Raw genomic sequence first — 144,179 nt, 5'->3', positions numbered from 1 at the left:
TGCTGTCAGGTATAATTTCTTATGCTTTTATCTGCAAAGCATTCACGACACGTTTACAGGTGCCACTGCGGCTGCTGCAACCACGCGAACCCAGATGAGTATATGTGCTGCAGTGAGATAGAGAAAATGCGAAATGCGTGCAGCGACGCTGGTGTAAGTTGCTTAACGTTGCACCCTCTTTTCCATCCGTTATGTCTGCATCCAGAACTGCTGGAGGTTCACATGACGTATATCACTTATTACACACCATCGTACATGGAGTGCTGCACTGATAATAACAGGTACTGGTACCGCTCGCAAAACAGAGCACAACCCTATATTTTATACAAGCAACATTACTGCTTATAGTAAGCTACGCTTCACAGCATATTCCAACTTTACATTTTGGATGTGGGGTCGCCTTGGACGAGGAAGGCGCAAAAAGATTCCTGGATGCTGTGTTTCCAAAATACGGTGCACATTTCCATCACCATCTTATCGAGGGTTCATTGGTCTGTATACCTCTTGATATTGTGCGCCTTGTGATATAATATTTTCTTCTTTTTCAATTTAGATGTTCCGCTGCAGTCCCAGCTACTAAGGGGCATCCTGCTTGGCTAATGCCCCTGTACTTGTTCCTTGTTGATGCACCTTGTTCTTCCACTTGGCTTCAATGTTATGATTATAAAAATAAATTCTTCCGTCAATGACTTACTCATCATATAAGCTACACCCTTGAGATAAAGCTAGGTTTCAAGTTATGATTCATTGAGAAATTTGCACTATTTTAATACTCCTCTCACTGCTGCACATGCACTCCTCTCACTGCTGCACATGCAATTCCTTGTTCTATGAACCTTGCCAGCAATTCTGCTTACAAACATAGAAAACTGGTAGCTTTTTAGGCTAGCGAAACTAAAAGGTGTGACACATGAGTGTTACCATTCCCTGCTGAAATGTGTAAGGTACCAGACTTGTACCTATAGCACATTTTGCAAACATAAATGATCTTTGCAACAGCAACAGCATTACAGTGCAGGAAAAGGCACAATGTAAAAAACAGGTATTCTTTTTCATTTCCTATGTCAAAAAGCAATATTAAGATGTAACTTTCGATAATTTCACAGACAATAAGCCTGTAGCAGCAGTGTCATAATCATCACCAGCACCGCCATCGGTTACGCGCAGCACTGCGCGTGACCCGAGCTTTCGTTTTCGGTTCATCGCCATTAACCGTCATTAAACCCATCAACCTCAGTAGAGCCTGGTCGCCTCATTTCTCGCTCTACAACTGGTGACCCGGACGTGATCCAACGTTCCACCATCATGAACGGCGACCAGCACTCCAGCAGCTCTTCGCCTCCCAGCCGGCCACCGCCACTTCCACCGCTTGAGGCTTCTGTGGCACCGCTCCGCCTGCCGCCTTTCTCCATCTCCGACCCTCAGCTGTGGTTTGCGCAGGCGGAGGTTCTCTTCGACGGACGCCGCGTCACTTCTCAAGCCTCAAGGTTTGGCTATGCCATCGCAAACCTTCCTCCCGAAGCTGCGGCGGAAGTCCGTGACCTAATAATCCACCCTCACCCCGAGTTGCCCTACGACACCTTACGGGACGAGTTAATTCGCCGTACATCTGCTTCGGAGGAGCGGCGATTGCAGCAGCTTCTGAACAGGGAAGAGCTCGGCGATCGACGGCCCACCCAGCTCCTACGCCGCATGCGCGACCTCGCCGGCAACCCTACCACGGACGACTCACTACTACGCGAACTCTTCCTACAACGTTTGCCCCACAATGTCCGCATGATCCTGGCCGCCGGCGAAAATTCCCGCCTGGATGACTTGGCGAAGATGGCGGACCGTATTCTGGATTTTGCTGGCCTTCCATCTCCAGGAGCCGTTGCCGCCCTGGCACCCCGCACCTCCCCTCCACCGGTGGACGTTGCAATCAATGCCATCAGCACGTCGCTCCAGCAACTCCAGACTACGGTGGCGGCCCTGGTGAACCGGGTGGACGCCATTCCCCCGCAGCGACCACGTTCCCCTCGGCGCCCGTTTTGCCGTCGCTGCTCGCCATCCCGTCAACGGTCTCCTTCGCCCTCTCAGCACCACTTCTGCTGGTATCATCGAAAATTCGGCGATGCCGCAAGGAACTGCCAGGCCCCTTGCTCGTGGCCGGGAAACGCTCCCCCCAACCATTAACGGCTGGCATGGCTGGGGGCGACAACAGCCGACTCTTCCGGATCACGGACCGCGTGTCCGGCTGTCGCTTCCTGGTGGATACCGGGGCTGACGTGAGCGTCGTTCCACCCACCCCCGCAGAAAAACGACACCGACAACCAGACTTGGCTTTGCAGGCCGTCAACAAGTCCACCATCCCAACTTACGGTCAACGCTCCGTCACCCTTGACCTCGGCCTGCGCAGAGTATTTCGTTGGGTTTTTACCATCGCCGACCTCCCCTTCGCAATCCTTGGCGCCGACTTCCTCCACCATTTCGACCTTCTTGTGGATATTAGACGCCAGCGCCTCGTCGACAACACTACTTCTTTGCACGTTTATGGAGCTCCAGCGCATATAGCCGCAATTAGTCCCACCATACGGCTACCGTTGCCCACTGCTTTCGCCGACATTGTCATGGAGTTCCCCGCTGTCCTGCGCCAATCGCACGCCTCTTGCCCACCTCGCCACAGCGTCACTCACCACATCGTGACACGGGGCTCCCCTGTCTTCGCTCGCCCCAGACGGCTGGCTCCGGAGCGCCTCGTCATTGCCAAGAGGGAATTTGAGCACATGCTCGAACTGGGGATCATTCGGCCTTCCTCCAGCCCGTGGTCTTCCGCTCTCCACATGGTGCCCAAAGCAACACCTGGTGATTGGCGCCCATGTGGGGACTACCGTGCACTCAACATCGTCACGGTACCGGACAGATACCCGCTTCCCCATATTCAGGACTTCACCGCGAATCTTGACGGAGCGACCATCTTCTCCAAGATAGACCTCATCAAAGCCTATCACCAAATTCCCGTCCATCCCCCTGACATCCCGAAGACTGCTATAACCACCCCTTTTGGCCTCTTTGAATACGTGCGGATGCCCTTTGGCCTGCGTAATGCTGCGCAGACATTCCAACGATTCATCAACGAAGTGCTCCGCGGCCTGGACTTCGCATTCGCATACATGGATGACATCCTCGTCGCAAGTCCATCTCCGGAGGCTCATCGCGCCCACCTGCGCGCCCTGTTCTCGCGCCTGGAGGACTACGGAGTCTCCATCAATGCCGCGAAGTGCGAGTTTGGCGTTACCACCCTTACCTTCCTGGGACACACCATCACCCCGCAAGGCATCCGGCCACTCGCATCCAAGGTCCAGGCCATCCGAGACTTTCCTGCCCCCACTTCTCGCAAAGGACTTCGTTCATTCCTTGGCCTCGTGACTTTCTACCGACGTTTTGTGCCTCGCTGTGCTGCCTTGCTCCAGCCTCTCTACGCAGCTCTCGGCGCTGACCATCCGAAAGAGGCCCGTGCTGCCCCTCTGGAGTGGACACCGGCAGCAGAACGCGCGTTCGTAGAAGTCAAGCAGGCCCTGGCAGATGCTGTGCTGCTCCACCATCCTCGTCCTGACGCCAAGACAGCGTTGTTCGTCGACGCCTCCACTGCTGCTGTCGGCGCGGTCTTGCAACAGCGTCAGGATGGCAACTGGAAACCTCTCGGTTTCTTTTCCCAACGCCTCTCGCCAGCCGAAACACGCTACAGCACCTTCGGGCGTGAGCTCCTCGCCGCCTACCTGGCATGCAGACACTACCGCCATTTTCTCGAGGGCCGCCCGTTTGTGCTGTACACCGACCACAAGCCTCTCATGTTCGCCCTGCGATCGGCCTCCCTCAACCACTCGCCTCGTGAAACCCGCCACATGTGCTACCTCTTGGAGTTCACGACCGATGTGCGACACGTCGCAGGCGAAGACAATGCCGCTGCCGACGCACTCTCGCGGCCGGACGTCAATGCTCTCCATCCGCCCCCCGCGGTCGATTTGGACGGCATCGCCCAGGCGCAACAGGCTGATCAAGAGCTCGCCGCCCTTCGTTCATCCCCCGCCTCATCCACCACTTTTCGGGAGATCTCGCTCCCCGGTTCGACGGCAAGTCTATGGTGCGACACCTCTACTGGTACCCCGCGCCCTTTCGTTCCCCTGGCCTTCCGCCGGCATGTTTTCAACGCCCTCCACTCGCTGTCCCACCCTGGCGTGCGCGGCACGCAAAAGATCGTCGCAAAGCGCTACATATGGCCTCGCATGAATGCCGATGTCCGTGACTGGGCGCGGGCCTGCATGGCCTGCCAGCGGTCCAAAATCTACCGCCACACCATCTCGCCTCCATCGCGGTTCCTTCCGCCAGATGCACGTTTCGACCAGGTCCACATCGACTTGGTCGGCCCACTTCCTCCGGCCAAAGGCTACCGCTACCTGCTCTCGTGCATCGACCGCTTTACACGCTGGCCGGAGGTAACGCCGATCCCTGACATCACGGCAGAGACGGTGGCCCACGCATTCCTCTTCTCCTGGGTTTCCCGATTCGGCGTCCCGTCCACTGTAACCACCGACAGAGGACGCCAGTTTGAATCGGCCCTCTTCGGTCACCTGTGCAGCGCCCTCGGAACCCATCACACCCGAACCACGGCCTACCATCCGGCTGCCAACGGCCTGGTCGAGCGCCTTCATCTGCAGCTCAAGGCTTCCCTCCGCGCCACTGACCACGGCGACACAACCTGGCCCGAGCGTCTACCCTTCGTCCTGCTTGGCCTTCGCGCCGCGATCCGCCAGGATGACTGCAGCGCGGCCCACATGGTCTACGGCTGCCCGCTCCGCCTTCCCGGAGCATTCTTCACCCCATCGGCCCCGCTCGTGCACGACCCTTCCTCCTACATCGACCGTCTCCGCCAGCTCTTCCGGGACCTCAAGCCCACGCCTACCCGCTCCGGTCCCGCAACACGCGTGTTCGTGAGCCCCGACCTTAATCAAGCCACCCACGTCTTCGTCCGCCGGGACTCTGTGCGCTCCAGCTTGCAGCCTCCCTATGACGGCCCCTACAAGGTCATCTCGCGAGCCGCGAAGTTTTTTCGCCTCGATCTTCCACGGGGACCTGACACGGTGGCCATCGACAGGCTCAAGCCCGCATTCCTGGAGTCGGCACCTCTGGTATCGCCCGACCCGCCCTCCCTACGTCCGTGCTCAGCTCCTGTCTCCAGCATTCCTCCCCCTCCACGTCGAGTGCATTGGGCGCCGCAGCTAGTACACTACGAGCCGCCCACCGCCTCGGGTCCGGCTCCTGCACTCCTTGGCCTCGGCGCCCGACCTTTCCGCCAACCTCGGCCCTCCTCGCCAGCCTTGTCATCCGCCACGGGGGGGAGCCCTGTAGCAGCAGTGTCATAATCATCACCAGCACCGCCATCGGTTACGCGCAGCACTGCGCGTGACCCGAGCTTTCGTTTTCGGTTCATCGCCATTAACCGTCATTAAACCCATCAACCTCAGTAGAGCCTGGTCGCCTCATTTCTCGCTCTACAAGCCCGTCTCAATAGGTAGGATGTAACCCCACTTCGCTCGGTGTGGTCTGATGTGTGTTACAACTTTGTCTTTGTTGACAATAAATGATGATCACAAGTAGGAAGAAATTGTTGAATGCAGGCAGATTCACCAGGAAGGCAGGTTGAAGGCAGGAAGCGCATCTGCACTACAACCTTCATCTGCCCCAGATGCCAATACATCAGTTATCTCATGCTGTATTCGTCTATTAATTTTGTCATGCCAGACAAAGCTGCTCTTTTTTTTCCTTTTTTTCTGCTATCTCAACTTTTATATGACACGATTCAAAAAGGCAGGAATGCATTACACGGAAAGGATAAAACTTTATGAACTTACATACTTAAAAATCACTACTTTGCTGCTGTGCATTTCTCGAATTTTGTACAACCATAGTGGGTGGGGTAAACGTTTTAGTGCGCAAATATTGTATGCAGTATTGTACAAGAGCAGTCACTCCAGAGGGTAGCAATCCTTAATTGCCTTCATTTGTGAAGTCATCTTTTACCAGTTTAAGGAGCGCAGAACTATCATCACAAGAACGAAAGTTAATTATGCTTACCGAGTACACATGCCATCAATCGAGAACTTTGATGCCTTTGGCGCAAAGTGAATGATGACCGAGTGGAAGGCCTCCAGTCCAAATGTTTGCTTATGTGGTGAAAGCTTTGGGACGTCTTTGAGAAGGTAGGGAGATGCAATAACTTTCTCCAACCTTTTGAAAGTCTCTGTTCCTGTTGTATCGAATCAGAAAATTGAGTACCGTTGTACATCGTATCCAACAAGAAGCTTCACCTCGTACCTTCGTGCAGCCAAAGCCTTTCACCAATGTCCCCGTGTGCGCACCTTTCATGTAGGCTGCCTGGGTGTTCATGAACGTCAATGACATGGCGGAGGATAGTCTGCCACTTTGCCAGAACTAGCTCGCCATCGTCATCGCTCGTTCGTGCACACCAGTACAGGTGATTGATTATGGTTGGTGACCACTTTTGAAGAACCTGGTGCTGCTTTGAGTGAGATGCAGCAATGATCTTTTTTCGGATACCTGGATGTACATAAAGAAACATGGAATAACTCCCAGTGGATGGTACAAAATGTGATACACCAGTGAGAAGTAGCATAATAGTGGCACCTTTTGCTACATGCCGCACATCGAAACGGTGCTGCACGTCTGGATGTGACGTCTTCATGAAGGCCTTGATTTCCGTGTGCCTGTCGGTGATCAAGGTCTTCACCTTCATGCCTTCATCTGCAAGTGCATTTAGTGCCCGCTCCAGTCCCTCCTTCTCCATTTTGTTGCTGGATGACACTTCAGTAGACTGAAACAACAAAAGCAAGACTTCAGGTTATTACAACTGTAAAACATTGCCACTGCAGCACTGTCAAAAGAAAATGAAACTTGGAGTTATAGTTGCTATTGGTAATTAATATAAGTTTCATGCACCTTTTTATTTGTATAACGCATATATACACAAATCTATACGTGGACACATTATGCTGCAATTTATGTGGGGAAAGTAGGGTCTGGACAACCGCGGGGTTAAACAGTGATCACAATTATCAAGCAAAGACAGAAACTGGGAAAGAACTAAAAAAAGATTTGTATGAGATTGGGAGCTACCAATTGGGAGTCATTGAGTTAATATCTATGTTAGGCAGAATCTCTAGATATTTTGCCATGCCACAAATATATGCTGCAATAAATATAATCTGCTATATTGTGGTTACTAGTCGATAGTGCCAAGAATCTGGAAACACTCTCTTGCACCACATACACACTTCAAAACAGTCTTCATGGCACAATACACTCTAGGCGAAACATAGTCCAGTACGATATCCCTCTCTCACCCCACTGAGTGGAAACATTTTTATACAACTTTGCGTAAGTACAAGGAAAGGTTATGTTCCCCTTTTCAGATCATTGCGATACATAACTATATTATTCAGAACTGACTGCCTGCAGTACATAGTGAAGGACATTTTTAATTGTGTACTTTCTGCTTTTGGGGAATCTGCACAAGCACTTCTAAAGCAGAACCGCCATTTAAGCGGGTAAATATTAACGAGGTTACACTTTGTCGTGCATAGAAAATTTGTTTCCTACGTTATGTTATTTTGGCATATCTATTTAATATGCTATTTTGGCTAAAAATCAATTGTTTTAGGAGGATCATGTTGCGTGAAAAAGTGTAGAATTACCTTCACCAGCTCCATATGGATGATGCGGTTTATTCCGGTCTCCATCAGGGAATATGTGCCGAAATCTGCTGAGTGGCCTGGTGAGTCCGCACGGCCATCTCCAGCAAGGCACAGTTCTTTGTCCTTCAGCTGCTGCAACAGCAGTTGCCGCTCATTGTTCCACACCTATCAAGAATAAGCAATGGTGTCACCATCGATTCCTTTTACCACACTGTACAAGAATTACGCACCGTGACAGCAGGAAACATGTAGAGCCTCTGGAACTTGAAGTACTGTGTGGCCTTTACTGTCTGGACACCAAGGAAGCTGAGTAGCCGCAGTGTCTGCGTTGGGCTGCTTCCAGAAAACAGTATGGCGCTGCACAGTAAGATGTTCCCCAGTGGCTTCCCGTGGTGTGTTGGCTGACTTGACCATTTTGTTATGTGCGATTTGGGACAGATGATGGTGGCCTTTACCATTGTCCCAACGCAGAAGAGTTGCACGTTGCAGCCTGGGGTCAGACACTGCGGGCACCGCTGGAGAAGCTGCTTGAGGCACGATTCGAACACAATATACTTGGGCTCTTGTGCAGTGCCCACTTGCGGCTCCTCCAGTATACTGACATCGCTGAAAATTTGCTATATGTTAAAGTTCAGCCTCTTAAAAGAATTGCAATATTGCACATGTACAACAACTAGAAGTTCAGAAATAACTCACCAATCGCCTTCGCTGCACAGTTCAGGACGATACGATTCATCATTGGGGTCCACACTCTTCACAAAGAAAAATAAGAGCACATGATACATGTACATCTGAAGATGTAGTGGAACATCATGCTCATCTCACTGCACGCAATTAATTAGAACACTGGGAAGCAAAATGGGAAACACAGCTTTGATGAACACTTCATGGGCGATGATGTCTGTTCCATAACTAGAGCCACTACTCCATTTGAGCCTTCTGAACACATGAGCCTGAATTACGTAATGGGAAACAAGCTGAACTGGTGTGATTGTACCCATAAATGCGTATTACTGCATTAGTGGCTATTCTGACACAACACCCATCAAAAGTGTGAGGTATCTTCATTGAAAAGTGTTGCAAATAACACCCCAGTTCCTCCATAAGTGCCATATTTAGTTCTTTTTCTTCAATACAGTGCTGAACAGTGTAATATTGTGCTTGTCAGCATGATTTATTTCACAGTGGGGTCTCTATCATTATTTTCAGCAACAAATTATTATACTGTCTGTAATGCCATTTATGGTACACAAATTTTTCCTCTGCCTCTTACAGTTGCCTGAACAGTTTTTGTGCTCAATCTGGAATTTACTTGTAAGACCGGAATGACTTTGCAATTTTGACTTTTTTTGTGTGTGTCACCATGCGTGAATGGCACTCCGGCCACTTTTCGTAAACAGTGTGAAACCAATGCAATGATTAGCTGAAATATAGCTTACCATTCATCACCCTCTGAATTTTCATCAGAAGATGAGGGTTCATCATCCCAGAGCGACTCCCTTTCTTCCATGACTTGTGATGGGTGTTCAGCACTGCCAATAGAAAACCGTTGCATAGTCAACAAAGATATATTCAAGCTGAATGCAATAGCTCAGCAACACAAATCCACCAACGCAGTTCTTGACAATAAAAAGCATTACTGGTGAGGCAGTGGCCTTGACAAGGAGAATGCACATGACGGGTTCAAGATATTTGTGCTGATGTTTGGTCAACCAGCCTCTTAAAGCATGCTAAGTCAAGCTTAATAAGTTACGAAGCATAAGGCATAAGGATTCTCTGCCAAATATATGTGAACAAAGATGGAGGATACTCAACATGGAACACCTTACCACCAGCATACACTTGCAACAACATTAACAGAACAATGCTTCCCTTTGTTAGGTGCCATGAAATACAACACTATTTATAGGAAAAAAAAACAGACAGGTAATCTACCTTTCCAGCACTTCTTCAATGAAGCATTCACTGATAGGCACTACATTCTCCACAACGGGAGTTGATGATCGTAGAATGTGTGAGGGATCTGTGGCATCCTCAGGATCTGCGAGTAAAAGTATGGTTGCTCTAGCTACTGAGAAACAGCATGGGTATGCAAATAACAAGAGTGCAACACAAGTGATGCAACCCACCTGATTCACTAGCAATTGAAACATCTAAAGTGCCAGCTGCAGGTGTCACTGGCTTGTAAGGCAAAGTAGACAAACTTGGAGGGAGCAGCTGACCACAGTGATGGCAGTACTCTCCAGAGTGAAGTACAGGAGGACGAATTTCAGATGTGGATGGCAAATTTTCCATCGGTGCCATGGTGCCTGCACAGTCATTTAACAAATGTGAGAGGCACTAAACCGGTTATAACATCCAAATATACCTGTTGTGGTCTGAACGTCACTTTCTTTCTGCAAAGGAGGCATTCCAGCTTCACTCCCACCTTCAGCTTGTGTCTGTAACCATTGAACAAATGGATTATCATTGCTTCGGTAATCAAGACGAGTCTATAAAGTAAAGCAGAAACTGACACATTTCTTCTTCTCTATCAATGCGATGGCATTTCCACAGCATGAGTGCAAGGGAACATTACTGTGACTTCGACTTACCTCCATGCGCTGTCTTTTCCTGCCTCCGCAATTTGCAGCTGCAGATATCGTCGGCACAGCATCCCGGTTGAGATACCTTCGTCTGGAGACTCCAAATTGCGCTTCTAGTTCCGCGTTGCTTCCGTAGCATTCAGGGGCGAAATGATCGGAGCAAATCGTTGCTCTCGATGGTGGCACTCAATCGGAGCTATAACCGATCGCTGCAATCCACAAGCTTCTCCTTTCGTCTTGCGGAAACTTGTGGAACCAGACGTCGGAATTGCATGCCGAATTGTTCTTGCAGCCGGGAGCGAAACACTCACGCATTTTCAGTTCGCAGCACGAAACACGAAATGCGCCAGAGGAAGACGTTTGTGCTGACGACCAAGTAAATGCTTTCACCCAGCCACTGACTGCGATGGGAAAACGAGGAGGAAAGGTGATAGCACTGCCTGTCACTAGTAGAAGCCTAAACCTTCTTGTTCTATCGTTGTTTTGTTCGCCCACGGTGCTCTCAGACGCAAGGAGATGTCTCCTTTGGATCTTAAAACCAGCAAGGTCAGAGCAAGACATTTCGCTCTGTATAGAAATATTCACAGGGATAGCGTGCTCACAATAGGTACACCGGTAAGTCACTCTCCAAGGTGAAGGTCGTGAAAGGCACTTGCATCTATAGCCTTGACACGCATTTGTCGGAACCGAAATATCCACTTCTCCGTGGGAACAAATACACAGCAGACGTCTGGCGTCGAATCACAATTTCCTTTTATGTTCTCAACTGAGCGGCCCAATCGAAGGAAGCTAAAATTGCGTTCCTCGTTGGTTCAATAAAGCCACAGAAATATAATTGCTCACGAATCCCACATCACTGTTACATCACTGTTTCGGTCTCTGGAGCAGACATCACGGCTCGGCGGAAGAAGCCAAGCCAAATGTCATGCCAAGCCAAAACATCCCGGACCTCGAGTGTGACGTCCACCCAGGGTTTGCGAGCCTCAAGGCGGAATCGTGGTGAAACTAAAAATTCACTTTTCTCAAAAACCGCGGAGAGTTTGGGGTAACTATTTCGCACACATAATCAGTGTTCCCTAATGAACACGTCGTGTGAGTACCGTTCCGTTCTGTAACAGTCGAAAATAGGCGTAGCTGAGCTTTAAAATACAGTGAAGAGGATGATGGAAAAGAAAAGGTTCACGGCAAGACATGTTTCATGCATACACGTTGCACGAAAAAAAAGAAGAGACCGAGACTAGTACAGAAATGCATCGCTTTTATTTACACGTCGTCGTCGTCCTCTAGATCGGAACTGCATTCCCAATACAGATTATCCAGGCTAAAGTTGGACTTCTTTTTCGTCAGTCTGTGTGCCGCTAAGATGCGGTCGAGCGTCTTCATCTTGTCCTGACACATTTCATGACGTGTTTGCAACCATTCCAGGCGAGGGACTTGGAAGGCTTCCTCCAGGATGCCGCGAATAAAATCGCGAAGTTCTTCGTTTTTTGTCTTTCCTCGTCGACGACAAACGCAGGAGAATAAACCACACATGGCGTTTTCCACGTATCGGTCAGAATGATGACGCAAGTGCAGTGCGCACTGCCTTTATGCAAATAAACACGTGCAAAGAAACGAGAACGAAACCGAAACGGAAAAGCCACCCATTGCCGCTAGGAGCGCGTGCAGTGGTAGGAGCAGAGAACGAAACCGAAACGGGGAGCGCCCGCGAGGAGATGACCACTGGATACCGGCGACGCAGAGGGCACTAGGACCGCGCGCATGCGTAGCGGCCGCGGCAAGACGCCCCAGTCACTTGCTCGCTGGCTCTCATGGACTGCAGACGTACGCTCGGTAGCTCCGCCCTCCCCGCGCCGGGTCAGTTTGTGCCTGCCTGTCATCGGGATTGGTCGCACTGTCGCCGCGAGGGAAAGGTGAGTGATTTGCCATGCCCGATGTTTGTGCGTTGTTGTACCATGCATTGGGGGTTAAGCCTTTTCTCTCATGTTTGCCGTAATGGATAGGCCTCATTCCCCGTACGCGCATGTTTAGACTTGTTTAGCGGTGACCCGTAGCATGCCAAGCCTGAAACAACACATGTTTAGCGTTGTGAGCATAGCGTTTTGTGGTTGTCGTCTTGTGTTAGCTGCGTAGTGTTGTGCGGTGATGCTGTGGTTAGGCCTAACTGGTCGTACCTAAGCCTTTTCCTTGATGTGTACTGTTTTCTTCATGCTGTTTAGCAGTAGCGGTTAGGCCTTTTCCACACGCTCTGACATTCCTAGACTTGTTGAGCAGTGTTGCAATTTTACCTGTCGCTAGTATCTCGTTGTTGTTCTCTGTCTTTCTCGCATAGAGCTATGATGGTGGCGCCATCTGGTGTGATGCCTTGCAACTAGGTGGCCACCTGTCGTCGATCTCTGCAACTACCGGTCGCCAACAAGCAACATGGCGGGCGCTGGTCACTCGGGCGTTCCGGCACGGTTTCTTCACCACGGCGTTGTTCATTTTCGAATAACTTGTTTCTCTCCACTTTATCTCAATCTATTTTTTTCCTTTTTTATGACCACAACTATCCGGAAATGCACAACTGGTCTGGACACAAGTTAGATGCTCCCCAATTAGTGTGGTGACTCCCTGGAGGGTGCTGATTACAGTGGGGGCTCCCAATTAGCTCTAATCGATTAAATCATCGTGTTTAGACCAAGATGTGCGTTTCCGGATAGTCGTGGTCATTCATTACTACTATTCTCTACATGGCCGAATATTACGCCACAAGACCCTGACTTTAGACTTCGACAATCTTGAATAATCAAATCGTGGACCTCACTTTGAAGGTTTAGGTAGTGAATGTAAAATTACATTGCGAGGAACCATAAAAGCAGTGATGTGTCAGTTCAGTCCAGCAAGTGCAATGTGATCGAGTTACTAAAAAATTGTAGAATACTCCGTGACTTTGCGCCCAGCCTATTCAAACCTCACTTTACGGGATGCACAACTTCAGAGCTGTCGTAATCTCCACCAACTAAAATTGAGATTGTGGAGCCTCAATATAACAAAATTTTGTTAGGAAGCTGTTTCTTTCATTGTCATGAGCCTTACAAATGGTGACACATAATCTAGCAGGGAATGTAAATTATTTTGTACCATTAATCTTGTTGCATATAGTTCTGCCATATGTATGTTGACTGATGTTACTTCCAAAGATTTCTACTGAGCTCGTTGGATCAACTACCCCATTTAGAACTACCGCACATTTCCACTGGTACCCCAGCAAATTCTAATGTGTTACTATTCTTTTAGGAGGTGCTGCGGAAAGTCAAATTTTGTAGGCAGAATATCACTCTAAAGTCGCACAATTTGCCCTGTACGATCGAAGCAGGTCTCCTCAAAGTGTCTGCTGCAGAACACTGAAGATTTAGATGGGGCCCCAATTTTCGCGACCCAGGTTCTGCACCCGCTTCTTCGGCACAGCTGAGCGACTGTGAGAGAACCTGTATAGCACAAGCACATTGTTTATAGAAAATACATGGTTTTGAGATTTATAAGAGCAGCGAAACATAATTTCTTAGTACTTAATGGCACCAGCGAAGTAGCAGTGCAAGCCAGTCCGTTGTCAGATGCATGCGATACGAATAAACACGATTTTTCCTCAAAATGAAGAGCTATCCCCCTGTTATCCCCCTGTCTCTGCCCGTGCGTGAAGTGCACCCAAAACTGCAACAAGCTGACATGGCTTGCCCTCTAATTTCAAGAGAAATTTTAAAAAAACGCGGGCAGCCCTGCTTGAACTAAATGCACACGACAGCTAGGATGCTTTGGGCCCACCAATATGGCGGCCGATGACCACGCACTGGCGCACCCTATGCGCGATCCAGCCATATACTATACAGATCAGTGGTGTATTACAACACTCCCTCTTGGCGACATCGCGGCCGGCGGTCTGCTCGCCTCCTCAGTTGATTTGTTCGGAATAAATTTTAATTTCAATTTTTCATTCAAATTTCACTTGCAATATTTTCTATACGATTCGTGTTCTGGAATTTCATTTGTTTGGTTCGAATTAGTTCATTGTCAACACGAACGTACAGCGTTCTTCCTAATCATATATTACTACTTAATTTGAGAGTGATGATGTACCGTTGGTCATCATTACACTCGTTCCTTCAGCAACTGACTTCTCAATTACTGTAGTGGCGGCAATGCAACATGTTGGATCCCATTAGACCAATTGAAAAGCAGTTTCTCATTGATACATTAGGCCAGTTTCCTCATTCCTTCTATTGGCGCAGTCTGTAACATACAACACGTCGGATCTCATTCAGTCAATTGTAAATCAACATTTCTCATAGACGCCCACTAAACCAATTCGTTGAATTGGTTCCTTACTTCGTTGATGTGGTCTTCGTCACACAACACGGCACCCGGTTTCACGAAGGCAGCTTCACTGCCTAACTTCCAATTCAGTCAATGAGAAAGAGTCGGCTTTCACACGTTGAACGAATTGGCAGTCTGATTTCTCATTGAATCTCATTAAAATTTCGGGAAGAAATGAAGGAGATCGTGCCTACTATTTCCAGCAGGGGCCGCGTCTTTCACGTCAACGACACCATCAACCATTTTCGCTTTCTCATCGACACTGGAGCTGAAGTCAGTATCATTCCGTCCCATAATTGGGGCCGTCATCGCGCTTCTCAGCATTCATTGCAAGCTGTAAATTCTTTACCCATCAAATACTTTGGTGAGCGCTCTCTCATTCTGAACTTGGGCCTGCGTCGGAACTTTCAATGAACCTTTATCATAGCCGACGTCCCCGATGCCATCATCGGTGCAGACTTTTTCAGACCCTTCGATTTGATGGTCGACGTGAAGAGACGCCGTCTCACTGATGAACAACTGTGGCCTGTTTATCCTCGGACTTCGTGCCTTCCGTACCCCAATTGGCCCTGTCTTCACCTGCCCATCGGCACCTACGCAGTTGTCCGTGACATCCTTAATGATTTCCCCGACATCATCCATTCGCCGCCTACAGATGCACCACCTCCCCATGCCACCACGCACCACGTCCTCACCAGAGGCCCCACGGCGCATGCGAGACCTCGCCGACCCGCCTGAGCGCCTTGCGATCGCTCGTCAAATTCGGCCATCTCCTCGCCTTGGGGTACGTTCGCCCATACAGCTGCCCATGGGCTTCGGCATTGCACATGGTGCACAAAAAGGACCCGAGAGATTGGCGACCATGGGGTGATTATCGGGCGCTCAGTGCTGTCACCATGAGCGACCGTTACACTCTACCACATCTTCACGAATCCGTCGAAAATATCCACGGCGCCTCACAGTTTTGCAAGATAGATCTAATGAAGGCTTACCACCTACTTCCCATGGAGCCGAGTGACATTCCGAAGACCGCAATAACGACGCCGTTCGACCTCTTCGAATACACTCGAATGTCCTTCGGCCTCCGCAACGCCGCTCAAACTTTCAAGCGATTCATTGACGAGGTCCTTCACGGTCTTGACTTATTGTTTTACCTACCTCAATGACATTCTGGTTGCCAGTTCCACTCCCGAGGAACACGCCAACCACCTTCGTCAGTTGTTCCAGCGTCTACAACAACATGGCATAGTCATCAATCCTGCTAAGAGCGAAGTCGGTGTTTCTTCGCTCACTTTCCTCGGCCGTCGCATTGACTGCTGTGCATCCCCCCTCTGCGCCAGAAGGTTGACGCGACTGACCACTTTCCCAGCCCTACCACACGGCGGAAGCTTCGCGAATTTCTGGGCTCAGTGAATTTTTACCGCAGGTTCATACCGGCACTGCGCGCACACCATAAAGCTGCTCTGTCATTTGCTTGCTGGTCATAGCGGTCCGTCGCAAACCCTCGAATGGACGCCAGCCGCTGAACAAGCTTTCCAGAAGATAAAGCAGGACATGCCCTCCGCCTCACTCTTGGCTCATCCCATTCCAGACTCGTCACTCGCACCCTTCGTGGATGCTTTTTCAGAAGCCGCTGGGGCCGCTCTGCACCATCTGGGCCCGCACAATTAGTTACAGCCGCTGGGGGGGGGGGGATATATTTATTAGACAAAAGGAAAAAAAAACGGGGGAAAGGTTAGCAAAACGGGACGTCGGCTTGCCGGACAGCCACTGTGTTTGTTTTCTAAACCACTTCAGCCCGCCGAAGCACGGTATACAGCACTTTCGGACGCGAGCTGTTGGCGGTGTACCTGCCTATAAAACATTTCCGCCACCTTATCGAGGGACGCCAGTTCATCGTTTACACTGACCACAAACCTCTCAGCTACGCAATCACGTCTGCCTCTGGTTCTCACTCGCCTCCAGGAATCCGTCACCTCGCCTACATCGCCGAACTTACGACCGACATCAGGCACATTCCCGGTAACGCTAACGTCGTTGCGGACATTCTCTCTCGAGCTCACATTGCTGGGCTGGCCCACAATCTATCCCCAGACATCGACTACGCCGCGCACGCACAAGCGCAAGCAAACGACCCCGACATGCTTGCCATTCTTCAGTCATTCACGTATCCCTCGACATCCACAGCTCCCCATCCCAGAACCTCGAGCTATGCCGAAGCTGCCGAAATCACGGAATTCTGGAAGGAACCTTCACCAGCAACAACACACGAAAGCGAACAACAACCGAAGTGAATACGAAGCGAATACATAATTATGAGTTAGAGGGCACACATATGCAGCACGAGTACGGATGCACATCATATGTAGATGATATTTGCATGTGGGGCTTTCTGTTACGCAGCACTCGATTTGTTTTATACTTTCTCTCAGTCTTGGGAAGTAATGTAGTTACAAGTAACTAGTTACAAAAAAAATGTGATTTAATTGTAACTGTAACTAGTTATTTGTCACGAAAACGTAACTTTTAACTGCAACTGGTTGCTTTTCTCAGCAACTAGTTACAGTAACTAGTTACTTTATTTCGAAATTGTATATTTTCACGATAATTTTACCCACTTCGCATTTCTTTCGCAACGCCATTGGCCTCAGCGGCGGTTATGCTATGGTCGGTCACTCAACAACAAATTATGAATGTGGGGCAAACCAGAATGTTCCAAAGCGACGAAAAAAGGAAAGAAATAGAAGCGACGACACACAACACACACACAACGTATCTCTGTTGATGCAGCTACCCGCCGAAGCACACAAAAGTAGGCACGTGTCATGTGCTACTCCTTGGGTAGCACATGATGATTTGTCCTCGATAGGAAGATACCGAAGGGGTGCGAGGGAAGTGCGCTAGGTCATGCGCAGTGCTCTCGCACGGGGTACGGTAGAAGTAGTAGGCGCGTTAAGGGCCCGTAGAGTATTTGTTACAAAGAATCACTTGATGACATTTCGAAGTGGCCGGTGTACCGACGGGCAACATGGAAGACGCCCCGAAGGTCCCTTTGCCAATGTATGAGGGTACATTTGATTTGGTGTCCTCTACGGACGTCAGCGTCAAAGTTCGTTGCAAAACGTGCAAGAAAACTTTTCATGCAGCAAGACATCTACAGCCAACATGAAGAAGCACCTGAAAGTAAGTTACCTTGTATTGTGAACATTTTGCCGGCATTAGTAGGTTGCCCAACGGTTTTTCAGAGGAAGCATCCTGGTCTGCACCGTGTTGCACAGCAGAAGCGTAAAGCCCCGGATGGCGAAAGGCAACCAAGTACTCAGGCTAAACAGGAGAAATTGGTGGAACTGGTAGCCACGTCGTCTACAGTATCTCAGAGACAAATACACCGGGCTGTTTTAAATTTTGTTGTGAGGAGCACGCAGTGCTTTTCCGTTGTGGAGAACGAGCAGTTTAGACGCATGATCGTGGTACTCCTGAACATTTTACAAGGTGACGAATACATGTTCATGGGAGCTTTACTTCCGTCACTTCCCTCCGCTGTGTTGGGGCTCTGCCCTCGATGGTTCACTGCACGCCCTTGGTGAATTCACTGTTGCGAACACTAAAGAAGAGGTAACATTCGAGGCATTGCACCGATAAGAAGACACGCCAAACCTTTTCGTTACCGTTATATATAGGTTCGACGATCAGTGGGGAGGACAGATCTCATTATAGCTGCAACATCGCACCCCCCTTCAAATTCACATGGCTGGAAGGAGCACAGAAGGAGAGGGCCACTGAGATCCTGCTTCAGGAGTTCAGATTAATGGAAAATGAGGAAGAAGCGCCCACATCATCTTTAAAGGCGTCGGCGTCAGACGATGGCGATGACTTCTTCGAGATTCACACGGAATCTGCAGAAACCGAAGAGTTCGAAAGATGGAAGGAAGGAAGCCGCAGTACCCTAACAGCCCTCAGTGATTTTCGAATTATAAGGAAAATATTTCTTAAATATAACACTGGAATCCCCTCTAGTGCCCCAGTTGAGCGGCTATCCAGCGTGGGCCGAGATGTTTTTGCAATTAAACGGAGCAAACTTAGTGACGTAAACTTCGAACACCAGCTGCTGCTCAAATGTAATATGTATATATAAATAGCCTAACTTCAATGTATGCAATAAAGCCTGCTGATCTCATATTTGCTTGGAAAATTTCTAAAGTAACTGTAACTTGTAACTGTAACCAGTAGCTGTAACTGGAACTAGTTACAATTTTCACAGGGTAACTTAGTTACCTTTTTGCTCGAGTATCTATAACTGTAACTTAGTTACTTTTGAAAATAACGTTTCCCAAGACTGCCTTCTCTTCTGGCGTTGCGGGCTATGAGCGCAGCTTCCGAACGATTCCAGTATATTCAGTTTGGAAGAGCAGTCGCTGCGATTCGAAATTTCAATATAGTATTCCACATTCGATTCGGAATTCGAATCGAATACAAAATTATTCACTTCAGTATTTGAAAAATCAGATTACGCTCACAGCCCTGTTAAAGGGAGTGTCGCATCCGTCCCGGTCGATTCCGGAACTATAGTGCCGTTTTACCACTGTGTTGGGTCTTGTTATCAAGACGACGCAGACTGTGAACTTTGATAACGACAGCGTGAACTCTGATAACGTGAAAGATGGAAGTCACTGAAAAGGTTAGCCCAGCTGTAGGATTCGAACCCTCATCTTCTGGATTACCGGCGTTCCAGCCTCAGAACATCACTCATGTTCTGATAACGTATCGCGGGTGCTCTGACGCTTCCAAGCAGGGGGCGCTCGTGGTGCATGGGAGTCATCAGAGGCAACCACAATCTGTACACTTTTCCCTTATTTTTGCAGTGTCCTCGCAGCCATCGGCGACAACGACACACCCGGCACAGCGCAACGGTTTCTGAAAACTGCACCCTGGATGTGTGGGCAGCGATTTGCTTGAGAAGACATGTGATTATATTGTACTTACGAGACAATTCATGAAGAAAAATAAATGTGGGCTTCATAAACCGCTATGGCTTTCGGTTCATCAATTTTAGTCAAGACATTCGACGCGGAAAGCAGAATATGGCACCGCGCGCAAAAAAGAAAAAGAAAGCTGCACAAAGCTGGCGTTGCGCGGAACGAGAGCAGACGACAGACCATAGGAAGACTCTAGAGAACGTACTTGGCGCGCCGTCAATGGCATTCTCCTATCCCCGAGCGTGACCGCCCGGGCGCAGCCATCCGTTGGTCATGGACAGTGTTAGTGGACGAATTTCAGCCCCCAAACTACAGCGGAGCTGCTCCGTTTGTTGCCAACCCTGTGCAGTCACGTGGGATGACAAACGGGGGAACGAGCCGATGGAGGCAACGGCGTCCACCGTAGGAAGCAAGGCCAGCCGTGTAATTGCGGTGAGTACGCGCGAATCTTCGGGACACGTGCAGAATTGAGTAGTGCTATCGGAATCACAAGGTAAACGTTCCATATCAAACGTGAATCATATCTTATCTGTGAGATTACCTGCGACACCGCCAACCCTTTGGTTTCCGCTGACACGGATGAACCCAAGCAGCAAAATGCACTGAAAGTCGAGTGCAATAGGGGTGGACGGGTAGATGAAAGGCCTTGAACAGATTCATGAAACTAGAGAACATTGATAAGACACATACTGTCCACCCCTAATGCACTCGACTTCCAGTACATTGTGCTGCTTGGGAAGATGTTTACCGCCTATGACTTGACGCTGAAGTGGCGTTTGTATGCTTTGCCAGCGAAATCGGTGCATGTCTAGTTTAGGTCCGCCACTCGATTTGAACCTTGAAATCTACATACCTGGATGTAATTATGCAAGGTGCATCGTAATCTACAATTAATATGCGGCGCTCGGTTCCACAAATTCCTCTAGAGACCCGTGATTCACAGAAAGCGGCGACCATGTCATCTCTATGCGCCCATTGTTTACCTATGACAGCTTACGCACACCTCGCACTCTTCCGAGCATGCCTTTCGCCTGTTCGTTGCTAAGACGCACAGCGACTCCGCTAGCGGACGACAGTCGGCCTCCTCCTCACGCAATTGCTCCGCGCCAAAATTGGCACTGTCTTCTGCCAGCACAGTGTCGAACAACTGCGGGCCCCCCCGCGTGTGATATGTACTGACCTGGCCTGACCTAACCTCCTAGCCAGGAGGAAAGCCAAGCTCTATGGCTGATGCGTAGGAGTACCACAAATGATACCCGTCGAGATCTGGTGCTTTCATTGTGCATTCTTGGAAACGAGCGAGAGGGAACAGGCGAAAGGCATGCTGGGAAGAGTGCGAGGTGTGCGTAAGCTGTCATAGCTAAACAATGGGCGCATGGAGATGACATGGTCGCCGCTGCCGAAACTTTCCGTGAATCACGGGTCTCCAGAGGAATTTGTGGAACCGAGCGCCGCATATTAATTGCAGATTAGATGCACCTTGCATAATTACATCCAGGTATGTAGATTTCAAGGTTAAAATCGAGTGGCGGACCTAAACTAGACATGGACCACGAAATCAATAAATTGTTACCTATCGTAACAAATGTAGGCATGTATTTCGGAAGGCAACAGAATTCCGAAGTTGAATACACAGTAACCGCCATTTTAATGCTGCTCTGCGAACCAACAGGAACCGGAAATCGCAAAAACAAAACCACCCGCCATTCCATGCTCTGGTCTGTCGAGTTTCGTGATAATAAAGTGACGAACGAACGGCAGCACACAAGCAAGTGATGTAGTGGGAAAATATTCACTGCTTATTTGTTTGACGAATACGTATGAGATACGCATATTCGCTGTGAGAACGACCTATAGCGGGCGACACTGTCACCATTCTAGTGTGGATAACACGTGGGCCGCTGTTCGGAATTGATGGTTCTTTTTCGTAACTATTGTGTATATTCACCGGAAGATCACTTGTGCCACGATGGTACGATACTATTCGGTTCCCCCTACGGCACTGAACGCGGAATAAACGTGTAAAAGCAGACGACGCGTCCACACTGCGATAGTTCTCTGTTCTCCGCAACGCGTCGACACCGTTCGATCTCGGAGCGAATAGTACGCCGAATTTAGATAGCAGGTGATGGATTTAGGAAATCGAGCGAGTCAAGTTTAGCGGAATGAAGCAGCCAACGGAAGGCAACACCTTCCATGACCAACGGATGGCAGCTCCCGCGTGGTCACGCTTTTTTGAGCGAGTCCGATCCCCCTGCGACAGACCCCAGGGGAAAAGGGGGAGGAGGTTAGGAAAGGCGATTGGTCTGCGCATGCGCACTTCAGTCACGACTTTTCCCGCGGTGGCCACTCCTGAGTACTGTGAATGGCTCCTGGAGATCACGTGATTTGGGTTTCCCCGGACCATCGCATGTATGGGAAGTTCCGGCGGCTGCTCAAACGTCGCACACCTGCGCACAGCAGAAGATGGCCTAACAAGGCCGAAGCAGCTGCCCAGTGCTAGTGCGGCGACGTTTGAGATTTATAAACACATGTTCCACGTGCAGCCAAGGAGCTTCGGCTACTTTTCTTCCCTTAATACTTCACTGGCTTTGCACAGGGCTTTTAGAGGTGAGTCTCTCACCCTGACGGGAGACATCACGTTCCCCGTGACCGACGCCACTCGCTCAAACGTCGCCCACCTGCGCGCTGCTGCTGATGGCCCAATAAGGCGCTCGCAGCGAGCGCACGTGTTTGTCTTGTGCTCCGTCTCTTACGTTCCACGAGGCCTAACTCAGGAAAAATGATGGAACATCCTCCGAAACCCCCTGATCCTGGAGGCACAGAGGATGGCAGCCCTCAGTCTCTCGCAAAACAAGGTACGTCGAACGTTGCTCCTCGGCGTGCTTCTACGGCTAATTCTCAGTCTCAGGAAAGAGTGTCTGTGTCCCGCTTTCCTCAAAAGGACCAATGCCTCAGTGTTCGTTTACCACCTGAGGTGTATATTGACCCGACGGCGTCTTTGACATCGTTGGCTCTGGAAGGCTGTTCGGTATCCAACACCGAGTAGGAAATCTGTTCCACGTTGGCCTCAACACGCGGGCAGCCTTAAAATGTATCGTTCGTTAGGGCAACATCTCTGTACGAAATCATACGATTAACTTCGAACTACTTGGACCCAGAATAGTAACCGTCACCGTCTTGATGATGCCTTTGTTCTTATCGGATGAGCCTCTCGTTCAAGCACTCAGCAAGCACGGCAAGGTTATTGACATTGAACATGTCCATTGTGAACACAAAAAAGGTCGAGGTGTTATCCTAACAGGAACACGTTTTCTCAAAATGGAGATATCAGAAAGTTCCCCACCGCCTAATTATCTTCGTGTGCGTGAGCACCTGGTATGTTACAACTATCCTGGAGTACGCGGAGTGTGTTGACGTTGCAAGTTGGAGGGCCATATCAGGGTGAATTGCACCACCCCTTTTTGCGAACGTTGTTCTACGTTTGGTAATACCGTGACCGAGTGCAGCTCGCGGTGCAGACGCTGCCGTACGGTGCATCCTCCAGGGGAATGTACGGGCCCTCGATCTCATGCCGTCGTGGCGAGTGATTTTCCTCCCATACACCCTCGAGCATCCAAACCACGAATGCGGTTGCTGATCAGCTGCAGGACATTCAACAGGACGACGCAGTACAAGAACTCGAGAACGTCAGGTCCACATACGAACCTTATGATGCTGGCGTTAATGTGAAGGAAGCTCAAACAGCATCGGAAGAGTTCCCGCATCCACCTGAAGTCCACCGATAGGTGAAACGTCTGCAACTCCAGAGTCTAAAAGCGATGACGAGACATTCTCTGACTCAGGGTCAGCACCTATCACATGCGCAAAATTCAGTGGAGCAGACAACGATGATTATGTTGACCTATGTATAGATACAAATCACCAGCGAATGATTTCGGCGGAGTCTGCAACGAATGATTCAGGCGCGCGTACAAAGAACAGTCATGCGCATGTGCGCATACTCCCACCACCAGCTCAAACAGTGACGACCAGCCGACGGTGCGGAAAAAGTCGAAATTTGTGTTGTGCAAGGAACTTTAACAGCATTTAATGACATTTCAGTTCCTTTTGCTTTTGCGTTTCAGTGTAATGATGTTAGGGGATTTCATGATCTATCAAAGCAGTTGACTGTCATCGACCTCGCTCGACGTCAGAAATGCGATATTCTGTTGTTACAAGAAACCCACTTTTATTCTGGTGTTGTAGTCAACCGACTCAAGCGCACGTTCGGGCTACCTTGCTTCTTCAGCCTCGGTGAACCCCGCTCCAAAGGAGTCGGTATATTTGTGTTTAACCGAGCTGTCTTAAATAGATTTTACACGTTCCATGATGTACATGGATGTGTAATGTATATAGATTTTTCCATATGTTCACTTGAATTTCGTGTGGCGAATGTTTACGCACTTGTTATATCAGCCGAACATACGCAATTCTTCCGTTCGCTCGACGCTTTTCTGTACACATCTCGACATCTAATTCTACATGAGAAATTGATGTTCTGAGGCTGGAACACAGAAAGGGGGTGGGTACATGTTTATTCACACACAAAAGGAGATGTCAGTCAGGCAAGTGCCGGCTTGCTACTCCTCAAAAAAAAAAAAAAAGACAGGTGCGGAAGAAGCCGCGATGGCAACGACGTGCTGCGGGCAGTGAGGCTTGCCGCCTGTGCTTCAGAGGGTGGTCACCATTTCGGTGGCCTTTAGGTACTCGAAGAGTGCCTTGGTAACAACCCGTTGCCCAAGGCGGGGGACAGGCCCGAGGAGTGTAGCGAGAGAGAGGGGGTGGTGGCCCAAGGCTTGGAGGCGTCGGGCGAGGGCGGCACGGGGCGCCGAGAACGTCGGGCACGTTAGCAGGAGGTGGGCTACGTCAGCGACGGCGCCGCAGGCAGCGCAGTTTGCGTTGCCGCGTCTGTCCATCTTGTGCAGGAGTGACGGAGTGTAGGCGACGTTAAGGCGGAGGCGATGAAGGAGGGTTTCCTCGGCCCTGGTAAGGTGTTGGGTGGGGTAAAGTTGCATCGCGGGGTCGATGGCTCGAAGAAAGGTGTTGCATCGCATAGCGTCTGCAATGAAGTGGCGGGTTTCAGAGGCAGACCATCAACGGATTTGAAGGAGGCAAGCTGATGCCGTGAGCGGCAGGTTTGCGATGGGGCTGCCACAGCTGCGCGGCCACCTTGCAGCAGCGTCGGCACGGGTTTTCCGGAAGTCCCGCTAAGAGACTGACACCAACCTTTGGGACTTGGCGCGCCCGGGTCAAAAGAGCGAAGAGGCACCAACCCCAAAAATGCATCTTGCAATTTGTAAAATATGTATCCGCCCACCATACTCATTATCACAGTAGAAGGTGAGGCGAAGAAACACAGATGACACAACACATAGCCTGAATTTCGCCCAAAGCAATCAGATCAATGAAACGAAGCAGTCGAAAAGGCACCAGCAGCTGCCAGTCTTCAGAACGCATATCCGTTGGGAGCGGGTTCAACTCCCGCAGCTCCATTTCATTGACCATATTCATTATGTTGCGCGCATTTCGAGTCAAACACCGAGAATTCAATGCATTTTGTTCCTTTTGGACTCAGTTTTCAAAGGCGTAATGCCTTCAGTTGTGTACATGTTCACTGTTTGCGTTCTCCCTGTTTTTCTTTTTTCTTTTCTCTGTTCTTCCTTCCTCTTATTTCTATACCAGTTCTGCATACCTCATAGGATCCCGCCATGTGTGATTCTTCAGCTCGAGTTTTGTGCTCTTCATTTTTCTTTTCCTTTCTTCTTCTGTTTGTTTTCTCTTGATTTCTTTTTCTTTGCCTTTTTTGTTTCCCCCTTTCACTTTTTTTGGAATAACAGGCCGACATCCATCTGGCTTACCTTTCCTTTTTTTTTTTTACAAACATATCCCCCCCGCCAGAGTACTTACTTCGCGGTGCGCCCTTGCCCCCCCCCCCCGCCCCCACCCCCTGCATCCCGTGCAGGCATGTATGTGCGGCATGACATGGCATAGGTTTACATCGGCATCACGACTAGACCGCTTTTACCTCAGTTCAGTACTCAGGCCTCAGCTTTCGCGACTTGAAGTGCTCAACTTGTCGCTTCCTCATCTTTCTGATCATTCCCCAGTGCTCCTGACACTTCAAGTCCCGGGTAACATTCACAAGTCTACCCCACGCTGGCGACTGGACACTACATTGCTGGCCTCACCAGATGTGAGACAGGTGATAGCTGATTTCCTCAACGTCCATGTTGACGGAAGTAATGCTTCACTATCGCAATGGCTGGGCTTAAAACTTGAGCTACGAAGACTCTTCATTCATTGGGGCAAAGTACATGCTCGGGAACTACTGCACAACTTAACTATCTCGCCGAGAAAGCCCTGGTGGTAAGACGCGGTGCTCTTTGACTCCCCTTATGACAGAGTATCTTCGTTCCTTAGAGACCAGACACCTTGAACTTATGCGTCGTTCGTCGTTGGCGTCTCAAATCGCATTTTCACATTCTAATGGAGTAGCTGGGCCAGAAGCACTGCGTTGCCTACACAGCTCAGAAGTTCGCAAAATCAGCAGGTTATGTCTCACTGTTTTTTACCCGATGGGACTTTAACGTCAGAACCGGCGCGCATTCGCCAGATAATGCAGCAGCACGTTTTCACCCAGGAGGACACGCGTGCCGTTCCAGCGTCCAGTTTCACTGTTTTTAACCACTGTCCAATGCACAGTACACATGAGATTTCCGCCCTTCAAAGGTATTTGATACCCCAAGAACTTGATTCGTGGGTTAAGAAGCTCAAGCGGGGTAAATGCCCTGGTCCGGACGGTCTTCCAGCCGAATTTTATGCGACGTTTTGGCCACAGTTACGTTTGTACTTTGTGTGCCTTTTTAACAATCTGTTGCTCAGTGGTGCAGTTGAGCCAGGATTTACAATATGGGGCATGTAATACTGTTGCGAGAGGCACAGCGTCAGGATGGTAATGATTTAATGCATGAGAATGGTTGCGCGTGACATGCACTTCATCTTCATCTACCGGCCGTTACAATACTGATACCCAAACCGCGGTCAGATCCACAACGTCCTGATTCATGGCACCCCATTACCTTGCTTAATCACGACTACAAGTTTTTGACCTGTGTCATTGCAGTCCGCTCACGGGATTGCCTCCCTACGTTGGTGCACCCCGGCCAGTGTTGCGCAGTACCTGACCGTATGTCGCAGTATGTATTCAACACTTCTGGGCATCACTTACTTTATTGCAATAAGGCCTACACAACCAAACGGCGTGCCTCACGTTATGTCGTTTCTCTGGAACAAAAGAAAGCGTTTAAACGTGTACGTCACGATTTTCTGTTCTCTCTACTTCGGCATTATTGTGTACCTGATAATGTCATCGCTTTGTTGTGCAACATCTACAAAGTCCAGTCGAGTTGCCTCATACTTAATAGAGAAGTTGGGCCATCATTCCCCATTCTAACATGCCCAGCGATTCGGGACAAAACGTAAAGCAGGCTTCACCTGATACTGCTCCTATAGAAGCTATGCATTAGGAATAGAAAATCGCGTGCAGCACGTTCCGTTGTTACCGTTCTGCATTCGTTCTCTAGTAGGACGTTGCCTGTGTCATAGCGAAACATTTAGTGCAAGTTTCATTGACGAATATTGGGGTCTTCGAGGTTCCATTTTGGTTCCAAATTTCCGACTTGTAAAGGAGGCTTCACGAGATGCACCGAAGCGTTGGTTGAGGCCCTCAACCTGGTGAGTTAACGCAACTACACCATGTTTTTGCAAGAAACGCGTGAGTTGAATGCCATGTACGGCATCTCAAACACCCTACAAGACAGATAAGTTCGCAGAATTTGTTGCGCATGCAAAAATAAAACAAATCCCTTGCTGTCACGAGACTCTTGCTTCGATGCACGGAGCTTGTGAGGAGGTCTGAGGCCAGTGCGTGCAGGCAAGCAATATCGTTATATGAGCGATCTTAAACTAGCACAGATGCCGATATTAGAGCACTAAGTTGATTCCTTTCGCCTCGTAAAGCAGGCATCATCTACCTATACCGCTGCGGGATGCGCTTATTGAAAATCGAAGAGCGCGAGTACTGCGTTGATTTTCTTATTGTGATGCCCTTAAATGCAGGTTTGTGGGTGAATATTGTCATATTCCTTTGAGGTTCCAAACTTTTCCGCTCGGGTGGTTGAGGGAGCTTCACTTGGGAGCCCCAATGTGGGTGGTTCCTCTGCACACTTCCGCATGAACTTCGCGTGCTCCAACTGTCGCTAATAATGCTAATGCACAAATAATGCTAGATATTCTAACGATAATGGTAACATCCCAGTTACGAACATCTGTCTCCAAAGTCCCGAAAGTACAGAACCGGCCTCGCCGCCTTTGTTCTTTACTATTCGTCCTTGAAACGGCTGATTTATGCAGCCATATGGATGACTTTTTGTTTGCGCTACTTGGCTATACGCGCGTCTCGGGTCGTTTTCCCTCTCTTTGGTTGGTAACATGTATTAACCAATATTTATTTATGTGCCAATTGCCGTGGTATAGTGGCTGAAATTACTGATTTCCGCGGGTTCAAATCCCGTTACAAGCTGTGGTGTCTGAGGTGCTCCCTGGGTTTTCTGGCAGACTTTCCATACGAATGTCGGCACAGTTCCCTCTGAAGCTGGCCCAGGACGCATACAAACCCCCCTGTCCCCCGCTACTTCCTGCTGTCCTCTCTCCATCTGCCCATGTCTGTACGCCCTCTTAGCCACAGTTTCTTCGCGGCGCTAACACGGAAATAAAAAAAAAAACAATTGTTTATGTGTCCTTCGTCATCCAATGTTCATCATCGCGTCTCACTTTGCCAAGCCGGACACCCTGCTGCTCTGCACGCAAAAGAAAAGAAAGAAGGAAAGCATTTCAGACATTGTACGTGAGCAATTGGTGCAGCTTGTGGTAAACGTTTACGGAACACGACGCTGCCGTATTTCTGCGTCGAAGCGGCCCTCTGCTAACTCTCAGGAGAGATCGAATAAGAAACGAGTGACCAGCTATTCTATCCATGTCAGTGTGTGTGTCCGCTCCTGTTTGCTGGAGAGCTGTCGCTCGAATTGAGAAGTATGACACCATGGTGTTGCGTAAACTTTTGTGACAAGCAGTACATCAAGCGGAAGACCAACTGTCCAGCAGCGGAGTAGAATTCGTAAAAGTCAAGAACAACTCCCTTGTTGGATGTACGGTCATTGTAGTGCAGCGCACAATTCCAACAATTTTCGTTTAAACATCTCCTTACATAAAGGTGACATCGAGACGCTTTTACAGCACCTTGCTCTATGCGACGAAGCTCCACGAGTGTATACAGCGTGCACTGAGAGAACCGCGTCATCTTTACTTCACCGGTAAAAATAAAAAAAAAATCAATATCATACAACGCCCCGCACAGTTATCGCTTATCGGTACTGCCGAGACACGTAAGACGGGAGCAACGCTGCCGCTGCCGCCCCCAAATCGCACAATATCTTTTTTTTTTCTTCTTCTTCTTCGGGTTGATCCAACCACATTTCTGTGCACGACGCACGCTGAACTGCACACAGAGCTCGAGGCAAACGTCATAGTGACACCTCGAAGGACATAAGGAAGCTCAGGCAGATGTTGCGATGCAACGCAGTCCACGCTGCATTTCTTGTTTAAACTTTTTGTGCTTTTCTGTCTTAGCTTCCTTCTGCATACTATAATTTCAGTGTTTTTCCTACCAAACCAACTCAAATTGTAGACTCAGGAGCCTCAATAGTGTGGTGCTCCAGATCACTCGCACGTAAAAAAGAAATAAAAACGAAAAGTCATAATTGTACTCTACATCACGCTTCGGAAGGTAAATTGCTGTTGGTGTTATGCGGGAGACATACAGGGTGTCCCAGAAAACGTGTCATTGAATTATAATAAAAAACTACACAACCTAGAATCATGCGGTCAACGGCATTTGTTCTTACTAGGTTTTTGTCACCTCCTGATGCGAATGTCGTGTAACGTAAGTTTAATTATCTAAATTTCTGCGCACTGAAGTTCGCAAATTTGCCCAGTAAAGGTCACTTTGTTACCCCACGAGTGTGTGAGCGTGTCTAATTTACTCAAATTAATGATAATTGACAGGGATATTCAGGAGCTATCCCATCGGAAATAATAGCCGAACATCATGCTCTACGGAGCTCCCAGAGGATAGCGCGCGACGAATTTTTCAGCGCAATCGTACTCAGTCCGACGAAAGGAGGTTGAATACCCAGCCCACTCGCAGAAAGAGATAATACAGGCATGGCTAAAGGTTGGTGTAGAGTCCGACGGAGTGGGGCGTAACGACGCACAGCGCACCGCTGCGCACCGCGAGCCGCCGCCGGTGAGTTCATAGTGCGACGACACTTGGCGAAGCGTGGCGGGGCGGCAACGCCCGACTATACGCCAGCCGCCGTCGGGGGAGTAGAGCAATGCTCTACATCTGACGGTTGCCAGCGAGCTGAGCACAGCGTGGACTCGCATTTCCCAACATGGCGTCGCCCATTGAGCTTTTGATCGAAACTGGAAAGGAACATCCGTGCCTATATAATAAACTGCGGATGGACTGTAGAGACAAGCAAAAGGAGAAGAGCTGGGAAGACGTGCGTCTTTTTTATACAATTCAGTGTTCATGTTTGGGTGTACCAACCGTATTACAGTAGTACAAACATAACAGCACAGACGATGGGAACACGGATTGTCTTTAGTTGGATTTCAGCAACAACAACAACTACATGAATGATTATGGGATGAGGTGATTTCAGTAAGCGGGTGCAGATATGACTGCTTTCTCATTATGAAATGTGAAAATCGCCGGTGGTGTTTTCTTTGCGCTGCGCCGAATCGCGCCAGACTATGCCCTCTTTCGGATGGGGAAGCGTGGCGTAGCGAACGCTGGCTGTCGGCGCGGAATGCGGGCGGCGATGGGCGAAGACTACGTTGGACTCCCAGCCTTTATCGCATCCGGCATCCGCTGGGATCATGCTTTCCCTCTCCCAATTTCAGGAACTATCACTTTTTCTACTATCACTCTGTGGGCTGGGTTTGGAACCTCCTTTCGTCGGACTGAGAGTGATAGCGCTCAAAAAGTCGTCGCGCGTTAAGCTGCGCTGCTCCGAAAAGCATGATGTTCGGCTATTCTTTCCGATGGGATAGCTCGTGAATATCAATGTAAATGATCATCAATTTGAGTGAATTTGGCACGCTCTTCATGTTGGAGGGGCAAAAAAGTGACCTTTACTTGGCAGATTTCAGAATTCAGTTCGCAAATATTTACATAATTAAACTTACGATACATGGCATTCACATCAGGAGGTGACAAAATCCTAGAACCGTTGACCGCATGATTCTAGGTGCGTAGTTTTTTTTATTATAATTCAATGACACGTTTTCTGGGACACTCTGTATACTTCTGGAGCTGTTTGTAATCGAATAAGCCAACACTCCGGATGTCAAAAACATCACTATATGCTCTTTTTTTTTTTTCGTTTTGCTGCTTAACTTTTTGCTATCATTCATTCAATTGCCAATGTTAAGAGTAACTTATTTACCGGAGTTTCCAAACAGCGAGCTTTAGTGCAAAGTACGCTATCGACTTTGCGTACATTAGTGATAGCGTGATGGTTCTGCGCACTGCGCGAAACTCTCTTTATTAACGCGTTCATGTGGAGTAGTTGGCACATGTTCGCTACAGAAGATACGCAACCAGAGACAAGGGATGGCAGACTTCACGCATCAATTGCTAGCTAACAAGTGATAGAATTCAATACAACAGAAAATTGTTGGGGATGGGGAATGTACTTTTGTTTGTTTTGGGTTGTTTGTTTGTTTGTTGTTTTGTTTTGGGAGTAGCAGAACTAGTCAGGAGACAAGTTCAATTTCTCCCTGGTTTTCTTCTAAATAATCAATCAATCAATCAAAACACAAGGGGAAGTGACAGGAAAAACTGGCTTGTTAGTCATTATCTTCCTGTTCGGTGGTCAATTTACTTATCGCCACAAGAGATTAGCTACCTGCGCGACACGCGCTGTTAGACCAATGAACAGGAAGATAATGCCTAACAAGTCAGTTTTTCCTGTCACATCCCCTTGTGTTTTCCTTGTTTTCTGTTGCATTAAATTAACAAACGTAACATTAAGTCAGTTATTAATAAGCAGTTGTTGAGTGTCTGCCGTACCTTGCTTCTGACTGCGTATCTTCTGTAGCTCCCTTTATGTTTTGCGCGTGCGCAGAACCAACAACGCTATTCCTTACGTACACAAAGGCGATACCGTACAATGCACTAAAACTCTCTAGTAGTGAGCTTTAGTGAATCGTACGCTATCTCCTTCGCGTACGTAAAAAACATTTTACGTACGCAAAGGAGATACCGTACGATGGGCTAAAGCGTTGTTGGTTCTGCGCACGCGCAAAACATAAATAGAGCTTCGCGCATTGCGCAGGACCACCACGCTATCCCTTACGTACGCAAAGGCGATGGCGTCCGATACACTGAAACTTTGTATTAGAGAGTTTTAGTACATCGTACGCAAAGGCGATAGCGTGGTGGTCGTGATGGATATCACGACGTGGTAGCGTGGTATACGTGGTAGCGTGGTGGATATCGTAACAGATAGTGTTGGTGGTTTTGCGCACTGCGCGAAGCTCTCTTTCTGTTATGGGCGTGCGCAGGACTATTAACGCTATACGTTACGTACGCAAAGGCGGTAGCGTACGATGGACTAAAACTCTCTATTATCGTGTGTTTTAGTACATCGGAAGGATTCTCCGAAAACGATACGATAAAGGAAGTTATCAAATCCAAGCTTAGCAATGTGATGTCACCCGCTTCAAAGAAACAGGGCGATATGTATCTCGGAAGTTCCGGCCGCTCTTCGTAGAGAGCTTAAAATAAACCTTTACATGATATTATCACGATGCTGATGCACAGACCGTAGGTGTTGTACAGCAGGTGCTGACACAGCCTACAATGCTTGAGACCCGTACGTGTGTTTCAACTGCGATTAGATCAATCTGAAGATAAGAAGGAAGATATTGTTTGATTTGGGGGTGTCAGAAGAAGCGTTGCTTCCCTCTTACGTGTCTCTGAAGTAGCGATAAGCGATAACTGTACGAGGGCGTTGTATGTTTTTACGATGGGCATTGATATTTAGCATCTGATGTCACCTTTATGCAGATAAATGTTTCAATGAAAATTGCTGCACTGCCAAACTGCGCTGCACTACGATGACCATACTCAACAAATGGAGTTGTGCTTGACTTTTACGGATTCTGGTCCGGTGTTGGACAGCTGGCCTTCCACTTGTACCAATTGCGCACATACTATGCCTGCAAAGCTTTCCTTCTTTCTTTTCTTTCTTTCTTTTATTTTTCTGTGCAGCAGCATGATGTCAGGCTTGTAGAAATAAGACGGGAGGATGGACAATGGATGACAAATTACACATAAATAAATATTGTGTAATACCTGTTACCAACCAAACAGAGTAAAAACGATCCGAGACGCGCGTATCAGAGTAGCGCAAACAAAGTTATCCACACGCAAATAAGGCTGCTTGAAGGACTACTCATGGAGAAGATTAAAGGAGGCGAGGACGATTCTGTACGTTTGGGACTTTGGAAACAGATGTTCATTGCTAGGATGTTACCATTACCTTTTCAATATCAGCATCTTCTCACCTGATTTTCGTTGTCCTTTTCACAGCCTATTCAGGACTTCGGTTGTAGTCTGGACATGTTCCATATTTCGAATTCATGCAAGCGGCATTTGGAGCACGCGAAGTATATGCGGAAGTGTGCAGAGGAACCCCCCCCCCCCCTTTGGGGCTCCCAAACAAACCGAGCGGAAAAGTTTGGAGCCTCAAAGGGACCTGATAATATTCACCCACAAATCTGCATTTGAAGGCATCGCCATAAGAAAGTCAACGCACTACTCGCGCTCTTCGATTGTCCATGCGCGCATCCTGCGGCGGTAGGTAGACAATCACTGAAAAAGAAGTCATCCCCCGGACCAGACGGCATCACCTATCAGTGCATAGCAAATCTGGCCCCCAAGGCCACAAAAGTCCTTTTGGAAATACTTAACGCCAGCTGGGAGACTTCCATTATTCCACCTCAGTGGAATGAGGCAACAGTCATCCCCATCCTCAAGCCACTGAATCAGCAAGGTCTGACAGAATCATATCGCCCCCATATGCCTCAGCAGTTGTTTACTAAAAACCATGGAATGTATCATTAATAACCGACTCAAATGGTACCTTGTGGAAAACAAAAGCTTACCAGAACAACTACCTGGATTTCGTCGAGCGCGGCGCACAATGGATTGCGTGATAGACTTAGTCACATACGTTCAACAAGCAAAAGCCAATAAGCTTATTGTAATAGCAGTTTTCCTAGATATTCGGAGGGCCTTCGACACAGCCAGCCACGCGCACATACTCGCAGCCCTACTGGAGCTGGGAGTCGATGGCAAAACCATCCGATGGATTGAGCACTACCTCACCGGGAGAACAATCTTCATGAGAACCAATAACGGAGATTATCATCGCCACCAGACATCTCAGGGGGTTTCTCAAGGGGGGCGGAGGGGAGCTAGCTCAGATTCTCCCCAGACATCGAATGAAGGACTTCCACCGACCCTTTCCTCCTTGGACACTTCAACCTGTCCCAACATCACTAGATATCCCTGGTATCAAAAAGAAAATGGCCACACCGGCAGTTGCTCTGAAAATGTCAACGATCGCCTATCTTCACGACTTTTACTCAGAGGCTGAGAAAATGTTTACGGACGGGTCATGCACCGACACAGGATCCTCTAGTGCGATACACTGTGCGTCTTTCACGGAAGGCTACAGGCTATCGCACAGGACCTCCTCAACAAACGCAGAGCTCTACGCTATATACAAGGCATTCAAATATATCAGCACAACAGACAATCCCATCTGGATAACCTGCACAGACTCGAAACCTGCCATCCAATCGTACAATTCCCGGATATGAACAACTCCCTAGTCTACAAAATTTACGTTGCCCATCAAGATATAGTTAATAGTGGAAAAACGGTTACGCTGGAGTGGGTTCCCTCCCATTGTGGCATTTCAGGAAACGAAACTGCGGACGCCACAGCAAGAATGACTGACAGCCAAGCAACTGTGTCGTCCATACCGTTCACACCAGATGATGCGAAATGTCTCCTCACTCAAACTGCTAAGGAAAATCGTTCGAACCCTATCTTCGTTCATCAGACTACTTAACCTTAATAGACCCCGACCTAGCTTTCACACCACCACGGAAAGTATCACGAAGCTTACAAACAGCCCTCCACCGAACTCGCCTGGGTGTGCTACTAACCAAGAGTGTTGTGAATCGCTACAGATCATCGGCCTCCACAGACTGTCCCACGTGTGGCACCACCGAAGACACACTATACATAATAATGCAGTGCCCAAAGTACCCTACAGAACGATCAAGGCTTGAGAGCACGCTCGCTAAGCTGGACGATCGACCTCTCTCTTTCGTAAAGATCATGGGATCCTGTCAAAATGAAACTCATCAGACGGCCGCATTAACAGCATTCTGCAACTTTCAAGAGACTCACGTATTATCACCCGTTACTAACACGTATGTAAATTAAATCATAACAGCACCGGGATGTACCTCACATCCCAAGTCATGTACATATTTATTTTGTGTGTGTGTTGTCGCATGTGTCTTCTGTTCTGTATGTATATTATTTTATTCATGCGTTATTGAAACGCTTTCAAGAAATGGAGCAGCAGACCCCTGATGGGTGTCACTCAGCTCCAAGTTTATAAATAAACAGGTACTCTCTCTCTCTCTGTACTAGTTTACCATCGCTCATATAACGATATTCGTTGCCTGCGCGCCACTGGCCTCAGACCTCCTCACAAGCTCCGTGCATCGAAGCAAGAGTCTCGTGACAGCAAGGGATTCGTTTTATTTTTGCATGCGCAACAAATTCTGCGAACTTATCTGTCATGTATAGGGTGTTTGAGATACCGTACAGAGCATTCAGCTGACGCGTTTCTTGCAAAATACATGGTGTATCTGCGTTAACTCACCAGGTTGAGGGCCTCAACCAACGCTTCGGTGCATCTCGTGAAGCCTCCTTTACAAGGTCGGAAATTTTGAACCAAAATGGAACCTCGAAGACCCCAATATTCGTTAATGAAACTTGCACTAAATGTTTCGCTAGCTATGACACAGGCAACGTCCCACTAGAGAACGAATGCAAAGCGGTAACAACGGAACGTGCTGCACGCGATTTTCTATTCCTAATACATGGCTTCTATAGGAGCAGTATCAGGTGAAGCCTGCTTTACGTTTTGTCCCGAATTGCTGGGCATGAAAGGGTGTGAGGCAAGGCTGCCCGCTCTCACCGATTCTTTTCACGCTAGCCATAGATCCCTTTCTTCGTGGGGTGGAGAATGACCGTTTAATGCAGGGTCTATCGTTGCCGGGCACAAGTCGATGGAGGATCTTTGCGGATCTCTCTATGCGGACGATCTTACGTTGTTCCTTGAGCGACCTGAGGAGCTTGACGCCGTCTTCCGCGTATGACGTTAGCCCGGGTGCCTGCCTTAATTTGACGAAAAGCGCATGTATGAACCTGGGCTTTTCGGACAGGCTCTCTGTGTCTCAAATACCCCTAAAGTCTTCGATCACTATCTTGGGAATTCTGTTCAGAGAGCAAGGAGGTCCTCGCTCATCGTGGAGGACATTCGTCGACAACCTCAAGGTGGAGATTGCCAAAACAATGTCATTCACGTTCTCTATATGAAGGAACGGGCCGACTTGTTAAAGTCGATCTTGTGTCCCCGCATCTGGCATTTAGGGCAAGTTTCTCCCCCGACACCGGCAATCACTGCCCGCATTCATTCAGTACTGTACAGTTTTTTCTGGGATAACCGAACTTCTCTTATTCCTTGTGCTCTGTTCCTGCTCTGCAGCTCCCGACTGTCTGACTGTGACTGTGACTGTCTGTGACTGTCTGAATTCCAGTACGACATGGCGGTTGGAGCTTGCCAGATGTTAAAGGACGACGGAAGCGAAAATAAGCTGCAAAGCTGTTTGCCTCATATTGTGATGTGTACCGAAACAATCCGGAATTCGACTTAGATTTACGTATATTAGTTGAAATGCCGCCATAATCGCGATATACAATTCGGCCGCAGAGCACTCTGAGCCCCTGGTGAGCGTCGCCGCTACGCTGTAGCAGACCACGAAAGTTTCTCCTGTTGGAGTTCCTGACTTTCATTTCGCGGTTGTTTTGCGATCGGAGGTTGATCTCCGCAACAAGAAAAATTGTACATGCTTGTGAAGTATTTCATGGCTGTGCTACAGCATGTTGCCGACTTCCTTTCGGCAACGCGAGGACATAGTGCTCCTTGCACGAACGACACACGGATAGACAGCACAAACACAGCGTCAAACATCGAGTGACGTTTACTACAAAGACAACACTACCGAGGTTGGCCCCCAAAATCCATCCGAAGGAAGGTGACCTCATTCTCTCTAGAGTTGAGAGGCTTGTTGCTAACATTGCTGGATGCTTAGGATGTTTCAGAACAAACACGCTCTACCAGTCTGTGGTTGTTTTTGTGGCCGTATTGGCCATTGGCGCTCGACTGGCAATCGAGAGGTGCGTAGTTAAAATTCCGCCGATGTCTGACTTTTTTGATGACTGTCATATTTCAATTGTTTCCGAAGGACAGGAAACTTATTCTCGCCGCGAATCCGTCTATGCCTCAGACAGGTGAAACAACACAAGTAGTGCGCAGACATATTGTTGACGAATGGTTCAAAACAAATCCATGGGTGCTCGTTAGCCTTGGCTTGTCAACGAAGTACATCAGGTTGAAAGAAGGAGCGGCCCCTTCTATATTTTCACAAAAACGGAAGGCACAAATTTTTACCTCCACTTGGCGTTTCGGCGTACGTCTGATTCCCGCTACGGGGAAAAAACGGAGACGAAGAAGCATAGGTACGAACCCATCTCTCATCGGATATATCACCTTCAGTCTTCCACGAGATCTCCGAATCGAACATCTTGAGGCGTTGTTCGGAATTCGCCGTGTTTATCCCGTTCACCTGGCAGTCGCACATGGAGCTCTAGAGATATTTGACGTCACGCGCTCCTCAGATTTTCCCGCAATGCTTTGCGGCAGCGGGCGCCCTCCATGGGCGATCGTCTCGGGTGGGCGCCCCAGCGTGCTCGTAATCGTCAAAAATATGCCTATCCGTACAGCGTACTCGCAAAATACTAGTGGCACCATAATCGTACGTAAGATTTACACCTTGTTCGGACCCTTTTTTACAATTGACAAATTTCGCTTCCGTTGTCCTTTAAGGTAATATGCCAGACGCTCCCCCTCAAAAACTTCCCTCGTATCTTGGAGGACACCTCCTGCCCTTTTTTCCTCATGGTCGTCTACTGGTTTAGCATCCTCTTACGTGAGATCTTACCGACGATGCACAGTACAGGCTATGTCATAGCAGAGAATTCGTATCGCCTTTGTGTGATAGCAGTACGGCTGTTCCGGAGACTGGCTGAGCTGTTACGTCCAGTTGAGAGCCGCCTGGTGTCTCCTATTCGTGTTAGCGAGGCTTTTGTTTGGTCAGAGGGAGATACGCGAAGACGTTCGGAACGCGTGGGTCTCCGATTTTCTCGTTTGACCCATGGATGGCTCCCCGAGGGACCACGAGACATCGGCTAGAAACTCGCATGGGGGGTTTTACCTTCATGCGATCGACTTCATGTTTGGGGCATATCAGGACCTACCATGTGCAACATGTGTGACCATCCTGAGACAACTCCACATATTTTTGGGCCGTGCCGTCACGATGGCACGGTTGTTCTGGCTGCACCTCCCAGTAAACCAGAAATGGCCCTCACACGTCGCATATGTACGCCACATCTATGCGACGTTACCTGTACGTCCACAATGGGACTTCGAAAAGCGTCTTACTTTCTATATCCATGGGACATCCGGTAGATGTAAAAAGAAAGGAGCAAGCGCACGTTATTTTTTAGAGTAACCTAGGACACGTGACCCTCAGTGCCATGACATAAGCAAAAGGGGACATTTTTGGGGTTGCTACTTTATTTATACCAAGTAATCTCATTATAGATGGTAGCTTGAGTTAAAAACGCGATATTTGCCAGAATGTGGTGTCAGGAACGTTCGCAAGTACACGCTGACGTCGTTTGCAGACTCACAAGCTAACTACAAAGACGTTGTCGCCGTTGCAAACGTGAGGCGCCAGCTACACTTGATGAACGTACTCCAACAATTCGTATTTCAGTATATGCTCGCTCTGGTATCTTTTCAAATCCTCGTACGCGGTGTAGGGGCCAAAAAGGGAGCCCGCGTCTCATATGGTGAAAGGCGGAAGCACATTTACTACCGCGCGGTCTGTATTCGTCTTGGATTATGGCCGAAATGCCGCTGTTGTAGAAGGCCGAAAGGTTGTGGAATGTTGCTGGGCTGCCATTTACCATACTACAATACGCTTATGGTGAAAAAAAAAAAAATGGCCGTAATGGTGTCTTGAAATAAAACATTGTTACGTATCTTACGAGAATGTTTCGCACCCCACTGCATAGTATAGGCGACCTGCGCTTCGCTAGAGGCGCCACTAGCTATTGTGCTACAGCGCCCCTCGCGAAAAGCGCGCGCATAGTCATGCTGTAGAGCGACGAGTTGAGTGTGTTGTCTTTGTGCTTACATATAGCTGAAATCTTCTACGCTGATTTTTTTTTTTGCTTGCATGTGTTAACACACTAAATAATTGGGAAATTTACACATAAGGGGGGTCTGCAGTATGGCTAACCATATGCTTCACGTGCAGCCAGGTATAGGACTGCGGACAATTTTGGGCACCTGGGGTTGCTCAGCAAAAGCCTAGACGCTACTATACCAGAGCTACCGAGACCGGCAGTGCACGAAATGGCAATCCGTATCATGCAGTGTTGTGCGTATTGGGCATTTGCCATACTAACAACTCCCAGTCCCTGCACTAAGAGACTAAACAAAAATATGGCGTTAGCACAGGGCTAATGAAATTCATCAGTACAGAACACATGTGGCATATGTCGCTCATGTAAGGCACATGTGTGACCAGAATTCGAGTATATTAAGTATTACGTGTATTTGCATGTTTTCATTTGTATACGAATTATTACTTGTGATATATTGTACGCATGGTCCACTAAATTGAGGTGCCCCACTAAGAAGGGTTGGCATGACTAACACGGCGTTCACTGACTCCATGTCTGCACGTATCCCCGGAAATCCTTGTCACTGAGAATCACATCACCTTTTTGCGCATGCTTCAGTGCTGGCTTCAGGAAGCCAGGGTTCACAATGATGTAGAAATATGTAGCCCGGCTACCGTACGTTTTCGAAATTGCTAACATGCCTCCTGTCCTTCGATGCCTTTTGTCAGCTGCGTCAACGTCATGATGTGCTTGGAGGTATGCATCAGGAAATATAAAAAAAGGGCTGTTTGCAAAATCGCTCGTTTTGTTACCGACGAAATGCACGACGCTCTGCATACGACAGTTCCCTTCGTTGGTACCCACTTTTCACTGGGCTGCAACACGCGTTTAAAGGGTTGTACTCACCTCACCGTGAAATAAAATGTGCCGTACGTTGGAAATTTCTAGGCGTAGATGAACTTCGTCAATTCAGTGAACTGTTGTGATCCAACGTTCCCTTCTATCTTTCCCGTGTGGCTTTCCGAGAAACGGGTTACACGAGGCGTGGATATCATCGCGTTGTGTATTTGTTGTGCAGCAATAGTGTCCTCTCGACGACCATCGATTAGGATTTTCGTTTTCCATAGCACAACATGCGAAGAATTCGACAAACAGAGAATGTGATAGCTAACGAGCCAGGGAAACAGAAGAGAGCTGTCGCCACCGCGACAGCGGATATATGCGCGCTCCCGCCACAGCGTGGCGCTCGCATCGCTCCAAAGCTGTAGCGCAGGTCGCCTGAGCACATTTACAGCAATAATATGTGCAGATTTGAAAACATCCTGTGAATATCCAAATGTCCCCAAGTATCGTCTCTGTGAGGTTCGTGGAATGTGGAAAAAGTGGGACAAACCATAGTCGCCAGGACGTACATGCTATGTCTACGCGGGCTCTCTGCAATGATCCATGGGATATCCAGACATCCAATTTCGGATATCGGGTGGGCATCTCCTATCGTCTACGGTTTACTGGGTCAGTCGTAGTCTAGGCGTTCCTCTGGTATCTCTGTTTGGTGGTGACTACAATAGAGTTAACACACCGCGTGATCCCATTCGCCAACTAGCGGCTACTGTGGGCCAACATCATCTATGGCGGGCTAGATGTTACGCGATATTTCGTGGCCGAACCTTTGTACCGTTACAAGCTCTCGTTTTAGAACTCGTGAAGATATTGTTGCCAAACTTACTGTGTTATATTTAGGGTTCCACGTTTTCGGTTTTAATCGAAAAACATACGCCGGTTAAATTTTCCGTCATTCCGTTTTAATCGAAAAACAACGAACACAGAGGAACAGTCTAGGAACCATGACAGACAAATTGCTGCACGTGCCGAGCTTAAGATTCCAACGTGCCGAAGAAGGCTTTCCTTTATTACTCTTCTTTTCTTGGTATGGTTGGATGACCTGGGACCACATTAACTGTTCCAAGGTCAATCCTTTTGTCCCGGATCGGGTGCCCTGGTCGGAATAGCATTCTTCTGCAGTTGTAGGTGCCCCACCGCGCTTGTGAACCTTTTAGGGACGTGACGTCAAGTAGAACCTCGGTCACCGGCCTTTAGTTGTTTAGTGGAGAGGTTACGACAGTACATACACCTCCACTTTCCACGTACGGCGGTCCTGTCTTTCCACGGCACCCGAGATGGGAAGGAAAAGGAACAGGGCCACGGACTACGTTTGCGAAAATCAAGATTTTGAACTGTCAGGCAAGGAAGATGTTGTCGTATGCAAATATTGCCGTGTGACAGTTAATGTGGGCTGTGGAAGGAGTGCGGCGCGCATATCGGAGCACGTGCAATCGCGGCGCCACGTGAATCTGAAGAATCCTCGTAACGAACAAGGTGAGCAAACGCCTTACCAGCTCCGGTGGCGCAGCGGTAACGCGTGCGCTTGGAGACTGGGAGGTCCGCGGTTCGAGTCCGCGGTTCGAATCCGCGGGCCGGCTGTGCCGTCTGGGGTTTTTCCCGGGTTTCCCTCAGATGTGTAATAGGCGTATGCCGGCACAGTTCCCCTGAAGTCGACCCATGGACGCAGCTATCCTCCCCCCGAGCGGATTCCGCTTGGTCTTCCACTTCACCCTTTCCTCTCCTCCTCTCCACCACCTTTCCCTTCCCGAGAAACATGCCGCCTAATCAGGCACGCAGACCTCTAGGGTTCCTCCCAACGACACTCCTCCTCCTCCTCCTCGAGCAAACGCCTTCCGGTCATTTCTTGCAGCACTTCGCGTTGTAAACCGTAAAGAGCGTGCAGCAATGTGTGAGAAGAACCTCGGCAAGTATGCTTGCATTTATTACAATAAGCTTAAATGAGTTGTGCTTTCGTTGGTTTTGTGAATGCGCCATCACCTCGCCTGGAGCAATAAATATTCTTTTGTGATCTCACAAAACTGGTAATTCGCATTGATTGTTGTTGTTAAGGCTGCATTAGACGTGCACAGCACTGAAATTACATTGTACTTGCTATCGACCGATAACTGTCGGGTAAACCATGTACACGGAAGGAAAAACATCGAAAAACTCCGATTTCGCGAAAATCAATAAACATTGAAAAACATACGCCGAATCTGCCCCTACTACACATCGAAAACGCGGAACAGTAGCATTTATATTGTGGCCTAGGCGAACGGGAGTTTAGTTCGGCGTCGCTTGATTGTGGTGTCATTCATGTAAGTAATGGCATAGTCACACTTGTAGAGCGAGCTATGTGGTTCATGACGTTCTGCATTAACAAGGCTGTGTAGCCAGATGGTGTCACTCGGTTGTGTATCATGTAATCTTGTTGCATGTGAAATAAACTTCCTTTAAACAGCTGTCCAGTGCTGGTGTGGCGACGTTTGGGACTCATAAACGCGATTTTCGGTAGTCTTTTAGCTTGTCAGCTGTTCAGCAGCGTGTCGCAGACTTATTCTGTCAATGTAAGGACATATCCTATTTCTTTATTCATTCATCTAGATATATTCAGTATATATATTGTGGCCACTCTTGGTTATCCGGTGTTTAACCGCGAAATTAATGCATCCGATGATATGCACGGGGCAAGACGCGACAATTCAATTAATTTAATTTGAATGTGATTTAGAAACTGATAAGTCAACTATCAGGTGGCTTTACTCTTGTTCCTCAGAGATTTGCATATTGCCTAGGATTTTCCAGCAATATTTCCTGTTTCCTAGAATTGTTCGAGCAAAGCAGACAGATTCTGACAGATGCGTAAGGGAATATACACGTTATCAATGCAAATACAGGCCGTTTTAATAACCTCGTTAATCTCAAGAATGAGGCCTGCAGGCATCCCGAATCATAAAATAATTTTCGGTCATGTCTGCTACCGCTAGGTTGCGGTGACGTTTATAGTTTTGTGGCTTTTCCGTGCCGTCTAACAACACAAAAAAATATCCATGACGCCTTGCGGTTTACGCGGCTGACGACTCCCTCCAGTTCTATGACTAGTTTGCATGACCCGCTGATTTCGTTACTACAAAAAAGTAACTAAGTTACAGTCAGCCCGCAAAATAGTAACTGAGTTACAGTTACTCTCTTTGAAATGCAACTAGTTACAGCTACAATTACCACGTTAAAGTAACTTATTTACTTTACAGTTGCTTCTAAGAAAAGAAAAAAAAGTCGAATAAATGTAACCCTCGAAAGCACTGTTTTTGCATTTCTACTGTCATAACACAGTTGTACCGTATTATAAATGAAGGATTTCCCATGGACCCTAACAGCATGGCGGTAATTAGTCTAAGGGAGTTAGTATAAGATAAGAAAATCCATAGAAGTCCTGGTTGGGAAAAACAGCAGCGTATAGAATGAAACCTCCCTATATCTTGGACACCCGGGGTGCAGCCGAAGTGTGTCCTACATAGGAAGTTACAGAGTCCGAGTGAAACAAAAAATGAAAAAGATCACAACCGTGTTGCCAGAAATGCCCCCATCTTCAATTCATTGTCCTTAGTGGCACCTGGTCCCTCTCTACCCACTCTTCACCGATAATTACTGCTGATTTTGGTAGATTCAGTTCTGCGCAGATTCCATTCAATGACATTACCTTTGGAGCTTTTCGAGCAGCGTGCTGGCGTGCTGCTTGCTTGAGAATTAAGCTCAAGGACTTGTCTCTGAGGTGCCAGCCCACTTTTCATTGCCTTGGTGCAGTGCGCCTTCAAAGCCTCTAGACAAACCGAAGTCAAGTACTCAAACAAAGAACAGTTACAATGTAGACTGACAGCACCCGTTTTTGGACTCGAAACACTAGAACAACAAAATGCTGAGAACAGTATAGGGGGAAAAAAAGGGGGGGGGCGAACGTCAAGGGCACTGGCCCATTTGGGGTCTTTTTGGTGCAAAATTTAAGATGGGCCGAGATTGAGATAATTTGGCCAGGGTTTTGTCCGACTTACCAGGGAAAACCCTGTCCTACTTCCGGGATAGGGAGGTGTCCGACATAGAGAATTTCGTCCGTCATAGAGAATTGGAACGTAGCACGAGTCAAAGCGAATCGTTTATCGAACATGGAAATCTGCATAATGTAAAACCCCGAGACTAGGGAACACGAAAGGACAGACACAAAACGAAGTATCTCTTTTTGAGACTTCGTGTTTGTGTCTGTCCTTTCGTGTTCCCTAGTCTCGGAGTTTTACATCATGCATCTTCTTCGCCAGCTTGCTTGCTTCCTAGCCGTTTTTTCATGGAAATCTGGGAGAGCTTAAAACAATTGCGCGTAATCCTCTCTCTCGACAGAGGAAATCAACAGAAATGAAACCGGAGCCATCGCGAAACTTCGACCACTTCGCTAAACACGTCACTCTCTAAATCGATTTTCGCTAAAACGTAACACGTGGCAATTTTCCTCAAAACGTTGTTGTCGAAAACGTGGCTCTCGAAGTAGAAGCCCTAAAACGCCCCTCGCTATCCGCTCGACAACGCATGAAAGTTTGTTTCGGAATGGAAAAATAAAATAATTACCGAATACTGAACTAGAGAACTGGACAACATTACCTTAAGCGCAAAAGACAAGTGGACATAAGCACTTAACAGAACAAGGTTCACTTTGATGTTACCACTTCGCGCACACGACACGCGATTCCCGAGGGGGGAGCGAAAGAATATTGTCATGAGAGAGCTTCCACCAAGGTATATTTAAACAGGTAGCGCAACTCCCATAGGCCCCTGTGTCTTCAGAATGACGCCATGATAGAGACGGTCACAGCCCAATCTGCCGAATCTCAGTTGGCCGAATGGAGATAAGCGGATTATCTGCGAGGGGGAAGGTCAAGAACGTTCGGCGAGCTGGGAAGGAAAGCACGAGAGCTTAGGCGAGATGGGAGTAGTGCTAACTGACCTATATGTTTATAGGGAAGGATGAGGTCAGAAAGTTAAGTCACAAAGGGCATTGTTTGCCACAACCGCCACACTCAGTTTTTCACCCCAAGACCTTAGTTCGGGTGAGGATGGCAAACACGCAGCACATAGAGTTGCTTGATACCGAACGAGGGGGCAAACACTTGCTGTTTGATGGCTACATTTATCGCATATCAAAGAAAGTTAATATGTCAAGTTATTACAAATGCCTCAGAGGATGTCGTGCCACCGTTGTGCTGTTTGATGGCGTGTACAGCAGCCACCGCGGAGACCACGATCATGCGCCGGAAGAAGCACGAGCCGCGTCTTACCGTCATACAGCCTCTTTGAAAGACGCTGTTCGGCGGCAACCAACGACGCCCGTTCTGCAGCTCTACAGGTAAGACATTCTTTCTGTTCGAATGCTCTGTTGGTTCGTTAGTGCCACGGCCCATTTGTATTACCGAGTGGATACTCATTCTGCACTTAATATTTTAGAGAGGAGACGTCAAGGTTCGTCGACAATATCCAAGCCGCCGCAGGAATGCCATCCTTTACTGCGGTAAGGTCGGTGCTTTACCGCACGCGCAACAAATATCTACCTGCTTTGCCGCCATCTCGGAGCGAGGTGAATCTTCAGGACCGCTGGAGAAGAACATTAGACGACGCGAATTATCTTCGCGTCGATGATGGTACCGAAGATAAAATACTGGTAAGTCTTTACATACGTTGAACAACGACGATTACAATGTATCGCGGCTGGCGTCTATGGCTACAAATTTAACCCGGAGCGAGTCGTGTGTGACTACGAAGCGGCGGCTATTCGAGCAGTGAACGACGTGTTTCCGCGGGCAGAAGTAAAAGGATGTTTCTTCCACTACTCTCAATGTATCTGGAGAAAGGTGGAGAAAGTCTGGGCCTGGTGGCCTCGTACAAGGAAAGTGCACAAGCCCGAAAGTGGATAAGGAGGTGTGCGGCACTACCCTTCATTCCGTTGCCATTCGTCGATGAAGTGTACATGTGGATACAGAAACAGTCACCTGAACTGCCACAAGCCCAAGCCTTCCACGACTATATGGTTGACACCTGGGTAGACGAGGGCGCAATGTTCCCAAGGTAATACTAGCTACATGTTAACAGACCACTCCTTAGGATGGTGCTGATATTTTTTGAATGTTTCAGAGCCATTTGGAACCACTTCGACAACGGCAGCAGAAGAACAATCAATGACGTGGAAGGATGGCATTCTCAGCTGAACAGCGCTTCCCATATCAGTCACGGGAACATCTACAAGCTTGTGGAACTTGATTGATTGATTGATTGGGGTTTTTTGGCGCAAAAGCGACAAAGGCCATAGAGCGCCAAAAACAGTGTGTAGCTTGTGGAACTGATCCAGAAAGATCAACAAGTGAATGAACGGGAGCAGCTCATGTTGCAGGCAGGTCATGTGGTTCCACCTCCGAGGAGGAGGTACAGGGTCCTCAACAGCAGGATAAACGTCCTGAAGGCGCAACTGACAGATGGCCTGCGAACCGTTCATCAATACATTGATGCTATTGCGTATGCTATCCATCTTGAATAAATATACACATAATGACGTTTCAGAAATCACAGCACATGTTTCCTTTGCTGCCCTTATTTACTTCGCACTGGCCCCGCAATAACCCAAACATCACACGAGTGTCATCTTAGTGGCATCTCCCAAAGCGGAATAAGCACAGGGTGGGTGGGTGGGGAACTACGATGCAGCTGGTATAAATTAATATGTGTAGCCTTGTTAAATATTCCCAGCGCCCTGTCGCTCATCATTGATGAACGGAGCGCCGAAACGCAGTAATGTGAATGGTGGGGGAACCCAGCAGGCCTTTAGAGCTCTAACATTTTACCAAAATGAAGCACTGCTCACTAAGGAACAAAGAATGGAAAAGGGGATTATCCCATGAAATATATCAGCCTTCTCGGCGAACTGGGAAAGCGGGTTCGGGGTCATTCGGCCGGTTGGGGACCAACTTTCAAGGTCAAAGGTCGTAGTGGCTTGACCGGCTTTCAAAGGATTCGGCCAACTGAGATTCGGCAGATTGGGAGGACACCGATAGAGACGGCCAGCGCCATCCATCTGTTGCGCGGACTACTACGATTGTAAATAAATGACGTCACAGACGACGTCACTAGTATGAATAATAAGTAGTGCATAATTAGCCATGCACGTTTATACTGGCCCACTTCGCTTGCCTTGTATTCCCTTTTCCGCACCCAGTCAACAATACCAGACGAGAACACAGAAAAATAAAGCATATCATATTTAATGATTCATATCAATTCCAAATACATACAGTTATCAAAGAGTTTGACAACTCCAAACAGAAAGGCGTCGTGATGACCACAAAGAAATGAAGGCTCACATAAGGCCCATTTCTCACCTAGAGCTATACGTACATCTAGTGATTAGACGTTTGCATTTATTCAATGAGTGGCCGTTATAGGTCCATTGCAACAAAACACAACATCGTTGGAGCACAGTTGGTTCCTGCTAACACTCACACCATCATGGCCGCTCGTCCCATGACGAAATCTTTTTTTCGCGGGCCCAGCAACAGGAGATGCATTGTTGCATTCATCTGTTCACACCTGTTAACCTTGGTCTACAGCACGGAGATGTGAAGGTCGCTTCCTGTTTAACCCAAAGAGTGTACGAACTCCGTATTACAATGCACGGAGACACGGAACGGATACAGAGACACACGGATAAACCATAAACACCCCCCAACTGTGTCACATGCGCAAAGGAGCAGGATACGGAAATGTACTGGAGTGGTAGATGATCTCGTATATGTGCACGAGCGGGGCAACAGAAAGCTTTTTCTACATTGAAATTAAGAATAACCTATTAGTACACACACAAGCCAGGCCCATGTTATAAAGTTTTTCTGTTTACAACCGTACTTCTACTGTCAACACCCAGGATCGCTCGCGCCTCATGCTGGTGGCCTTGCCGATGGGTCTGATTTGGTATTTTCGCTAGTTTTCGCTACCAGTTTAGATATACCTTGCTTCCACTCTGAGCCACTGGTGGTGTTGCAGTACTGCAAAGGTTCCCGCTGTTGGCGGAAGTTATGAGAGGACGCGTTGAAAGGCAAGGCGAAGTAGCAAAATGTGCAGTGTCAGTGAAGATTAACTCATGATAATGCGAAAAGTGTTTCGAGAGACACACATTGAATGTACTGGATGAGTAACTTCTCCGTCTATCACATACACTTGTCAGAAGAGGGGTAATGGCGGCGCTTTGCGAGAAGAGCTGAAACACACCGTGCTAATTCCAGACGCAAATCACGACGGAGCAGAAGAGGACAACTCGAATACAGAAGGGAGGTCTGTGAATTAAGCACTGCGTAAACAACGAGAGCTGCGTTATCAAATAATCTTCCATAGGCAAAAGGGTCCAGTTAGAATATAATTGCCATGTGTACATTCAGATCTTTCGCTAGATTATTATCGTCGGTCACGACACAATTGTCGGTCTAAACTATTGTCGGTCACGACACAACCGGAGTGCTTTAATTTGGTGAAATTGTGTGTGGTGTTTCATCAGAAAAGGCAGTACTCCCCCTCATTGAAACAGGTAGTTGAGTGAGATATGACGAGCCTCACAGGTAGCTGAGCACTGCCCGAAAGCCTTATAAAACATTCTCTTGATGGGCATGGGCCAGGCTTGAGTTTGACATTGTGGGCCCGTGCTCACATATTGACAGGCCTAGATTTGGCTTATGCAAGTGCTACACTACTGTTAATTAGCCACAGTCAACTTTTAGACCCGAATGCTCTGTGGTAGGCAGGCTTGGCTCTCTAGCCTTGAAATTTCTCAGGCTTGGGCCGGTTTGGGAAACCAGGAAACTTCCTTAGGACGGGATGGGGGAATGAGCCATCGGGCGGATAAATCAAAGGAAGGCTCAATAATGCAGCCTGTAGCTTAAGTATAAAGCTTTACGTAGGCATGTCTATGTAAATGATGAGTAAGATACAGAGCAAGCAGGGAGACATTAGAAGATTAGTTTATATGAGAATGGCATATGATGCGAGGAAACGAAAGTCACGTAGAGGCAAATGTGGGCTAGAAGGAGAGTCATTTATGGCGGACTCACTTGTAGAACGTGAAGAAAAAACAATGTGCAAGTTTCCGGCGATGCAGAATCAAAAATAACAAAGACGGTTAAGAGCATCAGCTGTTTACTATATACATTAAATGTATAATGTATATATAAATTATTAAATTATATATATTTATATATATATATATATATATATATATATATATATATATATAAATTATATATAAATTAATGTATATAGTAAACAGCTGATGCTCTTAACCGTCTTTGTTATTTTTGATTCTGCGGACTCACTTCTTAGGAAAGTCTATGGGGAATTTTTTACACAGGGTTCTTGTAAACCTCGCTCAGTTTCTACACGTAACAGGTACAGGCATGTTCCTGTTGAGTTTATCTAGAGGATGACACATTTTTCGTGGCATGAAGTGATCCATTGATTTTTGGTGAATTAAAGTTTGTCAGATTTTCAATACATGAGAGTCTGTGGGGGATGCAACAAAATCGTTTTTCTCATCATGCACAGCCGTGATGTCTGGGCCAAACTGATTTTATTTCCTACAATAACAGTCTAGGAATAGACCGCAGTTAACAAATGTAACTAACTTACTGCAGTTTTTCATATCCCTACACATGAAAATAATGGTTTTGGGGTTTGCTAGCATGTTCTGCACCCTAGCTCCGATTACGTCACCCTTAGAGCACATGAGGAAAGCAAAACAAAGAAAACAATTTTCCGACAGCACTGCCAAGCTTCGGCGGAAGCGAACTAGATGGCATGAGTCTGCGTTACATTAAAATTAAGGCACAAATGTTTAGTCCATCCCTCCGAGAATAGGGGGGGGGGGGGGATATGTTTAATGCATGTACTGAGCATCAACAGATCACCCTAAGAAAATAAAATTGTGCAGACCCCAAATTATCGAGCAAGTTTAGAAGTTGTTCGACATGAAGTTCCTTTTATTATTATAGGTTAATATGCAGTCAGAATCCGTAATTCTGTTTTTGTTTTGCTTGCAGTTTTGTGTGGGTCAGAATGTGTGTCGAAGAAAGTTCGGAAACTAAAATGGAATCGTCGTCAGCATAACGTCTTTCTAGGAATGGTTGAGTTGACTGGGTTGGCTGGCGTAATTGAAGTGTTTAATACTTGCTGCAGGATAAGCACATTGTCACACCAACTCAGTTGCCCTTTTACTCTTTTGTTCCAAGTCCATTTCACCGCGAACTGTACTCTGAGCTGTGGGACGAGCTCAATCTAAAGGAATGGGGTGTACATCATTTGAAGTGCCTACATCGTTTGAGGTGCAGACTAAAATGGTGTTTATTATTGTCACGGAAACCTGGTGCGTTCCCGGAATGCTGCACCACTGGGACCTACTCGCGATCGTACCTGGTGAAATATCCTCCGTAGGTAACCTCTGGATAAAGGTAGGACGGATGCACCGGCGAAAGTTTTCCGGCCGCACAGCAGATACTCAGCAACACCGTTCCGGACAAATAAATGAAGAAGAGTGGTCGGGCTGTCCTATGTCAATCGACACACGTCCCCATGCGCCACACAATGAGACAAAGGAGAGATGCTAGTAAAGTTAACAACATTTAATTTTATGGTTGAACAGTTAATTGCACAGTTGAACATCGGGATTCCGCTGCACGGAATTGCACACCAATGATCTCGCGGGGAAACTACAATATCTATTCGACAATCTAATTACAGCAATTGCATAACAATTTCAATTCAACTAACAACATTCTTGCAAATGGTGATAGAAGAAGTCTTATCTGTATGAGGAAGTCGATGGCAGTCCTGACGATTCCTTCGATGATTTCTGCGTTGATCCCACGTGGTCCAGTGTCCTATGGGGTGGTGATTTGCACTTCACTTCACTAACTTAGTAGGCACAGACAAAATGATAACTTGAAAATTCTACATACTAGCGTGGGTAATTTAGGAGGCTGGTGTGTCCACGTCCGATTCCGTTTCACATTTTCTACGACTGCCCCAAGTCGAAGTCGTCGCTCTCTCTTTATGTGTTCGGTTTGTTTATTTTCTCACTGTACATGCCGCCGTCAGAGGACAGGTGTTTTGCGTTATATCGGCACCTATTCGGCTCCTTTGCCCCCAACCCTAAACGACAACATGCTTCTCCAAGTGCAGGAAGTGACATCTTGTTTACTGCATTCCACTTAATAAAGATAAATTATTTTTGATGAAGGAGTTTGACTGTATTCCTGAACTCGAACAAAAAGGGGGACTTTGGTGTCATATCAGATTTCAACATATGAAATACAGTCAAACTCCTTTATAGCGAACACCTTTTTAACGAAAATACCACTACAGCAAATTTTTTTGCGGTCCCGCTGGAGCGTATAGGTCCAATAATGGACATCCCTTTTTAATGAAAATACCTTTACTGCTAATTTTTTTTGCTGTCCCCTGAGTTTCGTTGTAAAGGAGTTTGACTGGACTACACGATACAGCGTGCCTTCCGAAACACCGCAAAACTGAAGCATCAACTAGAGCCACATTGTTCTGGCTAAGACGCAACATGAATGTACTTAAATGGTGCCTGTTTTTTTTTTTTTTTCACTACATACTAGAGAGCACATGCTTCCACGGTTGCAGTCAGCAAAGCATCACACAATTGACATCTTATACAAACTTCCAAATCCGACACGTTGGAAGTAAGAAATATTTGTGCAGCATATCATAATAACACAGCGGCAGCACGGCGGCTGTTGTTACACACTACTGACATGTCAACACCAAAGTTACACTCGACACAAAAAACAATAACAACAACAAAATTATCCAACATAGTAGCTTGCATATAATACAGTAAAAACAAACAAGTATCTGCATCATTCATTTAGTCGAGCCGACTCATGTAGTCTGCGCCGACGTTGTCCTGCCCTCGTATGTAATCGACACGGAAATCGTATTCCTGCAGTTGTAGGGCCCACCGTAGGATTCTCATATTGAGAAATTTGGTCTCATTGAGGTACTTCAGTGGTTGGTGATCGGTCTGAAGCAAGAAGTGGCTACCGCACAGGAAAAGGTGATGTCGTTTTATTGCCCATACGATTGCAAGGCACTCCTTTTCAATGGCGGAGTACGCTTGCTCCATTGGGGTTAGCTTGCGGCTTGCAAACGCTACAGGATGCAGGTCTTTGTCTCCTTTCTGCAATAACACCGTTCCCTGACCGACATCTGAGGCGTCTGTCCTCATTATAAAGGGCTTATTGAAGTCGGGAGCTCGCAGGACTGGCGGTTCCTATAAGGCGCGTTTGAGGACGTTGAAGGCTGCCTGGTGTTCGTCCGTCCACTGAACGACGCTACTTCCCCGTTTCTTCGTGAGGTCTGTAAGTGGTGCCGCGAGTGAGGCGTAATTGGGGACGAAATCCCGATAATACCCAGCCAAGCCCGAGAACGACCGGACTTGTTTGTTCGTCTTGGGTCTTGGGGCATCCTGGATCTTTTGCAAGATCGACTCCTGGGGTGACAGGTTACCCTTGCAGACAGTGTGTCCGAGGAATGGGAGCTGCTAGAATCCCAGTTCGCATTTGGTTGGTCTTATCGTCAGCCCAGCCTCTGCTATCCGTGCCAGGACGGCTTCCAAAGTTTTCTTATGTTCTTCCCACATTGGGGTTGCAATAAGTAGGTCATCATAATAGTGATGCACATGGGGTATGTCTCGTAGAATGATACGCATTAGCTTGGCGAATACAGCGGGTGCTGTCTTAATACCGAATGGCATGTTCTTGAACTGATAATGTTCATTTGCTGTAGAAAATGCGGTAAGCTGCCTTGACTCAGGACTGTGGGGTACTTGCCAGTAGCCCTTCGTTAAATCCATTTTCGAGAAATACTTGTTACTTCCTACATCGGCTAGCAAGCAGTCTGCTCTGGGAATAGGCTCGGCGTCAGATACTAGGTGTTTGTTGAGTTGGCGAAAGTTGATACACAGTCAATTCGTTCCATCCGGCTTCTTCACCAGTAGCGTCTGAGAATTGTACGGAGAGTCTCAGATTTCAATGATGCCTAATCGTAGCATTTCCCTCACCTCCTGCTCCACGGTATGCCGCACCGTGAATGGCAACGGGTACTGTTTGGTGTGGATTACACAAGTTTTATTCAGCTGCAAGTGGCACTCGATTTCCGTGGTCTTGCCCGGAACGTCCGAGAATATCTTCCTGTGTTTTAGTAGGATTTCTCGCAGACCATCCTCTTGCACTTGGGTGAGTGGATCTGCGAGTGAATCTACAATTCGTACATCTTCATGCATTTCTTTGCATTCGTAGCTGAGCTTGGGCATGTCCACCTCATCGTTGGGCTCCGGCTCGTCTAACTCGACCACTGTCATAGTCACCTGAGGCTGTGTGGGCGAGGCGTTATCTTTTTGCTCTTCATACTTCTTGACCATATTAATGTGAAAAATCTTCTTCGTGTGGCCTAGATCGATCAGATAATCAACGGCTCCTCGTCTTTCGGCGATGGGGAAGGGACCCTTCCACTGCATCGTTAGCTTGTTGGAGTCCGTCGGCAAAAGCAGCAACACCTTGTCACCAGACTTGAGTTTTCGTTCCTGTGCTCGAGCATTGAAATATTGGGCGTAACGCTCCGCAGATCTCTCCAACTCCTCGTGGGCGATCCTACACGTTTCTTCCAGTTGGTTACGCAGGTCGAACACGTACTGGTATGTTGTCTTCAATTCCGGCTCAATTTCTTCCCTTCAATAATGCTTCATGCTCAAAACCAGAGCTCGGCACAAGTGATATGCAGATGTTGTCTGCTCGCAACCTGTACTACAGTGGCACATGGTGCGATCTGGCAGTGCACATTGCAATTACTCCAGTGGGTATTCTCCCGTTGGTATGACTAGCATAAGAATGTCCTATCAGAATGATAATTATTTCCAAGGTAGACTGGGTGCTCAGTAACCGTCTCCAGTGCGAGCAACAGAAAGGGGATAAGTCGAGTTATCCCCTTGTTGCATACAGAGGCTCAATTAATACGACAAAATTTGTTCACAAAGTTATTACATCCCCCCTCCTGTCAACACCACCTAGATAGATAGGGAAAGCCTGCTTACTCGTCGATGTGACGTAACAACTAATAGCCAGCCAATCAGGATTGTGTTTTCAACGGCGGCAGCCAATCCCGAACGTGCTTTCACTGATCGTGGCCATGAAAACAAACCACCGTCGTCTGCGAGTGGTGATTGAACGTCCCAGAGTACAAAATGGGAAAATTTGAAAATAAAGCGCAAAAAGGTCTGAATCTTTCTCAAAACAGCTTTTCTGGAAAGTGTGTTGCACTATTTGTCTTAATATTCAGTTCTGCAGGTTCCATGTAAGCTGCAATCATTTACGGGTTCTTGAATTTGCAGAATGGCAAACTGCAGTAGCAGACGAATTCTGACTATGTATGTCCACGTAGCGAAGGAGGGATAGGAGGTAATGAGCAGACCACAGAATTATATGCACTAAAGACCCACTAAATATGCATGCAATCATGCAGCAAAAAATGGGAAAGCACGCATTAAACATACAGCAAATGTGACAAAAAGTGCAGAAATATGCAATATGCGCATGGTTTATTTTCATGCGTGTTGTACAGAACTTCAGGGTACACTCTACATTTACAACATCAACAATGATTAGAAGATCGAATGTTTCACCACGATCAACTACCTGTAGTTCTGGTGACAGTAGACCACGATATACTGCTCCACATCTGGCCACACCAGTGCGACCTACGTTTCCTTTTCTTTCTTTTTTTTTTCTATTTCTATTCTATTCTATGCTGGTCCAAGTTCTTGGTGCTGAAACTTTGACATCTCTCTGTAAGCATAAGCTTGTGTGCTGAAAAGCTCCTCTCAACAATATTGCTTTGGTGGCCAAGGAGATAAATGCTGGGATTCTCTTGTACCTAGTCCCCTAGGGATTCAGCTGGCAACATGAATAGGAATCGTTTTCTGACGAAGGGGTCGGGCTATTGACAAGCAAGGCCAAGCGTGGGACCAGCCTATTGTACCAGACGACCAGATGCACAAATTCCCCCAAAAATAAAGAAATAAGGGGGGGGGGGTTAAGTTCCACTGAGCTGAAAATCTGGACACGACGGGGAAGTGTGCAGGATACGGCTTGACGAGCAAGAAAAGTATTTTGAGTACTGAGTAGCAAATACTGAAAAAAGTATTTTAAATACTTTAAAAATACTTTAAAAAGTATTGAGTAGAGCACCAAAATACTGGGAAAAGTGTTTAAAATACTGTATTTTAAGTACGTACTCAAGATACAAGTCTGTGTTGACTCCAATGCTGGTTTCGCACGCGTCTGTAGCGGACGCAGCCTTCCGCGCGTCTTCACGTGCCCGGCGTCCGAGAAGGTGGCGCCAGCCCGACGCTCGCTGTTGAACAACACATTTATGCACAAACATGCAGTATTCTTATAAACATGCACTAACGTCCGTAACATGCATTTTCATGCATTTTAAAACCTCCACTAATGCATTCATATGGCCCCAAAACATGCAAATCCGCGGTCTGGTGATAAGCGGGCCTTGTGTATCAAGGTGGTGTTGCTCCTATCACCCTTGCCTTTCTGCTGTCCTCTCCGCATCAGTCCACGCCTGTGTGCCGCTCATAGCCACAGTTGCTTCGCGGAGCTAACGTGGAAATTAAAAAAGTCTCAGTGTAATACAGACATGTGTGACAAACAATCAGAGTAGGGGTGTGCGAAGTTCTCAAATTTGTATGAATATATCACTTGGCGCATTCGATTCACGAATGTTGCGCTGAGGGTGGTGTCCCGAATTTTGAGTTGGTCAGGTTGGCAGGTATGGTGTTGCCAGAAACATCGCAGTTTCATCACTGTGTGACATAGTTTTCAAAACCTAAAATTAATTTTGTGATACAATATTTTAGGGCAATATACCGTGAGGCGTGTGGATTACAATAGCATATATCCAGTAAGACACAAGAGTTAATCGGTTTTGTTGCTCTTTAAATTTGTTGCGTTCATGGAGGTGCAGGCCATGAAGTTTAATAAGTCAACCGAGTAGTCACTGGGTTGGCGAACTCTGTTAGTGTGATTTACTGTAGGACAGGCAACGGTGTAATGCTAGAGATCTAGGTGTGGGGTTCCGTGTCTGCATCGTATGGAGTAGGTTTTACAGCCCCGCTATGTTTGAAAACAATTTTTTCTAAACTGCGTAACGTTTTTACAGGCTTCATAAGTAGACATATCATCGAAATATTATGGTTTAATATGAGAATAATCAGCACTAAATGAATACAAGTACGTTATCTTTGCATAAGAAAATATGGCACAGGGAATACAGTGCTTATTGACGCAGTGCCTCAGCAGGGAACAAACGGCAAGTGAAAGGAATAAACATTCAGATGGGCTTATATGTCACAGTATGGCACCAATATCCAGGGTTCTGGAGTGAAACGAAAAGAACCAGAAACTGAAAAACTGTTTGAGCAAACTGGAACCAAACAAAAACCGTAAAAAATTTCAATGGTCAGGTGGGAAACCGAAGAGAAATTCATTGGTTCAAGTTTAAAATTTAACTACATGGATTTCAAGAGCACATACTGCAATAGCTCAAGTGCTCAGTACATGGCATCCATTGCTGTTTAGGTAGAAAACTCTGAAATTCATTTTCTCAGACCGAAGGCCTCGTCTTTCACCGGAAATGCCCGATGACTAACTGTTAGTTGGGTCAACTACATTGTAGTTACTTGTCCATGAACCTCACATCACAACAAATGTGCCAAAGCGCAAGACGGGCGCATTGTTTTTTTGTTTCCTAAGCCACTTGGTGGGACTTTGTGACCTTGCTGTTTTTTGTTTTTTTTTCTCTGCCTGCTCGAGATCTTGGAGAGAATAAACAGGCTTATTTTTATTGCAGTCAAATCTCCTTACGCCATGTGAAACTGAACCGGTTTCTAACAGTTACCTATTTATATCGGTGCTGAACCGGAGCTAAACCTCTTTCTTCAACCGAAACTACAAACGTTTCGGTTAGACATCCTACCAATATCAAAGTACTAAACATGCAAAGAAAGAAAACATGCTAGGCCAGGCAGTTCTTGTTTCTTGCAACTCCTTTCACAAACCCCTACTCAGGCTGTGTGGAATGAAATGAACCCCCTTTGCACAGTGGTGCACCATCCATAGAAGTACTGTGTTTGCCACTATTAACCAGTCTCTTGTTCCCATGGCCTCATTTCGATGATCGCTGGACTATCGGGGTAGAACGAAAACCGCCAATAACAGTCAATCGCCACTTTTGGGGGTGGTCGGGTGCTGGCATGGTATCTCCTATTGACAACGCATGTGAAAGCACAATGGCTCAAGCACAATGAAAGAAGAAAGACCAGCGGCATGGCCAAGTGGGTTAAGGTGTCTCATCATTGGTTGTAGCCAAGGTCGTGCTGAAGACTGGGAGGTGGTGGGTGTGAATACCACCACCTGCTGCGCTGTCTGAGGTTTTCCCTGGGTTTTCCGAAGACTCTCCAAACTAATGTTGGCACAGTTCCCCCTGAAGTCGGCACAGGACAAATGCTAACCACCCCTCTCCCCCCACTCCTTCCTGCTATCCTCTCCATCTGTAGACATTTGTACGCCGCTCATAGCCACAGCTGCTTCACGGCGTTCAGACGGAATAAAAAAAAAAAACAATGAAAGAGGGCTGCTTATCTGGGACTTTACTGCTGAATGATTTCCTGAGGCTTCTTTCATTGCGTTTGAGCCATTGTTCTTACAGGTGTTGTCAACAAGCAATACCATATCAGCAATCGACCACCTCTACAGTGACAGTCGACCGGTCCGTTGCTATTTCCACTTTTTTCCCGGTAGTTAAGCACTTGTAGGAGCGAGGCCACAGAAATAGGAGATTGGTTAACAGTGGCTGGGGCAGTAATAGTTTTACTACAACAGCTTGAGCTACAGCAACATTAGACATACTTGTGCTTGGTCGTTGGAAAATGACTGCCACCTCTATGTACATATGCAGGGCCCTCTCATATGTGACTGCATACTGATGGAGAGTCACTGGGAGGTTGGCCACAGTGCATCTAGCTTTGTGTCCCACCACAACTGTGTAGCAGTGCTTTTGTGACACAGCTTGGAAAATCAAGTTGGGCCACAATGTCTTCAGGATTCTTGTCCCACCTCTGCACAAACTGGACACGCACTACAGTCACATTCGGCTGGTTGTCAAATATCCTCAGGTAAGCTGTTTTCCTTCGAACATCATTGTTGTATACAGTGTATTCATCCAGTCATGAGGTCATGCTGCCCGTGTGCTCCTTGTAGACCTCTACCAAGTAATGCCGTCAGTGTACATTTGTGTCTCTTTTGTATCTGTGTGACAAACTCCGTCACTTTTCTCTACCGCTTATCGCACCAACGTTAAGAGCACCCCTCTATGCCTGAGGGTAGCTTGCGGATTCATTTAGCTGCGCTCTCCGAGGCCGCATTGTTCCACCGTCAAGGTTCAGCGTTGAGATGGTGGGAGTGCTTCCGTCCAGCTCTTTGTGGTAAAAGAAAACATATGTGGCCAATAACCCACAGGCCGAAAGATGCATTTGTGTAAAGTGGCCCCTCCGCAGCAACAAGTGCGGCAGTGGACGACTGTCGGGACATGTGTCTCCCATTACGTCCACTTAAAAGAGGGACACAAGTAAAAAGGGTACCGATGGGTTGGTTGGGAGGCCCGTCCTTATTGTTCCTACACCTTCAGAACACGTGTTTGTCGTTGCCATCAATTGCCATCACGTGTTTGTCGTTAAGGGTAGGAGGAACGTAAACTGAACATGCGAGTCGGAATCTTAAAAGCGAAGCGACGAACCCCAAAGAATGGCACAGTAAATATGGAGAAAAACAACCGAGAGTATAAAACCTAAGGGAAGACAAAGACTGGGGCAGTCGGATCGAAATGTGAATCCAGAACGGACGCGCCAGCACCAACTCCGAAGTTTATCCGCGAATCAGTGTCTTAAAATTGTGAAGTGAGGTGAAGTGTGTCATCGACAGTCATCAGGAACTCCATCTGAACAACTCATCCATTCAAATCATCAACGGCTGCCATCAACAAAATCATCGCCATCATCACTCGTCAATCAGATAAGACATTTTATTCCCACTCCCCATCCTACTCGAACTGTTGTGAAATTAGTCCTTGTAGTTATGTTTGAAATCACTGTCCGCACTGTTCATAGTCAGTGTTGTTAGAAACCTTATATTAAATATTAGTTGTTCTATCCTGGTACCTGGACTTTGTTTCGATGTGTGTCCTATTGAGTGTATGTCGGTCGACATAGGACAGCCCGTCCCATATTTTACTCTTATTGTCCGGATCGGTGATTGAGGTACGCGAGCAAAGAACCTCTGGCTATTGCACACCTGGTTTCCGTGACAATCTGTGCATCATGTTTTAAGTAACTAGACATGATCTACAAAGAAAGATGACGAAGAAAGATGAAAGTCACTGAAAAGGTTAGCTAGCTGTAGGACTCGAACCCACATCTTCTGGATTGCCGGTCCAGGGCTCTACCAATTGAGCTAAGCTAACATGCCTTCTCAGCGACTTCCAGGGTGCGTCATCTGAAGGGACAAACCAGTCACTCTCTCTCACTCAGCCTCCTTTCACTCTTACATTTTTGCTCACTCATACACACATTCATACGACGGGGTCGACGCAGGCGGCAACTGTTGAACATGAAATAACTGATGTTCTGAGGCTGGAACAACATAGAAGGGACAAATACATACAAAGCCTCAATTTGCCTAAGTTCGAGTCCTACAGCTGGCTAACCTTTTCAGTGACTTTCATCTTTCTTCGTTAATTTCTTAAGCAATTTGAGGCTTTGTATGTATTCGTCCCTTCTATGTTGTTCCAGCCTCAGAACATCAGTTCTCTCATGATCTACAACTTCTTGCACTTCTATATTTAACCTTGCATGCCCTATCTTCAAACTTCTTTCACGCTGGAGAATATAGAGGTATGCTTTGCTGGAGTTGTCATGGTACACATTGCCTGCCACCCACTTTTTTTCACATTGTATGCAATTGTATGCCTATACAGAATGGCCACTGGTCTGCCTTCTGTTCACTGCCACTGTGGACATTTCAGCTTCTTACTTTGTCTTGGGTTACTCAATCCGCACATCACAAGTTGTCATTCAGCCACAGCTTCTTACTACGATGAAAAGTGACCACGATGCCCGCATACTCTCAGGAGCTTCAGTTTGTGATGATTATCACACAGGATGAACAAGATGCTGTTTTTATGTTTAATATTTACTTAATCTGTGTCAGGGAAAGTGGGTAGAGAGCAGTTCTCCTTGTTATTACTTAGACAATTCTATCGGCCGATAGGGCCACAATAGGAGGGGATACACAGGCATCAAGAACTGAAGACTTTTGCACAAAAGACCAGGTCTACTGAAGATGCAGTTCTAAAGGTGACATAAAAGAATCAATATAGAAAGAGCTAATGACATTCAAAGGCAATTGGTTCCACTCACGAATAGTGTGAGGGGAAAACGCAAACTCGAAACAATCTGTGTAAAATCTGAATTCAGTGAAAAGTCTGTGGTGGGTAGATCGCAATGCACGATTTGAGTAAGGTATTAAGTGCTTCGATTTATGTATGTTAAATAAGCCTTTATCAATAGAATATAAAATCTTTAATCGATTCATGTCAAATATTTTACTCGCGGTAGAAAAACCTGCCAAGGAGCGTAGAGAAGAAGCAGACACAGTTGAGCTATACTCATTATAAATAAAACGAAGAGCCTTATTTTGCAACGCTTCCAACTTCGAAATGTCAGAAGTCTTGTCTTGTATACAGATACCAAACAGGGCTTGCATACCCGATGGCAGGTAGGATTGTTGCATATGAATCAGTTGCACCATGCTTAGGGTTCATCGTTTTCGGGTTAAACCCGATTTTTCACGATAGTTCCCCCTCAAACGAGTTTCCAAGAATTTGTGTAAAACCTGATATCTACCCAAAATCGTTGCGGTCCTTCAACTAGTTGTTCAAGGTAAACCGTCAGGAAAAGTGAATCATAATATGTATCACCAAAGAGAGACAACCTTGTGACTTATTTATGAAAACCTATTTGTCCTCCTTTTATAATCCCCTCCTACAGGAAAAAAAAAAAGAATCTTTTTGTGGAGTTCGAAAAAGTGTTTAAATACCGTGGTCATTCACTGCATCAGTTCCGAGCGGAAATATAAAGATTCTTGTTTCTCATCAGTCGTATCCATCAGAGGTCATAGCGCCCGATTTCTCCCAGGGTTCCCGTGTATAAATCGCATCTGATTTTTCCACCACCCAAATTTGAAAAATCATAAGACTTGAAAACGAAGAACCCTGATCATGCATCATCTCAATGCCTTCTGTAGTAGTTGGGCCATTCCAGCCGAAACAAGCCAGAGGTGTAGCTCGACCCTCTTAGATTTTGCGGAAAAAAATTGTGTGCATTCCTTTTAAGGGGTGTGTCTGTAGGATATAAAATGTTCTTCCCAGGATTTTGTTTTTTTGAACATTGGGGGCACCTCAAACTTGGCCCAAACATGAAAAAGTGTTATCTGTTCTGCTCCTTCTTCTGGCACATACTGACAACATTTCTGCGCTTTCTTTGTCTGATGTTAGAGGAGAAAGGGCGGTCTAGCTTCTCGAACGGCATATGGAAAGAGAACAAATCTGGTGATGTGGTGAGAGCTCAATAAGGAAGCATGTTTTGGACCAAGTTCACGATTAACTTTCGCCAAGTTAGCATTCTTGCAGGACCCCTAGATCATTTATGCTTATTAACTAGTGTATACACTCACATAAACATATTAATCTGATTTGTATTAATTGTTTAACTAAGCGATCGAGGATATTGACCATTCCTAAAAAATGACACTTTTGCGATAGTGTTTTCACATACCTGAGCTAGTCTAGGAAGTGAAAGGAATCATGCCATTTGCAAAACAAACCCTCTTCTGTGACATATTGAAAATCTACAGGTGTATTTTCCCTTAACCGCTAAAAAGACAAAAAAAATTTGTCACCATACTACACCGTTAGTTGAGGGCATCTAGGAAGTAAAAAGTGATGCCTTTGTGATCCTCTCCTGTGAAACAAAATGCTCTTCTTTTTCATTCTGAAAATATACAGGTGTATTTTTCTTACGTGAGAAAAAACAAAACAAAATCATGTCAGAAAACTGTATATCCTACATATACACCCCTAAGGGAATGTACACAACTTTTTCAGCAAAATCTAAGCAGGTCGAGCAACACCTCTGGCTGGTTTCCGCTGGAATGTCTCAGTTGCATCACAGTCACAAAACTTTTCTTCGTTTCTGCTATCTGGAAGTATCAACCTTATCTTAAGATCCCTGTGTGCTTCTTTGGCATTCGTGTGAAACAATATGTGCTAAAACACATATTTCGTAACTAAAGCGTAATACATAGGCGTCGACTTCGGGGGGGGCTTGGAGACCTGAGCCCTTGGAGCCCTGAGTGCTCTACGTGTTGTTAATCCCTCTTCACTCTCTCTCGCAGGCGCTTTAATTCTCCTGATGGATCATCAAAAAGCGTAGTGGTTGGCGGGCCGTCCACATCGAGTGTGGTGGGAAGATTTCTTCCATGCAGCATCCGGAGCGCAGCATAAAAGTGGAAGTAAGTCTTTGTGAACTAATGTAAAAGTTGTTAATTTTGCGGTCTTGATAATTCATGGAGCATGCTTCAGGAATATTTTGCGGGATGTTAAAATCGTGATACCGTGCATGCTTTGCTTTTGTTACGTTTCCGTTATCCCACTTTTTCTCAGTCTTCTTGTTATCCCAGCTTTTTCTTCTGTGCTTTTTTTTTTTGGCATAGCAAGCCTGCTGTTGCCTGGCTGGCCTTTCAACCTTTCAATCCATATTACTCTAGACATATTCTCCCCCTTCCCCCTCCGAACTCCTTTTGGTCATGCACCTGTTCTGCAGGAGACAAGAATGTTCATTAACAAAAGGCAGGTCAGCCGACTGCTGCCTTTTGTTCTGATCTTCTTAAACGTTCCTTCTTGTGTTCCCAAAACTCAATGGCTAAGGCCCCTGGTTTTCTGCTGCAGCAAATTCAAAATTGTGAGGTACCGCCTTGCAAACTCTGCGATTTTCCGCAGCAAGCAGTCAACGGCTGCTTGAAACGGGAAGCACTTTATTTTCTTGGGTAATGTGGGGACAAAAAATATTTTATTAAATTAGATTCAAAGCACTGTTGTAGCACTGTTGTGGCTCAGCATTACATGCATATCTTGTGCTCTCCTCTGACACAGAATGCCGCCTGTCACCTGCAATCATTTCATACTTGATCTACAGGGGTGATAGGAACTTTATAGGAAGATTATAAAGGGGGAGCTTACAATACAGTGGACTTTACAATTTTTAGGGCATCCTTTTGGTTTCTGCGCTCTAGGCATTATTTAAGTCTTAACTTTTTGAAGGCAACCTCCCAGACATCAAATCAAAATTCCCCAATGTCACCGCTAAAGTGCACGCCGCCCCTTTCTCCGACGAAGTATGCACAATATGCTTGGGCTAACATTAACGCGCGCTCATAGAACGCACAAGTAAATATTTTTTACAATGTTTTTTTATTAAAATGTATTTTTTAAAATGGCAACACTGAGGCACTGCTTTCGAAGCATGTCGAACAACGGGTGTACCTTTTGGAATCTGTCCTCAGTTCTGTTGTTTGAGTTGTCACTGAAGTATATATTTCTACGCAGTAGCTTGAATCTCTTGCACGACATTATCGATGCCACTAGCTCAAATCTAGAGTCGTTCGACCAGTAATCATCAATGGGTGGACACCTGTACAACCCCATGTACAGAAGTATGGACTGGAACTTTATCTCGCATAGACTAGTGCCGATAGGCGTTCCAAGCTGCTGTGTAGTGTATAAGTTTGTCGGTTCAGATACATAAGCCACCATATCTTCAGTGAAGAATTTTGAGAAATTATCATAAGGTGACACTGCCAGAACCTGTGTGCACTAGGATTTCCTTGGTATCGATGCCTCGATGTCGACCTTCTTCCATCTTCGTTTTTGGTGTTTCGAATAACTGGTCTCAGCTGAAACAGTTGCAGCAGGCTCATGTACTGCAAGAAGAGCATTCCTTGTGCGACGTCTCTTCGGTGTTGCGGCCGAAGCGGGTTCACTTTCCCCCTCAGAAAGATATTCAAATGACTAGGGCTGTGCGAGTATCAAAATTTTGATTGCGAATAGCTTCCGAATAGTTGAAATCTAGTGCAAATCGAATACAAGTAGTGAGATTAGGAATTCGAATATTTTCGAATAAATTCCGAATAATTTCGAATAGGAATGTACAGAAGTGATTTACATGCACCTATTGTTTATTTAATATTTAATGTTCATAATTAGCAAATTTATCAGCAAATAGTTCACAAAACAGGCTGGAATTCTGCCCAGCTTGCAGCAGGTTGCAATAGAGACTGTTCACAATCACAAGTTATCGTGAAGGAATGTGAGCTGTTGAACGTGACTAGGGAGCAAAGATGCCCTTCGTGGCGTTGCAACATTTCCTGCCACAGAGAATGCTCTCTCACTTGAGGCCAAGGTGGCAGGTATACCAAGATACTTGCATGCTAGTTTCCCTAGAATGGGAAATTTTTGTTGGCCTACCTCATTCCACCACTTGCGCGGGTCGCTGCCTCCAGTTACGGCACCTTCAGTACTGTATAAATGAAATTCACTGGATGGATCAAACTTGTTGTGTCGTGTTTCAACCACCCTGTCGAAGGCTGACCACAAAGAGCATGCTGCTGCAGTTTCCGTGCGCTCGACCTCAAGTTCCATATTTGTGGCAACATGTTGGCCCATTTCCTCCAAGACAACTGACTTGAGCCACTCCTCTCGAGCAGAGTCCTCATGGAACACCACCAATTTATATCTTGGGTCGCAAAACATGACCACACACGCATCCTTGTCCATGTCGTAGTCTGGAAAGCGAGTACTTAGGCTCTTCTCAACATTGGCAGCAAAAGCGCAGCCGTCGGCAGTCATTTTAGTGCTGCAGGTTGTTCTCAGAGATCGTATGATGCAGTAGAGGGTAGGGACCTGACAAGACAGTGTTGGGTACTTCTCACCTTCTGTCTCAGTTGTGGCCTCAGCAAGAGGTTTTAGAACCTGGACGTAGTCCGCAGCTAGTCGCCACTCAGCTCCAGTAAAGCAGTCCACTATGCACTCACTGTTAGCCATATCCACTGTCACAGGCTCCCTGAGTTCCAAAAGCCTACTCAGCATGTTGTATTCGCTGTTCCATCTCTTTTCAACGTCTTGGATTAGATGCAGTGGCATGTTCCCAGTTTTCTTCTGGTAGTTATCCAGGCGCTCTTGAGACTGAGGGCTATGTTTATAATGGCCCACGATGGCTCACGCTTTACGGAGGAGGGTTCCAAGCACCTTAGTTTGCTCTTTTGCTGTCTGAATAGCCAGTTGAAGCGAGTGAGTGAAGCATGGTCTCTCGATCTACGGTAGCTCCCGTGCGGCTGCCCTGAAGTTTCGAGCGTTATCTGTCATGATGTACACGGGGAATTCATCGACTGGTATATTCCAGCTCTGCACCAAGTTGTCGAGGACTTCTGCTATTTGCGCGGCGGTATGGCGTCCCGAGAACAGCGATGTGTCGAGGCTGTACCTCTTGACAGTGAAGTTCGCGTCTTTGAAATGACATGTGAGGCTAATATAACTATCGTTGGCCTGCGACGTCCACATGTCGGACGTAAACGACATTGACTCAACTCCATCTCCAAGAGCAGCATCCAGTTCTGCTTGAACCTTACTCCTTGTCTCATGGTACAGCCTTGGAATCAGTGTCCGCGAAAGCGTTGTTCGCGAAGGAGGCTCATAATGAGGCACTACCTCAGCTAACAACTCTTGGAACCCGCGATCTTGGACGATGCTGTATGGCTGAAAGTCCAAGGCGATCATGCGTGCAATTTTCATGTTCAGTGCGTCTTTCCTACACCGTGCTACCTGTTCCTTTCTCAGAAAAGAGTCAACTCTTCGCTGTTCAGTTTTCTTGGCTTCAGTCCGCTTCTGGAACTCTTTGTATAGCAACACGTGCCGCTTGAGATGGTTAACAAGACTGCTCGTAGTCCCCATGGGTGTTTGGATGGGTGCAGAACATTTTTTACATGTAGCGGAAATGGCCGAACTTCGTTGAAAGTATTCCCACACAGCGCTTCGGTTTGCTCTCTTGCGAGCTCCTTCGTCTCCATCTGCGTCCTCACTTGGGTTCTGCACGCTCACGTCCATTGTCTTGCTACGATCGAATTGCCAAGCGCACTTTCGATCGTGTCACCGCATCGCATCACATGCGTCACGTGCTTTCAACTTCTCTCAAAGAGAAGGAAAGTTGCAGGGAAAGGGGCGCGCGCACGTAGAGCACGTGGTTGCGGGTTGCGTTCCTTGCTTGTGTCTCCCGAAACAAGCAAAGCCAGGCCAAACGCAAGTGCACTGCGCACAAAGTGGACTGTCTTTCAAATTGTTGTGCGTTTGTCAGCGGTCAGCGTGTTTATGCGTCTGTGTTGCGCATGTGCTGTGGTCTGTCGCGTTTTGTTTCTGGCTATGGCACGCGTGTAGTGCCCGCCCTGATAGTGAAGGGTATTAGTGTCCCTAAAAGTATGCCTCCACTGCGTTTACTCTGTACTCCACGCCATGAAATACTTGATAATTATTCACAAATTCTTCGAAAGTTTCGAGTAGTAAATTTCAGATGCGAATAGCAACTGAATAGTGCGAGCTATTCGATTCGTATTTGAAAATCCGAGTATTCGCACAGCCCTACCAATGACCTTTCATTGTCCGGCACTTCGGAAATAACGTCTGTGTCGCTGTCACTTCCTTCCACATCTGAGTTCTCGGGGCAGCTTGGGACAAGGGCGATAGTCCGTCCCTTAGCTCTTCTTCCATAGAAAATGGTCGATTCCATCACTGTGCGAACTTATCAAACCGGATATCAGTGAACTGAACAGGTCCCCGATGCCTTTATAGACGTAATCAACACCATCAACTACAGGGAGCTAACAGAAAAAAAAGAAGAATAAGTGCCGATCTAACATACCCTATTTACTCACATAATTTGCACATTTTTTTTGCCTAAAAATCGAGGAAAAGTTGGGGGTGCGCAAATTATGCGGGGAATTACGCGCGACATTTCCAAGTTACGCGTATTCCCGTTCTCCACGCACGCCAGATAGCAAGTAACCATGGACAAGATGTAAGGATAACGATACCTTTATTTTAAAAGACTAGTCGTCGTCGCTACTGCCGTCTGAGATGTTCTCGCAGTCGCTGTCATCATCTACGTCGTCCCAGACGGCATCGTCTTCCGTTCCGTCAAGATTGTTTGAAATCCTGATCTTTTGGAAGCTTTTCAGCACGACGTCAGGAGACACCATGTCCCAGGCTTCGCGTATCCACTGGCACATAAGCTGAAGTGAGGGCTGCCTGATCCGTCCCGTTGGTGTTAAACAAGGGCTCCCAGATGCCATCCATTCCACATAGAGCTTTCGTAAATTATCCTTAAAGGGCTTATTAATGCTCACGTGAAGTGGTTGGAGCATAGATGTCAGTCCCCCTGGGATGATCACCAGATCGGTTTTGAGATCGCAAAGTGCTGTCTTCACACTGCTTACAAGATGGCCCATAAAGCTGTCCAAGACAAGCAGTGATGGCAACCTCAACGAGCCGCCCGGCCTGGCCCCCAAAACAGTGGATAGTTAGTGGATAACCTTAGTCCAATCTTGGACTAAGGTTTCGTCCATCCATCCTTTTGGTTGCACGCGCACATGAACGTTTTCTGGCAACTGTTCCTTCGGCATCGTTTTCCGTTTAAACACTACATACAGCGGTAGCTTTCTTCCGTCGGCAGTGACTGCCAGCATGACGGTGCACCGCTGCTTCTCGCAGCCTGCCGTACGGATGAAGACACTTGAAGCACCTTTTCTGTCTATGGTCAAGCTGGGTCGCATGTCGAAGTTTATTGGAGTCTGGTCGGCGTTCCCAATTTGCGAGAGCATTTGCTTCAACTTTCGTTTCTCAATCACATGTCGGTGAAATGAGATCACTTTCTCCTCAAAATCTGATGGCAGACGCTGGCACAATGCCGTTCTTCTTCGGAGGGAGAGCCCTTTCCTCCTCGTGAATCGTGTCACCCAGCCTCTGCTTACTTTAACATGGTTCCCACCGGTCCTTGAAACCCTTGAAAACCCTGGAATTCGAAAATGCTATTTTCAAGGTCGGGAAAACCCTGGAAATTCACCATGGTCCTTGCAAACCCTTGAATTCATGCTGTTGTTGAGCTCTTCAATTATATGAACCGCAGAAAACGCGTTTTCTTTCTTTTCTTCTTCATTTTGTTCCATGGGAGCATCATTTGCAAACTGCCCGCAGCAACAGTTTTGGAACGACGGCAGCTCGACCCATTGAAACCGACATCAGTAGCTGGAACCGGAAGTGCATTGGCTTGCTCCACGTGCGTTTCTTCGTGACACTCTGGGCGTTTATGTTTATTCGCACGGAGCAGAGCCCGAGCTGAGCGGAAGTGCGTCACCGAACCGGAAATCGATTGGTCGGGTGTAAAGCGAGGAGAAAATTAAATTTCATACGCGACCGAGCGAGAACGGCTTTGTGCTTGAACAGTATCTATTGCTGTGTCGTCTGCTTCTGTTGGTGTTCGTCGTAGGGCACCGTTGTTGCGTTAGTGGCTTGAAGGTTTCGCTTCTGTCAGCTTTTCTGATTTTGTGTTCCTTCTTTTTTCTTTTTGTACATCATTTCACGTTTCATTCCATGTTGCACGTAGTGCGTAGAAGATGACGACGATCGATTTGCTTGCCGTTCACGCGGGGCCACTCGCGCGTTCGTCCATCACGACGCTGGCTGCAAACTCTGCATCAAAGCCTATGTCACATAGTTTCTCGACATCTGTCAGAGACTTTTACATTTTCAAGCACTAATTCCACAACTGGTTTATATGGTACGGCGGTCTAGATTTTCTGGATGAAAGCCATCTCAAAATTTCAAAATAGCCGCCATCTTCTAGCTCAGGAATTGTGGGAAGGATCTGCGGGCTCGCCCTCCAAGCTCCGAGGGAAGCGAGCTGCCTCGGAGGTGACCCTGAGCGAATATCCAAACACAAAGCGGGCAGATCTGAGCCAATTCTCATACGCCCTCGAGCCAGCTCTGTGACAACATATCCGCTCCGAGCGCCTCCGAGCGATTAAACATAAACGCCCTCTATTGTCGTTCGGATGTGTGGTGGTTTTGTTCACGAACACTGGCATTTATTGCCATAATGTGATGTGCAAATGATGTTCCCTTGTTCACGCTTGTTGCTGGCCGCGTTGCTGCTGACGTGCTTAGTTTGGCAACCGAGCATGCATGGCAAGTGCACTTTTAAGCAGCGTTGGCTACGGTGCAGTGAGTACAACTGTGTTGCTCCTGACACAGCAAACGAGAATCGAGCAAAGTGCAAGGTTTGTGCTAAAGATATCGATTCAACGTCAATGGGTGAATCCTCCCTAAAGTCGCACATGAAGAGAAGAAAGATGATTGAAAAACAGAAGGAGGATGCCCAAACATCCGCTACACTGTCGAAACGCAAGCTGGTAGTGGAAGAACTTGATGCTCTCAGGGTGAAGAAAGCGAAGTTGGGAAAGGTAATCGACTCCCTCAATGACAGTGCTAACAGTTATGCGGAAAAAGCTGAGGTATCGCAGAACTTCTCGCTTATTGTAAAGTCGAACAGCCTTCACAAGACTGCTAAAGCAAAGGCGAACGAAATTTTCCAACTGGAAAAGGAAATCAAAAGTAATCTTGATTATCTGGCTTTGAGTGGTGAAAACTTCGCACAGCCCGCCTTCCAATGATTGCATTTATGATCACTGGTACTATGACATTTTCTGGGTTTTGTAGCTGATGTTGGTGCCTGTGATAGTCATTCCTCTATCTGTTTGTTTTATCTAGTCATTTTTACCATACGGTACTTTTTTTTGCATTGAGACTTCCTCAGGTAGAGTTGAGTTATGAACAAGTGTGAATTGCTGTTATGCAGCCCCTATAAACATCTCGCTGTAATACATACACCTAATAAATATTTTTGTGAAATACAAGCTTACAAAGCTTCAGTCCATGTCTGATGTTTAGGGCAGAATGTTGACCCGTCCTTCAACGGTCCTTGAAAGGTCCTTGAAAAGTCCTTGAATTTTGGCTTCAGACTTTAGTGGGAACCATGTTTAACAGACGTCGCTGGTACACCTTTCATGGTTGCAATATGCCTCGCCTCAAACTGCAGCATTTCGACCGATACAGCGCATCCATTGTTCTGTAACTTCTGCACGTGTTCCAGCTACAACTCTTCGACTACCGGGTACTCGCCTTGTTTAACTCCCCGGAACGCCTTTCTCGCATGCCTGGCTGTCAAGAGACGGTCTTTGTGATTTCTTCAATATCGCACGTGGCTTTCGTGGATCCGGAACTGCCGTGCTGCCGCCTTGTTTCCTTGCTCCTCGGCTGCTTCTATGACACGTAACTTGAACTTCGCGGTATAGTTGTCGTAGCCCATGTTGACGATGTTCACAAGGCAGATGACAACGAACTGTGTAAGCGTAGCGCACGTGCAAATACGAATGGGAAGTGCACAATGTCAGCAGCCAGCGCAAGGGTCAACTATGAAGGGTGAAGCATGGTGATTGGCTCTGCGGTCAGCACGTGCGGAGGTGGAAGAGGGCGGGGCGAGGCGGCAAGCTAAATACGAAGTTGCTTGTGTGCAAATTATGCGAATAAATACGGTAGTGCTCATTGACTGCCTTACCCCTGAGCAGGCACTTCGACAATTTTGTAGAGGTAAGAAATCTGTGATAGCGGAGAGCGCAATGAAAATAGGGTGACAATCTTTTTTCTGCATGTGCTAGAAGGACAATGCTACCACCAAAAAAAGTCTGGATGCATTACCTTGATGTCCGTCTGCAGAAATCTCTTGCCAAAGATGGTCGTGCCCCGAAGTGCGTTTCTTTTTGGGGCGCGATAGTCGTCTTCCTTTCTATTTGCCACGTGCGACACCTATCGTCATGATACTTATTGAAACAAAAGAACATCATTTCAGAAGCAGGAAAGCAGGTGTCAGCACACTTCAGTGACTCTCCTCCTCAGAGAACGACGCTTTTGAACATGCTCATCACAACTGTTGAGCGGTCAGTGAAAGGGTTAACGGCTAAACTACAATCTGTCTGTGTCGGTCCTGCAGCATGGGCAGTTTTGTAAGGCATGCTTCACCTCATGCAGGGAAGTGTGAGGTGAAGCCCACTTTTGGGAGGTGTCGTTCGTATTCTGCAAATAGTCGGATATTCGGAAATCCGAATATTGGGTATTCGATTCACGAATGAAGTACTGCGAGTGATTGATATTTGATTCGAATTCGAGAACTTTAATATCCACACACTACTAAAAATACGTGATTCTGTGAGATTCCGTGATGAATTACGTATTCCGCGATATTTCGCGGTAAGCCCGGGGTCTTATCAATGGCTTGCCAGTGGAGGCCAATGTCCCACTGTCCTTTGACTTGCAATTCGTTGTGTCTGGTTTTCCGACAGCAACAAAAGCAACTAAGTCAGGCATTTTGTTCCGTCCATATTGTGTCTCTGCTATGGTACTTCAAGCCTGCATCGCCCCAGCCATCGTTAAGTCCCTGTGAGCATGTACATGGACTTCCGGACCAGTTCTCGATCAGCATCATCGGAAGCGGAAGCATGGATCGTATAATGAAAACACTCTGGAAATTGGAAAAATTGAAAAAGAAAGTTGTGGTCACAAAGTTCTCATTGGAGCTCGTCAGGGCTGTCAACGAGATCACTGTGCGCTGGATAAAAAACTTGTTTAAGAAGTGTCAGCAGAGCTCCAGTGATACACCCAGATAACTTACTTCACTTCCCTGAAAACCTCGTTGAGCTCCTCGCAAACCTCATCGACACCGATATCCAAGCCTACATTGGAGAGCTGAGGACATATGGTGGCATTGTCAATGCACAAATATGCATTGCTGCTGTCCTGAAGATCATCCAGGCTTGGAAACCAACCTTCTTGCCAATATGGTGGACCACTCGTTCTGGACCAGCCATGGGCAAAGTTGTTTTTGAATTGCCTAGGATTTGTTTGTAAGAAGGCAACGAAAGCTGCCTGGAAACTCCCAGTGAACTTCAACTTGATGAAAAAGAAGTTTCTTGAAACAATTTCCTCCGTTCGGACTGATCTAGAGATTCCCGACAAGCTTGTGGTCAACTATGACCAGACTGGAGTGAAGCTTGCGGCAGTGGGTGAATGAACAATGGAAGCACATTGTGCTAAGGAAGTGGGCCTAGCAGCGTTGGATGACAAAAGAGAAATTACGGTAGTGATTTCAACAGCTTATCTTCTGCCGCCTCAAGTAATACATGCTGGAAAACGGACAGGTGTCACCCAGTTGTGATGTTTCCAGAGATCTGAGACGTTGGCACTCGGAAAATCATTGGAGCAATGGGACGATGATGCTGCGCTTTGTCGACAGTGTTCTTGTGCCTTACATTCAGCACCACCGAGCAGCAAATGGGGATCTGTTATGTCTTGAATGAGGCAGAGTACAAGAGAAGAACGTCTTTATTTCACACAGGAACATAACGGCTGCATGGCATAACGTAATTTCACGCGTATAAGCCGCACTGCAGATAAGCTGCAGGACCCATTTTTAGGAATGTTTTGAAAATTTTTGGGCAGATCCTGTAGTCGTGCTCCCATTGCAAGGTTTGCGTAGAGCTGCGAGGGGAACGAGGCAGTAGAGGGAGAAAACAAAGTGAGCGACAAGGCACCGATTCCGGAGCGACATGCGAATGCATACAGTTACCGCGTGTGAATGTTTACCTGATACTACCGTCTCCAACTTATCACTGCTGTGTCTCACTCGTTTGTGTCGTGCTGACTGGGAGGTGGTGGGTTCGAATCCCATCACCGGCTGTGCTGTCTGATGTCTTCCCTGGGTTTTCCGAAGACTCTCTAGACGAATGTCGGCACAGTTCCCCATGAAGTCGGCCCAGGACGCATACTAACCCCCACCCCACTCCTTCCTGCTGTTCTCTCTATCTATCTGTCCTCATCTGTACGCCACTCATAGCAACAGTCGCTTCGCGGCACTAACACAAAAGTAAAAAAAAAAAAAAAAAAAGATATCACTGCTGTCTCGTCGCTAAGTTCTGAAAGTGCATTTCATTTAACCACACCGCTTTCCATGTCCGAAACATAATTTTTCAATCCAAGTCAGGTGCTGTTGCATCATCTAGACATGGTCCTTCTGTTGTGTCTCACACACATTTATTCCACCATCTTGCATCACACCGATGTCCATCGGGCTGTTCCTGGTGACAAAATCAAAACTGCAAGAACACGTCCTAATAAACAACAGGGAGGTGGGGGCGTTCTGCCCTGGCCTCCTCAGGCACATTGAAAACACTCTGCCTATGGCTTTATATAATGAAAAAGCTTCACTAATTCATCATATTTTCACATACTTGGTTGTCACAATGGATGGCTAGCATCCAACATCATCTTGTGTCCTGTTCTTACGGTTTGTTGGGGAAGCTATGGAACGTACTAATCATGCCTCTTGCATGTCTCGAATTATTCCTGCAGCCTACAGTGCAACACCACTTCATTGTTTCCATTCGTGAACATTTGTATGAGCCTCCCATTCATGGTAAAATCCATCGGAGAAATGTGCAGTAGAGCCCTCACAAAACATCACAGAGACTGGGGAGCTGCCTGCTTCTTGTTTAGGGATGGGTGGTGTGGGGGTGCAACACAGTAAAGTAGAGTGTGTCAGGCCTATGCCAGCACAGACAAGGAAGTCTGTTAGTCATGAATCTTCATGTAGGTCTACTGCAAGTCTACAGCAAATATACCTTCCAGATTTAGATTTACTTGATTATTTTCACTTTTGATATTGAAGACTTTGCATATATTACAATTTAAATGACAGGATAACACAAAGAAGTAGGAAAAAAGTTTTTGTAGTGCCACCTATCAAGTGGGAAAGAAATTATGCGAGACGTTTCTCTGATGTCCCTTAGACAAAGTGACATGAAAAACTACTGTATTCATGACTACTGACTACTATATCCATGCCTATGAAGACAGGACTAATTTGAAGCCCAGTCCCCTGATAGTTTTTCTAGTCTTTAAACTCCAGTGAAAAGCTCACTTGGAGCAACACGGTAGCCCATGAATGCATGCTGATTACTTAGGGACGTCTGGTGCCCTTGTGGGTGTGTACCTATTTTGCAGTTGCGTTTTTTTTTTACATATGCGGAAGTCTCTCTCTGGTCTATAAGGAAATTTGAGTTCTTATGCTCTTCGAAGGATGTCCAGTGAGGCTCCGTGTGCTTACAGCATGAGGCATTTTGTAGTGAGGACATTTCCCTTCATTTAAGGAAGGACTAATAAGAACAGATAGGCTTCATGAGTCATTAACATGTTTCTTTTTCTTTTTTTTTACTAAATGAAGTGTACTGCCTCACGGTACCTTTGGTTGCAGGAGTGAAGAAAGATGTTCGTCAACAGGCCTGTATTGGTGGTGTACTGCAATGCTAAAATTGTCCAGTCTTCTCGCCAGTGTATGACATCTCTGGATGACGTGTGGACATCAACAGAAATGGTGAGCCACGAACAGCTTGCCATGGGTAGACGCTTTCAATACCATGAGACTAGACAGGTGCACAGCTCTACACCTTCATAAATAGAGTTTGAGTTTTTTGGGAAATATTTTTGACAGAGTTTGCGGTGCAAAAATTGGGTGAAACAAGATCTTCCCAGAATTGGGCAAATTCAGGTGCAAAGATCTCTAGGAGGACGCAATTCGGGTAAAAATCAGCTTTATTGAGCTGTGGTACATAAGTTGGAAATAAATAGACAGTAGCCTGACTGAACCCAGTAATACAGTCGACATGAGAGTCTGCAGGTGACCCACTGTTCCAATGTTCAATACAGGCGTTTCTTGACAAACATCATTGCACTCATTTTGAGTGTTTCACTGCTGATACATGATCTTTCAGGTCTTTACATGTACCAGAGCTTGCTGTATGACCTCTCGACCTCACAGCTGCTATTTGGCAACTGTGAGCTGCAAGGTTTAAGTTCTGGTAGCTAGAATTTTTTGCCCACTAGGTCAATGAGTCAAGGGAAGCGTTTCCTGGCACTTCTTCCTTCACATACATCTGTTACTCATCTAATATGCTGTTGAGGTTGGTTACCAGAGAAAACATACCAGCATATGTGTTTGCCTTGGCTCACTCTGCGCTTCATGTGTTGGTTAAGGACTCTTGCCAGCTTCCAGATGTCCACTTGGCTGACTTGATATCCATCTTTGCCTTCCAAGTTCCTTCTGCAGGTTGCTTGCCATTTTTGAAACAAAGAAAAGCAAAACTGTGTTATACAATGTGTCATACCATGCTTGACTTGAGCAGCATCTTGTCTGGGAGCATGGACAACACAGACTTCTGAGAGCCACATGCTGAAGGCACTTGTGCTGAACTGATCTCTGCCATGTAGGTTGAGCTTGATGAGGTCGTAATATTCGTGCACAAGTAACTTCACACTTTCAGGTCTTTCTTGAATATCGCAGGGTCCCTTTAGAACTTCTTGGACACGCATAGCTTTTGCAAACACAACTGCTTTCTTGTTGATCAAAGCACTCAGGTTTGACACTTTTGCATTTGAGGACTGCTTTTCAAGCAGTTCTGTTAGGCAGTTCCACATTTCTGTCACAACAGAAAGTGTCTTCTAGGAGCTGTACCAATGCACAGGAACAACCCTGGGGGGCTCCTTAATGCTGCTCAGTTCAGTGCTGTTTGACAGTGCCGCTGCTGATACAGCTGATTGGCGTGTTTGAAGAAGGCTCCCAATTTAATCTCAGCAGATCTAACATCGACCACACACTGGTGGGGTAGAGCGGTGTTGACAGCCACATGAATGAAATGGGGCAAGTCCTTCACATCTAAGTTCTCACTGTCACAGATATCGTGCACGGTTTTCTTCACGTATTCAGCAGAAGCACTAGCTATTGCCGGGACTAACGCTGAAGAAAGCACCCTGCTTAGGATGACACCGTTACAGGCATTCTCATGTGAGATGTCAAGGAAGTGGACCACTTTTCCATTTGTTTCACTGTCGAAGTAGGAAAAGAGAGTAGGCCTGTGCGAATAGTGATTTTCAAGTTCCAATCGAATACGAATCGAATATGGAGTACCACCAAATCGAATACCGAATATATTCTAATCTAATACGAATAATCGATGCGTAGAACACAAAGATTTTACTTTTATTGAAGCAAGGTAGGCTACACAGAACACTCGCAGAGAATTTCCATTCAAAAACACCAGCTGCTCCACATGCTCTGGCAGCAGGTCAGTGCGACGATCTGTAACTTTGTTTGAGCATGCAGAAAACAGTCTTTCACTGGCAACCTGGGTTGCAGGTATTGACAGGTATTTTTGGGCTGCCTTACCCAATCTTGGGTACCTCTTTTGCCCTACTTCTCTCCACCACGTAAGTGGGTTGTTCTTCCTATTCAGGAGCGATGATCCAAGGTAGTCAGCAACTTCTTCTGTAGTGTCCGTTCCAGTCCTTTCTACATGCTTTCCCGGCGATTTTAATCCAAGTGCCAGCTAGATTAATCCCAGTGCCATACAGAATAATCCAGGTGCCACTCAAATTAATCCTATATAAATGCTTGGGATAGTAGACACTTTGCAACATAGGTGGTGCGGTCTACTACGTGGAACCCAACTTTTTGTGAGTCACGTATGTCAGAGTTGCATGACATAACATATACTCACTGTTGTGGGTTATGGCAACTGTTTGTGACATTTTTCGTCATAGCGTGACCTTCTAGGGCCTCACCGTGTCGCAGCTGTATGGAACGGTGATTTACGACCATTATTGACTACAAAACCTTTTTGCCACAATTTTGGCGAAACCGCTTATGGCGTGACTTTTTGGGACTTCTTCATGTCAGAGCTGTATGATATGGTTATTTAGGACCATTATTGACTATTACTACACCGTTTTGGGAGGACTTTGGTGATGCCGAGTGCAACTGCGGCGTGCCCTTTTGCCACTTCCTCGTGTCGGAGCCATATGGTGTGGTGCCATACAATCATTATTCACAACTACACCTTTTTGGGACAATGTTCTGGAGCAGGCTATGGCGTGATTTTTTGGGACTTCCTCATGTTAGAGCTGTATGGTATGCTGGTCTACGACTATTATTGACTACTCTACCTTTTGGGATAATTTTTGTGATGCCATTTCCAGCGTGATGGTATGGGGGTTTACGAGCATAACTGATAATTGCGCCATTTTCGAACGACTTTTGTGATACAGGGTGTGGCATGATTGTTTGTGATTTCGTCATGTCACACCTCTGTGGCGCGGTTATTTACCACCAGTATTGACTACTACACCTTTTTGGGATAATTTTCGTGAAGCTGGCTACGGCGTGACTTTTTGGGAGTTCGTCATGTCGGACCTGTATAATATCGTGGTTTATGACCATTATTGAGTGCTAGAACTTTTTGGGATGATTTTCGTAGTGCTGGTTAAGGAGTGACTTTTTGTGGCTTCCTCATGTCGGAGCTTTATGGTATGGTGGTTTATGACCATTATTGACTATTACACCTTTTTGGGACAATTTTCGTAAAGCTGGTTACGGCGTGACTTCTTGGGGCTTCTCATGCTGGAGCTGTATGATGTGGTGAGTTACGACCATTAATGGCTTCCACACCTTTTTGGGACAATTTTCGTAATGCTGGTTACAGCATGACTCCTTGAGACTTCGTCATGTCAGGCCTGTATGGTATTGCGCATAGGAAACACATGAAGACGAAAGTTTCCATGGCCGTGTTTATTTTGTTATGCAGTGAATGGTAACCACAATTTTTTCGTAGGTTTCTCTGGCATAAGTGATTCACTGTATGGCAGCACAAATCCGTCTCTCAAATAGATACAGTGTCACACGCGAAAATGTCACTGACCTTTTATAGCATACACCCTAGTTTTGGCATCGTGCACGCAGAGCTGTAACGTATGTGCGAAGCAAGCGATATGTGTCCAGTTCGTGCGAGAGACAGCTGCTACAAAACGGTAACAACATAGCCCGGTAGTGATGCTGGGATGTGCCACTCTTCTGCGACGGTTTCCAGCAGGCTCCTCAGGTTTTCAGCAGAATGCTCTTGCTTGATCTCTTGGCAAGCAATAACGAAACTTCGTGGCACAAAGTCGTCGTCCAGCACATGAAAAGTTAGTGACACGTAGCTGTCACCGGCATGTGATGTCCAGCTGTCACTTGTGATGCTATAACACCACAGCGATCTTTCCAAAACAGCGAGCAGTTCGTCCTGCAGGCGTTGTTTCGCTTCTTCGTACATCTTGGGTATGACCGATCTTGAGAACGTAGTACGCGCAGGAACGTTATATTCGGGAGCGAGTAAGTCCAGGAGACTGCAAAATCCAGGTTCGTCGACGATGCTGTATGAATGCATCCCACGTACGATGAACGATGCGATTCTCCCAGTTATCCTTCGTGCACGTGGAGAGTCTGGCGATAGTTTGGGTTTGAAGGCACTGAAAGATGCGATGTCATTCTCTGCGGGTTGCTTTTTCACGGCAGGTTTGGATGTCGTCAGTTGGGCCTGGGCTTTCAGACTTTCAAAGCTCTTAAACTGAGTGGGATGCGGTTCACCAGCGTGGTTGTCGTCCCCGTTGGAGTCTTCAACAATGAGCCGCAGACTAAACACTTCGATGCACCATCGCGGGGGTCAAAAAAGTTCCAAATCACGCTTCTGCATGCCCCTTCAGGGCCGCTGGAGGTTGCCATTTGCTTCAGGTACAAAGCTGCACAAAGCAGGACACACACGCTTCCCATTGTGAACGCTGTTGTTCTTCCTCGGCGCGTTCGTCTCCACCGCGAACCATCCATGCTACAGCCAACTGCCTGAAGCTCCGGCCGCCCCGGTGCTACAGTGGCTAGAAGGAGAAGTGTGTCGGGCGCCGGGAAATGAGCGCACAAAACGGCAATGAAAGGCTCCAGGTGGCGCTGGGCACATTAGGAGAGTCGCCTCCCGAAGGGGATCAACGTGGGAAGTTGCGGCGTTTGGCGCTCAACTTCAGGAATTCACGTTAGCTTGAAGAGAAATCTTGATGGTACTTGATTCATGCCATCTAAGTTATGGAGAAATGAGCAATAACTACGGGAACGCGAATACACGCAATTTCGAACAGATAATAATTACGACTGTAGAAAAAGAGTTGTGATCGTACAGTGCAGAACACATTTATTTTTCATATTACCGAGACTGAAGATGGATTACTAATTGCATCTGCGTATTTTCAGATGCTTTCGTCGCTCTCTTTTTGACACGTTCTCCTTATTCAAAGGACTTTGTAAGAAAATGCATTCATGTTATTAAAAAGATCTGAACAACCCTTCCAGTCAGTTCAGAGCGGTGCACATCACAGCCAATCTGTTCAAGCCTTGCATTGGTTAAGAACTGCATAAAGTCAAAGGTGCTGTGGGCGTACAGCTTCTGAGTAGAAAAATATAATATAAATGCTTCTTCCAGCACTGAAATGAGCTTTGCAAGACCATGACCAGGGTATAGACGACCTCCCTTGTCAGAGTGGCTGGTAAACCACTCTCGGGCATCTGTGCGGCTTCTTCCCTGCTTACTGTTATGAGTGAAGCACAATCACTGCATGAATTCCGTTTTCTGAACTTGCGTGCCACGTAGCCTGCCATATAAAACACAAGTCGGCTATCACTTGGGTTCTCTGCATACCCACTGTCATCGGGGTTTAGCGTTGACTTGATCACTGAGGTGGCACCATCTGTGTTCCCAACTTCAAGCATGTCTCCCACGATATCATGTATCTGAAATGTAGCATCACGTGTGGCTGTTGCTGAAGTATCAAGCAAAGCATTGACAAGCTTTGCTGGAGAGTTCCCAGACTTTGGTGATCGAGCGAGGTTATAGAAACTCAAACAGTTCACTGTTGTGAGGAACAACCCGGGACTTCGGTGATCATTAGAGCCCGAATACTGCCTAATGATACCGAACAAGTTTTCGAGCTTGTCTTGGCTAAGTCTCGAGGTAAGCAGGTACTTGAAACCCAAGGTTCCAACATATGTTAAGAGGGATAGTGTGCTCCATATGGTCACACGAAGGCTGTCAGCAGTACTTTTGCTAATGAAGCCGCCTCTGGAGTCTTTTGCTGCTCTTTCCCAATCATCTAAAAACACAAGGAATGCCTCATGGTCTGCAGTGCCTTGTGACTGTGGCCTTAGTCCATCTCGTGGATGCCTTGACGTCATAACGGATATCATCCGACTCATGCGCTTGACAAGCTCCTCCGTGGGCGTGACAGGTAGAGAAACCTGTTGCAAGTCCGCTTTATACAGGAACATTCCCTTCAAGACTTCGTCACTGAGCAGTGCGAAGGCTAGGTTGACTTTCATTTTCTCGAAGGAGTTTGGCCGGATGTGAGCTCTTGTTATATGGGGCATTGCCTTCATAGTAATAGAACTCTTATCCTTGTTCCATGCTGCCTCAATGTGCTCAATGCATGCATGACCCTCTGGGATGGCGAAGCCCGTGGTAACAAATGAATTCTGAACACATTTCACCAGGTGTGGAAAGTCCGAGCAAAAGTGCAGATACCGTGAAGGGTCCACGGGATGTGTTGCCTTGCATGTGACATTGCCGGAGAACACTGAAAGTTAAACAAACCGTTTAATATCTAGGAACTCTGTACTTTTGTGAAATGACAAGGTACACTGCATGTACAAACTACAGCAATGAGAAAGAGGTACAGTAGAATCTCGATGATACGAATCTCACGGGGTCGCGGAAAAAATTCGTATCATCCGAAATTCGTATCAAACGAATGAAACCAAAACAAAAATTGAGGCAAGAAAATAGATAGTGACTATTCATTTTCCGTTACTGTCAATGAAAGAGGTCGGTTGTAACGCTTTTGTGTCTCCGTTTTTGGCCAATGCTGCCCAAATACGCGAGATGATTCAAAAGATGTAGCACGTGCTTTTCACCCGCGGGTCGCGCGACAGTGGTCTAAAGCGAGCTTCTCCTAAAGCAAGCAGGCTTTAGGTGAAGCCGACGTGCAGAATGGTGATGCGTAATGTTGCCACAAGTTCAACAAGGGTTCTGGTCGCTGTTTTCCGCCAGAGTGATGTCACGCAGCTTCACGGTTTATTGTTGCGAGGGGGTAAAAAGATCAAAACAGAGATGAGGTGATAATTTTCCGGACCGTTCAATCTCTTTCACCTTATCTCCACCACCACCACCAAAAGGAAAGTCATTGCTTGCATTGCGCTACATGATGGTGAGGGTCGCCCTCCCTTTTCGAAAGACGCGGCAGCAAGACTCGCGCGCTCTAGCGTCACGGGGGAACGACCTCTGTCGCATCCTCGGCTTATTCGTATCATCCGTAAAGGCAAGATAACGCGTTCTTATCATCCGAACTCTAATACATGGGAAGAATAGGCAGTCCGGCCGGGACCGGAAAAGAATTCGTATCATCCCGAAATTCGTATCATCCGTGATCATATCATCGAGATTCTACTGTATTAGTATAGATGCCCACCACCAATTCCAAATGACTTCCACATGCTCCAGTTCCAAGTTGCCCCATCGCATGACACAAAATCAACAAAAAGTCCAGCCTGCTCCATGAGGAAAACAGCCTCAAGCACGAGCTTTGACAACATGTCTGCCTTGACATTGCCTTTGGAGGAGAAAACACCAAGAATTTCGGTCCAGTTGCTTGCACAACAAAAAGTATGAATCCATGAGTATTCCAGCCTGAGTATAACTTTCCGTCATGTTCAGGAATCTTAAATACCTTGAAGTGGTTGGAAGACCATAACCATCCCATGGTCTGCAGGGGTTGTCATCTGGTCTTCAGGCGTGAACTTGCCCAAGTCAACAAATCCTTCGACAGCTCCTAAACGAATAATAAATTGGCCATCAATAGATCTGGTTCTATTCAAGTTCTATTCTCAAGTTCATTCATTATCAAGTTCTATTCAGAGATCATGGCTAAAAGGAGGGAACATTGCCTACCTGCTGCAGTGACACTGAAATGCTCGGACAACTTCATCTCGTCAAACAGGATGCCACAGAGCCGGCTGCAGATGTCCATCTCTTCAGTCTTTAGAGCCAGTGCTTTGAAAACACTGTTGTTGAAACCAAAGCCGCTCTTGAAGTTGCGGACATAGTTCTGTAGGCAAGTCCGGCTGGGCAAGATAAGAATCGTCTCCTTTCGCAAGTGCTCATATAACTTGGGGCTCATCCGCAGGAGTACTGATTCTAAGATCCACTCCTTGTCATAGGCCATTCCTGATGTAGACTTCCTAGTTGCTGCTTCGAAGCAAGCCTTCACAGCCATTTGCTGCTTTGGAGGCAGCCGCATGATGCGCTCATTAAATACATCACCTGCAATTTCCTCGTTGGCTACTCTCATCACTTCTAGCTCCTTTTCTGCGTTATGGAGCCTCAGCTGCGCAGCCCGCAAACGACGACGTGTATTTGCATGCCTTTTGAAACGGTTAGCCGTTGTCTGCCGTGTCTTCTTTCTTGAAAGTTGATTTGAACAAGCCTTCTGAGATACTTGCAATGAATGCAAGGACCTTTCCCTTCACATGTTACCGTGCAATTTGCAGAGAAGTACGCACCTGCAAATAAAATGCTTTCTGGGTACAAGTCCGCAGCCTGGGCACATCAGAAGCGAATGTGTGGAGTCAAGCACTTCTTGTGCCTCACCTGGCGATGTCACAGAACACTCGGAGTGCAGTGTACTTCTCAGATACACAGAGCACTGCAGGGACACTGTATGATTGTCGTCGTACTGCTTGAATTTGACCAGCTTTGCAACAGCATGGGATCCAAAGTGTCTGTCGCCTGTTCACATAGACCAAAGAAAATTGTATCCGTTTCCACTGACAAGCATAGCTTGTTCCAGCGAGCGCTTGGCAGGCGGATGCTCTCACATATATGGCGTCTAGCGTCGTTTCTGGAATCGTCATCTACCGTTGATGTGACGAAATCTTCGGCTTCTAATAATTCAGTGTCTACTGCTACTTCAGTCCTCCTTTGCTTCACGTGGGGTGCAGATTGTTCACACAAGTTTCGTTTCTTTCCGTTTGATGGGCGTTTTCTTGGTGAAATATTTCGGCGCGTCCGGAAACAATGTTGGAACGGCATCCTCCGTTAGCAGCGGCCTGTCCCTCGGAATTTCCACGATTTCACTGTTAATGACACGCCGAAAAGTCTTTACGATATACCTTTCCTCGAAGTGCCGTTTATGCACAGTCCACTGTCAGTTCTTTGTCTGCAGACTTTGTTACGTGCCCACTCTTCTCTGCGGGCAGTTTCCTTCGGTGTTCGCAACAGGGAGACCTTTTTTTGGACCTGCACACTTCCCATTCTAGCCACTGTACCGGTGCGGTGCCCGAGAATGGGGAAACACTTCGCGCATGCGCACAGTGATCACTTCTCCTCGGTTTGACACGCCGGGCAGATCACGTGTGTTTCCTGTCTGCACTCGTGAGCGCGTTCCCTAGACACGGAGGGATGAACAAGGATGGACACGTCTGGGGGGTGGGACTGGGCTGCGAAAAGATGGCGAACAGTGTGCCCTCGTGGGCGCTGCAATCGGTGGCATGGAGGGTCACGTGCATGTAATCGCCTCCTGATTTAGGTTGTTTACGGAGTTTATATTGCTCGCAATATCTTTCATAACTGCAATGAGACTTTCACACGCATCAACGAGACTCGGTTTTGCTCCACCTCATCGTTTTCTTTATTACACACTTGGAGATGGATTGACTGGTGACATCTATGTGTCTTCAGCCAAACCGCTGCCCTGGATTTCCCAGTGTTTTCCTGTTCTCACTTTGTGTGAGGCTTGCAACGCGTGTACTGCGAAAAGGACGTTCGCCGTCGAAGGTACACAACCTAAAGGTTTTTATATGCCCAATTGCTGTTGGCAAACTGAGCTAAATTGTAATAAATGGAGCGATAACGCGGTTGGAACTGGGCGGCTGACTTCTTCTGCCTCCGTTTGGCGTGTTGTTCCACGATTGTGGATAGACCAAATGCATTGGAGGTGAGCCAACCCCGTTGGACACGTGGTGACTTACGTAGCAATCCCACGACCGCGATATTCGAAAGAAAACTCGAATATTTTCGAATATCACTATTCGATTTGAACGCCGAATCGAATACAGCACTATTCGATTCGATATTCGAAATTTTCGAATATTGGCACAGCCCTAAAAGAGAGTGTTTACCGTTGACATTCCTTCAACATGTGGTGGCTCATCGATTATGCTGACTTCTGCACTGGCAACTTTTCTAATTACGACCAACTTGCATTTCAAATACGGCTTTCAAGTGCATGTTGCGAAGTTGTTTGGCACCAGGCATTGTTCTCGCAGCCAGGCAGTAGCGTTTCATGAAGTCCCCAAGCGCGCTGTCTGCGTGCTGCAAACTGGGCCCTGAAAAACAAGGCACGCACGAAGTCGTGAATTGCTCAGTGAATTCTTTCTCTTGTTCATGGCACACTAGAATGTCATCTATGGTATCAGTGCTTCAGTCCGGCTTCTTGTGACATAGCTCGCTCCTTTGTCTTCAAGTGCCTCTGGAATGCCAGATGTTCTTTCATGCGGTTGTACGAATCTTTGGCAAGGTCGATGGACAATTCTGGCAAGCAGTAGCGAGATAAAAGGAACTGAGAACAGCGGCCGGCGCAGTTCCGCTCCCTCTTGCTGATCTCAGTGTTGAGGAAATCATGAAGCCAGTCTTCGGCGGTTTTCTTCTGTCAGCCCATACTGAAGCGTAAGAAAGTGAAATGGTGCAAGTTCAGAATCAATGGCCAATCATAAATATGATTAATTCCCATAAGAAATAATTATTCGTTAATTAATTATTAATAAATTAATAATTCTTATTATTTATTAATCCGAAGAATTACGCCTTGCTCTCAAATATTTCTGTTTCGTGTATTCTCCTTTACCCCAAATGAATACAGGAGAAAATCGGTGATATCATCATGTGGACATTTGTGACACACACGGCCGACTGTTGAACTCTTGCAGTATTCCCCAGACTGTGCCCATCTCTTTCTTTGTTGCCCTGATCTCATTGTTAAAGGCGGGTTGAAAAAACCTGGATGTTCCCAACCTTCATGTGGCACAATGAATATTCAATGAAAGTAATGAGTAATGCCACCCTGCATTACTCAGTCGAAATGTATTACCATTACTCATTACTCAAGCAATGCATTACCAGTAAGTAATGCATTACTCCCCACCTCTGAACAAGACCGAGGCCCGGCATCGTAGAGTCTTTGGTGTCGACTACTACTTCTCTTTGGGAAGAGTCTTCCTCTTGAAAACAATGTGAGGGAAAGTTTTCGTCCATCAGCAGTAATGCACAGCATTACAGTGCATCTCTGTTTCTCTGCCCCCGTCATGCGTACAGAGACGCTTCTCGCACCCTTAAAGTCAACTGTCGTACTGTCTGGAGCATCAAACCAGGTATGTGTTTCATCTGCGTTCCCTATCTGAGACAGGTCGTACTCGTGCTCCCTCTGCAGTGAGTTCACAAAGCGATGAAACTTCAGAAGTTGTTCCTCGTACTCACAAGGAAGCCTTTGGCACAAAGTTGTTCTATGTCAGAATTTGGAAATTCGTGAAGTCTGCAAACAAATCCATGTAAAGAGGTCCTCACAGCTGGTCGATCCGTTCGAACTGCCGTGGGTGGAGTTTCCAGCTGCTGCTGTCTAGGCTCGTTCTCGACGCCCAATCTGCCTGTTTGTTCATCCTCCATGCCTTCATGCCATTTGTGCAGAAGGCCCACGAACTAAGCTCGTGAGCTAGGGACGAGAGGAGGGTTGAGTGTACGCTGCCTGGTTTCTTGATAGCTGTTATCGCAACTGTGTTGTCCATCTGGATCAAGACACAGCCCCGACTGGGCTCTTTCGCAAATGTTTCAAGGGCTAGCAATACTGACTTCAGCTCCAGAACATTGATGTGCAAAACTTCATCCTTCTAGGACCAAGAGTGCCCCACACACTGTTTGCTGCACACTGCGCTCCAATGCAGAAGGGAGCTGTCCGACTTCGACTACCCTGTCGTCGAGGTAGGGTTGCCCATCCCAGAGCTGGAAGTTCTGCTCCCACCAGCATTGTTCGTTCCTGCAGAGGTAGTCAGTGGTATGAGGGTGTCGTATGAACTTGAAAGGAGAGCTAACCTGCGGAGGTGCTGCAAGACCCGATAGTGTAGTAGTGCTGCAAATACTGCTAATATTGTGGAATTTAATTTCCTTATGATCTCTGACAGCTCTTCAGGGGTGACAAGGGGCCGAGAGTGGAGTGCACAAATTTCCGTCAGGGTCAGTTCCTCCTTCTCTGTAGGAAGCTGAATACTAGGGGTGTGCAAATTCTCGAATTCGAATCGAATATCAAACGCTCGAACTATTCGATTCGCGAATCGAATATCCAATATTCGATTTTTCGAATATTCGACTAGTATTCCACGAATATGAACGGCACAACCCGAAAGTGGGCTTCACCTGATGCTTCTGTGCATGAGGTGAAGCCTGCTTTACGAAATTGCCCTTGCTGCAGGATCAACATAGGCGGGACGGTGTTTAGTTTAAAATAACATTATCCAAAGTTGGTTTTAGGGACATCGTCTGTGGAAGGGGTGGCGCCCCTCCCACATGCAGTTTAGCGGTGCCGACGAGGGACTTTGATTTGATGTCTCTGAGGCTGTGTTTAAAAAGTTAGGACTCTTGAATAATGACTGCATCCCACAAACAAGAAGGGTGTCTTAAAGATGTCCTTTATATCTAAAATTTCAGTAGTGCAACTTGCTAGGGCGAGTGCAAAGAAACTAAAGGGTGTTCATGGCAAAGCTAAGACAGGATGCCAATTTGTTTGTTTCACAAATGGCCTGTGGTTGTCTGAAACAATTACAGCCTCATCCGTATAATATGCTACTGCCTGACATAAAATTTTGAAATGAAGGTAACCACTCCAGTACTCCAGTAAGTGTAGGCACACCTGAAGAGCAGGAAGCACCCTCATGTAAAATTAAAGAGTAGTGGCATTAAACAGAAGAATTGCATGTCTCTCTTGTGACAGTTAATGCCAGAAAAATTACACTAAAGCCATGGGCTACAAAATGGAAAGTTTTAGTGCAAAACTCACATATTGTAAATTTTGCACGAATATTCGATATTCGATTCGGTATTCGGAATTTTGTCACCCCATTCGATTCGATACTCGATTCGACTTAAAATATTCGGATTCGCACACCCCTACTGAATACACATGGTCTGCGTGTTGATTAAGAAACCCATGAGCTTCATGAACTGATCTAGGGTCTTCTGAGATTTCTGTCTGTTCAGCTGGAAGTCCAGGGTTTCCAGCATGTTCATAACCTGGGTTGTGTGGAGGGAAAGTTGGATGGGGTCATGATTCAATAACAGTAGGTCGTCTAAGTATACAGTTAAACCTCTATGTAACGAAGTCGGTAAACACATCGCGAAACTTCGCTATATGGAGAACTTCGTTATAGAGAAAGATAGCTAAATTTCGGTGGTTGTTACTACAGTTCAGTAGCCTGAAGTTCCCGGGAATATAGCGCACGAAAAACAAGACTATGGAAGAGAAAGAAGCAATTTATTTGGCACAGAAATAGTCAGTTACTCGCTTTTGCACAGTCTTGAAGAACGTCGGTGTCACAGACCGTTCATAGTTTGCCAGCGCTGCCAGAGCGCCCTCCTGGTCCTTGTTCAATGCCGCGTATCGTCGAAGCACGTCAATAGAGTCGAGCACCTCCCTAACAGATGGCACACATATGTCCTCTTCAGTGTCGCTCTCGCTATCCTCGTGTGTATCCTGACGCAGACCGGCGACGATGTCGGCCTCAGTAAGCTCCTCTGTGCATACTGCCGTTGAGTCGGCGTCCAAAAAGTCCTCCAGTGCAACATCATCCGGCACCCCACCTTGTTCTCGAAGTTCTTCCCATCGCTGGAGCACAGCGAGCGCGTCTGAAGTGTCTTCCAGAACGCTGGGCTCAGCTTCCTCCACGTCAGCACATGGGGTGTCTTCTGCCTCCTCATCAGTCCTCTCAAACCCCGCCTTCCTGAAGCAGTTTGTGATGACCTCGCGTTTGGTTGCAGACCAGCTCGCTGCAAGCATCTCCACGGCTTGGATGGCGTCTACTTTCGATTCTCTGCCGAATCGAATGTCCAGCAGCAGTTGGTCCACTACACGTACGCGATAGGCGCACTTAACACTACTTATAATGCCTTGATCCAGTGGCTGGATCAGCGATGTGCAGTTCGGTGGAAAAAATCGCAGCTCCACGTTCGTAAGATGCAGGTCGACATGGTGCGCTGAGCAGTTGTCGAGCAGAAGGCACACATGCCGGCCCTGCTTTTCCATTTCACGGTCAAAGTCCCAGAGCCACTCGCTGAAAATTGCTCGCAACATCCACGCCTTTTGGTTGGCGGCGTACATCACTGGGACCCTCCTTCCTCGAAAGCAGTAAGGGTTCTGGCTCCATCCGATTACGAGGGGAAGCCGCTTGTCGCTGATGTCCATGTTCACACAGAAAAGGACGGAAAACCGTTGCTTACTTTGAGTCCCACCTTCACACGGGCGTCCCTTCAGGGTCAGAGTGCGTCCAGGCATCATTTGGTAAAACAAGGCGGTCTCATCCGCGTTGTAGATGTCTTTAGGCTGGTATTTCTCCAGGATTCCTTTCAGTCCTTCTTCCTGCCACGTGGCAGCCCCCCAAAGTCGGCAGAAAGAGATTCGCCACACAGAACTCTGCAGACAATCGCGTGTCTTTTCTTGAATTTTTCTAGCCAGCCGCTGCTGGCCTTGAAGTCGTCGCAGCCAAGAATGTTCGCGAAGTTGACAGCCTGACGTTGCACGATAGCACCGGTGAGTGGAACACGCGAGGCAAGCATCTCCATGAACCAGGTGAACGTTGCTTTGTCGACGTCGTCATAATGTGCAACGTTCAGCCTCTTCCTCGTGGTACTGGTCCCCGCTGCGACGGCTGCAAGGATGTTCTCTTTGCCCTTCAGGATCGTTGACAAAAAATTCGCCGGGATTCCGAACCTCGCAGCTACGTCCTTTTTCTTTTCACCCTTGGCGACTGCGTTGATGATCTGCACCTTGACATCTACAGACAACGATTTCCGCTTGAGCACGTTTGCCATGACGTCCACTTTACCCACTCGCACGCGGAATCAAAAGTGACAACTGACCGGCGGGTGTAATCTGTAGGAAGAGAGGAGGGGGCCTCCTTCCTTCTCATTCGTCGAACGCTGGTTGCGCACGCCGGTTGTGCCGGGGTCACTGAACCCCCGGCGTCCTCCTTTCACCACCTCTCCTTTGTACAGGCTTCTCCAACACAAGGAGCGACCTGGATGTGATGCGTCCGGCACCCGGGATGGCCCTGAATTCCAGAAAGTTCGGAACATTGCACTATTTCGAATCGAAGAATCGAAGCGGTGTTCAGCGCGCGCGGAACTTCGTAACACAGAGAACGCAGGCAAACGCACTTCGCTGTACGGAAAACCCAAATACATGGGCTTCAATGGGACAAATGTACAAGCATTTGAAAAAGTTCGCTAAATAGAGAAATTCGCAGCATGGAGAGTTCGCTATAGGGAGGTTTAACTGTACAGGGGGTTTCATTTAGCTCGAACCCCCACCTTTAAAAAATAACAGCTCATTGCATCACAACGAAACCAACTGCATAGTATTACTAGTAGCCTAAAGTGTTTCAGAGTATTTTTGTGCTGCAATTGACTAAGTAATAAGTGGAAATTAATAAGTGGAACAAAGAATCAAGGTGCTTCGGTTGAAAGATGACATTCATAACTTGTCCCGTACTTTCAGTTGCATCATGGCGAAAGAAGGAAAAACAGGAGGGAATCAAACAAACAATAAGACGAAGAGCCGCATTGTCATCGTCACTGCGCCCTCTGATCGTCTAGCAGATACAACAGCATGCAAGGATGACAGATAAGAGTGTAGGTGGAATGGATCGCATATCTCCTTTTTCGTCAACTGGACGTGGGAGGGCGCTGCGATCGAGCGCTCTTTTGGCGTGATGGAAACATGCTCCATCCAAGTTTCGGAAGTCCGGGCCCATTTCTGCAGACCCGGGAAAAAACGAGTCGTTAGAGCTAGAGTGTTGCAAGCTGCTGGATTCGTTTTCTCATGGCAGTGCCTACAACTTCACAATTGACATCTTCTTTGTAATCCTCATAACTAGAAAGTTATAAAATTAATTTCCACTAATTGCCGTAATTTCACGCGTATAAGCCGCATCGCAGATAAGCCACGGCACCCGTTTTTAGGAACGTTTGGAAAATTTTCTGGCAGATAAGCCGCGGGCAATACGAAGCGACTGATTTGTGCGACAAAGGAGATCATAGAGAAGGCCATCAACCCTGTAGTACCAGATGTGGACCCCGTATGCTCGGACGTCATGTGGTACTGTAAGACACAGTGGCCACCACAGGCAGAGTTAACGCCGGAACTGCCGGAACTTGATACCTCTCAGGAGGCCTGATTACTCTGCCCGAGCGAGTCCTTAGTTCCTGTCCTGTCTCTCAGTCAGCATTGCGTACACGAAGGAGTTCAGTTCTAGTGTTCTACCCAGATCGGATTGTGCCGTTGTTGCGTGTTTTTCATGGATCGCTGGATCAGTGGTCTTCCAGAAGACACCAGGAAGGTCAATCTACTCAAATGTGGACGCGCCCCTGTTACGTATACTGTTCGTGCATCGGGAGGGCAGTGCTGTCCCAGGGACACTGTTGGTTCTTTCGTTAAAATCTGTGTATGGGGAAAATACCAAGGAAAAATAGTGATCAGATAAGCCGCAGAGCACCCGTTAGAAAAAAAAAAAAAAATCGTGCATAAGCCGCGGCTAATACGCGTGAAATTACGGTAACTAATTAATTGCGGTACAAAAATCCTCTGAAACACTTTAGGCTACTAGTAATACTATGCAGCTGGTTTCGTTGTGATGCAATGAGCCGTTATTTTTTTTAAGGTGGGGTTCAAGTTAAATGAAACACCCTGTATAATGAGAAGGAAGCCCTGAGCTCTGAAGAAGGCCACCACCGGCTTTAGAAGCTAGGTGAAGACTTGGAATGGGGGGGGGGCTGAAGCTAACCCAAAGGAGTGCACCTCCCAGCGATAGCGTTGGCCCATAGCCTCCTCTAAACTGATAATGCCTGCCCAAAGAATCAGCGCACCATTGTCTGGCGGTGGCACGGCTGTTTTGTAGGAGCGCTGCGGCTTAGTGCTTTTACCTAGAATTGAGCAGACGACGTTGCGCGTTGACCTACAATAAGAAGTGCCGCAAAGTAACGACAAAAGCATGGAATATTCTTAAAAAACATTTCACTTTCACATACAACTGCTGTTATTTGGTCCAAATGCACTTTAATTGCTGATACGGCTACCTTTTCATCCACTTTTGGCGCTTTTAGCCAGAAATGCTTCCGAAAGGTTGAAAAAGGTCGCAGTGCGTGGCTGGTCGCAATTGTCCAGGCTGGCTGTCTGCGTTAAACTCATATAGGCGGTTTTAATATCACCAGTAAAGTGACAGAATTTTTCAAGGACATTTAGTTGAGCTTCCTCCAGAGTTTGACACTTTCGGGAGAGTGGCTTTGAGATAAGCGCTTTAGAAAAATCATTCGTATCTGTAACAGAAAGCGCATAATTTGTAAGTACAGGCCTCACGAACTTGGTGCACAAAAGCCTAAAAAATTCCGGGTGACGGTCTACACAAGAACACTCCAGAACCCCACAGTCTGCCATTGCGACGACGGCATTGTCACCGGCTTCCTGAAGAGGTTTCTTTAGGGTTCTCCTCTTGCTGAGAAGGACGTCGATGTACCTTTTGAGCACTTGCAGGGCGTGAACAAGTTCATTAGACGGATACATCAGCCCTCCTCTGTCCTGATGCCGAATCAGGCTGTCACATGGAGCCAAAGAAGGATGAAAGATGAAAGTCACTGAAAAGGTTAGCCAGCTGTAGGGATCAAACCCACATCTTCTGGATTACCGGTCCAGGGCTCTACCAATTGAGCTAAGCTAACACGCCTTTCCAGCGACTTTCGGGGTGCGTCATCTGAAGGGACGACAAACCAGCCACTCTTAGCCAGCCAGTGTTAGCTTAGCTCAATTGGTAGAGCCCTGGACCAGAATGTGGGTGAATCCAGAAGATGTGGGTTTGATCCCTACAGCTGGCTAACCTTTTCAGTGACTTTCATCTTTCATCGTTGATTTCTTAGGCAATTTGAGGCTTTGTTTGTATCTGTCCCTTCTATGTTGTTCCAGCCTCAGAACATCAGTTTATCTCATGTTCAACAGGTGCCGCTTGCGTCGATTTCCGTCGTATGAATGTGTGTATGAGTGAGCAAAAAATGTAAGAGTGAAAGGAGGGTGAGTGAGAGTGAGTGGCTGGTTTGTCGTCCCTTCAGATGACGCACCCCGAAAGTCGCTGGAAAGGCGTGTTAGCTTAGCTCAATTGGTAGAGCCCTGGACCGGTAATCCAGAAGATGTGGGTTCGATCCCTACAGCTGGCTAACCTTTCCAGTGACTTTCATCTTTCATCGTTGATTTCTTAGGCAATTTGAGGCTTTGTTTGTATCTGTCCCTTCTATGTTGTTCCAGCCTCAGAACATCAGTTTATCTCAGAGCCAAAGAAGCTGGTTTCGTTCGCAGTGCAGAACAAGAGCTGCAAGCAATATTTTTGTGCATGACACGTGCCAAATACCCGCCTACCATGGAGATAGCTGCCATGTCCACTGTAGGAAGCAACTTTGTCATGTCTCTCAGGTGATCTTCAAGGGGACCTTTTTTGCCTTCTGGGAAACTGGCTTGGCTGCTCTTCCTTCGACTTCCTTTGAGCCTCACGCAATGCCTCTAGTGGATGGTTTGTGGTCTCAACCACGTTGCTGTTGCTGGAAGCTGAGCCGGGAAAATTCACAATTTTTTTATATTCATCTTCAACAATGACAAGAAGGTCATATCGGCACCCACGAAGAACGCAAAAGAAGGGTTATGGACGTACACTGGTTGAGACGATTGAGTTGTCACCTTTGTTTACCACCTCTATTTTTCACTCACTCTGGTATTTTTTGGACGAATGGGGCAAAAGCGACAGAAAAATAGCCTCTACCCTCTGAACAAGTAACAAAGTACAAAGGGATTGGCTGTTTGGTTTTGTACTGTGTGAGATAAAAGGTCACCGTCTCTATCAGCCTCGACAAGAAGCACTCACTGGTCATTAGGCGTTCTCTCATCCCAACGGGCGAAGCTCACAAATGAAAATTTTGAACATCAACTACTTCCGCGTTGCAATAGATCGTACTTCCACGACGTCAGCAAATGCAGTGAGATGACAATCTTCCTTCAATTTCCGTAGTTCCTCCTTGTATTTGTTGACAGTTTGTTTGAGTTGCTCTACCTGTGACTTCAGGTCCTGCTCTCTTCGTCGCCACTTCTACCGGTCGACGACCGATGCCGCGCTTATGATGTCCACCTGGACGGCTTCACTTTTGGTTATTTCCCGCTCAGCACAGATGTGTAGTTCCACATTGCTCTCGGGGGCCGCCATCCTGGTCTGCCCTCGTGGCGTCATTGTCGACTGCTTGGGTGGACTTACCTCCAACTACTGTGGCTGTGTCGGAGGATGTACCAGCGAGAACATTGTCTACAAGGAGCCGCTTGTGAGTAGCTGGCGGATGGCAGCGATTGGTGGCCTCACATTTGAGCACGGCGGCATCACTTTGCGCTTTTTTGGCGCATGGCTGCATGTATTCCGGATAATTACCAATTGTAACGAATGGTACTTAACTGAAGTTGAAGCTGGAATTATATGAAGGATACGGAAGCACTTACTATCATCTGTCACATAGCATTTCCTTAAAGATTCCGCTAGATATAGCCGCTTTCAAAGATTTAGGGAAACAACACTGGGCGCCCCCTTCCCGACAGTCCTCCCCTCCCGACCCTCCGCCACCATCTTTCCTCTTGGTGGAGAGCCGCAGTTTTGGAGATTCTTGGACCTAAGAAGAATGAGGGCACGAAGCGAAAAGGGCTGAAAAGAGGTTTATTGCTGCAGAGCAAATGAAAATCTAAACATTACTGGGAGGGCCCAGCTCTTGCATCTGTGCCTTGGTGGGGCCTCATCGGACCTCGAAGATTCGGGGTGTACGCTGGAAAAAGAGGGATGCTGTTAAAAAGCAGTATATGGGTGGGTCCAAGGGGGTGGGACTGCTCCCCATGATAGTAAGTGCTTCCGTATCCTTCATATAATTCCAGCTTCAACTTCAGGTAAGTACCATTCGTTACAACTGGTAATTATATTTCAGTCTACTCCAGCACTTAGTATCATGTGTCACATAGCATGTTCAAAGCTTTACCCCAAAACTTGGTTGCCAAAGTGTTTCCTGGTGTCCGGCCTGCAATAGAAGCGACGAAAAGTCGCTTCTTGCGACCAATCAGCCGCCTCCAAAATATCAGAAACAGACACTCCTTTTGCAGACGCCGAAGAAGTGGAGGCGGCTCGCGTGGAGTGTGCAGAGAAGCAATGCGTATCGATGCCCGCGGCCTGCAATATGCGTTTCAGCCATTGAGAAAATCGTGTCCCTGGAGGCTGCGCGATGGGGCCTCCGAGGAGAGAGTAGGAGTTGAGGGGTTGTTTCCCACAGGGAGTCCGTCCTATTGATGTAAATGCTTAAGCAAGAGACCGGGCAGAGTGGGTCACCCGGAGGCAAGCATGGAAGGAATAAGATACCACTGTGGTGGCCTGGGCGAGACGTCTTTCTTACTCCAGTCAATGCGAGGATCCAGCCGTCTCGTGACTTCGCCACCACTCGAGTAGACAGCAACGACAGATCTGCAGTTCTCGCAGCTGTAGACAGCTAAGAGCATGGCCAGCTTATAGGATAACTGGGCTCGTGATAAGCTTGCATTATCCCCCAAGGAGCGCAAATAAGATGTGACCGTTGAAACTGACCAAAGATTTGTATGCTTTGGTTGGGGAGGGGATGTGTTGAAGATGCCCTTTAACAGCTTGGAGATCGGGGGTACTTGCCTAAGTCCAGGCCCTGGTACCCTGGGACGGATTGAGATATAGCGGATCTATAGATATTGATGGTCTGATAAGAAAGTCCCTGGTCATGGAGGTAGGCCAGGAAGTTAGCCAAGTGGGCTATAGAGGGAGAAAACGGATCAATTTGTTGTCCACTACACCAGCCATTCCATTTCTTCCAACATGAAGAGTAGGCTGCCCTAGTGTTTGGCCTCCAGGCGGATGCCAGAAGTTCGGAAGCAGACTGCGAAAGATTGCCCATTGTGATGTGTCGTTGGACACCTTCCATGCTGCGAGGTGAAGACCACCTTTTGAAATTTAGGGGTTGACCAAGACCAGCGCTGTTGGTTAGTAGGTTCTGTGATTGAGGCAGGAGACGAGGGAGGTCCACCGCAAGGTGGATGAGTGAGGGGTACCAAGGCTGTGTGGGCCAAATTGGAGCTACTACACACAGGCAAAGGTTCGAGGCTTGGAGTTTCTGGAGGCACCTGCCTATCAGCGCAAAGGGTGAGAAGGCATATTTCGGAGCCCCGCTCCACTCCTTTGTGAATGCATCTGTCCCACCCGCCTGGGGGTCTGGCTTCCAGCTGTAGAAGGTAGGGAGCTGGTGATTCGTGTAGTCTGCAAACAGATCAACTGCGAAGGGGCCCCACAGCTGCTGAAGTTGTGAGAAGACCTGAGGGAGTAGTCTCCAACTGCTGCTGTCGAGGGAATGACGGGATGCCCAATATGCTTGAGTGTTCAATCTCCCCGGAAGATGTTCTGCTCTCACCGAGATCCCTCGCTGGAAGCACCACGACCAGAGTTCGCGGGCTATAGTTGAAAGTGTGAGAGATCGAGCAGAGCCCAGTTTGTTTATTGCTGCTACAGTAGCCGTGTTGTCTGTCTGTATCAGCAGACAACCCTCATGGAGATCCTTCCCAAAAGCTTGCAGGCCAAGAAAGGCCGCTTTGAGCTCGAGCTCGTTCATGTGCATCAACCTCTCCAATGGACCCCACAGATTGCCGATATATTCTCCAGCGCAAACTGCACCCCATCGGGTGGAGGAGCTGTCTGTTTGTATCACCCGTACCATGGGAGCCTCGATCAAATGGCGACCCTGACAACGAGGGATGTTTTCCACCCACCACCTCAGCTCCTCTGAAGCGTCCGCGGACAAGGGGACTGGAAAGTCCCAAGATCCCTGAGTTAGTATTAAGCTGTGAAGATGCTGGAGGGCTCTGAAATGCAGGGGTGCGGGGAAGACTGCCAACACGGTGGCATTCAGCTTGCCAATCAAACGAGAGAGGTCTCTTGCTGAGGCAACCTGTTTGGACAATGTCGTTCTCAGGAGATTGGAGAGGGATTCTATTTTCTCGGGCGGAAGGCTGACTCACATTGTCTGGGTATTGATGAGGAAACCGAGGAAACGAAGGCACTGACATGGGATTGTGTGGGACTTTGCTGGGTTGACCTGAAACCCCAGTGCCGTTAGGACAGTCCCCAGTTCCTGTGTAATCGTAAGCAGTTCCTCTGGTTTCTGGTGAAGAAGGAGAATGTCGTCGAGGTATATTACCAACCGGACGCCCCTCGAGCGAAAGAGAGCCACTACTGGTTTTAGGAGTTTCGTGAATACCCTTGGGGCGGAAGAAAGGCCGAATGGCAAGACATTCCTTTGGTAACATTGTGGACCCCATTCGAAGCAGAGCAGGGGTCTGTGTTCTGCATGGATCGGGACAGCCAGGTATGCATCCTGAAGGTCTATGCGAGTTAGAAAATCGTTTTGGTGGATCAGGGATTTCACTGTATGCCAACCCTCCATCTTGAAATGCTCGTACCTTATGAACCGATTGAGGTTTCGCAGGTTTAGGACAGGGCGAGAGCCTCCATCCTTCTTGGGGACAAGGAAGATGGGGGATAGGAATTTCACGTTTTCTCTGGCAGTTGGGGAAATGGCGCCCTTGGACAGAAGAAGGTCGATCTCCTGTTTGACCAAGAGGGATTGAGCTTTTGATAAGGAGGGCCTTGGTGGGTGATGGCATTGAACAGGGGAACCCACCAGATCTAAGCGATAACCCTGAACCACCTGAAGAACCCAAGGGTCCTGGGATAGTGCTAGCCATTTCGAAAAAGCATAGTGCTATGCGACCGGCTGAGTTGGGAGCGGGTGTGGGAGACAAAAAGATGCTCTTACCTCCACTTTGGCGGTTGAATCCCCTCCCTCGACCGGCCTGGGAAGTGGGAGGGCCGCCTGGAAAGGGCTGCCTTGGTTGCTGCCTGTACTGGTACGGGCGGGGCCGCTTTGCAGGGAAGGATCCTTCCTGGGCAGGGCGTTTTTGGCCTGCCTCAACCGCAGAGTCCAAGGAACGGAGGAGGGCAGCATTGTCCTGCAGGACTGCAAGGAACTGCCGCCCGAACAGCCGAGAGGAGTCATCCCCCGAAGGTTCAGGCAGCCCTGGGACCAAGGAACGCATTGTGTCCGGGAACGCGCCAATGCCCCCTCCCGACGCTCCTTGATGAGAAGTGCATTCGTTCGTGCCACAATAGCCGTGGCTCTTGTGACGGCAGCCGCCACTGAAGCCTTTGGTGGGGGGCGCTCTACTGCTGCAGAGAGAAGGGTCGCCAGAGGCTCCAGCAGTTCCAGGATGGACTCCTGGACCTGTTGGAGCCTCTTGTCTCTGGCCTGGTTTACGGGAAACGAACGCCCGGCACCAAACGTTAGGATTTCTCTGTCCAGTGTTGGGGCCTGTAGGAAGGGGAGCTTTAGGGTTGACGTTCCCTTGGGTCGGCGACATCTTACCCCCGCGGCCCTCCAGGCTCCAGGCTTGCTCCAGGAAGTCTATCACCTCCTGGGGACATGAAGCGGATGTGTCCTCCAGAGGGCGCAGGAGAAAAGCAACTCCCGGTTGCTCCCTCGGGTCCTGGGCCTCTCCTGTGGCCTCTGCCGGCGGAAGACTGGCAGCTGGGAGTGTGGGACCCTCCGGGTTGCCAGTCACTTGTAGCGGGGGTACTCCGACTGGGGGGTCGGTTCCTTGGCCTGTGCACTCCCTGTTGGGAGCCACGATTCTCGCTTCAGGGGCCGCAGGGATCTTGGGGTTCTCCCTGTCGACCGCGTCGTTCCCTGCCTCTGGGACCGGGTTCATCTCGTCCAGAGGGATTTCCTCAATTATGACGTCTTGGCGGTGCTCCAGGAAATCCTGCAGGAAGCCGGCGATGCCTGCTAGCTCGTGCCGGACAGCCGCCATTCCCTCCTCCATGGCATCAAGCCTGGCGTGTGTTGACTGGGCGGGGGGGGGGGGGGGGGGGGGGTGAAGGTGAAGCCATGGCTGTTGGAGGGGAATGGTATACCCCAAAGGGTTAGGTTTGGGAAACACCCTACCGTGTAATAAGTGAGGAATAGTGAAGAGGAGAAGCAGAGATAAGCAATAGTAAAGAGGGGGAAAGATGGTCAAGCCATCAGATCAGATTGTGGACGAAAGCCTCCTGCACGGCACGGGGTGATTAGGAACAATGTGCCCCACCCGAAGATAATGAGGTCTAATGAGCCCTAAACGGGTCAGTATTGAACCCTAAATGGGCCAGTATTGAGCCCTAAACGGGCCAACATTGAGCCCTAAACAAGCCAGTATTGAGCCCTAAACGGGCCAGCATTGAGCCCTCGGGCTAGTTTCGGGTTGCAGAACGGTACTGTCCGCTGTGGGAGCCCATTCGCCCAAGGAGAGATGATATTAAGTCGTACAAAACATTCGCCAGGTAATGCTTATTGCCCTAAGCGAATGGCTCCATGTTAGTTCCGCAAGTGCACAATCTCGAAACGGGAGTAAGAAGTTGCATGCCGGAGGTTTCAGGTGCACGTGCAACAAACGAGAAGTTGCCCACATAAGTTCAAATTGTGATTTCCAGACCCGAATGGGAGGAAGAGACAAATTGATTCGGAAGGGAGGGGAAGAAATAGGAAATAACTTACCGAGCTGATGAAGGAACGTACTAGGTAATAGTCCAAAGACAGGGACAAAGAAAGCAAGCGACTACTCGGCGCGGAGCCAAGAGGAAAGATGGTGGTGGAGGGTCGGGAGGGGAGGACTGTCGGGAAGGGGGCGCCCAGTGTTGTTTCCCTAAATCTTTGAAAGCGGCTATATCTAGCGGAATCCTTAAGGAAATGCTATGTGACACATGATAGTAAGTGCTGGAGTAGACTGAAATATAATCATCGAATACGCTAGGAGTCGCACCCTTCTTGAGTCTTCTTTGAGTTCCGCAGCTTTCGTAGTAGTCAGAGTCCAGAAAATGTATGCTACAGGCTACAGAGTAGTTGGACGTTAAATTTAGCACCCTGTCCTACCGAGGAATAATCCTCAGCCATTTTTCTCTTATCTCCGGACCGCTGGGAATCTCGTGGAATGAGAGTCCAGGAACTTTTCGTTTGGAGCGTGACGTACATCTAGGTATGCAACAATAAGCCATAGCATAGCCGAGACTACACAATTGAAAGCGCGCCAAAACAGCGTGCAGTACCGCTGGATGGATAGGTTAGCCGCCTTGCAATAAGTGGTGGCATGAGCAACCCACTTAATTTTTTTAATTTTTAGTTTGTATTGTCTTCCCTGCAGAAATCCTAGTGCATTGCAATAACTGTTTTATGGACAGCAACACGGTGCACATTTCACTTACGTCCTCTGAAACTTCTGCAATCGGTTGTTTCCGAAACCTAAACTTCTTGCATATGTGTTCACCTGCTTGTTAGGTAACGTCATGTTTCAACACTAATGGTGCCGCGTGCCTTTAGGATGTTCCCAGATAAACTAACGAGGATTAGGGCTGCTCCCGCAGTCCTCGGTCATCAAGTATAGTTTAAGGAGAATAGTTTAACCCGTCGCCTTCTTGGTTTCAGGACTTGCTTGATGCTGTTGTATCGTCTTTTCTTCTCCCTTTCTTTCTTCCTTCGCCAATCAACTTCCAAGTTGTGGTAGTGACGCCCTTTAGCGCCTTGGACAAGTGGGGATCTTTCCCTATTATTTTCCGAATGCCGCTTCCGGACAAATATTTCACCAACGTGCAGCTGAGGGAGTAAACACATTGTTTTTTTAATGAAAACGCAGCGCTTCACAAAGAGCGATAAAAGTAAATTGGAGGCTTTCTTTATGCTACTTACCGGCCTCGGTGGCTCAGTTGGTAGCGTGTTCGCCTTCTGATCCCGAGATCGCGGGTTCGAACCCGGCCGAGGACGCCAGTAACTTGGTGGCAGGGTACAAGTTGCTTAGACATGCCGTCTTCCGCGAGGGATGTTAAATACGGGGTGCCGTGTGATGAGCTTTCATCGCACGTTAAAGAACCCTCAGGTGGGCAAAAGCAATCCACAGACCGACCGCTGTGGCGTCGCTCATGATCTCAGTTGTCTCGCGACGTAAACACCCAATTATTATTATTACTTTATGCTACTTGAGATAGAAACAGGTGCTTCTTGTTATGTAGTACCTGTTTGTAACTGCAGCATCAGAATTGTGGGTCTTGTTTTGCCTTTATTGCTCTGTGTGTGAAAGGCTGTGCAATAAAAAATAACAATAAAATCACAATGCAATAAAAAAGATACGCTGTACAGGGTGGTGGATGGCGTGGTGGCCTGCAGCGGAAAGCTTCCCTTTTTGCTGTGGATTTCTCGTCACTGTCCTTACGCATAAACAAAGGAGCACTGCCAGAGTCCCTACAAAGCCAACCACGACTCAAAGTACGTTCCACGTAACATTAGCAAACCTGGAGGGTTCAGTAGCACATCAACGTAACACCAGTCAACGAAGAAATAACAAATTTCACAAGCGACCCGGACAAGAACGCATAATGATTGCTTTCTCTCTCTCTCTTTTGTTCAATTGTTGTTGTCATTACCTTCCATTATTCACGATTATTGAGTCTCCTCCCTTTCCATCCTCAAATGGCTCGGCGAATACGAAAAGCAAGGGGAATAGCAGTGTAGATCGTAGAAAATTATGAAAGAAGAAGAAAGGAAGAAGATGAGGGAACAGCTGGCTCTGCAGCAACTAGCTAACATCGGGGACTGTGCAAATGCGAATCGTGTCCTGTTTACTGTATATTATACAGAATTGTGCCAAAATACGTTTCATTCTTTCTCTTCTTTTTAAACATCTTACTGAGATTCCAAGCCAGGTTATGCAGCACAGGCCCGAACGCTAAAGTATTAGTTCGGCGACTTTCGTATGTTCTGGCCAATTTTTCGTCTGTTCCTTCCTTTCAGTCGTTGCACTTCAAGACTGGCTTGGGAATAAATGTGCAGGGATCCCCGTTCTGAACTATATTTAGAGCCATATGTTTTCAGGTTTTATTGCGTTCAGAATTTGCGGGGGGGGGGGGGGGGGGTAAAAATTGGGTGTTATCTTGTGAGCAGGAACACATGGTGGAATCGGGTGAAAATTCTTTATTTGCATGCTTTTCGGGTGAAATAAACGTCATTGTTCTCACTTCGAAGAATGTAGAAACTCAACAGCACTTACATGGCAAGACTTTCAAGCCATGAAAAATGTGGAAGGTAGTCCATTCCTAGGTATTTGTTATACACAAATAAGATCATCTGTGCTTTGAAATGTTCATCGTCGAGCTTTTCTGTGGGCGCTGCATGTATCCTATCTTGCTGAAACTTCTTTCGACATCGCAACTGCCAAGTGGTAGGCACATCAGTGACAGGGGCCAGTGCTGCAGGGGCCAGAGTTTGGTATCTGAGTGATGCGGACTTCCAATAGTCAAGCAGCGCAAAGTCCTCATTTGTAGGGGCATCCTCTTGAACATATTCACAAAATTCCTCTTTCAGCTGATCACCGCATTCCGTACCAAGAGAGAGCTCTTTGTAGTCATCAAACTCGTGTGACATGAAATCTGTGGATGACTTATCCAGCACAGCAGCTTTTTCCCAGATATTTCCATTTGTGAAGGCGTGTCTGTAGTGCCAGAAAGGCTCCTATTAACGGTATCTCTCCACTTGTTTAGTATCTGATCACAGAAGGTGTGACAAGTTGCTTTCACAATGGGTTAAAAATTGGGCTGTTCGGTTTTCTAGAATCAATCAGCTCCCCCGCACTGGGATTTTAACACTTTTAATCACAGTGCTTTGTGTCTGTGTCTGTCTTTCTAGCCCCATGGCACTGGGGTTTTAATGCTTTTAATCATGATGCTTTCACAGTAATCTTGAACAGGGTGTCTACCAACCTGGAGAACCTGGAAAACAGGGAATTATCAGGGAATTTTGATGTGACTGGAAAAATCAGGGGATTGTCAGGGAATTTGGCCAAAAAGCAGCTGAAGTCAGAGAAAATTACAGACAAGTGCTGTGATGATGTGCAGCGAATCGAGAGTGCCGACCGGTGGTTGAGCGACGATGCCGCAGCAACGTTACCGCGAGTAGCAGTTTGCCAATACGACAAGCTCTGAGGCAGAAAAGTAGGGTAGCCTCACTAATACCTAATAAATGGTCAGTTTTATGAGGGATCTGTATCAAAATGTAGGAGCAGGCACCAAGTTCCCGTTTTGTTTTTGTCAGGAATTCGCTTGAAATAGTCAGTGAAAACCTGGAAAAGTCAGGGAATTTGAAGGCTGCAATTTGGTAGACACCCTGTTGAAATCTTTTGGCAGCATTGCCAGGAGCATTACAGCCTTGCTGCTGGTCCCAACATTTGTCTTAATGATGGATAGCGCTTCATGAAGCTTTACATTGTCTAAGTCATGGTATTGTGGAAGCAGGAGCTGTCTGCTCTCAAGTTTCTGTCGAACCTCTGTGACTGGCTGCAGCACTTCGAGGATGAGCACGCCTGTTGCGTAAAGCTCTTGTTTCTTTCCACAAAGCAGGCTCTTCAGTTTGTCTGCCTTGGCATTGCCCCCAGTGTGTGTCTCAACTAGCTCACTCAGACAGTCCCACATTTCAAGTGTGACTTCGAGACACCTGTAAAAGCTGTACCACCTTTGAGGCACAACTGCTGGTGGCTTCTTTATGTCTGACAATACGACGCCATTGTTAGAGCACAGTCCCTGATATTCCTGGTGCAGTCTGTTGCTGTGTTGAGCACCGAGCGGAAGCCTCCCGCCTTCTTGTGAACCAGGAAAAGGAGAGGAACTGGGATCCGACTGGATTCACCTTGACGATGGCCCCTTTGGCAGAACGAGAGAGAAACTTTCGTACGTTGTTTCCCAAACTACTACAAGGCGTACAAAGAATGCCTGGAACAAGAAGAAAGAGAAACATAACGGAGAACGCGGACTGCTGAGGCTGTCCAAAATGTCCATTGAATGTCCAGTCACTGGTCAGCCAAGGTGGCAAGTTAAAGGACATGGTGAAGGTGGGGAGAGTGCAAGCGTTCTACTGATGGACGCAAACGCAAAATTTCCAAAGTTTCTCCAACGCATTCAAGAGATTGAGAGTAACCCGCGGAACAAGAAAAGGAGGGGATTAGACGAACATTATACTCTCAGCGCTCCAACATGATGAAACTATGGATAATTGTACCGATGTAAGCACTGCACATGGCACTCTCAGTTAACACTAAAAGTACAAAGTTCGTCTGATTGTGTATTGTGACTGCATTCCTGCAGTGCTGAAAGTTTCATTCTGTACTAGTTTTCACCAGGTGTGTGGGTACGTTTCAACTAATCAAGCCAGCTGGTTAACAAAGTATGTACTAGTTTTCACCAGTGTGTGTGTGTTTTAACTAGTCGTGCTAACTAGTCTATAAAATTTTGTACACTCATATTTTTATGTTTACATTAAGAAAATAGTTCGCTTCTCATGATTCATGGTATACCTGGCAGTATATGACAATGTGCGGACCTGAAATCTTCAAGGGACCAATCTGCGTACCAGACGTTTCTGCTCCAATTTCCGGCATATGTGTTCCAAAATGTCATTTTTCCTGCTCCATATCTGCTCCAGAAGCAGATTTTTGTAGCTCCAAAAGTTCTGACACCACTTCCACCCCTGCTATACCAATGTAAGCACTGCACATGGCACTCCTCAGGCAACACTGAGACTACAACGTTCGTGTGATTGGATTGTGGCATTGTGACTGGATTCAGGCAGTGCTGAAAGTTTCATTCTGTACTAGTTTTCACCAGGTGTGTGGGTACGTTTTAAATAGTCACGCAGACTAGTCAACGAAATATGTGTTAGTTTTCACCAGTATGTGTACGTTTTAACTAGTCATGCTAGCTAGTGTATCCAATTTTGTACACTCATATTTTATGTTTACATTAAGAAAATGGTTAGCTTCTCATGATTCATGGTATATCTGGCAGTCTCGCGTCTACACGTCATCAGGCTTACCTTCTGTAGAAGAAACCCTGCCCTCAAGGGCCACCAACCTCAGGTGTGTGGGGCCTGCTTAAAGGGCCGTGGGTGGGGTAGCTCCTGTTCTGACCCCTTGCCTCGGGGCTTCTTGTTAGACCCTGAGCTGCTGGGTCCTGCGCTCTTCGTGGATTTCATGGCGGTGTCCAGGGACCGTTACACTTGGGTGTGATCCTAGACTTGTAACGTATGCCTGGCCAAAACAGGTTGCAGGCGTCAGCTCCTGCCGGCTCTGGTTCTCGGATAGAGAACGCAGAGCCTGGGGGAAGTTGCATAGTGCTGCTTCCCGGAGTGTCTCAATGTCTCAATGTCCGAATGAGTCAAGGAGTTTGCATACAACAGCACTCCTCACATGGTGAACGAGGGCTGTCTTGGATGGTGGGGTCTCAATACAGTTCGCCAGTGAAAAGACAAGTTGGCGGACCAGCAAGAGGAAGGCCGTCTGCAACACCTGGAGCTTCTTCTCCCTTGCCAATTTGACGCTAAAGGCCCTGCTGGACCCGTAGTGTCGTATCTCCCTGTCCATGGCAGGGGCTTGCAGGGCTGGGATGTAGAAGCTAGGGAACGCTTCTCGTGTCACCTTGCAATGCTCAGTCACGCCTCCATCTTCCAGTTGTATAGTATGAAGTCCAGAACTGCCTGGGGGCATCGTTCACTCTTGTGGCCACCAGAGGACTGGAGGAATGTCGTGCCCGGGTCTCCTTAGACACCTGTCCTGCCGCGGTTGGTAGAGGCTCCAGCTCACTAGGTGTGGACTGCCTATCTTCTACCTTCTGTGGAGCGGGAACAACCTCTCTCGACGGGGTCTCCAATTCTATAACCAGTGCTGTCCCCTCCGCAAAGGCAGACTATGTCGAGGCGCTCGAGGGGTCTGCAGCAGAGACTGCGCCCTCTCAGCCAACAATCCTTGCAACAGGGCAGAAATGTTGCTAATACCACTCTGCATCGTGAGCATAGGTCCCTCCAGGTTGGTTTGGCGTGGGGCGATGGGAAAGGAAATGGTTGTGTAAACTGGTGGCAGCCAACTCGGCTAAAGATACGGCAAGAGGCCGCTACAGGGAGGTTTGGTACCTAGATGCCTATAGGAGCTTCCCCAGACGCATTGTATTCAAGCTGAGCTGAATCACTTAGGAAGCTCACACTTTCTCCTCTAAGGCTAAAGGCCTACCTGGAAAGTTTAAGTCGACTAAATGATTAAGGAGTCGTGGTGAAACCAGTCCTTTCGCGCAGAGCACAACGAGGGTCTCTTGCGTACCGCTGAACAGAACAGCGAATGGCAAGGTAAGCAGTAACTATATAAGTTTTCTAGCGGTTTCAGGGCTGAGTTAAATAGCACTACTGCCTCCTGCGTCCACGCTGGCAAAAGGGCGTCTAATGGTGTCTAAGGCAATCTGACGGTTACATGAAATCGAGCGAGCAGATTATGTGCTGGGTGCCACGACTGCCCTCGGCTTAACTGCTGAGCAGAACAGCGAGAAGCAGAGAAGGACAACCCTCTGACTAAATATGGGCGAGTCGATTCTGCGCTAAGTGCTACGACTGCCTCAGGCCTACTGCTGAACAGGGAGAAGCATGGTAGGACAAACCTCTGCGTAAATTTGAACGGGTCGAGTTTGTGCTAAGTGCCACAACCGCCGCTTGTGTGATCGCTGGGCAGAAATAGTGAGTAGCAAGGAATTAACTCCAAGCGCATGTGTTAAAAGTGCACTAGGAACCTGAAATTCCCTCCTAGCTGGTAACAGAAAAGAAGCACCCAAAAGGTTTTGGTGAAGAATATCCAAGTGTGGACAGAGTAGGGGATAAGGTTACGTACCTGCATTCTCGAAACGTCAACGGCGAAGCTTGTTGAGACTAGTTTCCGTTCGCAGCGGGAAAAAAAACGTGGCCAATCTAGGCAGCACCACAGAAGGAAAGTGAGAGAGCCTGGGAAACAGGAAATGTAGTCACAGCAACCCCCTGGAGGCAAGTTTTGACTTTGAAGTTTGGCTAATTTTGGCAGATCATGACAAGGAAATGCTGCAGTAAACCATGATAGTAAGTACTGGAATCACTGAAGTATAATGCAGCCTAAAATTTTTTTGATCATTACCTCCAAAAAACAAAGAAAAGTGAGCTGTGGCCACAGCTGTAAAGATGTCACACTGAGAATTGTAAAGCCTCCTGTAAACCATTGCTGCACAGATTCAGACATAGCCAGGGCGCAAAAAATTTACTTCCGAGACTGCGCGTAGGTCCTACATGTATGTCCCATGAGTTGATGTTGAAAGGGGAGTCTACGCCACTATGCACTTCCATAACTTAAAAACATGACACTTTGTAAAAAAATAAACACAAATAAGATCCCAAACACAGCTGAACAGTTTTCTCAACTACACAAACAGTTCAAGTGGGTGAGACAGAAGAGTGAGGAGTATGTAAGAACACCCCCAAAACAAATGGGAAGGCCAGGGAAGGCTTGCTGACACAGTTCCCGGAAGAGATAACAGACAGAGTTTCCTTCATAAGCCTCTTGTTAATGCCACTGCAACGCGCCGAAGAACAAAGACACAGCTGAAGTTAGACAGAACACAAGGAGTACTTCCAACGCGTCTTTACTACACGGAAACACGAACAAGGATCCGTAGCACTGCCGATCACAGGATCCGAACGCCCACTATGAATCAGGCAAAACCACCCCCAAAAAAGACAAGTTCCTTGATGGACAAACCGATAGATGGCATGGCAACACACTGTTCCCCCATTCTGCTTATCTCAACAGCCCCCATTATCTCCCTGGTTAATGTGTCATTATTTTTCCCAATACATTCCGTCTCCGAAAAACCCGCTTGACATCCACACATGTTACAATATTGGGCCAGCCATCCCTCCCTCTTATTCTTAACATTATTACTGTGTTCCCTCAACCTATGATTCACACACCAACTGGTTTGCCCTACATAGCACCTACCGCATGATAAGGGAATCTTATAAACAACACCAGATACACGCGATATGAACTCCTGTGTCTGACCTCACACTCCGAGGTGCTATCCTTACAACGAGGTCGAAGCCCCGCCACTTTTCGTAACCTTTTCGGGGCTGAAAATGGTACACTGACACCCGTCCTCGAAAACACAGTATGAATATACAGAATTACCACAGGACTTGTTCCCACCCGTCCAACCGCGACTCTCTTCCCATACAAGCCACTAAAAATCGTATCTGCAACAGAGAGAACACCGCAGGGGAACCCTGCATCCCTTAACCTAAACACCTGATTGTTGACCTCTTGATGATTGACCTCTTGTTAAGGTCACTTTCACTGGACACAACAAAGGTTTTATGCCACCTGGGTGCACAACCTCTACAAACTTGAAGGTGTTTTACCAATTCGGAAGAACAATCATTATTTTTTACTTTGAGAGCATGCTCCCGCAAGTGATCATTTAGGCAACGTTTGCTTTGGCTGATACAACAGAGAGGTACGTGGTAGACAACATTAGAACGACAGTTTACATACTAAAAGGGGTAAAGACTCCCAGAAAAAGACGACAACGAAAGTTACAAAGGACGAGACAAATACTGCATTGATTGCCGTGTTTGTGTGCTGAGACAGCGCTATGTTTGTCTTGTCCTTTGTTCCTTTTGTTGCCCCTCGCACGGGGTTTTTATTGCTTTTAGTATGCATCAGCAGCTCGCTGGGATTTTAACTTTATTTCAGTTTACTACACTGTCCTGTGAATTTTACACAGAGTTTCAGCTGTTTCAAAGGGGGTCAACGAGTCTAATCGAACGTTATGTCTAAATACAAGGTTCACATCAGATTTCTTAGCAACAGAAAGCAGGTTATGAGATATTTTATGGAAATAAGGAATTATGACACAATGACCAGTAACCCTCTTTTCTTTTGGGGAACAGAAGAAAACTTGTTCCCAAGCGACATCAGACCACAAAAAATCATGTATTTGGAGTACCCCGCGTCCCTCAACCGAGAAAGTTGGTGGGACAAAGAAGAATGCAACTGGTGAAGCATTTGACAGTAGGCCCGTGATTACTCCAAACTTGACAGCTTTTGAATGGCAGCTAGTAGCAACAAGACTGGTTTAGGAACCAATTTGCCACAGTTCCGGTTTTCCCCATTTTTTGTCCCCCAGTGTTAGGTTTTTAATTTATGGATGTATACCATGAGCTCGCTTGTCTCCCTTAGTGGGGTACATCTTGTGTCCGGCTTCCCAAAATATGAAACACAGTATATGAGCACCATTTTGGGGGTTCTCTCGATTTACAGTATCCTATTTCGCCCCATGCTAATGCATGGGGAGAATCATCTAGTCTCAAAAGAATGCCTGTTAAGTTACCTCCTGATAGCTGGTCTTGCTGAGTTTATATAGCTCAGTATCACATCATGGTATCCGCTTCCGCTGGCTGTGGGAGCGACAAAACTGAGAGTAAACAACCACCACCAGTCCATGCATACCCTGAAGTCAACTGAATGGCGAATTTCTTGCCTGCAGGTGCCTGGAGATGGAGATCGGGTGACCTCCTTGCTCCAGAAATTTTCAAGACAGACAGACACTGGCTGGTCTCTCGCCAGACAGTTTTTCCGAAGCTTCTGAGTGAGTGAGTGAGAGAGAGAGAGCACCTCTTCCCTTTTGACTCAGGGCAGACATCTAAGTGTCACAGGTGCAAGAAAATAAAATGAAAACTCTAAAAGAATAACACAAAACAGGAAGAGCATATAAAGAAACAAGGGAAAGGGTGCAGGCTAGCTGGTACAGATCCATGAAGAAGACCGAGAGACACGGACACAGAAGGGACGACACACGTAGGTTCTCAGACACAGCAATAAATTTATTGGTTCATCTCAACTTAAAAGCTAAAAATCTTCGAAGGGGTGCGAGAGGGATAACAGACGCATTGCTAACTACGTTTCCCCTGGTGGCAAAACAAACTCCGGTGTGCGTAAGGTTCCCACGCAAGCACTGTAGTGTCCTTGTTCTTAAGAGCATATGTACAAATATTCACAAGAGTCACGGATTGTTCAAGGTCACCATCCGGTCCCAACAGGCGTCGCTTCACTTGCGTGATGACTTCTGTTTCGGTTTCAGCCTGGGCGAGTATGTCAGCGATGATGTTTTCCTCACTTGGTTGGAGAGTCCCGGGACATGTTACGTCCATATTTAGGTCCTTGCACTCCAGGAGTACGTGATACAGGGATTCGCGGGGGGAACAACATACCTAACATGTCGGGTCGACGTCTTCGAATAACTGTCTTCTTCTGTGATTGGTTATCAGGGATCCCGTCCGGGCTTGGAACAGCAGTGCGCTTCCCCTATCCCCTTGGTACGCAAAATATAGGGCTGGTTCCTTTTGTATGTGCTGTAAAGCTGGGGTCTTTGATTTTTGTTTACAGCCCTTCTCCAGTTGTCCGTTTCAATTCTGTTGATTTCTTTTGCGGTAATTTTTGTCCACTCTTTCTCATTGCGCGCTGTATGTCTTTTTGTTCCTGGACTGTGCTTCCGGTCATATTGGTTGATTTTCTTGATGAATCCTGTTTTTGGGCCACAGTACCTCACATGTTGGAGCACCCTTCTTGTTATGAACGTGTCTTTTTGATGTATGAATCTTCCAAGATAATGCGTCTTTGATTTGGCATGTCGCGCAGAAAAGGTGGACAAACCCATTTCACCCTGTGCATTGGCCGTGGCAAAATTTCCGCCAAGTAGCCACTTCCCTAGTTCACGTTGATGGCGATCAGGGCTTTTTAGTGTGGACGACGAGAAAGGTAAAGCATCGTTTGCATACGTAAGGGCCAGCACCACAGTTGTCTTCCACAATAATCTCCCCACGCTGTACTGATTATAGGAATGTCTCGCCAGGTTCCATATGTGGCCTTTCACTCTATTAGACTTCCTTACGATGCTCGACTCATACTTTTCCAAATAGTTTTCTTCGCACAGTAGGATAACACCAAGGTACTTATATTCTTGTATTTGGGCGATTTGGCAGTACTGCAGTTTGAAGGCTCTGCTGTCAGCTTCTTTATTGCTGAAAGTCATCCACTTTGTCCTTGATGGGTTGAACTTGAACCCGTCTTTTTCTGCTTCTTCGGAGCATATGTTCAAAGTATGTTGTAGTGTTTCCCTTGTCGGCGCCTGTAAAATTATGTCATCCGCAAACACTAGTGCGGGCATGTTTGTTTCAATTAATTGTCCAGTTGCAATTGTTCTTAAGTTTATCTTTTGCGCTTCGCTTGGTATTCATAGTTTTAGATCATTGACGTAGATATTAAACAGCATAGAGGAGAGGGGGCAGCCTTGCCTCAAGCCTACCCCGATCGGCACCGAGTCTGATGTGTTCTTTCCCAGGAAGTAAACTGTGTGACATTCCTCGTATAATCTTTTGATAATTGTAATTTCATTTTGGTGTAGTCCTATTGAGCGTAGCTTATCATACATAATGTTGTGATCAACAGCATCATATGCCTGTTCAAGGTCTAGAAATGCAGCGATCATTTCTTCATGTCTTTGTCTTGTTATTTCGATGAGCTGTGTTAATATGAAAATGTTGTCGCTTGCTCGTTGATTTCTTCTAAAGCCGCTTTGCACGTTGCTATATATATTATGGTGTTCACAGTAACTCTGTAGCCGGCTGTTGAGGATTGAGGTGAAAAGTTTGTACACTAATACAAACTTTAATAAAAACAGTGCATTGCTTATTACTCTGTGATGTGTATAAGTTGTCCTAACACAACTGTTGACTACGTATTTGTAACATTGATGAAGTTTCAAAGCCATAAACTACCCTTTGGTCTCTGAGAAAATTATAAATGTTGCCGTACATTAATGGTGGCTATTCGTGTGGACTATTTATCAGCCCGCTCTGTTCAAGATAGACGTACGAAGAATCTTCCCGATAAATTTTTGCAAAGACAGCACTGCTTTGCCTGTCTAGACAACGTTTCCACGTGTGAGAAAGCGAGGCACCACTATAGCATCATTCATACTCATTTGCCATGCTCTCTTTCCAGCAAACTAAAACAGTCTCGAATGAGTTAGTTCGGTGACGTTAACTTTACGAACAGAGGGTTGTCTATGGTTGCCTTGTTCACGGGAGGTCTCACAATACAAAGATTGTGGTGCCCTGAAGCCCTGCTTCAGCTCGTTCCTATTAGTTTTGCCTTGTTTGCCAAGAGGACTGAGAAACACATACCTTGCAATGTGGACTGCTTGAGCTTAGCTCAAATGTTGCTCTCTTTCCTCTTGTGTATAAAGAAGAAGAAAAAAAAACTGTCATCTCCATATTTCATCGTAGGGCTGGCTGTTTAGAGGTTGTTTTGCAAAAATCGTGTTGTGCTTGCTGGGGTTTTGAATTTTTCGAGTTCTTAGGAAGTTCTGGAGTGTGGCATAATACGTGAAATGGATTGCTGGATTTTACAAGAAATATCCGAAGTGGGCAAGTACAAAATAACACAAGGAGAAGAGAGAACGGCTGATTGTAGCCACCACAGGCATCTCAAACACAATTGCTTTATGGAGCTCGATAACAGCACTGCATTACGTACAGGCAGGCCGAATCACACTCCATTGTAATACATGCTGGTGTATATACAGAAGTTCATAGTATACGTTTGTCAACAACGGAAAATAGCCAAAACCGATACTACATTTATGGGCAAACACAAGCACAAAAGGCACGCCACATGGCACTCCAAAAATAACTCAAGGAAGAGTCCTGCTGTCTTGGTGTAATGGTGCTGCCCCTGACGGTCCAGGTTCGAGCACCTTTTTCCTGAGTTAGTTGATTTCACTGATATCTGTAAGGCGATACCTTTACTTGCTGTTTCACACTAACACTGGACACGGGCTCCCAATTTATTGAGTACTGGTCGTTGTGCGGATAGGAAAGAAGGTTTTGTGAAATGCCCAGACGCTCACTGGAGAGGCTTGGGTAGCAAACTGGTACTGATAGTACTGTACAAATTCATCATGCTGCTACGTAACCTTTATATGATCCTTCACAACGAGGCCATGTTTTCAAGTGAATATTGAGGTTTCGCCCTTGTTTCCCTGCACTTTCCAACAAGTTAGTTACGTCCTTGTGTAGGATTGCTCTTCAAAATCTCATTTCACCACACAGCCAATGCCATCCTCCTCGCAAAGAGGTTTTCCATGTGTCCTCCTGGCAGTGTAGCCGTTGGTCAGACATGTACAAGATACTCAAAAGTGTATTTAAGATAAGATAATAAATACTAACATTAAAATGTAATAAAGATAGAGTACAAGATACTTCAAAAAGTATTTGAAATACAGTTAAGGTACTATTTATCCTTGAATGCAAAAAGTCACTGGTCAATGCAGCAAGTTGCCGCTATGTCACATGATTCACTTGCAACGCTGTGCAATAGGAGTCATCTAAACACAAGTCTCAAAAAAGATGACAAAGAGATACCACATAACTCCACTAAGTATATCTATGTGACCCAGAACAAAGCTAACTTCTAGCAGGTCTCTGCTTGGCGAGGTCAGAATTCGGCGTCACCGCGTCAGGGCACACATAGAACCCTCACTGGCCAAGGATTAGTACACACGGGGCAAGACCTCTAAATGGAGACTTCCAAGATGGGCCAATCCGCTCCTTGTAGTAGCCAGGTGCAGCAAGTGTCGTACGTCCCCTACCGGCGCTCGTGAAAATTCTGAGTAGCACAGTGTGTGAATCATCCCACATTTCGCTTGGCGTGCTTCGGGTTTCACGGGACCGTCCCGTCGAAGGCAGCGCTGACTGCCGAAACGTCGACCCCTATCCCTATATGTGTTAATAAACTCCCCTTTGTGTTTTCCTGTAAGCTCTTTGTCGTCTTCTGATTTTTCCTGCTTATATATATATATATATATATATATATATGATATTGTTTTACATAATTTGCATCGCATACATACCCTACTCAGGAAACAGTACAGAAGCCACTGCAAGATGTGAATTTGAAAAGAAGTTTGGTGCCACCGTGACTAAGGTATAAGTATGTACTGTTGCATGCACAACAAAGTTCAGGTGAACAACTTGAAGCCAGCAATCTGTTGCAAAAAGTTGCAGCAGACGTTTTGTTCCACTGTGATCCATGTTCGTCTACTTAGTGCACCCCAAGTAGTGTGCATGCACTTTCTCGTAATTTTTGGTATTGTTTGTTTATTTTTCATTATTTATGCCCCCAAAGTAGGACACATACTGTGTGTCTTACTTACTTTATTTGTTTCAGGTTGGGCTTCTTGTCCACCCAACACAGCCATGGCTTTGTGGAAGCCCGGACGGAATCTTCTTCACAGAAGATGGCCCTGCACTTTTAGAGATCAAGTGTCCTTATTCGCGCAAGGGTTCAGTAATAATAGATGCGAGCACGTGCACAAGTTATGTGCCTTATATCGGGTACCAGGAAGGTTGTCTGTATCTAAAGCGACAGCACGCCTATACACACAGGTGCAGGTAGCCATGTATGTCTCAAATATTCAAGAATGTTTCTTCTTTGTTTATACAGACAAGCACAGCATAAATCTGATTGTGGAAAAGGATGATGAATTCCTTTCCCAAGTCATTCCCCGACTGGAATATTTTTATTTTAACGTGTACCGTAAAGAATTGTTAAACAGCAGGTGTACATAATTTCTGGTTATGATTTGATTTGGTTATGGAACATGTTCCGTGAACGTTTGTCCAGCACTGTACGGTAACATGACATTTCGTGATGTCTCTGGCCATGTTGTTCTTTACTTGTAGCTGATGTTATCCACAACCTTTGAAAGAAACATTAAATGGTGCATAACGGTGAAGCACTAGCTCATGTGTGAAGAAGTTTGATACTGTTTTATTTAAAGCAAAATGTCGAGGCATAATGTGATATGACAAAATAAACTCCCGGTACATTGTACTACACAGTATTTTCAGGCTGGTCTTTTTTCAATATGTGCGGCTGCAGGTTTGCCAGAACACAACACATGTGAAACACTTGACTCATTTCAGCCTCTGAATGGCACGCTCCACGTGTACTCTCACATTAGAAATATGATACACATCATCAATTTCTTCTGGTGTGAATGGAATGTTCCCACATGAGAAGGGCGGCATGAGTAGAGTAGCATTCGTCTCAGTGACACTTGCACGAATGCCAGGGAAGCCCTTATCAGCTAAAATGATGTCACCAGCACTGACCAGGGTCATAAAACCTGAGCGAACTGTAATATCTGTATCTGTACACTGACCACCAAAGGCTGCGGACTTGAATATAACCATGCCATTTGGTGCAATTGCAACCAGAAACTTCAGGGTGTAGCCGTTTTTGTAGGATGAGAAGAGGTTATGTTTTTGTCGTATCTCGGGCGGGGCTTCAGTCTTCACCTCTGTGCAGTCAACTATCATTGTGCAGTCTGGATAATGCTCCCGAAAACATGGTGGCGATGTTGCACAGATGGTTTCAAGGGATGGTTTGTGTATCCAGCTGAGGGTTGCATGGCTCAGTATGCCCAGGACGGCATGAAATATTCTTGAAGCTGTAGTCTCGTGCATGCCAAACTGTACTCCAAGTACACGGAACGATATGCCACGTTTCATTTTCATCAGAAATATTAGAAGCTTGTTTTCGAGCGTCAAATTGGCAGACCTTTCTCTTGCTAGTGGTAGTAAGCTCGAAAGTAAAGCAAATACTGCTTCGTTAACACCACACAAGTTAAGAAGTGCTCTCTTGGTGGCAAATGCACTGTCATAATCCAAAAAGACGCATGTACGGCCATCAGGGCCTACAGAATGAGAAGATGTTTCTGCCACACCTGTTGTACTTGCCTCCTTAACACATGTGTGGGATACCATTGTGCTTGCGCAAAGGTCCTCACTCACACTGAGGAACAGTGACAGTGTCCAGCTCATGCCATCCTCACATACAGTTTGTGTTTCCTGACAAAAGACAGATGACATCGATAAGTGAGTGTTCAAGAACAGCATCCATTTCAAACAATGCTGAACAGCTCTGTGTGTATCATTGGCTGTACCTTATCACAGGGCGTGTTCTCATCACCTGCACTGCCACTTTCTGTGCCATGACACATGGCATCGCCAAAGTATGATGTCAAGCTTGTGGTGTCCACCTGTTGCCCGTCCTCTGGTGTGAGGGTCGCAGAACTGGGCCTTGCACTCCACCTACATTTTTTTAAAGCTAGTATATTTCCTCTGACTTCCACTAACATGAGCCCAGTTGCTTCGGCCGCTAACACGAAATAATTGTAATAAAATCGTAACATCATGTTTGCACTAACCTCTGGAACCTTGCTATGGAGTCCTGAGGGACCTTTGGTTCTTGGTTGTTGTATTGCTTCGGGAACAGTGTCGGAATGTAGCTGGGATGCTTTTCTATGTTACTTCTTTATCTCCCAGCAAAATGCAGGCTACAGATGCTTGAGTTTTCTGTGGGCTCCCAGGTGTCTCCATCGGGGCTGAGGGACAGTTTGTATATAGAGAATACAAAAGAGTACGATAAAATCCAAATGAAATTTCAACTTACTTTATGCGTCGTACGGCATGTATCCAACGCCGACGCCGTTCCGCTTCATATGGTTTCGAAGGGAAACGGTAAAACACTACGTTTTCGTTGGTACCTTCCCGCTGGTGACACTTGTATACGCAGCAGTAGCGGCGACGGGGCTCTCTTTGTCTTCCCCGAAAGCTGTGGAGCATATTTGTGGCTGGCCCAGTGGGACCCATTACAGGTTTTTTTAGAAAGCGCGACGCATAAGCTAGCCCGCCAGCTGACGAAAGCATGCAACTCGCAGAGAGCGTACTACCCAAATGTCACCGCGTGGCCGACAGAGGGCGCTGTCGCTGCTCTAGAAACTCTACTGCAAGGAGCGGATGTCCGGGTCAAGTCTGAGGGACTCAGGAAATTTCCGCTGAACTAGCAAGATAATGGAAAGACAAGAAACAAAGTTTGAGAGGGAGATCCGAAATATGTAATTAGAGTATTTAGTAGAAAATACCATAAAATGTATTTTAAATAGAGTACAAATACACAAAACAAAAAGTATTGAGTAGAGTGCCAAAACACTGCAAATTGTATTTAAAATACAGTATTTTAAAGGAGCATGGAAATCATTTGGAACATATATTTTTTCACCGCTTGATATGAACATACTACCTTCATAAACTGTCACGCAAAATATTTCCTTCGAAAAGCGCAAATTTCCTGAGAAAATTAGTTTGCGAGAATGCACTCCGCCGCGACAGTCTCCCCCACTGATCTCTATGTATAAAGGCTGGATCGCGCATGGGAGAGGGGCTTGTGGGGGAGAGGCGTGCATTCGGGCCGCCATGGTGGGAGGCCCTAAAACGCAGTGTGCGCCCATAGAAAACAATGGGAGGCAACGGAGATTGTGAGTATTTATTGCGCTGCAGGCATTGATCGTTGTTTGTCATCACACAATTTTGTAAGGTGCCAGTATACTGATGTATCCTAACAGTGTTTCACAGGTGTCCCGCCGTTCGATTCTTAATCGTTATGTTTTGCATTCCGAAACTAGACCGTCACCGCAGTGCAGCGCTGGGGATTGTACTACAGCACGTTTCCCATCCAATATTTCAATAAGAAACGACTTGAGGTTAACAACGACCATGTATATAATGTCCCGTACTGCGTTCAGAACAAAAATTGTTCCATATAGAACGGTCCGGGAAAAGATATACTCGCATGGCAGAAAGAGATCGTGCTGTAGAATCACAGCCGTTGTTTAAGCCGTGTATGCGTTTAGTATGATTTATATCAAGCATCGCCTTAGAAAGAGCCTTTTAGTAAACGCCAGCGGTGCTTTGCCTCGCAAATATGGACACACCTAAGCAGCCCTAAATACTTCACGCAATTAGATCACGCTCGTTAGGACAGTTAATCAGGTAGTGATGTAAGCTTAATCAATTAAGTTACTTAGAAAGTGGTAACACCTCCTTGAGACACAGGACTTATCTCTTTTTGAAGTACAGCCCTTCTATGTTTGTTTGCTTCTTCCTTTATTTGTTCTGATTATTTGCAGGCACAGTTGTGCCAAACTGAATGTCCTTCTCCAGCACTCACATGCTTTTGTTGAATACAACTGCAGCGTGAGAAAAGCTGCTTGGGGACGGGGTCCTGGTATCCAGTGCTGACTTTGTCATGCTTGTTATGTGGAGCATGTTCCAAACAATGCAGCTCTACGTATGGTCTTCAAATTGCAACAGGACTATTTGGAGGTCGAAACAGTTGTGATTTTGTCATTTTGGCCCCCGTGTACCCAGTCTGTGAAACACAAACAAAAAAGTCTAGCACGATATGCTTTTGTAATGAAGATCACTGATGATGAGTAAAGAGAATATACGAGTTCAAGTTTATTCAATATTTTATATCATTCATTATATTATTCAACATTTTATGTCAAGTTTATACAACATCAAGTTTATTCAAGTTCAAGATTTATTTCTTGCTCTTATGCGTTTCAGGATACAATGAACGTGCAGGGAGGTCGCAAAAGGCTACATTTATTGTTTTGTGACCTTGCTACAATGGCAATATATATTTTAGGAATGACAATGGTCAGGTACGCTCTCTAAATTTGTAGCACTCAATTTTAGGTTGGAATGAGCAATGAATAGCAACTTCCCCACTGATATTTTCTCATATATGCTAAATTTTAAATTTAATGTGATCGAATATGTGATAATATAATAATAATATATAAGAATATAATATTTGATGAATGAATGTGATCAACAGTAGATGCAAACAACATGAGTAGCCAGAGAAGTGCATTCTCAATAAATAATTGTCTTCTTATAGCGTATATGTGCATGCCTATTAACTGAAACAATTATCGCAGTTCCCTGACAAGTTTTAATTTCTGAGAGTGTACTGTAGAAGCTGCTTAGATCTACAACAGTTCATACAAGGTATTATATACTGTGAATGCCTTTAAAAATCCTATGTGACACATATCCCTTTACTTTCTGGAGATGCTGTGGTAGTCAAACTTTGCGGGCATTACGCAGGTTCTGCACCCATTTCTTGAGTATGTCGAGGCAGCTGTGAAGCAACCTGCAGTTAAGCAACCAGTTAAAAATGAATATGTTGTTTAATAGATGCATCGGACAAATGTTAAAACATCAGTTTAAAACATAGTTTACAATCCCTGTATCTTCTAATAATTAAAAAGATTAAAAACTATTCTAAAAAGAATATGGGGAACTCTTTTAAAAAGAATTATAATCTCTAATTATTATATTGCTGGGTGAAGGAGCCTAAAGTGTAAGGTGTGTTTCTGATGTGAACATGTAAGAAAATATGCAAAACTGAGAGAGGCTAACCACAGTGCGTGCACTGAGGTTGTTCCTTCCTGTAAAGTAGAAACCAGTGGATGAGGAACGTGATACTTACCTGTACACCCAGCCGTATCACACTGCACAGATTATTCACTGGGCAGCCCTCATGACGAAACCTGTATTGAGAGACCACTTTTGCCTTAAAACTGCAACAAATAGCACGACACGCTACAAATTATTACTATCGTAACAAGCTGACGATACAGCTCAGACACAAAGGCGTTATTCAAGTCGCGCCACACCACCGTTACGTAGGATTCTTTGTCACAAATCAAACCAAGGCACAAAACAATACCAATACATGAAAAAATGTGACAATCGTGGTCTTATTATGACGTAATACCGAATTTGTGCGCGAAGGTAATTCAAAGAAATGAATGTGGCACTTGCTTCCGCAGAGAACACCGTGTACCATGGTAGCAATGCATGCAAAAAAGCGCTCGAGTGTTCGCACATATATTGATGACAACACTACCTGTGTAGTGTAACATGTTCTTTCAAGCATATTATGCACTCAAACTGTATTTGCCGCCGGGTAAAATGCAAGTGTGCTCGATTGAACGTCGGAAGAGCGATCAAGCAACCTGCATCCAGTGCTCGTTTTGGGCGAAAAAACACTTCATAATGGTCAAATAAATCTACAGAATGGACGCCTATTTATTCCATGATGAAGAGTGACTCACCTGTATAAGTTTAGGCCCTGTAACCTTGCCAGTACGGTTGGTGCGACCGTAATTGCAAGAAGTTGCCATGATCGCTGCGGCGGCTGTTGTGGGCACCGTAAGATGGCGGCCGGTTTCTTCACGCTCGCGCTCCCTATCCGCGATCCAGCCTTTTAGAATCGAGATCGGTGGTCTCATGGTGGTCTCCCCCATGGAGGTAGAGCACTGCACGGGCCCGGGCCCCCGACCCGGCCCGCGGGCCGGGCTGGGCTTGTTATTGGCTGTGTGCTCCGGGCCGGGCCGAGCCCGGGCCGACAAAATACGCCAGCACCGCGGGCCGGGCCCGGGCCGTTAACATACGCCACCACCGCGGGCCGGGCCGGGCCCGGGCCGACAAATATGTTCCCGAGAGTCAGGCCCGGCCGGGCCACGCAGCTAATTCCACACATTGGAGATGCATTAGTTCATGATGTGATGTGATGTGATGTGAATAAAGAAAAAAATGTAGAAAAAAAAACTTCAAAGCCTCCGCGCAGACCGCCATAACGCCGAAACATGTGGGGATCACGTGACCGGGCAACTAGATGGGCGTGGTATTGCCAGGAGCGACCGCTAGAGGGGTCCCACGGCCTTCCGATCTTTTAGCCCTCTCCTTAGTTTCTTACCTCCATGTAGAGCACTGCACGGGCCGACTTTTCCGGGCCCGACCCGGCCCGGGCGCATCGAAAAATGGCCCGGCCCGACCCGGGCCCGGACCTTCATATTTTTATGCGGCCCGGCCCGGCCCGGCCCGGTGACCCAGTGACTAGAGCCCGGCCCGGCCGGGCGTCTAAGCAAATAGAGCCCGGCCCGGCCCGGCCCGGTGACCCGGCGAGTAGATCCCGGCCTAGTATTTCCAGCCGCGAGGTACGCGTTTCTGGCGATTATCAAACAAATTTATAAGTAAATTTATAAGGAGAGAAGACAAACATACAAGTGATGGCGGTTTAACACCGTAACCGCACGAGACCAAATTAAATCCAGAACGCACGGGGCGTTATCGTTACACTGTCAAGATTTTGCGGAGATAGAGCATGCTGTCGACAAACTGCTTCTCCCAGTCCCTATCCCTCTCACCAAGCTTTGCCAAAGTGATTGTGAAATATGTGAGGAGCAATGTAAAGTGGCTTGGAGAATGTTCTAGAGGGTCGAATCATATGCATAATGCAGTACCCGTTGCTTGTCTTTGCAAAATATGCACAGGAATGACGCAAGCGCATGAAGATATGAACTAATGCATCTCCAATGCGTGGAATTAGCTGCGTGGCCCGGCCGGGCCTGACTCTCGGGAACATATTTGTCGGCCCGGGCCCGGCCAGGCCCGCGGTGGTGGCGTATTTTAACGGCCCGGGCCCGGCCCGGCCCGCGGTGCTGGCGTATTTTGTCGGCCCGGGCTCGGCCCGGCCCGGAGCACACAGCCAATAACAAGCCCGGCCCGGCCCGCGGGCCGGGTCGGGCCCGGGCCGGGTCGGGGGCCCGGGCCCGTGCAGTGCTCTAGTAGGAGCATCACTTACCAGCCTACTGTACATTCGTGGTGCGAAATCGAAGCTGGTAGAGCTTAGGCTCCAACTCCATAAAACGTTTCGTCAAGAAGAGCAGACGTGTCGCCTAAAGAGTGTTCAGTTCACCACCTGTCCTTTCCGCGACTTCCAGCTCGGTCGGCTTGCCGGCGCCGCGACGCCGGAGAAACCGCAAAAAAGAAAGAAAAAGACGGCGCGGCCATATGACGTCAGAGGCTGGCAGCCGAGTGAGGGGGCATTGCTGCCGCGAGATTCAAAGCTCCCTCGCGCTCCAGGATTGCGCGCTACGGTCAAACTTTTTGTGCGAATATGTATCACGGGGCTCAGAATCGTAATTTCTACTTCTCCCGTCATATTTTATTCCGATCATTTCCATGCTCCTTTAAATACAATGATCCAAATACGTACAAGTCTGCCGCTGGTACATTGACATTGTGACAGTTTCGTTTATATAATTGGATCTTTCCAGGCCAAATCATCCCATGCTGGGATCCGGAAAAAACGGTCCCGGAAAAAAAGGTCCCGGAAAAAAGGGTCCCGGAAAGAAGGGTCCCGCAGGCAAAAGGCGGGAAAAATGGTCCCGCAGGCATGCAATAGCTTTGCCGTTGCGTAAACACATCTTTGGTGTGACAGATATGTATTATATTTTGTGAACACGGTGTTTTATTTTCCTCTTCTTTTTTTTTTTTTTTTTGCTTTGAATTGCATAGTAGTAGCACCTGACTACCTCGCTTGATTAAAACTGCTATTGTGCTATACCAAAGTTCGCAATAGCTCGATCGGTGCGGGACAGATGACATTAGTGCACAAATACGCTTGGATTTATTCAAGAACAAAAACAGCGGACAATTATATATCACACTGCTATAGTAAGACAGGAAAAACTAGTCCCGGACACAGTCGTTATTTTGTTTCTCCCGCACATTCATCTGAACACTCCTAGCAGATTCGTGCATACCGTGCATGAACAGTCTATGAACTAGTGGTACCACTCCACTGGTACAAACCAGACACCTTTATTCAAGGCTTCCTCCTGACCTCCTGACCACGCCTAGGATAGAGTAGGTTACACAGACAAAAAGAACTCGGGCCAAAGCCGGAAAAGAGAATGAAGTCAAGTGTAAGCGCCAACGGTTAGGTACCGAAAAGCACCGTAAACGTACGCCGGTAAAAAAAATTTCATGTTCGGTGGAAACGGATTTTGCACCGATAGCCACAGTAAATGGCCTTCTCGGGCTGCTCGGTTTTGCACCAGAGAAGGGAGTCACTCAAGCAAGTGATGAACTCCACTTCCCTCAAAGGCAGGAACGCAGAGAAAATTGCGGAACCTGATGTTGGGAAACTCTGCAGTACTGTATGCTAAGTTGAACTTTCTGTCAGAAACCTCAAGCATTATTGTTGAAATCATGAAACTGATTGAGTCAGGGCGTACTGTAGTAACTGATGTAGATGGGTAGAAATCCAGCGAACCGGTAGAATGTAGGAAGGGAGTTGCCTCAGGACAGAAGCCGCCGATATTTCGAACAGAGACTGTTCTTCTTCTGGGCACCGTCCTCATCATTGGCATGGTATTTAAAGGGTTAGGTGTGACGTGTTTAAAGGTTCATGCGAATTGTGGGTCAACAGCCCGGAGGGAAGAAAGGTTCCGTACGGGCTTTTACGGCCGGAGTGAATGGCTGCTTTGTTAGAGTGTGGAGGGGATTATGTGAACGTAGTGATCTAGGCTACAGACCGGTTACAGAAAAATGGAAGGTTCACGAACACGTGGACGAAACGGGACAACAGGCAAGAATTGGCAAGCATAGCGAAAGATAAGGAGGTTAGTGGTTACGTGGGGAAAATTCCAGAACCAGCAAAGGGTTCTTTTTTTTTTTTTTTTTTTAAATTTGCAATGCAAAGTTGTGGCATGCAATAAAGAAAGTAGAAAGCAGTCGCCATGCAGAACATAACAGATGATAGATGACATATCATCTGTTACGTTCTGCATGGCGGTTTCTGCGGCTTCTGTCCTGAGGCAACTCCCTTCCTGTAGTAACTGATGTTTTCTACGTGCTTGGACTGCTATTGGAGCGAAACTGCAGACATGGCGTGAAGCAACACCGTCGATTTTGGAACCAGAACAACAACCCTTCTAGAGACGATGACGGAGTTCCGTAGGTTTTACGAGACTGTACGCACAAAGTGGATCTCTACAAGGGAAAGGAACCTGCCTCTCAGAATGGACATTTCAGATGAATTCTTCTGGTACAAAGTCAGGGTTATGGATTCCACCAACAAGTCCGAAGTAGGCGGTAGCGCTGAGCACATTATTCACGCTTTTAAGTATGTCTTGTCATCCAGTGACCTACCACAACTCTAGGACGAGCTGGCTGAACATCTTTCGGTGACTGTGACCCCAACAATTGACTTTTCTATTGCCGGCTTCTGGGCGGCGCACAAGGAACAGTGGCCGGTGCTATTGGCCGCAGTGTTGGACTTGCATGCACTTCCGGTATGCAGACAATGCTCCATCGGTTACGCACGGGATCTGCGTTCACGAACTCGCAACTGTTCAACGGTCCCAGGGAGGACTTCAGTTGCGGTCACTGTAATCATCCGGAGACTATCGCACATATCCTGACAGAATACCGTGCATTCCACACTATGCGGGAAACTCATCTTCCGCACGCCAGGCCTGGCATACTGACGGACGTCCTCTTCACCGAAGGTTCTTATGCGGAACGACTTTCAAAACCTCGCGGCCTCGAGCGCTTTCTTCAGGAAACGGGCCTCGCGGAAAGACCACTTTAGCGCACTTCTCATATACGGCGCCTTATACAGCGCCTCCATCCCATCAGTATCGGTCATCCTGCCTATGTCCCACTTTGAAATCGTGAACTCCACTTTCACCCCTTTTCCTTTCTTTCCCCTATTTGTCCCTTGTCGTGCCACGATGCCCACTTGAGTGCGGCCAACAACTAGCTACCTTGACCCCCCCCCCCTCCGGTATCAAGTGCTAATGTAGAACGCACGTTCTCACACCCAACATTTTTGCAGCGAAAAGAGCTGTCATAGCCGTTATAACTCTTATAACTCTTGTAAAATCTGAAAATAATTGTGCTTTGTTACTGTATGTTTAGCTAGCGAAGTGTCGTTTCAAGCCGATTTTCACCAAGTGTCTTGATGTTTAATATATTTCCATCGAGAGCAACGGCATCATGGTGAGCGGAATAACCACCGTTTTTGTTTTCACCGTTTCTCTAAAAAAATAAGCACCGTAAACCGGAAACCCTAGAATATCATATTCGAGTAATTCCACACACCTCTATACAACTGTGCAGAATGCAGTCATTCCATTACGACGTTCTTTGTGGCTTGAATGCTCTTATTCTTTGATGACTCTGTACACCCGAATGTTTTCGAGAAAGGACGTGGTTTTTACGGCGATTTCCGCACAACTCACAGGTTAAAAAAAGGGTGCTTCCTTCTGTTAGGGACTGCCTTTGCCCTTTTGTAGCGGTCTTGCAACATGTCTTGCTTGTTACTTATTGCAGTCTTCGGCACCCATATCGGTTGAATGTTCTCCACAGTTGACCACGCTCAGCTGTAGAGGTCAATGGGGCTCAACATTTGGTGCTCAGTTGGCCTTCTTCACCTTCTTGTACAATGTGCACAATGCCTGGCTTTCAGAGCTACCAAGAAAGGTCTCTCAATAATGTTCTGCTGGGTGCCGAGTCACGTTGGTATACCCGGCAACGAACTCGGGGACGCTGCAGCAGCAGCAGCAGCTCTTTCTAGTGATACAACTCCCTTCGAGATTCCTTATCAGGACCTTCAATCGGTCCTGAAGAGGAAAATCCATGAAGAATGGCAGCGAGACTGGGATTATCTACAAATGAACAAATTACATCTCATTAAGGGTACTATAGGCAGTTCCAGTTTCCGTTTCGAAAATCGTTGGTTTGAAGTCATTTTGAGCCGGCTCAGGATAGTGCACACACACTTGACACATGGTTTTCTGCTGCGCAAGGAGGATGCACCCCAGTGTTTGCGCTGTGGAGTGCACTTCTCTGTGCTACACATCCTGACCACCTGTCCATCACACGAACATCATCGTCGTCGTCATTTTCATGAATTTTATCGAGATCACACACCACTACATCCGGCCCTTTTGCTGGGTGACAAACCTCTTATTCCCCCTTCAAGAACTTTTAGCTTTTTTAGGGACATAGGGCTTTCAAATGCACTATGATTGCCTGTTTCTTAATTTCTATGGTCATGTTTTATGCCACCTTTTAAATGCTTTATGTTTAACCTAATCGACTTATCTTAACCCTGTTTCATTCATTACCACAGTCTTGGCGCTTATGGCCTTTGTTGCTTTCGCGCCATTAAAATTCAATCATCATCATCATCATCAGCGGAGTGAGACCGTCTTCTGGGCAAGGAGGCTCAAGTCATCAAAGTTAAATAGTCTCTGCTGTTTTGTGTAGCTCGTGCTATGGCAGTCGGATGGTCCCAACGAGCAAGGCAGAGCGTTGCGCTTTCTGGAACAACAAGCGTTAGTTTTAGCAACCCAGCGTGCTTTTGGACGTGAAACTTCAGCTCGCCTTTCAGCGTTTTCTTCAAGCAAAGAACAATTCCCACATTGCAAAGCAAGACATTCAGCATGGGGACCGTACTTGACGAATGAAAATTGTGTCCTCCAGAGAGAACATGGCAAGACTTTTTCAGCGCTGTGTTTTCTCTTTTTTTAGTTATCATAGTGCGTTGCGCGCCTGATGGCATAATATGCATCAGCAGGCAGTGTTCATTATTCGCTAAAATTCGTTATCTTGGTTAGTATTTATTTATTTACTGTCACGCGGATACAAGGGCAGACAAAAAGAAAGCCAGAGGCTTCAAAAACGTTACGCAGAGTCCAAATGCAGGGCAGTACAAACTACGAAATTACCCGAGCGCGCAAGGTGGAATGGAAGAGGTCTATTTACCCCAGAGGAACTGCTGGGATGACGAGGGCTTCTCGACTGTTCGTCTTCGGTCATGCTACCAGGCGTCAGCTCTTCCACAATAGCACTGACACCACACACCCGGTGTGCGCTTGGGAAATCACTATTGCGGTAATCCGGCAAGCACGATCCGGGCGCCGTATTTGCCAGAAAAGCTGCCACAAACTAATTAGCAGCGTCTGCTGGATGAGCCTGTAAGCCAACTCCAATGCCACCAGCAGGTAGCTTCAAGTATAGTGGAATATGGTTCCTATGACGCGCGTATCTCCCAAAAGCAGCCGAAACTGCACTGCGCACACCGGCGCGGCGGACCCTGTCTCACGTAAAAATTTGTTTCTACCGCTTATCAGAAGGTACATCTTCGATTTTTTTACGTGCGTTACTTCGAAGCCAGCTCTATCTTATGCATACCGAAGGGTTACTGTCCATCGAGCGCTTCATTTTCAAAACTGGCCTTGAAGACGTCAAACTTTGAAGAAATTACCATGTTTTTGCATTAAGTGGGGGCGAAGCCGATCGCGACTAAGATCTTCAAAATTTGCTGTTCCCTACTTTGGAAAGTCTCCTTATTGAGGCGTGAAAAATGGAAAAATCGCGGCGCAGCGTTCACCACTCCGATGGGTAACATACGAAACGCGGGGAAATGGTTTGCGCTCAGTACGTTATTCGGACTTTGATCTCGCGTTCTGTGCCAAAGATGTCTGGCTAGATCAAACAGTCCGCTGCCTGGACTACTACTTTCGCACCATAGTTTTTGTGGTTCCCCTGACCTTTGACTGCGTGTAGATCGAGAGCGGTTGAATATTCTTCAATAAAACATTGGGTTATGCCTCCTAATGTCAGGACGTGTCGATCATAATTTTTTGGGAACCAAACGTCCGGGGGTCGTGCGCAAGCATTGGATGATTTGGAGTGGAATGACCCAGTTACATCCAAATGGACAAACTATCCGTTGACCTACAAGAGCGAATGTAAGTCATGGACACTGCTAAAAGCTTCGTTTATTGCAAAAGTATGCTATGACAAGCTTTTCCAATCCAGTCTTCATGAACTCGCTTGCACACATTCGTTGAAAATACAGCACCCAATCTTTCATTCATTCTTACAGTAATGACACAGCCACAGTGAAACATTGGAGGACCGTCTGTGTTACTATTCTATCATCCAAGAAAATAGCATTTTTTTATAAATCCGAATAAAAAAAGAACCACCAAGTGTCATTAATGTTGGTTGGTTGGATAAAACCGAAACATGGGAGCTCCAATGGTGACCTCCATTGTTCTTCAGCCAATACAACAGGAAATAAACGTAATCCCCCAAATTACACCTGCTCATTAATTAATTAATGAAGTATAGCAAACATATGATGCCCCTAGTGTTGCACTGTAACTTTATCTGTAACTTCAACTGCAATCTATAGCGGGGTGATCTCAACCAGGCGACCATCTCAACTCAGGCAAGGTGGTCCGGACACCAAGAGTGATTTTTATTGAAAAAAATATATGTTGTAGCCTGACTCAGACTGAGAATGGGACACCTAGTATTTTTTCTCTAGTCTCCGTAGTTCCCGAAAAAAAAAAAAAATCCGGAAGAATATGGCAGGTCTGGCGCGCTTTCAGACATAGCGGATTTTCCGTTCAATATCTGTCCAACGAACGCGTTCACAGCTTTGAATTTTTTTCCACGCACTGTCAGCTATGTTGGCTTCTAGTGCTTGGGTTCGGTTCTGGCGGGGATTTTGTTATTTTGCAGCTAAAAATACACAAAGTTGGTGGTCACAACGAAAATCGCTCATATTCTTGCGGCTATTGAGGCACTTGTGTACATGCCAGTGAAACGAGAAAGGCATCCCCATGTAGCGGAGGCTGAGCTCTATAATTTGATATCAAATTTCGGAGTCTAGGCCAGGTTGGTGTCACCCATGGAGGCGTCTACAACACGTGACATTTCCCTTCTCTCTTGCTGAGTGAGGAACCAGTTGTGCCACACATAAATGTCATCAAATTTTTAGAAACAACTAAGCTGGTAAGTAGCCTGTAAAAGCTTGGATCATCTAATAGTTTTAGAGCATCTATTTTATGACGTGCTAAACAGTATTTTATTAATCCATCCATGCCTATTAATTCATCTTGAGCTCACATTAGTCATTGATTTGGCGCTTTTTAGCCTTAGTTGCCCTCGCGCCACTAAACTTCCAACTACCGTAATTTCACGACTATTAGCCGCGGCTTATGCGCGATTTTTTTTTCTCACGGGCGCTCTGCGGCTTATCCACCGGTGCGGCTTATCTGATGACTATTTTTCCCAGGTGTTTTCCCCATAAATCGGTTTTAATGAAAGGGCCGACAGTGTCTCTGGAACAGCACTGCCCTGCCGACGCATGAACAGTGCGTAACAGGGACGGGTCCGCATTCGAGTAGATTAATCTTCCTGGTGCGTTCCCCCAAGCAGCTTTAATGAAAGTGGTGACAGTGATTCACGTCTTCTGGAAGACCATTGACCTGTCAGTCCACGAAAAACGCCCAACAAGGGCACAATCCGATCTTGGTAGAACTCTAGAACTGACCTCCTTTGTTGTACACTATGCCGATCCCGGAGTATGGACCACAGGGTTTATGGCCTTCTCTATGGTCTCCTTTCTCGCACGAGTCAGTCGTATCGTATTTACCGCGGCTTATCTGCGGGTGCGGCTTATCTGTCAGAAACTTTTCAAAACGTTCCTAAAAACGCGTCCTGCGGCTTATACGCGTGAAATTACGGTACATACATACAAACACGTGACATTTAAAAAAATGTGGTTTTTGAGCACTCATATCTAAAAAATCCCACCTCGAGAATCTCGAGAATTCTTCAAACTTCGTAGGCACATGCTTCCATACATGGCGTTTGAGTGTACAGAAAGTTGAAGGTTTTTTTCCTTGCACAATAAAAGTTAGAGCGTCCCAAAGTGTCAGTGTCCGACTGTGGTGCGTGTAATGACGATGGAAGCGCTGCGAGAAGTTAACTGGTCGATAGTCACGTTTTTCTTGTGGCAGCCGCCCGTGCTGTTCGTACTGCTATTTGAAAACCCAATGAGTCGAATATTCCCCCAAGACGTCGAAGCAGCACGACGGTTTCACAAGGACACTATAGAGAAATGTAGTTTGAGTGTATGTGTCACTGCTTGCCCGGTACGTGCATGAAAATTCGATGTTTACATCCAGCACTCTAGACCATGCTGGTAAAGATGAGTCACTATTTAATCACATTTGATTGATTACATTAGCAGTTGTGGCAAAGATAATCAGACTCGCGCACGTTACAATACTGTTCAGGTGTCAGAACATTTGTCATCAACACATCGTCTAGCGAAGATACACGGGCGAAGTTCCTTTGAAAATTCATCTTCAGTCTGTGCCTGTTCATGTAGTTCGTGCAGTAGACACGGTCTTTAATTAATTTTATGTTCACCGCGAAGGTACAGACGACAAAGCGACGGCGAGTCGAAACAGTGTCAAAACACATCTGTTACAAACGAAATCACTGCTGGCAACAGCTAGAGGAACCACTCACTCTTGCAATGACAACAAACTAACTTGGGTTTTGTATTTGAAGTCGTATACGGCTCCAGTGCGTGTGGCGCTATTCCTGTTACTCTCCTCGCTGTTCATTAGCAGCGGCGGCGGCTCCTGTTACGGCAAAGCACTCGCCAACGGACACAGCAATCCTTGTCTATGCTTCTATGGTAACTGAAGGACGTCTCCTTGGGCAGACGACAGGTTCCACGGTCCGCTGTCTCAAGAAAAACTCGAATAGCGACCAGTGAACTTGTCGCAGCGCTTCCATGGTCATTACAGGCACCACAGTCGAACATTGAAACTTTGGTGCGCTCTAACTTTTATTGTGCAAGGAAAGAACCTTCGTGTTCCTGTGCACTCAAATAGCATATATGGAAGCACGTCCCTACGAAGTTTGAAGAATTTTCGAGGTGGGTTTTTTTAGATATGGGTGCTCAAAAGCCGAATTTTTTCAAATGTCACGTGTTGTAGACGCCTCCATTCGTGATAGCAACCTGGCCTAGACCCCTAAATTTGATACCAAATTATAGAGCTCAGTCTCCGCTACATGGAGATGCCTTTCTCGTTTCTCTGGCATGTGCACAAGTGCCGGTAAAGCCGGAAGAATATGAGCACTTTTCGTCGTCGCCACCAACTTTTCGTATTTTTAGCTGCAAAATAACAAAATCCCCGGCAGAACCGAACCATAGCACTGGAAGTCAACATAGCTGACAGTGCGTTGAAAAAAAATTCAAAGACGTGAACGCGTTTGTTGGGCAGATATTGAACGCCAAAATCGCTATGCCTCGCCAGACCTGCCATATTCTTCCGGATTTTTTTTTCTCGGGAACTACGGAGACTAGAGAAAAAATACTTGCTGCCCATTCTCAGTCTGAGTCAGGCTACAACATATATTTTTTTCAATAAAAATCACTCATGGTGTCCGGACCACCTTGCCTGAGTTGAGATGGAATCACCCAGCGTTACATCCCGTGGAGTATTATGTGAACTTTTATTACTCTGCATGGCCGTGTAGGAAACTGAGGTCCCGAGAAGGATTCTCAGGTCCGTGATGTTGTCCTTACGTTATTCACGGCCACAAGACAGAGAGGGCAAACACACGCTGTTTCCATGTTTATAGCTCACGTGTCGGAGTGTATCTAATTCTTGGTTATATTCCGAGTTGCGCCCAACTGTATACGCAACGTTTTTCTAGGAATGGTGGCAGAGGAGTTGAACTGCGGATGGTTTTCAACACATTATATACCTTTCTGAAGGCCTTTTCTGCAATGGCACACCACTCCCTGCAGATATATGGACACATATTTCTGTTCCTGTTTTCGAATGGGAGTATACAGGGTGTGTGCTCTACCGTGCCCAGAAATTATATTTAAAGCGAGCGATAAAAGAGAAACGAGCGCTACTTTTCAGCTACTTGAGTAAGAAACAGGTACTGCTTCACTATAGTAGCACCTGTTTCTTAGTCAAGTAGCTGAAAAGTAGCGCTCATTTCTCTTTTATCGCTCGCTTTAAATAAAATTTCTGGACACGTTAGAGCAGAAGCCCTGTATAGGTATCTTAGTCGTCCCAGCATTTGTGAACCAACTGATGGACATTAAATATTGAAGCTGTATCATGGTAGGAAGAGAGTATAAAACTGCAAGATAACTATAATTATGTCAAATCCATTAATTAACTTTCCATTAGGGAATTATGAACAAAAGCGAGATAGCAGAACGGGGAAACAGTCCTTGTTGAAAGCCGTTCTGTATATTAAAAATCCGGAAAAGACTGCGTGTTGTAACTGAGTTCGAAGTTGGGGACGTCGGTACATGACAAGTTCACACTGCAGCAGCCACAAACGCAGACAAGAGGCACACACAAGACAGGACGAACTGCAACTCACGACTACATTACTGTTCAATACATACACACTCTTAAATACCAGAGAAGGTACACGTTCCCCAACCCATTCGACCTACTTTATGAAATAATACAATTCCTCCTGAATGAGGGTGATAGAGGAAGCGCTGGCACATTTTCCCCCTTTTTCGGGAATCAGAAATGCTTCATATATCTCTCAATCCCGCTGCAATCGGAGACTACTTTCTATGAAAGTTTTATCAAAGGAAGGCGATCATCCACATCTATCACAATGGAATGCTAAGTGACCCGATGGGGGCCATCCCTTTCAACAACGTCGCGCGTTCACGTAGCGTGTTGTAAAACATCCATCGCTGAATCAGGTATGCAAATGAGCCGAAATCGAAAAAGTACGCATCATCTACGACGACAGAGGCTTATCTGGGCTGGAAAGCTGTCTATCTGGCCATCAGAAAGGCACCTACTCCAGTCACCTCTCTCACTTCAGATCGCGTGACGTGAAATCTGCGCAGTTTCGGGGATGGATGCTTAACACACGTGCATGTTTCACGTCTTGTTAAACTGTGTTAAACGTGGAATGGAACGAGGGTAGTCCCGTGTTCTGCTATCTCGCTTTTTCCTGAAATTCCTAATAAAAGAATTGGTTAATGCAGTTTGTCATCTTGCAGTTGCACTCTCTTGTCAGTTGTGAGTACCGTAGTCACAGTAGATGCGTAACGGGATAACTCTATTTTATTTGATAGGTTACATTCTAGATATAGCATAAAATTAAACGAGCCGTGCGGCCACGCGTCCGCTTCCGTTCGTGCCTCGTGGTCCTCTCTCGCGCGCGTCGGCCGGTGCGCCTCCGTTGTCATCTGATGCCTCTATTTCGATAAGCAGCGATGCCTGGCGATGGATTCTTACTTCGCTAACACCACCGGCCTTTAATCAATTGCGACCTCGCAATTGTCGTCCAGCACGATGTAGTCATTGAGCCATTGTGGCTGTCGCTTTGGACGTTGAGACGTCGTCCGTGTCCGTGTGTCACAGTCGCTGTCGGGCTGCGATTGCGGAACCTCTGGCGAAGTGTTGTTGGAGTTGTCTTCATTCGGACGTGTAACCACTCGTTTGAGCTGTCTGGCTGTAGCTAGTCTTGATTCGTGTTTGCCATTACACGTTCTTTCGATGGTGTACGTTTGGTTTTTCGCAGCAGTGATTACAAATAGTCTATCGAATGGAGCATAAAATTTGTTCTGTGCAATGCCATTGTTGTACCACACAGTGTCTCCGACTTTGTAGCTCGGTACGAAATGTTTCTTGTCGTACGATGACTTCATGCCCTGAAGGTATGCGGTCAGGTTTTCGTAAGCCTCGAGTCGTGATGTCTCCGCATCCTCGTGCATTTCGATTGAGATTCCTAGTTCGTTGTCAATGGAAAGGCGAGGTACGTAGTTGTACAGTAGTTCGAAAGGAGTAGTCTGGAGTCCCACGTGTTTTTGGGTATTTACTTCAAAGGTCGATTTTTGAAGACACGAACTCCAATTATCGATATCCCCATTGATGTTCGTTCGAAGTGGTTGCAGGATTCGTCCGTTTGCTCGTTCCACAAGGCCGTTTGTTTGTGGAGCATATAGCACAGTGAGAATGCTCGAGATGTGACGGTCTCGTAAGTACGTTTTCACAGCTTCAGAAGTCAGTGTTTTGTCGTTATCGCTGATGAGCGTTCTGGGATGTCCAAATCTGTTGACGATTTCGTTCTCTATGAATTCGATGGCGTGAAGCGATGATTTGTCAGGTACTGCCTTCGTTATAACGAAGCGGGTTGTCACATCTACAGCTGTGATGAAGTAGTGATTGCTGTCGGCTGTGTAAATGGGTCCAACGTGATCAATGGCCACTGCTTCGAATGGCATCTGTTTAGGGAAACGTGGGCTTAATGATCCAGGTTGTGTGCCCGTAGGGTGATTGAAGCGTTGACATACGTCACAGGACTTTACACATGTAGCGATGTCCTTGGCCATATTGGTCCAGTGATATTTTCGTTCGATTTTTGATCGTGTTCTTGTCACATCTGCGTGTCCCGCATTATCGTGGTGTGACGTCAGAATTGTCCCTCTGAGGTTTTTGGGAAGTTCGATTCGAAGTGTCTCGTTGTCACCGTTTCGGCTCACGAACATAAGTGTCCCGTTTACCATGCGAAATGTTTGCGCGATGTCATTTTTCGTTGCTTGCGGTACGTCTGCGTCTTCTAGGTTATGGATAATGAGTGAGAGTTCCGGGTCCTGGCGTTGGATTTCTCGAAGGCGAGAATCTTCTGCAGCGATTATATACACAGCGTTGACCGAATGTGGCATTCTGGAAAGTGCGTCCGCGACGGTGTTGGACTTCCCGGGTGTGTGGCGTATGACGAAGTTGTAGGCCATTAAGTCTAGTACAATGCGTGCAAACCTTCGGTTAGGGTTTTTCTTCGTCATGATATGAGCTACTGCCCAGTTGTCAGTGTATAGTTCGAAGTGTTCCATGCCGTGGAGGTAAACGTGGAATCTTTCGGTTATTGCAAGTGTGCTGCGATGGCTTTAAGCTCTGTCGAATGCTTGTGTCTGTCGGATTCCGGCACTTGGCGGCTAGCGTATTCCACCACACGATTGTGCTTTCCATGTGTCTGGGTGAGAACAGCTCCAGAACCGTCGTACGAAGCGTCAACATGGACCTGAGTTGGGAGCGTCGGGTCAAAAGTTGCAAGTATCGGCGGAGTTGTCAATTTCTGTTTTATGGTGTTCATAGCCGTCTGACATTCATCCGTCCACTTCAACAATGCGTCTTTTTTCGTCAGCTGCGTCAAAGGGCGAACAATCTTGGCGAAGTCTTTAATGTACTTGCGGTAGTGAGATGCGAACCCAATGAATGAGCGAATGTCTTTCTTCGAAGTAGGCTTGCCATAATGCGTAACAGCTGATACTCGTTGTGGATTCACGGCGGTGCCTTCATGAGACACTTTGAATCCAAGAAATGATATGCTCGACCTTACGAATTCGCATTTGCGCACATCAGCACGTAGTCCCATTTGCGTGATGGCTTTAAGGGTGCGATCAAGAAGTAGGAGATGTTCGTCTATGTCATCGTTGAAGATGCACACATCGTCGATGGATACAACGACGTGACCCGTGTCGATGAGTTCTCGTAGACCGTCGTTCATCACTGCCTGCATAGTCGCTGGCGCTGTAGACAACCCGAAAAGCATGCGGACAGGCTCGTAATGTCCGTCTTCCGTGACGAATGCAGCTTTCGGTATGTCCTCCCCTCGAAGTGGAATGTTCAAATATGCTTTCTTGATGTCAAGCTTGGTAAAGTATGTCGACCCCGAAATTTTCCGAAGGATACTGTCCACCTTCTGCATGGGATAGGCTCTCGGTTTCGTTCGCAAGTTGAGGAACCTGTAATCCACGCATAGACGTTTAGGGGTGGTTTCATGATTTGGCTGGTCAACAACAATTACTGGCGATGCGTACGGTGAACGAGACGGTCTAATGATGCTTCGTTTGAGCCAGTCAGCGATTTCGTTGCGGATGAACTCTCGGTTGGCATTCGAAGTAGTGTACGGTTGCATTCGGACAGGGTTATCATCCGTAAGTTCAATCCTGTGCTCAGTTTGTGAGCAGAAACCCCATTCAGCGGTCGGCGTTTGAAACACATCGATGTTGGCTCGAAGAACATCCTTTAGTGTCCCGAAATTTTCGTTGCTGATGCTAGAGGAATTTTCGAGAACCGCGATGAATGCCGTAACGTCTTCCCGTGATGGGAGGTCCCGAAAATTATCTAGTTTCGCTGAGGTGTCGGTCCTTCGTCGTTCGATTGATCCGCAGACCGTGACTTGGCGCTTGCGATTGAGCTCGAAATCCGTTTGCTTGACCTGAACGGTATTTCGCAGTTCCGCTGCGGTGTCGTGTAAATCTCGGTTTGACACAGTGATAAAGTTAGTCGCACGAATGACATTGTTTGTGATTTTTTTCGTGGATGTTGGAACTTGTGGTCCTGCGCTACCAGGGAGTGTAGACCCTTGTTTCGGAATCCATTCTATAGAGAATGACTGGTCACGCCAACGATCAATAAAGTCAAAGTCAATCGTTCTCCTCCAGTCGAGGCCCACTATAACGTTCCGAGGAAGGCTTTGTACCACACAAACTTCAATAGTTGCGGTGGCAACCCCAATGCTGATGGTCGCCTGCGTTGTACCAATCGGTTCGCATAAAGTTCCAAAAGGACCACGCAGAACAACGTTCCATGTGGGTACGATTTCAAATCCATGAGTTTTTGCAAAGTCTTCGGTTACCAGTGTCAGCGCAGACCCTGTGTCCCGCAAAATAGCAGTCTCCACTCCATTAACATTAGCGGGCAAAATAATGCAGTCGTTCGTGGATTGCTCTTTTGCGAAGACTACGTTGTTAATGTCTCTCTGTGAATTTCCAGACGTGGCAGAACGATTAGCTCGTGCTTGTCTACGTTGTGCGGCTGCTGCTTTTTCTTCTTCAGATCGAGTGTCTGGGAGATCACATTGCCTTGCACGATGTCCCGTTCGAAAACACCTGGCGCACATATCGGGTGTGACTTTATCTGGCTTTATAAGAGGTTCACCGGGTATTGGAACAGCAGGAGTTTGGTTACATGGTGTGGAATTTGACTGCACTGGCGTCGGGCGCTGTTGCCAACGGGGCGGCGATGACGTGTTCACCTTGACGGAGTCCTTGGAAATATACTGCTTGTGGTTCGAACCTTCTTGTTGTCTGTCGATCTGACCCGCGTACTGCAAAAATTCGCTCACAGTGCATCGGCGAAGGTCGTAGTACGCTGCAAGCATAGGCCTCTGTGTCGTGCACGATACACCTTGAATCAGCCAGCCTACAATATCTGCATCGGTCAGATTGTACTTCGCTCTTCGTATGCGCTCGAGTCGCGAGTACATGTAATCCAAAATGGATTCGTTGGGTTGTTGCTTTCGTGCGTTCACGTTCGTCATCCACTGGAAGAACAGAAGTGGCTTGTCGAATTCCTTTTTCAATGCAGCTATCCAGTGCGTCCATTCTGTGTATGCGATTCCGTCCGTCTTGTGCCATTCGAGAGCACGTCCTCGAAGTCGTGAAATGGCGGCTGAGGCACTCCATAAAGACCATAAAGATGAGGTTGTCATTGTCTGTTCCGGGGTACGTAGGCAGAGTCGACGTTAAATCAGGAGCCATAGTAACGTGGATCGGCGTGCTCTGTTTTTCCAGGAGTTTAGCAATCATAGACATCGTGGTGACAAGCGAGTCTGCAATATTAGGATTTGCGTACGTCACCGCTTGGGGAAGTAACACAGGCGAGGTTTCGGTTGCTGCCATGGTTGGTGTCCCCTTGTTTCCTTCGTCATTCGCAGTGCACGGTTTTGTTGCTCCGTCGTAGTTCGGTCGGTTCGGTTGCACGTTACCGTCAGTTGCGCTGTCGTTGATGGGCTGCTTTTTCCTCGTCGCCATGTCAGTTGTGAGTACCGTAGTCACAGTAGATGCGTAACGGGATAACTCAATTTTGTTTGATAGGTTACATACTAGATATAGCATAAAATTAAACGAGCCGTGCGGCCACGCGTCCGCTTCCGTTCGTGCCTCGTGGTCCTCGCGCGTCGGCCGGTGCGCCTCCGTTGTCATCTGATGCCTCTATTTCGATAAGCAGCGATGCCTGGCGATGGATTCTTACTTCGCTAACACTCTTCAAGAGAAGGCCCGCTTGGCTGTATAACTCAATTGGAAAAGCGGGATCCGTGCTGCTCTGTGTTTCTAAATAAAGGTTTTCTAAAGGATAAAAGTAACTACCCCGTATACAGCTTTCTTTCACGGCAACAGCTGTTAGTGCCTCGTTTCCCCTGGATCCCGGCAGCGGCCACATCAGCGGCACACACAGTGCGATTTTCGACTGTCGCTGCAATTCGAGTTGCGTGGCTGTAACACTCCTGCGATTTTTTTTATCTGCGACATCTTTTTTGTTTGAGTCTATCGGATCATTGTTGATACCGTTTTTGCGCTGATGGGGCCAGGCAGGCATTCAGTGAAAAAGTGAGTGTAGCCACTAAACGAACTAGTTAGAACTAGCAGGTTATATATAATGCATTCCGGTATGTTTTGTTCGATTTTCTAGCCACAGCATTTTCTCTTAAACTGTTAAGAGGGGATGTCACCGAGGAGCCATCTCCGATTCACGACTTTGTCGCATGTAGATGGCGCCACACAAACATCCGGGTCTCATCAAGGTGAAAGCTCTAATGAATACCCCTGTTACGAGTTTCTCCTCCGCGGGATTGTGTAGTTCCATAAACACGTGTGACCTCCTTGACTATTGAGGTGCAGGGATCTCCCGTCGTGTGTGGGTTGCCAAGGTCAACTGAGCTAAAGGAAAAAAGACAGGTCCGACCAAGGCGAATTCTTCTTCATTGTCTCTTTGTGGACAGCATCTCCTGACTTCTGGGGTTGATGTTATCTTAGCTTTCCTAAGCTTTCCATGTCTGAGTTCTTCGACACGAGCACGCAAAGTCGAAGTGTTACGTTTCGTTCGCCGCGCTTATTTCTTTAAAATTATATTGACCTGCTGATGTTTCTTTGGCTGGGAGTCGCAAAACATTTCGCAGATAGAAGCTAGGCTTTCGTAAAGCCAAGTGCTGTGTATTCACAGAAAAAGTGTGGTGCATTGATTGATTGATTGATTACATTACCATATAGAATTTCTCCAATCTGCGAAAACACACACGCAAGCGAACCTATGCTTGATTAACGATGAAAGAAGAAAGTCACTGAAAAGGTTAGCCAGCTGTAGGACTCGAACCCAGATCTTAGTTCTTTCATGTCTATGCTTGATGTTTACGAGTCTCATACCATTTTTTATTTCTCCTTTATTGGAAACAGTCACAATCGGGCAGGGGGACACAAATAGGCGGCAAAACACTTTTGTTTAGAACTTCTACTACAATGTCATACCTGCGTCCTATTCGATGTCTGACTTATGGGTGACGGAATAAATGGTCCTAGAATATGAACCCACAGAAGAAAAAGAAAAGGCCATGGCAGTAAAAGAGTCGCAGTCGGTAAAAATGTGAGCGATATCGTTGGGTGAGCTCTTGTCCGATTAGCGATTGTCGGCGCCCTGGTGAACTTCACTGGGGCACTACATGCGAAACGAATTGTAAATAGCTGTATTCGAAACGAATATGCGAAATTTTTCTTCTTCTTCTCTTTTTTTGTTTGTTTGGTTTTTCAGCTGAAGAGGGGAGATCACTGGTTATTTTCATATCTTTGTCATTCACGAACAGCACAGGTCAGATAAAGGTTTTTCAGTTGTCTTCTGATACTTCAATTGTAGATTAACCGTATCATCAGCAGAAGCGGAGTTGTAAGGGCAATGAAACAATTGAATAAGTGTGTGTTCAGCTTTTATTATCCATAAAACATCGACACAGAAAAGTCTGACCAACAGATGAAAAAAACTAGCTTCCAGCGAACGATCGCTAGCGAACTAGTGCAGCGAGTCATATCGATTTTATGTTAAACTCTGAATCAAATGTAGATTTCATTAATCCATTAACACACGAAAGAAGAAGAAGAAAAGAAACAAGAACCTACGTCTCCCAATTTAAACAAATCGGAAGATCGAATGGTACCACTCGGTCGGCTTTGATGTGCTTCATCGGCGATCTGCAACTACGCCCCTGCATTTTTGTCCGCGCAGTACTCTCGGGCAGACTTGTGCGTAACTCGTTACTAGTAATTGCATTAGTTGTAATCAATTACTTTTCTGAGGTATTTTTGAGCAATCAGTTACTTTACTGTGAAATTAAGTTTTCGAGTAATCAGTTAGTTTACTGTGAAAGTAATTTTTCCAGTAATCAATGACTTTTCCGAGTAATCGATTACCCAGTAATTGGTTACTTTTCTGGCAGAGATTAACTTGTCTTTCTGATGTTCTGCACCAAGTCAAGCCCGTCAGCCTTAGTTGGGCCGTTCTTCTTTTTTAGTGACTCTAGTTCTACTATAGCAAGCGGAGGTCATTGTAATAACGTTCTGGAATCTCAGGGTCTCTCTCCCAAATCCCTTCCTACACCAGAGGTGTGGTACATGAAGCTTTTGGGGTTTAGTGAGTCATGGGGAAGTTCCACGCAATGTTCTCCCACAATCGGGTCAATGGCTTCCGGGGCCATAAATACAGTAGCCGTACAGATCTACCTCTTCTACGCGTTTGTGTTTTTTGCTGTTCTTCAGCTGTTCCGCTGTTGAACAGCTTTTTCTTTTCCTTTTCTTTCTTTCTTTTCTTCTTTTTTTTTTCTTGAGGCACACAAGGACGGGTATAATTTGCGTGAATGTAGAGTAACGACCGGAGTAACGCGTTACTTTTCTACTCGTTACTCAATCACATTTGGAGTCGAGTAATTGGTAACGGTAATCAGTTAGCTTTTGCGTAGAAGTAACGGTAACGGTAATCAATTACTTTTGTCGAGTAACGGGCACAAGACTGCTTGAGGGGCCATTTTTTGTCGACCATTTTTTCCTACACCCGTACGCGTGGTATCCACCACATGCGAAATCATTATTCAGCATCAAACGGACGTAATCTTTAAATTTCCTTATCAACTTAGCTTATCTTGCTACAATTTACCTAGACGTTTCGTGTCCTCCGTTGCTTTCCATGCTGGAGCAGCGCTCACATTATTTTATGCCCTCTAGTCTAACGTGTGCAGCTTCGACATTATTGAAATGTTTCTCCCTGGTTTTCTTTTAAATAATCAATCAATCAATTATTGAAATGTGTTCGGTTTGTAAGAAACATCGATGCGATTAGGAATTCGAACGTTGAATCGCATGTTTCATTCGGAATTCAAACAGAATATACGACTACTCGCTTCGGTTGACCTTTCCTTTTTTTCTCTTTTTCTTTAATTCATCTTCATATCCCCCCCCCCCCCCACCGTGTTTATTCACACTGTAGCAAAAAGCCGACGTCCAAAGTGAACAAGCCCACGCGCATCAATATTGGATGTCCCTCAGGCAGTGATGGGCAGTACTTCAAGTACTAAGTACTAAAGTAGTACTTTAAGTACATTTCTGAGTACTTGTACTTTACTTTAAGTACATTGCAAATCGTGTACTTTGTTCTGTACTTAAAGTACTTCCTCCCAGTACTTCCCCATCAAGTACTCAAGTACCCAAACTCGGAGTCCAGACAAAAAATCACAAAAAAGTATGAAAGATGCACACTACTAAAAGCGCTAAAATATTAACAAGAAAATGAAAACACACAGATATGTGTGTTGTCGTCTTCTTGTCATCATTTTAGCGCTTTTAGAGGGCCGCAGTACCAAGAGTTCCACTCTAACATTTTACCAAAAAACGATTTTTGTGCTTTTAAAGAGCATATTTGTTGGGGCATATCCATTGTTGAGAGACTTGAAATGTTGAAAGGGTACCAGCACTTGTATGTTTATGTAAAATGAATAGAACGCAAATACACACACACATTATGACACTGCAACCGGCAGCACGATGACTTGGTCCGTTGTCATTTCAGTTCTCGCAATGCATGGTTGTAGTGTTTTTATATTGTTTCCTTCGTTGGCAAATATAATAATCAGTTTATATCACAGTGTGTGATTGATTGATTTGATGAAGTAAAGTAACGATCTGCAAGACACACATGCTTTTTACGTTGCTTTAATTCGTCACATGGGTTACATTGCTGCAGATCACAGCCATGTAAAAGTGAAGGCTTACATTGTGCTTCATCTTGTTTTTATTGTCTTCATATTTTTTTTTTTTTTCAAATATGTTGTATTTTAGAAAGTAGCAAGGAATGCCCAGAAATGTGTAATCTCTGTTGGCTTGTGCTCTTTCCCCCCTGAAATTTCCTAGCTAATTCTCCTAATTTATTAGGATCTCTTAATTATCCTAATTTTCTTATAGAAGATTAGTACCGTAACATCACACTAGGGGCGGGTGATCTTGGATCAGTCAGGCAGGTAATATTATTTTGCATCATCACAGCCCAGCTGATTGATTGCCTCTCTACACGTAGCTGCAAATTGTCACCGGATTAAGTTCATATTCACGGCTTAGAACTTGACCTAAGACTTTATGGCTTCATACCATTTGTCAAGGATGCTGACTAAGGCTTTCGCTAAAAAAGCAAGACACATCTACTAAACAGTGAAATGCAATGTGATACAAATTGAATTAGCAGTGTACTTCATGAGTACTTGAAGTACTTTGCCAGTACTTTGTACTTTACTTGAAGTACATTTGGAATTGGGTACTTTGTACTGTACTTGAAGTACTAATGATGCCAGGTACTTGGTACTTTACTTTAAGTACAATTTTGATGTACTTTGCCCATCACTGCCCTCAGGGGACATTTTTTTTGTGCACATTTCTTCCAGCTGATAATTTTTTCGGTGGCATTTTGATTATTTGGGGGGTGGGGGCATTTTTCTCTAAAACCCTGCACCGGAGCAACTAATAACAAAAGCAGTGCCGATTTTCATACTCAGTGCAATTAAAAACTTGCATGCTTTCAAAGACAGCACCATATAAAAGTAGGACACATGGTCCTTTCACCGAAAAATTGGCGGCCACTGTGCACAGAAAACAAACAAGGGTGATCGACACAGCTGCAGACTTGCCTGCTGGAAAACTTGCATTGCCATACCGATCAGGCCGGAAAAACCCTAGGCAGGGAACAGACTGGGAGATTGCGACACACATACTGTCTCCAACAATCCCAAACAGCAGACGCTTTTGTCATTCCCTTACCTAATCTCCCAAAAAGAGCTGTTTCAAAGACTTCATCAGAGGGAATGGAACCTTTCAGGAAAGGGAATCTAGGATAGGGTGTTGGATTTACACTGCTGTGTGGCGGAGGGATTCTTTGTACCCCTTTAGCCCGCGATATGGCGCCACAGGGAGGCGCAAAATGCAGCGCGTTACCAACCTTCACATTTTATCATATATCGAGAGAACAGATAATCGGATGTGGATGATCCTCGTGTTAAAATGCCCTAGAAAGATTTTTGCTTTGCCGCTCCAGGAGAATTTCCGCATAGGTCTCTTAGTTTTTTTTATCAGAGCGTGTCAAGGCTTGAGTATCCAATTTTGGTAATTTTTTGTACTTCAATAACGCGTTTAGAAAAAATGTCTTGAGAAAAGCAATATTTTTCCTGAACCGACAAAGCGCATTTCCGAATGCTATCCAACAAGACCAGTCTCGTGAAAATCGGTTCATTATTTTCCGAAAGAGACTGCAAAGTTTGTCCCATAGAAAATACATGGGGCCGCCGGAGGTGGTATCCCCTCTTAATGCTTTTATGATGGTCTTGGTGCATTATAGTCTTAGTTAACGCTGCGCCATTAAAACACGAATCATCATCATCTAGCCACACTGAGTCATTGGATGCATCGCTGCAGCAACAACAATCACACCTTGGAAGAAAGGAATGAGATGGCCTTCAACACCTCACTGCCAATTCAACCCTCATCTGTCAAAGCACAAAATGCCTGACGGGCAGCAACGTAAATCCTGTTTTAGACTGCCTTTTGTACTGTAGACTTGGTGCGTGGTTTACTATGAATAGATGTTCATGCTAAGATTCATGTCTGCTATCTCAATTACGCATGTATGGATTTCATATCCATCACATTTCTGCATGAATGAATGCGAGGACGGTAGCAAGGCTAGTCATGATCCAAAGGATGGATTGATATTGGATGTGTTATTTGACGTCTTGTGAACGGATAGTTGACATTTGGTTTAAGCTTAGACATTCTATAGAATTTCCTTTCTCTGTGTTTAGACGTCCTTTAGACGCCTATTATGCCACCATGTGCAGCCTGGGTCGCTTCCGTCCGCGTTGCAGCACAAAAGCACTGTCATACGCGCTTTGCTGTGCTTTCCGCAGGCTCTTGTCTCCTTTCACAACGAACGTGGCAGATAGCAACATGTGGTAGAACAATAGAATAGCACTGTCTTATCTGCGTCCCGCACTTTGTCAGTGTGTGTAGTAGCATATGTCACTTAGGTTGTCTGCAATCCATCAATGGTCAGCTTTCGCCACGTCAATAGATG

The 144,179-nt window shown here is 46.7% G+C and overlaps 1 protein-coding gene, 1 long non-coding RNA gene and 1 other non-coding gene across 3 annotated transcripts; 1 reads left to right on the top strand and 2 right to left on the bottom strand.

Annotated features, from left to right (window-relative positions):
- Window positions 1-48,426: 48,426 nt before the first annotated feature.
- Window positions 48,427-114,995, top strand: LOC135378574 (uncharacterized). Its single transcript, XR_010418476.1, has 6 exons — window positions 48,427-48,703; window positions 58,466-58,682; window positions 63,016-63,132; window positions 75,084-75,203; window positions 109,578-109,683; window positions 114,320-114,995. It is a non-coding gene; the product is annotated as an uncharacterized LOC135378574 (long non-coding RNA).
- Trnaa-ggc (transfer RNA alanine (anticodon GGC)) lies at window positions 59,953-60,025 on the bottom strand. The gene has a single exon. It is a non-coding gene; the product is annotated as a tRNA-Ala (tRNA).
- Window positions 114,996-115,068: 73 nt separating the features above from the next.
- Window positions 115,069-115,920, bottom strand: LOC135384684 (uncharacterized). The gene has a single exon (XM_064613877.1). The coding sequence runs from the start codon at window positions 115,918-115,920 to the stop codon at window positions 115,069-115,071; it is 852 nt and encodes a 283-aa protein (XP_064469947.1).
- Window positions 115,921-144,179: the final 28,259 nt, after the last annotated feature.

Source organism: Ornithodoros turicata, chromosome 1 (assembly GCF_037126465.1).
Source record: "Ornithodoros turicata isolate Travis chromosome 1, ASM3712646v1, whole genome shotgun sequence".
Taxonomy (NCBI): Eukaryota; Metazoa; Arthropoda; class Arachnida; order Ixodida; family Argasidae; genus Ornithodoros; species Ornithodoros turicata.
The sequence above is the reverse complement of the archived record's forward strand: the minus strand, read 5'-3'. Positions and strand labels throughout refer to the sequence as shown.

Excerpts from the sequence above, each read along its gene's own strand:
- LOC135384684 (XM_064613877.1), bottom strand. The coding sequence starts at position 115,920 with ATGGTATCCCACACATGTGTTAAGGAGGCAAGTACAACAGGTGTGGCA.